Raw genomic sequence first — 143,809 nt, forward strand, 5'->3', positions numbered from 1 at the left:
CCTGGAGTGCTGTTTCCATGTGTTGATTATTTGATCTAAACCTTCAGTGCTGAGTGTACATGTGATTTCCAGTTGATATATACCTGCAATGCTGGGTTTGTGTGTTCTGTTGGTTTATACCTGCAATGCTATGTTTCCATACATTATTTATGTATACCTGCAAATACAAGTTTTTTTTTAATCTCATTGAGTTGCATGTGCTGTTTCCATGTTGTTTGATCTATACCTGAACTACAGGGTGTAAGTAAAAGAGCGCTATGGTTTAGTGAATGAGGGGACAAAGGGACTCTGGGGATGATTACAGGGGAGAGGACCTCTCAATGTCACGGTGCAGGACTGACTCTCACTGTCTTCCCCTGATCTGCAGTCAGTGTGGGAAATATATATATTTTTTTTAGTACGGTAGCAGAAGGAGTGATTGCATGCAAGGAAGCGTTGAGCGGGGCCCAAGGAAATGCTTGGGTAGGGTCCAGTTTTTTCACTATAAAATATATTGGCAGCAGGGTCTAATATTTATATATATATTTGCAGCAGGGGCAAATATTTATATATGTTTTGGCAGCAGGGGCTAATATTTATTTATATACTGGAAACAGGGTCTAATATTAATATATATTGGCTGCAGGGGCTAATATTAATATATATAGGAAGCAGGGACTAATACTATATATATCGGCAGCAGGGTCCAATATTAATATATATCAGCAGCAGGGGCTAATATTAATATATATCGACAGCAGGGGCTAATATATATTGGCAGCAGGAGCTAATATATATTGGCAGCAGGAGCTAATATTAACATATATTGGCAGCAGGGGCTAATATTAATATTTATTGGCAGCAGGGTCTAGTATTTATATTCATATTGGCAGCAGGGTCTAGTATATATATATATATATATATATATATATATATATATATCGGCAGCAGGGGCTAATATTAATATATATTGGCTGCAGGGGCTAATTTTATATATATTGGCTGCAGGGACTAATAATATATATTGTCAGTAGGGGCTAATATTAATATATACTGGTAGCAGGGTCAAATATTAAGATATATCGGCAGCAGGGTATAATTTTTATGTATATGGGCAGCAGGGTATAATATAAGTATATATCCGCAGCAGGGGCTAATATCAATATATATCCGCAGCAGGGGTTAATATTAATATATATCAGAAGCAGGGTGTAATATTTCTATATATCTGCAGCAGGTTCTAATATTTATATATATTGTCAGCAGGGGCTAATATTAAAGAATGAGAAATAACTGCCAGTTTAGCTGTTATTTTGAAATCATATTTCAATCACAGTCTTTACTTCAAAGAGATAAGTGCATATTATGTAGTTAAAAATGCACGTCTAACGTGTGTGTATATATATATACATACATAGTGTATATGTACCGTTTTTTTATTTGCCCCCCTACTTTGGTCCCTGGCCCCCCATGTGCCCCCCTAAATAAGAAAGCTGGAGACGCCACTGGGTGCTCATTTAGGAGTCAAAAACTGAGTAGGTGGAACAGCAGCTTTACAGGGCGCCGTGGCCCGGGGCATTAAAGCTGCACCGCTGCGGGGGACCCGATTTGGGGGTAAATGGGCTCTTTGTGCCGTTTCAGGTTCCGTTTGACAAGCTGTCCATGTCCTTCTGTCTGGAAGACTGGGCTCTGGTGGAGGAGGGAATGAAGGACATTTACCGGAGCGTCCTGAAGGAGATCCACCGCTCCCTGGGGCAGCTGGGTAATGCAGCCATGCGGCGTCTGTAAACCCCCTCCTCGCGGTCCCTGGAGGAGACCCCCACTGGTTACAGGAAGCCCCACCCTATATCCGTACTCCCATGGGGTTAAGCCCCCCCCCAAAAATAAACCCACCAGGGCAAAGCCAACGTTTAGAGGTAGACAGTCATTGTTAGCTTTAAGAGAGGAGCAGATCAGAGCTTCAGGATCTTCTGCCCCTCCCCCCGGCCCTCGTGGCCCCCGGGGTTCCAGAATCTCCATGAATACGTTCCGCAGGTTCTGGAAACAGAAATCCGCGGATGTGGAGAATGAGGTCACGAGAATCCACGCTCTCCTCCAACTCTCCTCCCGGCTCTCCCCTCATACACGGGGCCCGTCACGCGCGCCACCGATTCCCTCTCCTCCCCGCCCCCTCTCTTTCTGCCCTTCCCCTCTCTCTCTGCCCTTCCCCCGCTTTGTGTGTCAGGGGGGTCGCAGGCTGTCGGGGGGCTGACCACGCTCCGCTTTTCCTGTATTCCAGGCTTTTTAATTCAGTCGTCGATTGTTTCTTTGTACGTGAAGCGGGAGCACCTGAAGTCCACCCCCAGCGCGGCCCAGACCCCCGACGGTACGCGGGATTCAGGGGGGGATGTTGTGTGTGCGTGTGAGTGTGTGTATGTGTTGCGCTCGCATGTGGATATGTGTGCGCGTGTGCGGGGGTGAAGCTCTCCGTGTGATTGGCTGTCTCTCCGCCGCGTGGCTCGTAGGGAATTATCCGAATGTCTCTAATATCAGCTCTGGTTTTGCTTCTAGAAGCCGCTGCGATTCACCCGGATCTCTTCTTCTGGATCGGAGAAGAGACGAGTCCGCAGCCCAAAGGCCCCGCGCCGTCCGAGGGCAGCTCTATAGGTGACATCCCCCCCCCCAGGGGCCGCGGGGTTGGGGGGGCCTTCTCTATGGATCTGTGACAGCAGATCAGTTTTAAGTGGGGGGGCGGCATGGGCATCATGGCTTTACCGCGGCGGGGGCATCACGATGTTATGGGGGGGGCGTGGGGGCGTTACCCGGGGGGGGCGTGGACAGCAGGGCGTTACCGGGGGGGGGGTCCCGCGTGCAGCATTGGGGGGGGTTGTTAGTTTGTTTCCTTGTTTATATGTTTGGAGGTGAGACAAGGTGTCGCACACAGCAGGGATTTATTCACTAAGCGGTTTTATTGAATACGGTGACTTTTTTTAAAATTCTTTCCCTCTGCAGTGAAAGTTTCTGGACAGCAGCCCGTGGAGGTAAGAAGCCGGCCACAGACCAAGTAAACCAGGGGGGCCGGGGTCAGGTGACGGGGGTCTGCAGATAAGAAACTTAAAGGGGCCGCACACCTCCGATGTGAATTAAAGGCCATCTGATGGCTGAAGCGCCCCTTTGTTGAATACGTTGGGTAACGGCGCCCCCTGCTGGGCGTTTTTCTCTCTCTATCCTTCGCGGTGCAGAATTCAGGATCTGGGGGCAGATTATTTGGGGGCATTTCCTCTGTATGGATCTGTTGGATTGAATAAACTCCCCAGTTCTGCTGCTGCCCCGACCCGGAAAAAAAGTATTCCTTTGTCACGTGACAGAAACCGGCCCTGATAGGCTGCTGACAAAAAGAGGAGAGAATAAACCAACAAGCGAGATTAATGCCTCGCAGTCTTGATCTCTCGTATGCTTATAACCTCCCGCTCTGTACGGACCCCCGTATGCTTATAACCTCCCGCTCTGTACGGACCCCCGTATGCTTATAACCTGCCCCTCTGTACGGACCCCCGTATGCTTATAACCTCCCGCTCTGTACGGACCCCCGTATGCTTATAACCTCCCGCTCTGTACGGACCCCCGTATGCTTATAACCTCCCGCTCTGTACGGACCCCCGTATGCTTATAACCTCCCGCTCTGTACGGACCCCCGTATGCTTATAACCTGCCCCTCTGTACGGACCCCCGTGTGCTTATAACCTGCCCCTCTGTACGGACCCCCGTGTGCTTATAACCTGCCCCTCTGTACGGACCCCCATATGCTTATAACCTGCCCCTCTGTACGGACCTCCATATGCTTATAACCTGCCCCTCTGTACGGACCCCCGTATGCTTATAACCTCCCCCTCTGTACGGACCCCCGTATGCTTATAACCTCCCGCTCTGTACGGACCCCCGTATGCTTATAACCTCCCACTCTGTACGGACCCCCGTATGCTTATATCCTGCCCCTCTGTACGGACCCCCGTGTGCTTATAACCTGCCCCTCTGTACGGACCCCCGTGTGCTTATAACCTGCCCCTCTGTACGGACCTCCATATGCTTATAACCTGCCCCTCTGTACGGACCCCCGTATGCTTATAACCTGCCCCTCTGTACGGACCCCCATATGCTTTTAACCTCCCGCTCTGTACGGACCCCCATATGTTTAACCTGCCCCTCTTTACAGACCCCCGTAACGTTTCAGGAGGTGGCCGTCTGCATCTGTGAAAAGCGATGGAAATCTCTCGAGTTAAAGACCAAGAATCTTTACACGGACATCCTGCAGGACATTCACCAGACCCTGACGCAGCTCGGTAACCCCGCCCCTGACTCCACTCTGCCCCCAGCTCCACCCCGGCACCCGGCTCCACCCCACCCTGGCTCCACCCCCTGGCACCCGGCTCCACCCCCTGGCACCCGGCTCCACCCTGCCCCCGACACCATCCCGCCCCGGCTCCACCCCACCCCGACACCTGGATACACCCGAGCGGCGTTCCCGTCCGGTGGGTTGTCTGGAACTCGTTGTAACTTTTGTTTCAGGTCACATCATCCTCAACCCCAAGACCTTCATCAGGGTTCAGGGACCGAGACGGACACATCACCAAACTCAGCGAGACGCCGCTGCTTACAGGTGAGAGCGACAAGCAGACGCTCTCGGGTCCGACCGCTCGCGCTGGAACTTTCCTTCAGGGCCGGCCTCCATCACTAATCGGCTTCATTTCCTCCGTTTTACAGACTCTGAAAATCTCCAACTCGACATCGACGTGAAAGAGGAGGAAGCCGATGACATCATCGTTACCAAGGCCGGCACCGGACACAGCGAAACAGGTCAGTGACCTCCAATCGGGGCTGTGACATCATCAATACATAACTTTACACGGAGGGTAAACTGTGACATCATCAATAGGGAACGACAAGCACAGGACCCCCCCCCCCCCCCCCCCCGAGGAGGGTAGAAACTCATGAGCGAGGCGCGTGGATCTTTTGTCTCCGTGTTTTTCAGACTCAGAAAACTCTGAACTGAACATCGTGATAAAGAATGAGGACGGCGAGGAGATCCCCATCAGCGAGCAGACGCAGTCCCGGCAGAGCGACGGGAACACCGGTCAGTGAGTGGGGAACGCGCGGCCCCTGCGGGGCTCTAGAGCCAGTTTAGTGTCAATGATCCGCGGCAAATAAAGCGCGTCGTTGGGTGAGAGCGTCGCGTCTGCAGGAGACAGTCGCCATAGAATGAGAATCCGGGGGGCAGCAGGCAGATCGATCGAGACCCCCCCCCCCCCCCGACCAGCCCATTTACACCATAGCCTGCTTTGAGTGCAGCGGGTATGATGTCATATCCTGGCACTCTAGTGTCATAGAGGGGGGGTCAGGTCTAGCACAGCCTCTGCCTCCCGCTACCTGAGCTCAGTAGACTGCCCTGTCATAGAAAGAGAGGATAGGATAGACTGCTGCGACGGCACCGGAGGGTGCTCACCTGAGGGTGAGCGGACACTCCATCCGCTAGCCGATATTCACGCTGACCCCGTCACAGCACGTTCTGTATCGTCCGTATATCGCCGGCAGATTCCGTGGCGCTGTCCCCGTAGGCGAGCGTGAGAAGAGACAGCCGGCGTTGCATGCGCTTTAATGTCCGTGACAGTCGGGGATCAATAATCTCTCATGTCGCAGATTCGGGGCTCTTTCCGGTGAATCGGAAGCGCGGCCGGCCCCGGATTTATTCTCCGGAGGTAGCCCAGAGGAGGAAGATAGAAGCCGAGAGGAGGCGTCGGAACACGAGGGTCACCATCGGCCAAGCGTGGCCCCTCTGGATGTCTCTGAGGGCAGAGAAGGGCTTTACCAACGAGCGCCTCGCCTTCTACCTCATAGACACCTACAGGTAACCGGCCCCCACCCCGGCCCCGGGGACAGTATTCAGTAATGTGACTGAAAGGCTGGCGGAGGGACGGGGTAATAAACACCAGTGGGGTAATTATGGGATAAGATGCCCGGTTTCCGGGGGGGGGGTTCAGCAGCAGATCTTCTTTGTAAGAATTGGGGAGGAAGAAGGGGTGGGGGGGGTTGGGGGGTCGGTTGGATAAAAGCTGACTCTGCCACAGGCTGCCACTCAGGGAAATAATTCTAAAAAGTGTTTTAATTAGATCCGCCATAAACGCCGGGGGGGGTTATAAAACAGACGTGACCTCTCTGTCTCTCCCCCCTCCATGACGGTCTCTCCCCTCCGTGACGGCCTCTCTGTCTCTCTCTCTCCCCTCCGTGATGGCCTCTGTCTCTCTCTCTCTCCTCCGTGACGGCCTCTCTCTCCTCCGTGACGGCCTCTCTGTCTCTCTCCCCCCTCCATGACGGCTTCTCTGTCTCTCTCTCCCCCCCTCCATGACGGCCTCTCTGTCTCTCTCTCTCTCTCTCCTCCGTGACGGCCTCTCTTTCCTCCGTGATGGCCTCTCTGCCTCTCTCTCTCTCCCCCCTCCATGACGGTCTCTCTCTCCTCCGTGACATCCTCTCTGTCTCTCTCTCAGAACGATGCATGCTATTAGAAGTAGATAAGAGGTTATATAAACCATGTAATCCAAACGTGTAATCAGACAACGCTGCGATGTATGTGTGCTGCGTGCCTCGTCTCGATTCTGCGCATGATCCAAATAAATGAAAACTCTTTCTGAGGAGAATTCGACCATTAATTCAACCAACACTCTCTCTCCGTCTCTCTCTTTCCCCCCTCCATGACTGCCTCTCTGTCTCTCTCTCTCCTCCGTGACGGCCTCTCTGTCTCTCTCTCTCCTCCGTGACGGCCTCTCTGTCTCTCTCTCTCCTCCGTGACGGCCTCTCTGTCTCTCTCTCTCTCTCCTCCGTGACGGCCTCTGTCTCTCTCTCTCCTCCGTGACGGCCTCTCTGTCTCTCTCCTCCGTGACGGCCTCTCTGTCTCTCTCTCTCCTCCGTGACGGCCTCTCTGTCTCTCTCCTCCGTGACGGCCTCTCTGTCTGTCTCTCTCTCCTCCGTGACGGCCTCTCTGTCTCTTGCAGGAGAGTTTGTGAATCCGAAAACTCAGAGGCAATTTTGGGCCGGAAGGAGAGCGCTCCCCGCGTCGGAGATTATCATGGTAACGGCCGCCGCTCGTCTCAAGTTATACCTTTGGTCTGTCAAGGGTTAACAATAGAATGAAGGGTGTATTTAGAGATGTGGGGGGGGGGAACGGGGCAGGAGGGTATTTAGAGAAGACTGGGGGGGGGACTGGGCAGGGATTTTATTTTTTTACCCCATTATTTTTGGTGGGGTAAGCACCATGTGACCCGGTTTCGTCTCAGGCGAGGGCTCGGCGGGCTGTTTAACGCAGGATGTGCTCATCCAGCCCGCGGGTACCGGCGGTGCCGCTTACGATTTGGGGGCTACCTGGACCCCTCCATCTTTGGGGCAGTGGCTTGGCGGAGGGGGCAAAGTAATTAGCTTCTGAACCCCTGTCCGTGTCGTCGTTTCGCGGGACTTGGCCCGGGTTTGTAGAAGGATCAGGAATGGAGTCGGCCTGAAGTAACGTCTCTTTCCGCTCACAGGCATCGAGGTGACGGTGGGATTCTCGGGCGAGGAGAGTTCGAGTAGCGAGGAGGAAAAAGTGAACGGCGTCGGCAGCACATAAGACCAGCCGGGACTGTGATGTCATTAAGCGGGGTGACGCCGGCGTCCGGCTCTGGGCGGGTTAATCCGGCTCCTCACTGCGTTGCCAGCGCAGCTCGCGGGTCTCCTCCGTGCCGTCCGACGGCAGGTCTCGTAGACGCAGACGTTTGACCCGGCTGTCTCCGGCCCCCGCGGACGGGCGTGTGAAGCCCGGGCTCCTCGCGTTAGTGGTCGGTAGATGTGGTTTCTTCTGTTTGTTATCCGTCTGGTGAATTCCGCTTTAGTGTTTCTGCTTTCGTTTGGTAGAGGGGGGGGGGGGTGCCGGCGGCGGCCAAAAGGGGCCGACAGTCGCAGCCGGGGGGGGGGGGGGCCTTTTCTACTCATTGTTTGGGGGTTAAACCTTTTTCCACCTCGTTTAGGGCCCTGTTTGTAGATTCCTGAGGGGAGGAATCCTCGGTTTGTCAATAAATTATATTTTGTTATTTTGGGGTGAAGATGATTTTTCAGCCGACTTCCGATAATGAGAGTTTTACAAAAAAACATTTCACGTTCCGGTATCTTTATTTTTTTATAAATGTTCTCATGTTTACACAAAAGGGAGTACTTTTTACCCATTTATTTCATTTCTAACCTTACTTAGAGAAGTGGAACAGCCTCCCAGCAGAGGTGGTAGAGGGTAATACAGTCAGGGGGTTAAACATGCATGGGATAGACGTACGGCTCCTGAATCTAAAACGAGACTCAACGAAGGGGGGTCCTCACTCAGCCGCAGGGTTTGGGTGCTGGGGGGTAATAGAGGGTTGTTTTGTGGGGTAATACACGGCAGACGTGACCCGCTGGCTGCAGGAGATCCTGAAAGAATAACCCCAGTGGGGGGGGCGGGTAATATGTGGGTCACCCCATTGGAGCATCGTCCGCAACCCGAACTGGGGCATCCGGCCCATCGGGGCAAATAAAGGCGGTTTATATATTTTAGTTTTATCTCTAATTTTTTAAGAAATTACATCTGAGGAGCATTAATGTGATAGAGCCTGAAATACCCCCCCCCGCCCCAGGGTGATTCCCACCGACCGGCACAGAAACAACTCCAAAACCTCTGACGCTCTACAAAACATTTTATTACAGAAAAAATAGACATATTTACAGAAAGGGGGGGCTCAGCGCCTGGAGAAATCGCCACCTGCAAAGAAAAGGGACATATTCACTAAACCGAGCTCAACATTTAACCTCCTGTCCCCGAGCATTCGGAAGAGAGCCCTCTGGGAGTATAATGTATAGATAAATCAGTGACCGGCCCCCTGTATAATGTATAGATAAATCAGTGACCGGCCCCCTGTATAATGTATAGATAAATCAGCGACCGGCCCCCTGTATAATGTATAGATAAATCAGCGACCGGCCCCTGTATAATGTATAGATAAATCAGCGACCGGCCCCCTGTATAATGTATAGATAAATCAGCGACCGGCCCCTGTATAATGTATAGATAAATCAGTGAGAGTGCGGCGGGGTTATGGTGGTAACAGGACGGGCCGTGGCCGTGGGGTATCAGACCGGGCCCGGTACTCACCCTGGCAGCTGCTGCACTCACAGCTGTGAATGACCGGCAGCACAACGGGCTCCTCCTCGCCGTCGTCGCACTGAAGGTTCAGGATCCTCACGGGACTCACGGGGTCCAAGCGGTAGCTGCAGCAGTCGCACACGGTCTGGAGGTAGGGCTCCTGGGGGCCGGCGGGAGAAACGCGTCACGCACCCTTCACTGTTATATGAACACGACTGGCCCCACCATTCAGGCGAACACGGCAACCGCCCGGTGATGGGCAGCTGGGGGAGGGGGCAGCGATGTGGAGCTGACGTGTCACTAAAGCGTGTCGTAGAACACGCCGTGTTAATCCATGCGCGTTAATGGGGCCCCCAAATATCGCAAACCGATACCCCCCCTGTTTGTATTTATGACGCGTAATGCGGTACAATGCAATCTGCAGTATACCTGCCAAGCATCCCTGTTTAGTTTGGTCAGTCCCTCTAGCACCCCATCCCATCAAGCACATGAAAGGCATATTCTTGACATACAGACGGCCCCGTGGCCCCTCACCTCTGGCAGAACGTGTGTCCATGACACGCACTGGCCCCGGCAGAAGCTGACCTCCACCTGCTCCAGCCGGCAGCCTCCTTTGGTGATGTTGCGGAGCTCGGTGTGGAGCCGGCAGACGGGGGACGGAGCGTCTGTTGAGAGAGAGACTCGTTACTATTAGTCGAGACCCCGTAGAACGAGCTCACCAGGACGGGGCCCTGAATTACTGCCCAGTGGCCCCGGTGGGAGATATGAGGGGGGCTTCATACCGATGATCTCCTGCCGGCAGACGGGGCAGCAGTCTCCGGGCTCCTGGACTTTCACGGCTCCCTGCGCACAGAAAAGAGTTAATTAACCAATCGCACGCTGGCGTTATCCTCCAATCAGCATTAATAATCCCGCCCCCGTACTGTCAGAGTGTATTACGGGGTTAAAAAACAGAAATACTATATAAATGTGAAATAAATGTGAAATAAAGCGCTTATATAAAAAAAAAAAAAGAAGAAGAAGAAGAAGAAAGCTCCGCACCAAGTACTTGGTTAAACATCCAAAAAACGTGAGAGTGGCTGATCTTAAATCATGAAAATATTATAATAAACGGAGCGGATTCGACGAATCAGAGCATTTACATCACATCATTACATCACACGTTTCCAATCCGTATCTCATTACAGCTCACCGACCCTCATGGGGTTAAAGAGAGCGATCATTCACGAGATTTACGGTAATTCCTGACATCATCGTCACAGAGAAGAGTATTTGTGCCGATGTGAGATCGCTGTTATCCGATTGGATGTCATATAAGATTAGCTGCTCTCTGATTAGATGTGATCCATGAGATCGCTGTTACCTGATTGGATGTGAGATCGCTGTTACCTGATTGGATGTGAGATCGCTGTCATCTGATTGGTGCGGTTTCTTACCTCGGGGCAGTGCAACGGGGGGCATCCGGCTGCGCAGACTCGGAGTCCATTCACACATCGACAGATCTCACACCCATCCTGCCAATCGGTGCCAGGCTAGAAGACAAAGCGTGGTCTGGGGTCACTGATTGGTCAGGGGTCACGCAAACAGCGCTGGCCAATGGTCTCTTATCGTTCGTTTCCAAATCCTACCGCCACTATCCCGACAGCCACAGAGGCCAAAACTAACCGAGCCTACATGTCCTAGAGGTTCCAGCCACGTGCGCACCAAACGCAATAAATATAAACTGCTGGACGGGTCGTGGCCCCCGAGGGCCTAACAGAGACCGGTTATATCTGGAAATCTCCGAAGAGTCTGTGGGATCAGATGCTGCGCAGGGTCGGGGGATCCGAAGATCTGGGGACACGCGACACGAGCGCGACTCACCAGGTACACGTGTCCATCGTGTTTACACTCGCAGTGCGCGGCCGTTACACACATCCCACTGCGGCTCCGGTACCTGCCGGCCTCGCACACGCATCCCTCCCCCGCACCGCAGCTCCTGCGCGGCTCCTCGTACACTTCCTGACACGTCCGTTCACAAAAGTCGCCCTCCAGGGAATGTCTTCTCCATCTCTCCCCGGCAGGACAACCTACGGCAACAGCAAGAGAATCAGTGCACGCCACGGGGGTCCACAGCCCACAACGGGGGTCCACAGCCCCCAACAAGGGACCACAGCCTCCAACTCCGATCCCCCCGCTTTCCGGCCCCCGTGGCACTCACTGCAGTCTTGGAGAGAGCATTTCCTCTGGCGAGTGGATTCTCCGGCACATTCCTCTCCATCATAGAGCCGCTGCTGAGTGTGATGTCGCTGAGACGTCTGCACTCCACTCCCACACGTCACTGAGCAAGGAGACCACTCCGTCCACGGAGACCACTCACAGTCCACTACACGCAGGGAGAGAAGAAAAAACAGTGAAAGGACCGGTAATATGTAGTCGGGTGGAAATGCCCCCCAGGTGGAAATGCCCCCCGGAATGGTCTCCGCTCTGCTCACCGTTACAGGTCTCCTGGGTGCAGCCGAAAACCCCCGCGTTACACGTGCTGCAAAACATACAAGAAACATGCCACTGATAACCAACACATAACAGCGACACGGCCACACGAGACGCCACGTATCCGGCGATGACATCATCAGACCGAGACACCTGGCGACAGACATTGACACACGTAGTATTTTTGGAGAGTGAGCGCCTCGTGGCAGACAGACGGAGTTAGGACTCTGATCCTCGTCTGAGATACCGAGCAGAAAGATGAGCGTTTCTTCTGCTCGCATTCCGGCGCCCGGCGACCTGAACTCCCCCGGCAGCGCCCGGCGACCTAAACTCCACCGGCATCGCCCGGCGACCTGAACTCCCCCGGCAGCGCCCGGCGACCTGAACTCCCCCGGCAGCGCCCGGCGACCTGAACTCCCCCGGCAGCGCCCGGCGACCTGAACTCCCCCGGCAGCGCCCGGCGACCTGAACTCCCCCGTCACCATACAGTATGGTGCCTGCCCTGTGCCCTCTTACCAGTTGTTACACTGGTGATACAGTATGGTGCCCGCTGGGAACTCTCTTGCTCTTTCCTCCGCGGTGAGGTTTCCTGCCCAGGGGAGAGCGTCTGAGGAGCGCAGGGAACACGGACAGTCTTCAGGGGCCACACAATCCCCGTCCTGCAACACCTGGTAATAGCGGCAGAGACTCAGTACCGCTGCGTACAGAGACAGCCACGCCCCTCCCAAGCCGACGCCCCTCCGCTGCTCCTGAGCAGTCACTTACCTTCCCTGTGGGGCAGGAGCAGCCCGGCTCACAGGTCTCTTCCACGCACCGGGTCTGAGGCTGGAGATCGGCGCAGGAACGTGGGCAGGAATTGGCGCAGTCGCTATAAACCTGGCCTCCGGGACACTCTACAGGAGAAAGACACGGACGTGGTTGGACGGCGGATATCTCTGAGGACACGGCCTGACCACACACGTGGACAGGGAGTGCGGGCTCGGGTACCTGGGGTGCAGTTGTGCAGGTTGCAGGATCTGTGGAGAATCAGTGGCGTGGGACACTCGTGGCCCCCGGGCTCTGCCGGTACCAGGACTGTCCTGTTCCTCTCGGATATCCCTCCTCCGCAGCTTAGACTGCAGTCTGTCCACGGAGACCACTCGCTCAGCATGCAGTCAGCTGGAGGAACAGAGACGGGTCAGAGAGGACGTGGCCCTGACGCGCAGCTTAATCTCAGACCCTCCCTCTCTCCAGGGATCATTCCACGGACCCTCCCTCTCTCCACGGATCATTCAACGGACCCTCCCTCTCTCCACGGATCATTCCACGGACCCTCCCTCTCAGTTACTTGCAGGAGTGATGTGTGTGCGGTGTAGAGATGTGGACCACGCACCTGGACACGGAATCCCGTTACATTCTTCTGTCTCCCGAGTCTCGTCCCAGCACGGCGCTCCCTCTGGGCTCTTCTGCAAACACGTGCGGCCCCTCTGTCTGCGCCCCCCGCCACAGCTCACAGAGCAGGGGCCCCAGTCCGTCCAGGGGCCGTAGGCCGGGCACTGCAGGTCTGTGCATGCGAAGGTGCCGTTAACACACGTGCTGCGGGCAGAGAGGAGACCCAATTACTGGGAAGAAGACCCCCAGACCCAATACAGAGGACCCCCCAGACACAATACGGAAGACCCCCCCAGACACAATACGGAGGACCCCCCCAGACACAATACGGAGGACCCCCCCAGACACAATACGGAAGACCCCCCCAGACACAATACGGAGGACCCCCAGACACAATACGGAAGACCCCCCCAGACACAATACGGAGGACCCCCAGACACAATACGGCGGACCCCCAGACACAATACAGAGGACGTACCAGTTATTGCATTGGATGCGCACCACGTCTCCCGGGTCGTACTCTATGGTGGCGTTGGCCGTGGGCAGCCCGCAGCGGCAGTCTGTCACCGGCACACACTTCCTGTCCTGCAGCAGCCAGCCCTCCGGACACCGGCAACCTGCGCGGGTCGAGACAGCGACGGGGCCCGTTATCACGCCGTACCAAACTGTCACGTGATCCAACACGGCACCACGTACCTGTCCTACACCGGCCCTGGAGGCATTCCACGTACCTGTCCTACACCGGCCCTGGAGGCATTCCACGTACCTGTACTACACCAGCCCTGGAGGCATTCCACGTACCTGTACTACACCAGCCCTGGAGGCATTCCACGTACCTGTCCTACCCTGACCCTGGAGGCATTCCACGTACCTGTCCTACACCGGCCCTGGAGGCATTCCACGTACCTGTCCTACACTGGTCCTGGAGGCATTCCACGTACCTGTCCTACACCGGCCCTGGAGGCATTCCACGTACCTGTCCTACCCTGACCCTGGAGGCATTCCACGTACCTGTCCTACACCGGCCCTGGAGGCATTCCACATACCTGTCCTACACTGGTCCTGGAGGCATTCCACGTGCTCCCACAGGTCTGCGCAGGCTCGGGGACACTGGTTGGCGCAGGACATCTTAAACGCCCTTCCACGGTCCTCGCAGTCCTCGCCTTACATGGAGAAAATAAAAGCCACGGAAGAAGCGTCACCACAGAAGGTGGGGTAATCCTTAAATGCCCCCCTTTCATACACACTTCACCTCACCCCAGGGGCAGTAACACTAATTTACACCCCACGGGGGCAGTACTTCCTTTACCCCCACGTTGCACCGGCACAGGTACTGTCACTATTAGCCCCATATTGGGCTGGCGGGCCCCCGTGTCGGCCTGGCGGGGCAGTTGCGCTCAGTTACCCCCGTGTCGGGCTGGCGGGGCAGTTGCGCTCAGTTACCCCCGTGTCGGCCTGGCGGGGCAGTTGCGCTCAGTTACCCCCGTGTCGGGCTGGCGGGGCAGTTGCGCTCAGTTACCCCTGTGTCGGGCTGGCGGGGCAGTTGCGCTCAGTTACCCCCGTATCGGCCTGGCGGGGCAGTTGCGCTCAGTTACCCCCGTGTCGGCCTGGAGGGGCAGTTGCGCTCAGTTACCCCCGTGTCGGGCTGGGGGGGCAGTTGCGCTCAGTTACCCCCGTGTCGGGCTGGCGGGGCAGTTGCGCTCAGTTACCCCCGTGTCGGCCTGGCGGGGCAGTTGCGCTCAGTTACCCCCGTGTCGGGCTGGCGGGGCAGTTGCGCTCAGTTACCCCCGTATCGGCCTGGCGGGGCAGTTGCGCTCAGTTACCCCCGTGTCGGCCTGGCGGGGCAGTTGCGCTCAGTTACCCCCGTGTCGGGCTGGGGGGGGCAGTTGCGCTCAGTTACCCCCGTGTCGGGCTGGGGGGGGCAGTTGCGCTCAGTTACCCCCGTGTCGGGCTGGCGGGGCAGTTGCGCTCAGTTACCCCCGTGTCGGCCTGGCGGGCAGTTGCGCTCAGTTACCCCCGTGTCGGCCTGGCGGGGCAGTTGCGCTCAGTTACCCCTGTGTCGGGCTGGGGGGGGCAGTTGCGCTCAGTTACCCCCGTGTCGGGCTGGGGGGGCAGTTGCGCTCAGTTACCCCCGTGTCGGGCTGGCGGGGCAGTTGCGCTCAGTTACCCCCGTGTCGGCCTGGCGGGGCAGTTGCGCTCAGTTACCCCCGTGTCGGGCTGGCGGGGCAGTTGCGCTCAGTTACCCCCGTGTCGGCCTGGCGGGGCAGTTGCGCTCAGTTACCCCCGTGTCGGCCTGGCGGGGCAGTTGCGCTCAGTTACCCCCGTGTCGGCCTGGTGGGGCAGTTGCGCTCAGTTACCCCCCTGTCGGGCTGGCGGGGCAGTTGCGCTCAGTTACCCCCGTGTCGGCCTGGCGGGGCAGTTGCGCTCAGTTACCCCCGTGTCGGCCTGGCGGGGCAGTTGCGCTCAGTTACCCCCGTGTCGGCCTGGTGGGGCAGTTGCGCTCAGTTACCCCCCTGTCGGGCTGGCGGGGCAGTTGCGCTCAGTTACCCCCGTGTCGGCCTGGCGGGGCAGTTGCGCTCAGTTACCCCCGTGTCGGCCTGGCGGGGCAGTTGCGCTCAGTTACCCCCGTGTCGGCCTGGTGGGGCAGTTGCGCTCAGTTACCCCCCTGTCGGCCTGGCAGGTTGCGCTCAGTTACCCCCGTGTCGGGCTGGCGGGGCAGTTACCTGGGCAGGCTGCAGTATTGCAGCTCTCGGACTGGAACCTCGGACCCTCACACAGTCGGCTCCCCACAGGGTGGTGAACGTGGCGCCAGCGAACCCGGAACCCTCCGCTGCAGGGGGCTCTGCACGGACTCCACTCGCCCCACTCACTCCAGACGCACAGATCTGAGACAGAAAGAGACAGCCGGGGTTACAGTCTGAGCGCTCTGCGCCACGGGCACCCACAGAGCTTACACTCACTTTCACATATCTCGTCATCGGGGCAGAGTCTCTCCTGCATCATCTCCCCGGAACACGACACAGAGGGGCCGCTCCACGGGAACCCGGTGACACTGTTTAGGCAGAGCCGGTGCCGCTGCTGCACCGAGGAGAACGCCGGGAGCCGAGTGCCGCCCGGGGGCCGCAGATCCAACGAGGAAGAAGGCAGGCAGGGGCTACACGGAGACCACTCAGACCACTCGCTCAGAGACGCTTCCCCTGCAACAGATAAGAGATAATAGATAAGAGACAGATAATAAATACCGGTAATAGATAACAGACAGGTAACAGACAGGTAATAGATAATAGACAGATAATAGGCAGGTAATAGATAATAGACAGATAATAGGCAAGTAATAGATAACAGACAGGTAATAGACAGGTAATAGATAATAGACAGGTAATAGACAGGTAATAGATAATAGACAGGTAACAGACAGGTAATAGATAATAGACAGGTAATAGATAATAGACAGGTAACAGACAGGTAATAGATAATAGACAGGTAATAGATAATAGACAGGTAATAGACAGGTAATAGACAGGTAATAGACAGGTAACAGACAGGTAATAGATAATAGACAGGTAATAGATAATAGACAGGTAACAGACAGGTAATAGATAATAGACAGGTAATAGATAATAGACAGGTAATAGACAGGTAATAGATAATAGACAGGTAATAGATAATAGACAGGTAATAGACAGGTAATAGACAGGTAACAGACAGGTAATAGATAATAGACAGATAATAGATAATAGACAGGTAATAGATAATAGACAGGTAATAGATAATGTAATATTTATACACAGACCCCGGCCCCCGTGGACAGGCTCACCTTTGCAGTTGTTGCTGTTGCAGCGCAGCGCCCCCTGCTGGCAGAGGCTGGAAAGACAGCAGAAGCAGGCGTTATTCATACATTAACCCTTCACGCTCCTCTGCCACGCAGCCACTGAAAGGATCTCCATTCCACCCGCCCGAGGTGGCGCTTCTGTACAGGAAGACTTAAGGGCCCCTGAGAGGCCGAGGCCGAGGCATACGTCTTCTTACACTGCAAACACTTCGAGACGGGGCCCCTGAGCACACGCACATCACTCTCACAGATCATACCACGCACACCACTCTCACTCACGCAGATCACACTCAGCCACGCACATCACTCTCACAGATCATACCACGCACACCACTCTCACAGATCATACCACGCACACCACTCTCACTCACGCAGATCACACTCAGCCACGCACACCACTCTCACTCACGCAGATCACACTCAGCCACGCACACCACTCTCACAGATCATACCACGCACACCACTCTCACTCACGCAGATCACACTCAGCCACGCACACCACTCTCACTCACGCAGATCACACTCAGCCACGCACACCACTCTCACAGATCATACCACGCACACCACTCTCACTCACGCAGATCACACTCAGCCACGCATACCACTCTCACAGATCATACCACGCACACCACTCTCACTCACGCAGATCACACTCAGCCCCACACACCACTCTCACTCACGCAGATCACACTCAGCCACGCACACCACTCTCACAGATCATACCACGCACACCACTCTCACTCACGCAGATCACACTCAGCCACGCACACCACACTCAGCCACGCACATCACTCTCACAGATCATACCACGCACACCACTCTCACTCACGCAGATCACACTCAGCCACGCACACCACTCTCACTCACGCAGATCACACTCAGCCACGCACACCACTCTCACAGATCATACCACGCACACCACTCTCACTCACGTAGATCACACTCAGCCACGCACACCACTCTCACTCACGCAGATCACACTCAGCCACGCACACCACTCTCACAGATCATACCACGCACACCACTCTCACTCACGCAGATCACACTCAGCCACGCATACCACTCTCACAGATCATACCACGCACACCACTCTCACTCACGCAGATCACACTCAGCCACGCACACCACTCTCACAGATCATACCACGCACACCACTCTCACTCACGCAGATCACACTCAGCCACGCACACCACTCTCACTCACGCACACCACTCTCACAGATCATACCACGCACACCACTCTCACTCACGCAGATCACACTCAGCCCCGCACACCACTCTCACTCACGCAGATCACACTCAGCCACGCACACCACTCTCACAGATCATACCACGCACACCACTCTCACTCACGCAGATCACACTCAGCCACGCACACCACTCTCACAGATCACACTCAGCCACGCACATCACTCTCACAGATCATACCACGCACACCACTCTCACTCACGCAGATCACACTCAGCCACGCACACCACTCTCACAGATCACACTCAGCCACGCACATCACTCTCACTCACACAGATCACACTCAGCCACGCACACCACTCTCACAGATCACACTCAGCCACGCACACCACTCTCACTCAGCCACACAGATCAGGGTTCCGTGGCTTTTCTGTGGGACCCCTGGTTCCGAGATTTGTAGTTCATTCTGTGTTGCGTGATGATGCATGACACAGGAGGCCCAGAGACGTCACTCACCATTCCCTACATCCCACGTGGACGACGTGTCCGGGCGGAATGGCCTCCAGAGCCCCCTCACCGCTGGCCTGGGAGACGTACAGACAGCCGCACTCCGACAGACGGACACATTCTCCGTTCTGCTCCACCAACCCCTGAGAGGAGAGAAAGCGTCAGTGTCTGCGTGGCCACGTTCTCTGTACCAATAGAGGCCACGGCTTGCTTCGTGGGTATAGCGTGACACATATTATATTACGAGTGTGTTTCAGGGGCAGTTAATGAACATCCGGTTGCATTTGCCCCACAGACTTACCTCCGGGCAGTAACAGCCAGGCTGGCACGGGGCCACGTCGCGGCAGCTCTCCGGTCTCTGCACAGAAGAGCAGAAGCTGCCACAGGGGGAGCCACAGGACTGAAACTGAAACGGGGGCCGGCAGCTCGACTCTGGGGGACCAAGCAAAAACATATGAGTTCACGGAACCCGCCTTTGCACACAGGGTAGTAGACACCTGGAATAGCCTTCCGGTGGAGGTAGTGCAGAAGACCCAGTTAAGGGGTGAGAATAAATAAGTAAATAGTGTTTGTATAAGTGGCCCCGTGGCTCCTCACTGATCTCTCTCACCGGAGCAGTCGGACTGGTTACAGGATCGGACGTCAGACTCCAGCTCCTCACACGTGTCTCCTTCAAAGCTGGGTCCACGGAGCCGGTGTCGGTGCTGGAGAAGAGAGTGGCAGGAGCAGTTGGACCACTCGCTCCACGGGCCCCAGTTACAGCCCCCTGCGGGAGACACACGGAAAGGTCAAGCCTACGTGAGACGAGGCCACGGGAGGGGACGACGGTTCTTACACGAGTCAAATTCTATCAGGCTCTACGTGGGCACCGCGGAGCTGCGACGTGTACCTGGCCACGTGAACGTGGGTTGCTGTAAGGATACTGTCCAGCTGCTAGGATTTACCCCGTGTACAGGGGCAGACCCACAGCATGCAATGTATAGGAAACACTAAGTCTTCCACAGCCACTCATGAGCAGTGGTAGCCCACATGTGGTCTGACCCTCCTGCCGTGGCTGTTTGGGCTGTGGACACGTACCTTTGCAGGGCTCAAGATAACACGCCTCTGTCTGGACACGCTCGCTGGTGTTGCATGGCGTGTCTGGCTCCTCGGGGGCGGGGCAATCGCATCTCCACCTCCGGCTGGTTATTCCGGTACCACAGGTTCGTGAACACGGACTCCAGTCTGACCACTTACACCGATCACTTCCTGCAAGACACACTCAGTGGCCTCAAAACGTGAGCCGAGCATCCACGGGGAGATTAGCTTTCAGTTATAAACCATCAGCCAATGCCGGAGCTCGTTACAACCCGAGAACAACAAGTACCACGGAGGAAACACACAAGTGCAGCAATGCTGATACAGGGCTTGTCTGCAGAGCTTACAATCCAAAGAAACATCTGTGGAACCGCCGTGGTCGCAATCACAACATACTAAAGTCATGCAATGAAACAGTCGTCCCTACCTGTACACGGCCTGGTGGTACATTCCCGTGTCTCTGACTCTGGTCCCACGCAGTCCGTACCATTGTTGCGCGGGGGAGGGTCAATGCAAGCTCTTGTGCGGATTTGGACTCCTGAACCACAGGTGACTGGGCAGTCAGACCACGGAGACCACGGCGTCCAGTTTCCATCCACTAGAGTTTAGAAACACCTGTTTTACTAAATGTTTTTTCACAGTGATCCACAACATGCCCCGGGGCCACGGACACGCCGAGCCCTCATGTTCATCAATAAAAATCATGAAAACATTTAGATATGTTGGAATTCTGCACAAATGATACGGATCCCACGAATACCAAGAATACCACGGATCCAGGCCCGGGTTATGCCCCGAATGACCGCGTTCATTCCCCTTTCGTGGGCAGTCCTTACCTCTGCACTCCGTGTCCCGGCAGTAATTCCCCTCCGGGGTGCAGATACTAGCAAGAGAGACAAAAAATAACGCGTGACTGTGTGAGCTGCACGTGGACAGACCTCCCGTGGGATAATTCCCTAGCACGAGGCAGGGGTAACTCAGTCTTTCAGCCTCGCTGGGACTGGATCAGTGGTGGGGCAGTTGTTTGCGGGGCAGGGGAGATAAAATTTATTTGGGTGGACCCACCATTGCTGACATTCTCCCACCAGCCACGCATCCCCGACGTGCCCCTCAGAGCCATCCCGTGGGCAGAGCGTGGGACACGTTCCCTGGTGACACGGCTGAGACTGCGTTTCCGGTTCTTGGCATCCGGTGTTTGGTGACCCCGAGGTGGATGTCCTGGAAGAGGGGGGGGAGGGTGGCAGTTATTAACCAATCAGGAATAATTCCATATAATGGGTGGCAGCGACCACGGCTGGCTGACACGCTACAGTCACGGCGCCACTACAAACGTGGAAACGATGGGAGAGGACCGCCACGGGTCCACGTCTCACCAGGACATTCCCGAGCCCCTGATTAACCTCCTTAAGTAGTGACCATGTAGGGCCACGTTCTGCGTAGGTGGTGGCCCTGCGGAGAGAGACGGCTTCCCTGAGGCTGGGAGGAGCCACGGAAACATAAGCTCCATGTTTACCTGAACCGCGTCTGGAGGCCACTTCCACAAGACACGCTGCATTGTGACCACGTAGACCACTGACTCCACGCGCAGCCTGCGCTGGGGCAGGTGTGGTTGGTGCAGAGCAGGCGGCCGTTGAGGCAGGTGCAGTTGTTGCAGTTTTCTCGGAGGGCGCTCCCTGCTGTCCAGCTGTGGCCCCCAGCGTCCATGCACTCGCAGTGTGCCACGGGGACACACGCTCCGTCCTGCTCCAGGAGCCCTACGTGGCAAACAGGACACGGCAATCAGTGTCTGAACCCAACATACAGATTCCCTGCACACCGTTCAGCGCCACGCGGCACCTCCACAAAGTTATTGCCCGGGGGTGCGGAACCTTCTCACCCCGTGGGGGGCAGCTCTGATTATCCACGTGGATGCCACGGGTGGAAATAAGAGCAAAAAGGAAAAAAAAAAACAGGTGCAAGAATTAGAGGACCGGCTGGAAACCGCCGTGGGCTCTAACCGGCCGGTTCTCGAGTGATGAGGAATGACCTAGAACCGAGTATCCGCAGAACATGTTCCACGGTCACGGAAATCAGGTATACAAAGCGTGGCACGTGACATACCTGGAGGGCAGCGGCACCCAGGCTCACAGCGTTCCCCATCGTGGCACGTGATGCCCTGCTGGAGGTCAGAGCAATGCCGGGGGCATCGGGTGGCGCAGTCCACACGCTCCATGCCAGCGGGGCAACTGTCAGCTTCGTAGACAAAACATACAAAACATTAGTGAGAGAAATCACTGAGCTGTGTGTCCTAGACCCCCGGTGCCGTGTCACGCTGCGTGTCCTAGACCCCCGGTGCCGTGTCACGCTGCGTGTCCTAGACCCCCGGTGCCGTGTCACGCTGTGTGTGTTAGTCCCCCGGAGCCTCAATTCTCATCACGTGGTTACAGCAAATGAACCCAGTAGGTGGCTTTAGTGGCCACGTGGCCCCCGGCTCTTACCGCAGGGGTTCGGGTTGCAGATGCGGATTTGATGCTTCTCTCCCACGCAATCCTTTCCACCGTTTTTCGGGGGGGGGCTGGTGCATGAGCGGCTTCTCACCGACTTTCCCCCGCCACACGTGCGATCGCACCAGGACCACGGACTCCACTTGGACCATCCACCGTCCACTGAAACAACAGGAGGAGATGACACATCATACACCAGCGTGGGCCCTGGGAATTGGTGGCTGCATGGGCAGCCGTTCACAGCGCTCCGTGTACCTTTACACGCCTGCAGGTTACAGAACCTCCGCTCCACGTTCCCGGTCAGGATGTCCACGCACCACGAGCCGTCTGCCCCCGGCGGGTTGTAGGTACGAAGTCGTCTTTGTTGCCCGACTCCGCAGGATCGAGAACACGAGCTCCACTCTGACCACGGGTTCCACGTGCAGTTCCTGTGACGACACTCGTTCTCCGTGCAAGGCTCGGCGTCTAGGGAGTGCGTGGTAAAGAGGTTTAGGACCCAGCTCGTGGCTCGTGGTCCCGGATTAGACTGTTCCGTGAATCAGACAGACCTGAACACTGGGCCAGGTTGCACTCTCGCTCCTGGAACGACTCCCCGGAGCAATTCCATCCTCCGTGGCAGAAGCGTGAGCGTGTCTTCACGGCGGGGGCCGCGCTGTCCGTGCACGTTTTAGAACACGGAGTCCACGGTGACCACGGGCCAAATCCCCCCTCCGGTCCTATAGGGAAGGAAATCCCGCGGAGAATCAGCTGCCTGCTTCCAGTCCACGGATCTGCTTTCCACCCCGTATTACGTTACTAATTCTCAAACGTGAGCCTCGTTTACAGATCGCCTTCATGTCAAGTACAGAACGCGGCACGTGGCCAGGAGTGAGAGTGCGGCCCGTGGCCAGGAGTAAGAGTGCGGCCACCAGAGGGCAACGGTGATGTATTTCTGACACCTCTGTTTTTTCTTGCTCTAGATTAACCCAGCGAGGAGACTGAACATCCAGCTCCGTGGCTGCCAGTAACTGTGGCCCCTACAGAATCCTTACCTGCAATGTCCGACTTTGGCTCCTGTGTGGGTCCCACGAGATCTGGAAGAATAAAACAAATCTGTGTCCGTGGCCATAAAATCAGAACATGCAGAGTCACGTGAGTTTTCAGGACCTCAGCGGTCTCTTCTTCAGATGGAGCGAATCATCCAAAGTGGTCGGTGGAGGGCAGGTAATTTTCCATAACTGGACTTTAAAACTTCTACCCCAGATATCCCACGGCTGAAGATAAACTAAACAACAGCCACAGAGGACACGTGTGAAACACGAGGTGATGAGGGAGAGCGCTGGGACACGGGCAGAGATGACGTGGAACGTGTCGGGGTCCTCTCACCTTCGCACTCTGGGGTCTGACAGTATTTAATATCAACGACCGGCCCCTCGCACGCTCGCCCCCCATTGGCTGGCGCTGGATCCGAACACTTGCGTGATCTTGTCATGTTCCCAAGCCCACCGCAGGACACGGAGCAGGGAGTCCACGGACCCCACGGGGAGAGAACGCCATCCACCGGACAGGAAACAAACGAACAATTCAGCCGACCGTTATCACACGTGCTGCGGGAAAAGCGGGCAAACCGTGAGAGCCCCAAACGTCACGAGACCACCAAACACATATCAGAGGACGTTCCACGGACACCACGGAGCAGCAACCGAGCCAAATATTCCCACGTTTTACCCAAAAAGTGAGAACCGTACCACGAGCTGCACTCATGCAGGACCTTCTCTCCAGGCATCATCTCTTCTCCCACCGTGACTCGGACGCCGTGGCTCGTGAACAGTGGGGTCCCATCACGTGGATTTGCGGAACGGTTCCTCAGTCCCTGTACGGACTCCTCGGTCAGGACGCACGGACACTCCTGTGTGAGACAAGCAGACGGCGTGCGGCCAGATTACTTCCACCCCTGTATACGTGGAAGAGATTTTACCCTCCGTGGGGCTCGTTATAGGAATCTGCCCCACGTTTCCACGAATCAGGGGCGGCTCCTTGTAACGGAGATACAGGAGGAGAGAGAGCGTTACGTGTATATTTGCCGGTACCCCCCGTAGCGTGGGATTTTTGTGGCCCCACTGACCGTGACACAGGAGCCGTTGTGGAAGAAGGTTCCTTCAGGGCAGTGGCAGCCCTCCTCGCACCCGTCGGGGAAGCACTCCACCTGCCGGCTGAGGTGGGCACAGCTGTAGGGGCAGCCGCCCCCCTCCCCACACTCTCGGTACAGGCGGTCCGGGGGGCACCCGACGTCTGCAGAAAGACAGGAGGGGAGAAGGTTGGGAGAAGGTACAGCGTGCGTGGATACAGCGTGCGTGGTGACAGCGTGCGTGTGGTGACAGCGTGCGTGTGGTGACAGCGTGCGTGGTGACAGCGTGCGTGGTGACAGCGTGTGGATTGGTAACACGCATGTCGCTGCGTGCATACATGGGAGTTATGTTGAAGAGGCGGGGCCTCAGTTACTTTATTTAAAAAGTGAGAATTCAACTGAAATAACCTCCTCTGATTGGGTAGAACACTCTGTGAGCGGGGCGGATCGGGGCAGACGTCTCACTCTGATTGGGTAGAACACTCTGTGAGCGGGGCGGATCGGGGCAGACGTCTCACTCTGATTGGGTAGAACACTCTGTGAGCGGGGCGGATCGGGGCAGACGCCTCATTCTGATTGGGTAGAGCATGCTGGAGGCGTCATGATCTCCTGCAGCTGATCCATGCGCAGCGGTCGGCCCCCGGCACACTTACCGAGACAGACCTGGTTATTACAGGCTTTGGTCTGGATGGCTCTTCCGTGGCACTCCTCTCTGTGGCACTCCCGTACACGGATCTGCTCCCCACCGCCGCAGGACACACTGCAGGCGGACCACGGGGACCACTCGCTCCACGGCCCCGGCTCTGTAACGCAAACAGGACACGAGCCACCAATGACTTCTCCGCCGTAGGCAATAAACGAGAACCCGTGGCTCCAGACGGTCTCTGATACCTGGACATTCCACATCCTGACAGTCTCGCTGCTGCTGCCCCTCTGCCTGGCAGTCTCTGCCTCCATTCTGGGGTGTCGGTCTGTCACATTTTCTAGACCGGTTCTGGATTCCCTTCCCGCAGGTCTGAGAACAGGAGGTCCACGGGCTCCACGGGCCCCATCCGCCGTCCAGCAGACACAGAGGGTCCGGGGTACACAGCAGTCTCCCTGCGGAGCATGTGCTGCAAGCAAATCACACGGGGTCTGAGCGGGGGGAGACTGAGAGAGACCGGGAGAGACTGGGAGAGACTGGGGACTCCTAAACATCCTACTCATGGAGTCTCACTCATTATACCCAACCCCTGTGGTCTCGCACACCTGATCCCAGCAGTCTCACACGTATATCATACTGACAATTAATCCCTGCAGTCTCACACTTACATCACACACCTGACCCCTGCGATGTCACACTTACATCACACACCTGACCCTGCGATGTCACACTTACATCACACACCTGACCCTGCGATGTCACACTTACATCACACACCTGACCCTGCGATGTCACACTTACATCACACGCCTGACCCCCCGCGATGTCACACTTACATCACACACCTGACCCTGCGATGTCACACTTACATCACACACCTGACCCCTGCGATGTCACACTTACAACACACATCTGACCCGTGTCGTCACACTTACATCACACACCTGACCCTGCGATGTCACACTTACATCACACACCTGACCCCCGCGATGTCACACTTACATCACACACCTGACCCTGCGATGTCACACTTACATCACACACCTGACCCCTGCGATGTCACACTTACAACACACATCTGACCCGTGTCGTCACACTTACATCACACACCTGACCCCTGCGATGTCACCCTTACATCACACTTAGAAGTGACCCCTGCGTCATCACATTCACCCCCGTGGTCTCGGTGGATGCCGTTATCTCAGTCTGTCTATTCTAAGATCCTTGTTACATAAAACTCCCTGTATGATGTCAGAGAGAATCCCCCGTCACCTTCCGCATTGACGCATTTCATTGGCTCACCAGTTCTGACAAGGTCCAGACACCGTCTCCCCGGGTGGGACAGACAGCCACGGATCCACAGCGGACCACGAGGAGACGTTCCCTGAGTCAGAAACCTCTGCTGGGGGTAGAAACAGAACAAAAAACATTAAGGGCAGGATTTTGAGGGGGTCCCGGGGGTTCAACCAGATCCGAAATGCCCGTCCTGTTCGTCCATCTCAGATTGTAAGCATAAAAGAGACGTAGTGAATGACTGGGTTAAAATGACCCCGCGAGAGGAGGCTTTTTGCGGGTATCTGACGTATGACGTGTTTTACAAACCCTAATCCGCTCCCTGCGCCGGACGCCCCTTCTGCTACCATCGACCTAACGTCATATCAAATGGGATCATTAATCCAACAGAATGAGGGCCCTTACACCCCGTCCTCCGGGGCCGGCACAGGTGACATCTCATCAGCCCCCGGCTTTTGGGTGTCCGTGTCTCGATTACATGTTCACAGCCAGTGATCAGGTTCATTCAATACAAATTCTACTGGTCAGTTGATTTAAGGGTTAAATCTTGTGAAAACCCCGTGCCATGCATACATCATTAAGGGTTAATTGGACTAAGGTCACATGTCCTCATATGATAACGCTCAGATTTACTAAAATGTGACTTTTAATTTTGTGAGTTTCAGGCGAGGCTCAGCGAGTTCAATAAAACATCGCATGCCCTCACCTGAAACTCATAAAAATAAATAAAACGAAAGAAACGGGGGGTCCCAAGACCAAGGGGGGGCAATGATTGTCCCCCTCTTCCCCTACACCATGAACAGTGGGCTGGGGGGTAACAGAATATCTCCCCAGTCTCAAAAATACCCTATTGGAGGCATGGGCCCCCCTATCCTACCCCAAGCTGCCTTACAGCACAGGAAGGGGGATGGGTGGCGCATGGTCCCCCTTCTCTTGCTTAAGTCGTTAAGTTCTCGTTTTTTATTATTTGAAATGTTTGTGTCAGGTGCTGGGACTTGCAGGTTAATGGGGTCTCCTGCTCCTACTCACATACATTCGCCCCCCGAGTTCGTGTTCACGAGAAGTGCATGCTCATGTGGGTTGGCTTCAGTAAATTTGGAAGTTGGACTTTTGTCCAGAAGAAAAAAAATCTCCGGCTGAATTTTTTTTGCCAATTTACACGCATTTGGTGACTGAAGCTGCGATTCAGGAGCGGCCTCATGGGAGTAAAGTCTCCCCGCCTGCCCTCCCTCGTAGGAGTAAAGTCTCCCCGCCTGCCCTCCCTCGTGGGAGTAAAGTCTCCCCGCCTGCCCTCCCTCGTGGGAGTAAAGTTTCCCCGCCTGCCCTCCCTCGTGGGAGTAAAGTCTCCCTGCCTGCCCTCCCTCGTGGGAGAAAAGTCTCCCCGCCTGCCCTCCCGAGGACACTCAACCCGACTCCTCACATTTACTACGCGAGAACAGCCACCACCAGCCCCAGAGGGGTCTGTACTCTGAACCCCAAGGACCCCCAAAACTCAATCTTCCTTCCTAGATGAAACGTTCACGCCGAGGAGACCCCCGACCGCCATCACGGGCCAAACTCACCAAGGGACCGGTTCTGGAATCTGCATCTACATTCCTGGGGATCCACGCATGTGCCACCTTGCATGAGCCGCCCGTCAGGACACCCACATGACGGCTGGCACCGCGGGGGGTCTACGCACAGGGTCTCTCCCTGGAGGTCTTCGCAGGACCGCGGGCAGGGTTTGCCGCACTGGAAATCCACCTGCCCCCCTCCACAATCTGCTGGAGAAAGGAGAGCCGGTTGAGGGATAAATTCTGGCATTTGGCAGAAAAATAACGTAAAAGTCCATGAAATATGGCGAAGATCATCAACGACAACGAAACAACAACACAACAACGACAAGACAACGAAACAACACAACAACGACAAGACAACGAAACAACACAACAACGACAAAAACAACTGATGCCCACTGGGGGCCAGCATGGGCTATAGTGGGCCCTGACTGTTGTGCGGAGAAGGGGTAGGCTTTTTGGCGGGAATTTCGGGGGTGGAGTTGGGGGTAGATTATATAAGTGGCTGCTTTCCCGGGCTCAGGAACCATTTTTTGTGGTTAGCTTACCTGGTTGCGTGTCCCACCCTCCCTTTTTCTTTTGTTTGTAGGTTTGTGTCGTTTGTCACAGTCTGGGGGGCGGCAGCTTGCCAGGTATCCAGGGGGTTAATGTGGTGGTAAGTGAATGGCTGGTAACATCTGGTGGGAGGTTCTTGGCTGTCAGTGCTGGAACATCAGGTCAGGGTGGGGGCATCCGGGTCCCTTCCTTAAGTGGTATTTGGTTCTGGTACCTGGATTGCTTGGCAAGCTTGGGTGTTTATTGTAAATATTTACATGTTGGTGTTTTGAGTCGTTGTCCTTGGTAACGCACCATTATTGTTTCAGGTTTGGGGTGAGAATGACTCTAATAAATACATTGTCTGTGGCCTTTTCTTATCCATATTCTATGGTGTGCGGGGTAGTTATTGGGGTTTAATGGGGAGTTTAGCCTATCCCGGAAATCGTGGCTACAACAGCCAGACAAACAACAACGACGACAACAACACGATGATCCCCATTAATAGATCTCTGTCATCTCAGTGCAGTGATGTGAGGCTGGGGGGGGGGCGCCCCCTGAAGGTGGATCCCTTAAAGGATCCAGGAATCGGTTTCCTGTGTGATCCCTTGGAGTTGCGTGTTCTTTGCGTGTCTCGTACATGGAAGACATGCTACGGGACACACTTCCTTTAAATGCCACAAAGACCACGTTTCTGATCAGTAAGAGCCACATGCATGGCCGGTACCGGCAGAGGTCACGGCACTGAGATCCCCCCAGCCCCCCCCCAGACAAAGCGCCTGCCGCCGGGTGCAATCACCTAAGCACTGTGTAGCGTTCTCCTGGCACGCGTGGCTCTGCCTGGCTTCTCCTTGGCATGGTGTGCCACCAAATCGCGCCGGGGGGTTATTACACTGCCTGGTCCGCACGGATTCTCCGGCACACACGTCGCACGGGGACCACGGCCCCCAGGGGCCCCAAACACCATCCACTGAGGAAACACAAAAGTAGAATTAGGTTGCTAAATAGCTTTGGATTAAATACCTAAAATACATTGCAACAGCGAGAGCCGGGGTATTACGGCCGAGGGGCTCGAGGGGCTCCACGGATATTTGGGGGGATTTTTAGACATTTTTACATTCTGGGTATAATTAAACAAACCCGAGAGGAGGCTTCGGGAAAAGTACTGCGCAGGAGAGCAGCCGTGAACATTCTATACTGAGGATCAGGAACAGGCACCGGGGGCACTTTAACATCACGGAGATCATTACCGGGACCCCCTGGCACTCCCCATACTGGGCACCCGATCACTACCTGGGCAGAATGAGGGTGACGGGCACTCCTTCCGCTCCAGCTGCACCCCGGTATCACCAAGATGCTGCTGCACCCCTTGGCACTGGGCACCTCCTTCCTGTGGCTTGGGGCATGCGCAGCTCCGGTACCGCGTGACCATCTCTTTGCCACATGTTCTAGAACACGGGGTCCAGGGTGACCAGGCACACCAGCCTCCGGGCACTGGAAGAGAAGCGACACAAACGCTAAAACAGAATCAAAACATGATGAGAACCAGACCGGGGCGGAAAAATAACTAGAAGGTGCGCAGACCCATTAACCCCTCAGATCCCCTAAAATATATAGACGTCGCCGGTAGTGTGTTAGGCAGGATAGGGCCTCTTTCACTAAATGGCTGGTCTTAGTAAACACTTGTGAAGCCTTCTATAGCTGATTGGGGTATTTATTTGTCTTTGTTCTGCCCTGGCTTGGAGCTCTTTGCCCCGAGGCTGTGAAATTCCACCTGCTTCTCTCCTGATGCCCTCAGGGGCATCTCGTGGCGCACAGAGCACTCACCCGCACACACGTGGTTGGTACATGTCATTGAGCCGTTCACGCAGGTGCTGGAGGGGAGAGGGAGGAAGCGTGTGAGACAAGGCAGTCAGGTGAAGCAGCAGAGGTGGTGCGGAGATGGATCGGGGGTCCTACCAGGTGTTGCAGCCGTCCCCTCGGGGCGCGCTCTCTCCTGGGAGATATCGCTGGCCGGTGAGGAGGTCCAGACAGGTGCAGTCCTGGAGATCCACGCAGACCGTGCCATTGGCAGCCAGGATCTGCCCCGCGGGGCAGTAGCAGCCAGGCTCGCAGCTCCAAGTGCAGCGCTGGCACAGAGAAGCACATGAGTTATTACGGCCGTGATAACGAAGCATTAGGGTCTCTATGTAGGCCCTCCGGCTTCCTCTACCTGTGCTCCTGCGCGGCCACGACTCGGGGCTCTCAGGATTCCACCCACGATCCCACGGGTTATGTCTCATACTGGGGTTATAGCGCTAAACTCGTTGGTGACGCCCAGTGGCTGGCAGCAAGTTCACCGGTTATGGAGCACATTGCCGGTGCCGGTTACCCCTTGGGTTATACCCCAAAGAACAATCATTAAGGCGACTCTGTCATGGAGAGCCTCAGGTCCATCGCATCGGGGAAACTACTGTCAGCAGTTCAGTGTACGGCGCGGCTGAGCATGCGCTGCACTGGAGCCCCGTCACCTGACTTACCATGACATCATCACATGTTCTGGGGCAGGAAGGGCCGCAGCTGCTGTACGCCGAGCCTGCGATGGCCGAACAATTCGCTGCTGGAAACAATCAAAGAGAAACTAACGAGACCGAAAACAGGAGACGCCCCCGGACTCCGGATACTACCGGGGTCCCTCGGGGGCCACACCATGTAACATGACATACATAACACGCTGGATATAAAGGCGGGACCACCGGGGAGTCACAGGAAGTTTGCCTTTACTGGGATAGGGGCAGTTTAAGGTTTCTCCCGGTTCCTTACCCTCCACTCCAGGGCACTGGCCAAGGCTGCAGGCCTCAATGTCGGAGCTGGGACCCTCGCAGTAATCTCCTTCTCCGAGGGGCGGAGGGCTGTCACATTTTCGGAGTCGGGTCCTCACCCCCTCTCCGCAGCTCTTGGTGCAGTCCGTCCAGCTGCTCCATTCACTCCAGTCACCGGATTCTGTGATAAGCGCAAGGACCAAACCAAATTAACCAGAAACAAGGGGGGCATTCGCCGGCATCTGCTACACGACACACAGAGGTCTTCTGAGGCACAACCCCCCCCCCCCCCAGTGGGTACATGTGGTGACATGGGGCTCACCTGAGCAGGGCTCCACGTTGCAGGGATATTCCTCCCGATCTGGACCTTCACATGGAAATCCAGTGCCGGACGGCGCAGGTTCTGTGCAGAAACGGTACCGGCTCTGGAAGCCTCCCCCGCAAGCGGCAGAACATTCACTCAATGGAGTCCATTCTGACCAGTTACCATCAACAGCTGCAAGAGTACGGTATAACATGTGACCTGGGACCCACGTCATACATACCCTACACCTATACACTGCCATGCACCCATACAGCGACAGATCCAGGACCCACGTCACATGACCTACACCTATACACTGCCATGCACCCATACAGCGACAGATCCAGGACCCAAGTCACATGACCTACACCTATACACTGCCATGCACCCATACAGCGACAGATCCAGGACCCAAGTCACATGACCTACACTGCCATGCACCCATACAGCGACAGGTCCAGGACCCACGTCACATGACCTACACCTATACACTGCCATGCACCCATACAGCGACAGATCCAGGACCCAAGTCACATGACCTACACCTATACACTGCCATGCACCCATACAGCGACAGATCCAGGACCCACGTCACATGACCTACACCTATACACTGCCATGCACCCATACAGCGACAGGTCCAGGACCCACGTCACATGACCTACACCTATACACTGCCATGCACCCATACAGCGACAGGTCCAGGACCCACGCCACATGACCTACACCTATACACTGCCATGCACCCATACAGCGACAGGTCCAGGACCTACATCACATACCCTACACCTATACACTGCCATGCACCCATACAGCGACAGATCCAGGACCCGCGTCACATGACCTACACTTATACACTGCCATGCACCCATACAGCGACAGGTCCAGGACCTACATCACATACCCTACACCTATACACTGCCATGCACCCATACAGCGACAGATCCAGGACCTACATCACATACCCTACACCTATACACTGCCATGCACCCATACAGCGACAGATCCAGGACCTACATCACATACCCTACACCTATACACTGCCATGCACCCATACAGTGACAAGTCCAGGACCCGCGTCATACAATATGATTTTGCGTTTAAGGAACAGAATGAACATTGGGAGAGAAGCTTGTGTCCAGGAGCTTGCAATCTAAGTATTCGTACCTTCACAGAGCAGCTGGGAGCAGTTGGTGGCTCGTCCAGAGAAGCAGGTGCTGAACCGACATAAAACAGACACGGGGTTATTACGCAGCAGACACGCGTTACACACGTCACACGCGTGTTATTATCAGCCAAAGCGATTTCATTAACCATTTATTTAATGCCCTTTAACGCGTTCTTCAGGATCTGCAGACCATTTCTTCGCGCTGCTGGTGAGGACTGGGGAATTATGAGTTATTGGTTTATATAGCGCCATCATATTCTGCGGCGCTGTACGGTGGGACTGTCCCTCCTGCTGAAGATTAGTTATGTAGCATTTGTGAAAAACGTGAGAAATCTTACACTGATTATTATTAATTATTTGCGCACAAAGCGGTAAGAGACCCTAATACCCTGCCCTGTGCCCTAATAACCTGCCCAGTGCCCTAATAACCTGCCCAGTGCCCTAATACCCTGCCCTGTGCCCTAATAACCTGCCCAGTGCCCTAATACCCTGCCCAGTGCCCTAATACCCTGCCCGGTGCCCTAATAACCTGCCCGGTGCCCTAATAACCTGCCCAGTGCCCTAATACCCTGCCCTGTGCCCTAATACCCTGCCCTGTGCCCTAATACCCTGCCCTGTGGTGCCCCCTAATTCTCTGCCCTGCGGTGAGCCCTGTCTGTGACACTATAGGGCTTTTTTTTTTTTACATTAAATAACCCCCCCCATTAGCAGGAGATGGGAGGGAGTATAACGGGGCAAATACTCCCCCCCCAGGGTTATTTACGCTACCCAACCCACCGCAATTCTCATCCCCCCTCGGTTGGTGAGAAGGGACATTGATTTCGCATTAACCTTACATACCCTCACCAATAAATCACAAACCGCACTCGCACTCGCATGCCCTCACATACTACTTACAAAGCGCTCATTCTAGTGAGTGATGTTATCAGGGCAAGCGACTGGAGTCGAGTCTGGTCAGTGGAGTTAACTCTTAGCTCGACCCATGAGAGACCCCCATAGGGGGGGAAATTGCGTACAAAGGGGTATGAGACTAACTTGACGGTGAATGGGCCGCATCGGAGTAGCCGGCCCCACGTCGTCCTCGCTGAGGAGAGCTGCATACTTGAGCTCACATGTGAAGTCTCATGAGATACGCACCAGTTATTGCAGTCTCGGGGTACGGTGTCGCCCGCCCGGTAAAAAGCCCCATCCTCGGTACAGGGGCACTCGGAGACTGGGACGCACTGGTTGTTCTGGGAAAGAGAAGGTGTTGGTTGAATTAATGGTCGAATTCTCCTCAGAAAGAGTTTCAATTTATTTGGATCATGCGCAGAATCGAGACAAGGCACACAACACACAAAAGTCGAAGCATTGTCTGATTACACGTTTGGATTACATGGTTTATATAACCTCTTATCTACTTCTAATAGCATGCATCGTTCTGATTGGTTACTTTTCAAGCAGGTTACGCCTCTAAAGCTGCATAATTAAGAATGGCCTGGACTTGACCCTTTGCGTGTATATATATATAACATAGAGTAGGCGTGTTGGCGGGAACTCGTGCATATAATATTTACGATAACGCAAGCATTTTTCTAACAGAAGGTTACTTTACAATGGAGAATAATTCTCTGGCCACCACCACATGTTAACTGCATTCTGGAGGGCCCAAGGGCCACACTGATCACTTAAGGAGTTAGAGAGCCCAAGGTGATACCCAGTACTGCCTACAGAGGGCGATACTCAGTACTGCATACAGAGGGCGATACCCAGTACTGCATACAGAGGGCGATACTCAGTACTGCATACAGAGGGCGATACCCAGTACTCCATACAGAGGGCGATACTCAGTACTCCATACAGAGGGCGATACTCAGTACTCCATACAGAGGGCGATACTCAGTACTGCCTACAGAGGGCGATACTCAGTACTGCATACAGAGGGCGATACCCAGTACTGCCTACAGAGGGCGATACCCAGTACTGCCTACAGAGGGCGATACTCAGTACTGCATACAGAGGGCGATACTCAGTACTGCCTACAGAGGGCGATACCCAGTACTGCCTACAGAGGGCGATACTCAGTACTGCATACAGAGGGCGATACCCAGTACTCCATACAGAGGGCGATACTCAGTACTGCCTACAGAGGGCGATACCCAGTACTGCCTACAGAGGGCGATACCCAGTACTGCCTACAGAGGGCGATACTCGGTCCTGGGAGCACCTAACGTCTCTGCTCGTTTCCTACCAGCAGAAGCTCTCCTCCCCGGCAGTAACAGCCCGGCCAGCAGGTGGAGTTGGGCCTCTCCAGGTCTGCGCAGGATGAAGGTCCTTCATGGCACTCCTTCCATACCTTGTCTTCTGGGCAAAGCCCGGGCGCCTCTCCTGAAACCGACAGAAATTATTGGGCAAACAGCCGTCTTCTACTGACAGCGAGGACCTCGGGGGCCGTCACGTGGATCCTCACCAGAACACGGGCTGAGATTACAGGTGGAGAACTCGATCCTGCGCAGAACCACGCTGACCCGACTGCGGTTCCTATATCCTCCCCCGCAGGGAACGGAGCACTCCGACCAGGGACCCCACTCACCAGCGGCACCTAAAAGAGACAGACAGAAGACAGTAAGAGACGGGGAGCAGAGCCCTCCGACCAGGGACCCCACTCGCCAGCAGGACCTAAAAGAGACAGACAGACGAAAGTAAGAGACGGGGAGCAGAGCCCTCCGACCAGGGACCCCACTCACCAGCGGCACCTAAAAGAGACAGACAGAAGACAGTAAGAGACGGGGAGCAGAGCACTCCGACCAGGGACCCCACTCACCAGCAGGACCTAAAAGAGATATTAGATATTTTCTGTAAGAAAGGTAAATATTGGTCCACTCACCCTTACACGGCTGCAAGCTGCAGAACTCGATGCCGACGTTATTGCCCTCGCACGGACGGCCTCCCAGTGCCACCGGGGGGTTGGTTCCGGAGCGGTATCGCCGTCTGGTGCCCACGTTGCAGGTTCTGCTGCAGGAGCTCCACGGAGTCCAGCCGCTCCAGCCGCAGTCCACTGAAACACGGAGAGGCGGTGAGGACTCGCGAGTCCCTTCCTCTTCATTCCACACATACTCTACTAGGGTTCCCCAAATATTGTGACGGCATCTGCGCTACAGCGCCTGCGTCAGCCACGATTGGTAATATTTACCTGGACAGGGTTGGGTGCCGCAGACCATCTCGCCAGACCGGCAGGTGCTGGGAAAGAAGAGAGAATTTACCAATCCGAACAGAAATACCAGAAAACCTCGACGTCTTATTGAGGACCTGGATGCCACTAATTGCCCCTTTCGCCAGTTTCTGGGGGTCCTTTTTGGGGCGACACTAAAGTCATGTCCCAAGTGACACATTCCATGAGACCCCGGCCCCCCAGCCCATAAATGCCACACAGCCCATGGTCTCAGGGTTACAGAAAACGGATGCTGTCCTCTCTGGGGTCCGCCATAAACGCTTCGCTGAGTCTGACGGCCGGCGCTGGATATAATGGCTGACGTCTGACGGCCGGCGCTGGATATCATGGCTGACGTCTGACGGCCGGCGCTGGATATCATGGCTGACGTCTGACGGCCGTCGCTGGATATCATGGCTGACGTCTGACGGCCGGCGCTGGATATAATGGCTGACGTCTGACGGCCGGCGCTGGTTATAATGGCTGACGTCTGAAGGCCGGCGCTGGATATAATGGCTGACGTCTGACGGCCGGCGCTGGATATAATGGCTGACGTCTGACGGCCGTCGCTGGATATAATGGCTGACGTCTGACGGCCGTCGCTGGATATAATGGCTGACGTCTGACGGCCGTCGCTGGATATAATGGCTGACGTCTGACGGCCGTCGCTGGATATAATGGCTGACGTCTGACGGCCGTCGCTGGATATAATGGCTGACGTCTGATGGCCGGCGCTGCATATAATGGCTGATGGATGAAGATCACCGCCATACAGACCGGGGCAAACGGATCTCATCACTCCCAGATTTAAGTCTTGTTACCCCTCAAGCGCACGCAGTAAGGGAGCAGAGGATGCTGGGAACGCACTTTGCTTTCGTGTTCCCAATGTGAGGGCCACTAAAAGGCATCACAACCTGCAAAACGATCTGCCCCTTTACATTAACCTTGCTGGATCCGAAGGCACAGAGGAAGCGTCAGCTCCTGCGCGGCCGCTCACTCACCAGTTGTTACAGGCATCCGCAGCCACGCTCTGCCCTGGGTGGTAGAGCGCCCCCTTGTGGTAGCAGGAGCACTGGGTTTGGGGCACACAGCTGTTGTTCTGCAGGAAGAGCCCCTCGGGGCAGTAGCAGCCCTCGTAGCAGGCGGAGGCGCACTCCACGTGGGCAGCCTGGTCTAGGCATAGCCGGGGACAGGCACCCCCGCCGCTCCGGCACTCCTCCGCCGTCTGGTATATCATATCCACGGGACAGAGGTCTGCGGGAGGCAGGAGACGTGAGAAGGACTCGCAATTACTAGAACCCCAGACCACCAGCCACGCCAGCCCAGGTACCCCTAAGCTGAGCAGAGCGCCCCCTGCAGTACAGGGGCAGTTTCTCACCTCTGCAGGGCTGTGCGTTACACTCGCGGGTTTGGATCTGTGGCCCGTGGCAATCAGCACCTCCGTGCGAGGGAAAGGGCCGGGAACACGTGCGATTCCGAGTCTGAACTCCGGAGTCACAAGACGCGGTGCATTCTGTCCACGGACTCCAGGGTGACCAGCCCCCAACAACTGAAAATACAGGATGGCGGGGGTTAAACACATGGACACACGTAACACACGGAGTGGCGCCCTCCACGGATGGGGTGGTCAGGTTTACAAAAACTCCCACCACAAACGTTGCCTTCGGATTCTCTATCTTATAATAGGTTTTCTGCACGGACACTCAGTGACACGTATAAAACACGCGTGGAGGGGTTCCTGATTCACGCGTGGGAGTCTATAGTGGGACCGATCGTGAACTTGATTGTTCCACGAGGTTTATATAAAATTAGTTGGAGCCCCTCACCTGGGCAGAGCGGGGTGTCGCACGGCTCCTCCTGGACAGACTCCCCCGCGCAGGGTGCTTCGGAGACGGAGCCACCACAGTGACGGAACCTCCTCCTGACCCCAATGTGTTCCACGTCATAGAAGCAGGTCACGGAACAGGGAGACCACGCCGTCCACTCACCCCAGTGTCCGTCTGTCTCTGTGGGTTAGAGAGAGGGGAGGACAGAGGTCTCAGCGGGTACAGGACCCCTAGGAACACACACGGCAAGTGGCACGCCAGATACGTCACAGTATGTGGTATGACACGGATGTAAGCGTAATAACGGTTGGATCCCACGCCCGTCCGGCCTACCGTTAACGCAGGGAGAGTAACATTCCTTGACTTCGTGAGAATCGCCCTCGCAGGGGGAGCCGCCGTTGGCGCCGGGTGGATTTGATGGAGATCTAGGAATGAAAACCGAGATGGAAAGTCACACGGGGGAAGTCCGGCGACAGCCTAAGAACGTGGGCTCATCTACAAGCGTGGACAGGACACGACTACCTGATCGCCGGCCATTGCCCAACGAAGTTCGTACGGGAGAGCAAACCCAAAGGCAGTCCCTACAGCAATAGGCGCCTCACCTGAACCGCTCTTGAATCCCCGTCCCACATGTTTGGTCACAAGGAGTCCACTGTGACCAGGCAGACCAGCCGCAGTCCACCACGCAGGCGGAATCATCACACGTCATCTTCCCATCGTGGCACCGGCTAGAGAACGATAGAGAGAAGAGGTACTAGGTCCAGCCATTCATGACGACCAGGTACAGGTGACACCAAACACGGTGGATGTAAGAGACGCTCGGCGCGGGGGTCCACCGTCACCTCTACTATTATCGTGGATCTCTCTCGTGAGACTGCTATGTTACGGCGTAACACATCCGGTAGTGGAGACAGAGGGGCTTTTACCAGGGCTGGTGGCAGGAGAATCGATGCAGTATCTGGGGGCTCAGTGTTTATTATAAAGAAACCCAAACTCTCATCATCCTATGGGGAACCTCCTCATGGGTCCACGACGTGTCCATAAACACCACACAATCTGCTGGGCTATTTCTTTTTACCCCCTTCGCCCCCCAGCTCTCCCTCCTGGTCCTCACCACACGCTGCAGTTATCCTCTCGGAAGTCCTTTCCTTGAAGGAGAGACACCGAGTCGGCGTGGCAGCGACACTCGCTGATATTCACGCAGCCACCGTCCTGCAGATACAGACCAGGAGGACAGCGGCAACCTGCAGGGGGCACAAAGGGAGAGAGTTCACTGGGGGCAACCGGGGCAGAAACAGGGGGTGCATTACATGAGACTGAGGTTAACTGCAGGTAAAGACCCCGGACGTTCACACCCAACACAATAAAATGCTTAAAAAAGTGGCATCAAGACCGACGTGGCTCTTCGGGAGGAGGACCCAGAGCTCCATGAAACGCAAAATGGCTCCAAACCCAATGACCAACAGACCGGACAGGAGGCCTGCAACGTCCAAAGCCTCAGGATGACTCTTTGGAGAGCTGTGACTTTCCGTTAGGTCAGTGAAGGTATCTCTGTAACCCGCAGACACGCCTGTTACAGAACGGACCTGCGCGTGGTACCGCCTGCTTATAACACGTGCCGGGACCGGATGCCTGTTGGCTGCAGTCAGGGGGTCCTGGGTGGGTGTTAGCCGACCTCCGGTATCTCAGCGCTCACCCTCCATACAGCTGCTGTTACACATGATCTCCGCGCTCAGCCCGCCACACGTGAGAGGACACGGATCCAGCCGCCTCAGCCCACAGTCTGCCGACTCCACGTAAAGCGTGCCAGGCCCGCAGTCTGTAAAGACACGACAGCGTTTCATTGAAGAGGGAGATTATTGGGAACTGTCACTCCTATCTGCTCAGCCGGCTCTTACTTCAGTCTCCAGGAGGAGGCGACGAGCGACGTGGATCGTTAGTTACTCGAGTCCTAAAACTTTGCTGGGATCGTGGCTCTTGGGCAGGAGAGGGCTCCTGTGTGCCCCGTTCCCCGGGTAACCAACATACGCCCTATGGGCACTCTTTGAAGAACTTTGGACCTGCTCAGTCGGCAATGAACCCCCCGGCCCCTCGGCCAACAAGCCTCTGCCCCTGGGGAATGAGCTGGACACCCCTAATTAACTCTCAGTGAGGGTTAATAAGTCCTGCCCCTCGGGTAAAAGTGACCCAGCATGACACCCCAGCAATAACTGCCCCGTACCTTCTCCGCAGGGATGCAGATTACACGATTCCGCCTGCAGCGCTTCTCCTTGGCATGGCAGTCCGCCATTTTTGGGTGGTGGGTTTTCACAGCTCCGTCTTCTAAACCTCGCTCCCCCCTGACACTCGGCATCGCAAGGCGACCACTCGCCCCAGTGAGACCACGCTCCGTTTACTGCGGGAACCATCGCCACGTTACTACTGTGCGCCCCAGAACACCCAATAACGTGTCACAAAGGAGAGGGACTGGGCGCTTGGGCTCCGGGGTTTCACGCTAGCGATATTCAGTATTATAAAGAGTTCTTTAATAGATTGTAAGCTCATGAGACGAGCCTCTCCACCTTAATGTATCGGTTTGTCTCAGTCTGCCAATTCTCATCTCGTCAGACCCCTTGAATTTATGTATTGTGATTGAAAATAACAAAGAGACCGCTGAGCCCCCAAAATAACCCGCGTTAGAATGTGGAATGGGGCGTCTTTGTAACAAAGAGCAGAAGTTTCCGCGTCGCCCGATTACCTGGACAGGCCGTCACAAAGCAGCTCTTGCTGTCGAACTGAGCCCCGGCACAGTGTCCCCCGGGGAGCCGATCCCGCAGCACATCGCGCCTCCGGAATATAACGCCCAGGCCGCAGGAACGGCTGCACTCGCTCCACGAGGTCCACGGAGACACGATGCAGTCCACTGGAGAAAAACAGATGAGCGTCTGAGTGTCGCTCGGCGCGGGGGGCGCCGTCACCTCTTCTATTTTCATGGAGCTCTCTCGTGAGACTGCTCTTCACATCCGGTGGTGACGGTATATACGGTATACATATATATTTATTGCCCACTTTGTGCCCCACCCACTTATACTCCACCTCTTTTACACGCGTATAAAAGCTGCCGCCCGGCACACTGGCTGCGTCGCTCGTTCCGGGCAGCTGGAGCTTTTTGAGGCGCTCGCTCATTCAGAGCGTCTCTCTCTCGGGACAGCCGCCATCTCTCTCTCTCTCCTCCGTTTCGGGACAGCCGCCATCTCTCTCTCTCTCCCCTCCGTTTCGGGACAGCCGCCATCTCTCTCTCTCTCTCCTCCGTTTCGGGACAGCCGCCATCTCTCTCTCTCTCCCCTCCGTTTCGGGACAGCCGCCATCTCTCTCTCTCTCTCTCTCCTCCGTTTCTGGACAGCGGCCACCTCTCTCTCTCTCCGGGGTGCAGCACTCTCCCCACCCCAGTATATCTGCGCTCTAGACCGGCGCCTACATGGGCTCTATCCAGAGGGGAGAGGAGGAAGAACCCCCGTATTCCTGCCGGGAAACCCGTCGAGAGACATCTCACTCACCACAACCAGTCTCGTCGGAGCCGTCGTCGCAGTCCCTCTGTAGGTCGCATTTCTTGTCCACGGACAGACACTCTCCACTCAGACACGCAAACTGTTTGGCCGAACAGACTGCGGGGGGCGTTGAGATAAAAGAACGCGACGTCGTCAGCGCAGGAACCGTAAATACGGACGCCGTCCCTACGAGAGCAGAAGACACAGCGAGACGCGCTCAGTGAGTATCCCGACATATCGCGATAGAAGAGGAAGCGAGAGCGCGCCCTTCGCAGCACTCACCGCAGTGATGCTCGTCGGAGCCGTCGATGCAGTCCTCCTGCCCGTCGCACACGAAGGCGCTGTCCACGCAGCCAAAGACGGAGCAAGCAAACTGCCCCACGCTGCAGGGGCTTCTGGGTAATGCGGTGCCTGGAATACAGGGCAGATGGGGGGGGGGTATTAATCTCATCCTGATGATCCTCTCTTCCAAGGTTATCAGGAACGTGGATCTGAAATCCCACGGGGATGAAACCCACGGGGCGACTCTGCATGCAGGGTGATCGATCGCAAGAAACCCCAGAAATCAAAGAAAATGGAATTTAATCAAAAATCAGAACGGGGCAAAAAGCACAGAAAGTCCTAAAAGAAAACGAAACCCCCCCAAAAACCCATACATTAAATAAAAAGGGCGTTCGTGTAAATTGGTGGAAACGTGGAAGATTTTCATCTGAATATTTAATTTATTGCCCCTGACTCGCTGTGATATAACGGGTTCATCCGACCAATCGCTGAACCTCGTTTATTAAAAATCATCAACCAGCTATGAAAAATACTTTTTTTTTTGGGGGGGGGGTGAAGCAGACCCTGCTCAAGGGTTTTACCCCAACTGGGGCAGTTGTAAAGCACGTGGTTGGGTAGGGATAAGAGGTCAATCAAGGCTCTAACATAATCACTTCCTACCAAGAGATCTCTACTGAGAAATCTTCCAGTGACCGGAGTGCCCAATGTGCCCAAAGACCAGACCAATCCAGAGGCCGTTAACATTAACCCTTCACAAGTCACGCTCATGGCCGAGCCATAAAACACACCTTCGCTTACAGTTGTGTTGAGATAGTCTTCGCGACCCGCGGGTTTAATGTATCCCTCTTCGTCTTGGCCGTTCTCTGGAGGAACCTCAATGGGCTCCTTGGACGTAATGACAGAGCCATCACCAGGCTTCAAGCTGGCATGATGTCCTTGAGGTACGGCAATATACTCAGGCTTGATACGGTTCATACCTGGCCCCTCACTGCCCCAATGAGCCGTTTTCAGCGTGGGGTACAGTGAGGTTGGGGTTCCCTTCTCGTTATACAACTCACTGGTGGCTGCTGGACCTGTCTGGTAATGGGAAGATGGCCAGGCTTCCTTTGACGTTGGCCACCTTCCTCCAGGAGCCTGACTAGCGGCTAAACCGGGGTATCCTGTTGGAGCTTCACTGGTGACCCGGGGGCTCTCAGACCTACCCTGCGGCAGTATTTCTCCAGGAAGCAAAGTGCTCCAGCCCTCCACGTGTGGAGCTGGTCTCATTGTTCTACCGCCGTGGCCTGTCGTCTCCCCAGAGGCTATGCTCTGCCCGGCATGTACCGGTGAGGTAGTTTGGCGTGAATTAGAGTCACTCATCCCAGTTGCTCCTGTGGGAGCCATTACTAGCCCTGGTACCGAATCGCCTGCTCCTATACTTGGGACCGGTGCACCCTGTGGCGGACTTCCGCCTACATCACTGGGTCGTGTACTCAGCATCCACTCATCCTTACCGGCAGAATGTGTGACTAGTCCGGGCATGCCTGTGGGGTAGATTCTTCCCCCAGGGGTTTCCCAGATGCCAGATGTGATGGCAGCCATGTGAGGTGTACTGCCCCCTGGGCTCTCTGTCACTCCTGGGGTTGGTTCCATCCAGGGCCACCCCGGATACCCCGAGGAATATACTCCAGGTCCTGGACTGCCTGGCGGCCCTCGCTCGCCGGGTGTCTGTGAGATGCGGATGCCGGGCGCTCCACTGACTCGGTGCTTGTCCTGGATGCCCGGCTCTCCAGTAAGGGCCGTTCCAGATACCGTTTGCTGTCCGGGTTTCAGGCTGAGGAGCCCCGGGCTCCCCGTAGGTTGGGACAGAAGATGAAGTCCGGGTTCTCCAGGCTCTCCAGGCCTGACTGTGTGGGGCAGCCGAGAGCCTCCAGGAGCTGGCGTATCCAGCAAGCCCACCACCCCTAGATGAAGAGAAGACACTTCAGTGGTAAGATATCAATAATTACTGTATGGGGGGGGGTCGTATGATAAATATTAGAGGATTATGAGGTGGGCTCGTTACCCGCTGATTGTTTAGATGTGTTGGTTAAAGCCCAGTTAGTCACCAAAGGCCCCTTAGAGACAGCTTTACCCCCACCCGTTACCCTCCGCGGCCCCCACAGGTAGATGTGAGATACGGTGCTGTCTCATAGACAGCTGGGTCTGACCATTTACACGTCTCTATGACCTGCAGGACACGAGACGGAGAGAAGCGATTCCCCCCGCGTGATCCGTGCCTCACCTGCGGGACCCCCCGCTGATAATGGGGTGACCTTTGTTCCCTGAAGCCACCCCGGTGGGTAAACACCCCCATCAGTCACAGTCGAGGGGTATTCAGTCAAGCGGTGGGCACCTTGTAGGAGAGAAGAGGAGCGCGTCAGACACGGGATAAGCGCTACCGGCAGGTCCACCGGAAACACTCTGTGTGGACCCTCTGAGTGGGTTTGTTTGCAGTGTGGACAGTATGGGGGTAAATGTTCCGCTTACCGCATCCTTCCTCGTCGGAGAAATCTCTGCAGTCGGCGTTGCCGTCACACAGGGCGCTGGAGGCGTTCAGACACTCGCCGCTGCCGCACTCAAACTCGCCGGGCCGGCAGTGAGAGGGCTTGGAGGACCCGGCGCGGGTGACCACGGCACGTGATGGGGTCACGGGCTCTGGAGACGCGCTGGGTCCAACTGGAGACAGAAACACAGGCGCGTTAGCCCGAGGGCCCATTATCCTGAGGGGGGGGCATTAGCCCGGGGGGGCCCGTTATCCCGGGGGGGGGCCCGTTAGGTAGACAGACAGAGACAGCCCGATCCATCAGAGTCCTTTGGGTTTAAATATTCTTGATCATTGTAAATAAAATCGAATTTCGGGGTGTTTTTCTAATAAACGCGCCGAGCCCTCCGCTCCCCGGAGTAAACGCTCACCGTAATGGCAGCCGAGGACCTCGCTGCGCAGGTAGATGGCCTTGTGGTGATCCACGGGAAGGATGCGTAGGAAGCGGGTCAGCAGGGGTCGGCTCAGCTCCCGTGTCACTGGCGTGTTACTGTCTGCATTGGCCTCGAACACCTAAACGGAGATGGGGAATGATATGGCAGATCATTTAATATCACCCCAAAGGAGGCAGTTAATACCCCCCCAAAGGAGGCCGTTAATACCCCCCAAAGGAGCTCCTGGGAACGGCTGATAATGGGATGAGAACAGGTGGGGAGATGATGGTCTCTCGTTGACACTCGAGGCCGTTGGGAATGATTCCCACAATGGGGGGGCCTGTAATGTCTGAGGGTCCCCAATCTCACTGCTAGAAATGTATGAGAGCAAAGAACTGACCTCCATGGTCTTTACCTGGGCAGCCGTGTCTGTGCCGCGCATGTCCTCGGTGTAATTGTGATAAACCAGCCCATCGCTGCTGTACATGAGGCGGTATTTAGTGATGAAGCCCCCGGACTGTCGGCCCCCCTGAGTGATGACGCCAGAGATGAAGGTCGGCTGCAGAAAATCCACCTGGAAGAAGGGCTGTGGGTCTGTGTCCAGCGGGCTCCATCCGGGAACGATGTTCAGGCTGCGCGGGACACGGCAACGTTCAGAGAACCATCAAGTGACCCTCCCTGGAGCCCGGCCATTTACTTACACGGCCCATGGGTGATAAACCCTCCCCGGAGCCCGGCCATTTACTAACACGGCCCATGGGTGAGAAACCCTCCCCGGAGCCCAGACATTTACTAACACGGCACATGGGTGATAAACCCTCCCCGGAGCCCAGCCATTTACTAACACGGTCCATGGGTGATAAACCCTCCCCGGAGCCCGGCCATTTACTAACACGGCCCATGGGTGATAAACCCTCCCCGGAGCCCGGCCATTTACTAACACGGCCCATGGGTGAGAAACCCTCCCCGGAGCCCGGCCATTTACTAACACGGCCCATGGGTGATAAACCCTCCCCGGAGCCCGGCCATTTACTAACACGGCCCATGGGTGAGAAACCCTCCCCGGAGCCCGGCCATTTACTAACACGGCCCATGGGTGATAAACCCTCCCCGGAGCCCAGACATTTACTAACACGGCCCATGGGTGATATGAGAGGGCACTGACATGTTTGGGATTATGTTCAGCCGCCCGGCATCCGGTGGGTTATTCTCCTTGTAGGACGAGGCCATCAGCTGCTGGTAAAGGACCCGGCCGTCCTCCAGCCCCAGGAGCCCATCGCACGGACCTGCGCGCAACAAGAATTAGGCACAAACATGAGCGACAGACAAAGACAGAAGAGTCATCGTCTGCGAGACATTTGCCCCATCTCCAGCCACTACCCCTGGGGGGGAACAAAGCATGGGCGGACCGGGGGGAATAATGACTTTACCTGTCGGAGAAACGTCTCCTGGAAATTTGTAGCCGTCCGTCCCCGAGGGTCCCTGTGATAAAGAAAGTCACACGTTACTGGGGTCTTATTCCCCCCCCTCGGGCAAACGTGGTAACGTGATAATAATATAGAAGTAATGATTACAAAACGCTTAGAAGGTTAAAAGTGTCCTGAAGTTAAATATGAAAGGGGGGTGTTGATAGCGGCCCTCTCCGGGGCAGATTGGGGGCTACAGCCAGAGACTGGGGGTCCCCATCGTTCATCAAGCAGAGGTATTTTGAGTCGTGTTGTAACATTTACCCCAGATGGTTTCTATGGTTACTCACCGGTTGGGTATGCCGTGCCGGCTGCGGGGTCGGGGTATTTGGCCAGATCTGAGGGATACTGAAATATAATGGATTGTATACAGGGAATATATATTATATACAGGTAATATGTGCTATATACAGTGAATATATATTATATGCAATATATACAGGTAATATGTGTTATATACAGTGAATATATATTATATGCAATATATACAGGTAATATGTGTTATATCCAGTGAATATATATATATATATATATATATATATATATATATATATATCTATACAGGTAATATGTGCTATATACAGTGAATATATATTATATGCAATATATACAGGTAATGTGTTATATACAGTGAATATATATTATATGCAATATATACAGGTAATATGTGTTATATACAGTGAATATATATTATATGCAATATATACAGGTAATGTGTTATATACAGTGAATATATATTATATGCTATACAGGTAATATGTGTTATATACAGTGAATATATATTATATGCTATACAGGTAATATGTGTTATATACAGTGAATATATATTATATGCAATATATACAGGTAATATGTGTTATATACAGTGAATATATATTATATGCAATATATACAGGTAATATGTGTTATATACAGTGAATTTATATATATATATATATATATATATATATATATATAGGTAATATGTGCTATATACAGTGAATATATATATATATATATTATATACAGGTAATATGTGCTATATACAGTGAATATATATATATCTATATAGGTAATATGTGTTATATACAGTGAATTTATATATATCTATATAGGTAATATGTGTTATATACAGTGAATTTATATATATATATATATATATATATATATATATATATATAGGTAATATGTGCTATATACAGTGAATATATATTATATGCAATATATACAGGTAATGTGTTATATCCAGTGAATATATATATATATATATATATATATATATATATATATATATATATATATATATCTATATAGGTAATATGTGCTATATACAGTGAATATATATTATATGCAATATATACAGGTAATATGTGTTATATACAGTGAATTTATATATATATATATATATATATATATATATATAGGTAATGTGTTATATACAGTGAATATATATTATATACAATATATACAGGTAATGTGTGTTATATACAGCGAGTATATATATATTATATACAGGTAATATGTGTTATATACAGTGAGTATATATATATCTATACAATATATGCAGGTAATATGTGTTATATACATTGAATATATATTTATTATATATAGATATGTGTTCTATACAGTAAATATTTATGAATACAGTAAATAGTTTATAAGTTAATATTTTATTATATACAGGTAATGTGTTTTATAAAGTAATTATATATTTATTATATATAGATATGTATTATATACAGTGAATATATATTATATATAGATGTGTTATATACAGTAAATATTTATGAATACAGTAAATAGTTTATAAGTTAATATATTATATAAAGGTAATATGTGTTATATACAGTAAAAGTATGTGTCAGGGTTAACCCTTCCCTGCGCTCTCACCCCGTGGATTCGCCGCTTTGCGTGGCGTTCCCTCCCCGTGAGACGCAGCCGATCTCGTCGGCCCCGTCAGCGCAGTCCTGGCGCCCGTCACATCGCTGAGACGCTTCGATGCAATTCCCAGACGCCTTACAGTAAAACTGCGAGCGGTGACAGCCCCAGCGAGCCGGAGACAGCGGAGAGGGAGCCGTGCCTGGGAGACGGAGAAAGAGACAGCCCAAGAGTCCTAAAACAGCCACCCGCGTAACACAGAACTCTCACGCACCCCCGCACAGCCCACCTCAGTGCCGTTGCCCCCCACACAGTGAAATGATGGACACTATTATATTTGTATACATTATTTCAAACTGTATTAATGTGACGCTTGGAGCCATCCGGGTTTACGCCAGAAGTGAAGAAGAAACGTGATTTTGGGCTGACCGCGGTCACATGACCTCCCCCATAGCGCCCAATTAGACCACGAGGCTTCACCATAGCATTTACGGGGTCTTCTTTCTTCGTTTAAGCTGCACTCCCATCAGTACAGCCATCAATGGTGTATACTTGCTGCCGTAACTGCAGACTGTTTGGCTTCTCCACACCGCGGGGCTGAGAGTGATGAGGATGAGCGTTTCTGTAACCAGCATGCAGGCAGCAGCCGCCGCCATCGCACTGGAACCCAACGGAATAAACGCCTAGGGGCCAAACAGGCGTCTTTAACACTCACCGCAGTATATCTCGTCAGAGCGGTCGCCGCAGTCATTCACCCCATCGCACACCACACCGTGGGGTCCGGCAGGGACGCAGCGTCCGTTGTGGCACTGGAACTGCCCCGCGTGGCACCGGTCCTCCGTGTCTGAGGGCGCAGTGGGCCGGGACCCTTTGGGCACTGTGCGCAACAATAAAATATCACAGGTACAGGACAGCAACATTAACACAACCTACTGAAACATGTAAAATATACAATATTAGTAACACGACCCGAGAATTTGATTTAACCGAAAGCAGGGAACCCTGGCCGGCATACCGACCCGGCAGGCGATGTATAACTAGCAGACGGGACGTCGGCGTATAACGCGCATGTTATAGGGATCGGATCGTTGCTGTTACATTATTGTTACGTTGTTGCTGCGTTACTTTGGACAGGCGCCAGAACCAGCGGGGTTCTTGTCTCGGTGTCAGTAAGCGGTACCAGCCCGTACCTTCTCCGCAGCCCAGCAGCTCCATGCGCAGGAAAACGTCCCCGTGATGATCCCGGGGGAGAACGCGGACGTACTGGGCCTGGATCATCCTCGCAAAGCTTCTGGCGACTGGCGTGGACCCATCAGAGTTACCCCCAAAAAGCTACGGGGAGAAACGTAGAAATATAGAATCTGCCGGCAGATCGGCCCCATCCGGCCCCTGAATAGTCGCCCGTTTCTCCTGCTTGTGACAGGGCGAGGCTAGCTGGCTCATGTGTCATATGAAGTTTAGCCGGGTCACGGAGCACGGTAATATTTTAAATTGTGTATTATTGTGTAACCGGCCCAGAGACTGATGTGGCTTCAGCTCCAGCCTTCAAAGAGACAATCAGGTAACCCGGCTGGGGCTCTTAATCAGCCAACACAGCCCCGTCGGCCCCACTGGCCCCCGCACTACAGGGGGGATAACACAGGTGGGGGAACCCGTTGTATCCCTTAATCCCCTCACCTGATACATCCCCTGTATACTGATGGGATGTGAGTGATTGGATTTGTGAGGGGATGTGGCTGATGGGATTTGTGATGGGATGTGGCTGATGGGATTTGTGATGGGATGTGGCTGATGGGATTTGTGAGGGGATGTGGCTGATGGGATTTGTGAGGGGATGTGAGTGATGGGATTTGTGAGGGCATGTGGCTGATGGGATTTGTGAGGGGATGTGGCTGATGGGATTTGTGAGGGGATGTGGCTGATGGGATTTGTGAGGGCATGTGGCTGATGGGATTTGTGAGGGGATGTGGCTGATGGGATTTGTGAGGGGATGTGGCTGATGGGATTTGTGAGGGGATGTGGCTGATGGGATTGGGGGTTGGGTTCTGTGAAGAACCTATGTCTGATCTTCACTGTTATTATTATTATTATATTTATTTGTACCCGGTTTGAATGTGGCTGCAGCTCCAGCCTTCAAAGAGACGATCAGGTAACCCGGCTGGGGCTCTTAATCAGCCAGCACAGCCCTGTCTGCCCAGACGGCACCCGCACTACAGGGGGGATAACACAGGTGGGGGAACCCATTGTATTCTGCAATCCCCTCACCTGATACATCCCCTGTATACTGATGGGATTTGTGAGGGGATGTGGCTGATGGGATTTGTCATGGGATGTGGCTGATGTGATTGGGGGTTGGGTTCGGTGCATAGTGAATGGAGATTGTATATAAGTTCTGTGTGTTTGTAATAAAGAGAGTTCTGTTTTAACCTCAAAGCATGAAGTTCTGTCTCATGATTGAGGGAAGTGCTGGTCTGTGACTGCTTTCTTCGGACAGCCGCAGCGCGTCCGCTTACTGGGAGAGGGAAGGAGCTGACGGGCGGATGTGTCCAGTCTGGGGCACGGGACGATCCGTCACATTGGTGGCAGCGGTGGGAACTACTCCTTCCAGACCAGAGCGGACCAAAGCAACTAGCCGCAGAACAAAGATATACCCTGGCGAGGAAGAGCCAAACGGATCCACAGATGGAGTGGATTGAACAGTCACCGGGATGCGAGGTGACTTGGAGGGGAGTCGAGACCCCCGAATCGGAGACTCCAGTATGGGAGTTTGAGAGACGGACCCGAGCCCGGCTCGTGAGATGGAGAGCAGCCCTAGAAAAGTGGAGCGCCCACCAAGGTACACATCTGCCCACCCTAGAACAACGAATCAGGGACCAGGTGAATGGGAGGCTCTACTTGTTCGGGGGACCTGCGTCTCCAGGTGAGGTTGCAGAGCTAGAGAGGCTGGTCCGACAGGAGATTGGGCTTGAAGAGGAGTACCGAGCCATATACTGGGAAGCCGAGGCCCGCAGCGAAAATCCAGAAAGCCCCATTCTTCGGAAGGGATGGATGTTGGTGGGCCTGGCCTGTTGTGGGAGGCATTCGAGGAAAGGGGTGTCTTTGGTAATGGCAACATGGACCGATGGTGGGACATTAGTGACAAGCGCCGGAGAGCCCTGCCGCCCACTCAGTGAACTCAGCCAAGACCTTGAGAGACTAGTAGACAGAGAATGGTGTCTCGAGGCAGAATACTTGGCACTGTTCGAGGGGAGCTACGCCCTGCAGTGTGAGCCGACAGATGTCACAGAGCGAGCTCCGGAGGCCGCTCACTGTAATTGGCAAGCCTCCGGACTTGAAGGTTCAGCCACTCTGCCCCTGGTATTGCAGCCAGAGCCCGAGGAGGTGAAAGTGGGCAATCACTTTTGGGAGGAAGTCTTCAGGGCGATTATGGACCGCATGCAGTCGCCGGAATTTGAGGCAGCGGTCTATGGGTTTCCACTACAGGCGGCAGAAGCGCCGACAACAGGGCAGAGAGACGCTGTTCTCTGCCCAGCACCATGCGCCCCTCCTACTCCGGCTGAAGCGCCGGCAGCGGGGCAGAATGCCGCTGGCCTCTGCCTGCCCCACAGTGAAATGTCCCTGCCTGCTAGCAGGGACCCACCAGGGCAGTGCGACGCGATCCTCTGCCCAGCACCGCAAAATGCCAGACCGGCAGAAGAGCCGGCCACGGGGCAGAGTGCTGCTGGCCTCTGCTCATCCCCCAGAACAGTGTTCCCGCCGGCTAACGAGGACCAACCAGAAGTGCTGGCACCCGGAGAGAGAGTCGCTGATCTCTGTCCTGCACCATTCCCTGCACCAGCAGAAGCACTGGCAACCGGGCAGAGCGTCGCCGACCTCTGTCCTGCACCAGCAATCCTCGCTCTGGCTGAAACGCCGGCAACAGGGCAGAGTGCTGCTGGCCTCTGCCCGCCCCACAGCGAAGGGTCCCCCACCTGCTAGCAGGGAACCACCAGCGGAAGAGCTGGCCACAGGGCAGAGTGACGCTGTTCTCTGCCCAGCAACGTTCCCTGCACCAGCAGAGGCACTGGCAACCGGGCAGAGAGTCGCTGACCTCTGCCCTCCACAGCTTACACCCCCATTATCTGGCTCTCCCCAGCACGAGCATCTGGGAGGGGGCGCAGGCGGCGACCCTCCCCAGCGGCTGTCACCAAGTATGGGAGGAAGGGCAACCGGCACTCCTCCCCAGCGGCATGGTCCAGTGGGCAAAACGAGCCCCACCTCGGAGAGCCAGGTAGGGGTAAGTGAAACTGCTGCTGCTTTGGAGTGGGCTCTTGTTGTTTGGGTGGGGGAATGTGGAGCTGACTCGGGACAAGCCCGTAGTCAGGGTAACCATGGGAGGGTTCCATCAGGTTGGGAGGGAGCCGAGTCTGGGCTGAGGGCCCAGAGGGGAAAGGAAGCCCTGGAGAAAGGTCTCCCATGCCTGCAGAGGAGACTAAAGAGGGCTGCCCACTGGAGAGGCTTCTGGGCTGGCCTCTTACCCTTTGACTACGGGCCAGGCCTAGGAGCCTGGGTGACTGGCATGGGGCTGCCAGGGTGCCCCAGAAGCCGCACGCCCGCTCTCCCTACCCCGCAGGACTAGAGACAGTAGAGGCCCGGTCATCCCCAAGCCGATCCGTTAGGGATCTGGCTGTGTCTGCCGGACGTTTGCACAAGAGGGGAGTAATGTGAAGAAACTATGTCTGATCTTCACTATTATTATTATTATTATATTTATTTGTACCCTGTTTGAATGTGGCTGCAGCTCCAGCCTTCAAAGAGACGATCCTATAATCTGGCTGGGGCTCTTAATCAGCCAACACAGCCCTGTCTGCCCAGACGGCACCCGCACTACAGGGGGATAACACAGGTGGGGGAACCCATTGTATCCCTTAATCCCCTCACCTGATACATCCCCTGTATACTGATGGGATTTGTGAGGGGATGTGGCTGATGGGATTTGTCATGGGATGTGGCTGATAGGATTGGGGGTTGGGTTCGGTGCACAGTGAATGGAGATTGTATATAAGTTCTGTGTGTTTGTAATAAAGAGAGTTCTGTTTTTAACCTCAAAGCATGAAGTCCTGTCTCATGATTGAGGGGAGTGCTGGTCTGTGACTGCTTTCTTCGGACAGCCGCAGCGCGTCCGCTTACTGGGAGAGGGAAGGAGCTGACGGGCGGATGTGTCCAGTCTGGGGCACAGGACGATCCGTCATACTTAGTTTCGTGGTCCACGTGTAAAGCCGGCCACCTACCTTTGGCTTTGGCTCCTGGTCCTCTGCCAGCTCTTTGTAGTCGTGCCAGCTCTGTCCATCCTGACTAAACTGCACGGCAAAGCTGGTGACGTAGGCGTCGGGGGCATCAGATCCCTGAACCACAATGCCTACGAAGGGTAACAAAAAGTGTCACCCAACACATTCCACTGGCCCACAAGACACAAATCCAGCCGGACCTGCAAAGTACTTTAATATACATGACTTGTTGGTACGGCCACACAGAGCACCGGAGAGTCCCTCTAACTCACTTGAGTAGATTGCCAAATTAAGGGTTAACGCATCTGACCAGACTCGACTGAGGTCGGATGCCCTGTTAACAACCCCATGACAACGCCTAGATTCACTAAAACGCCGTGGCATCTGACTTTACATTTTGTGAGCTGCAGGCGAGGGGATGCAAGTTGAAGAAATACTTTCATGCCCTCTCCTGAAACTCACAACATTTGTTAGAAGTGGAGGGAGAAGCACGTGACGAGGTCTGGGCAAATAATTTAACCGTAGTCTCTGCACTGAGAAGGGGGTGGGAAGATTAACCAATTCATGGCTTGGTTTCCAGGCTCCCACTTACCCGTCAGGTTCCATGGCTGCTGTAAGTCAATCTGGAGGTACGGGGTGCTGGAAGAGGAGGCCTGGCGGTCACTGGCTTGTGGGCTCCAGCCCTGAAGGTCTGACCCCGGGGTAACTTGGTTCAGGCGCCCCGCGTACGCAGGGTGCCCTGGGCGTTGTGAGGAGGCTGAGAAGCTGCCGTCAGGTAAAGACGATACTCTCAGGGGTCTGTAACATCCGTCTGCAGGGAGAGAAGGAGAGGGTCTCCGTCACCTGTCAATACCCTGATGGGGGTTCGGCTCCCCGTGGCACACAGACCACCCTTACCTTCAGCTGCCGGCAGCGGGTAGGTGACGAGCTCTGGGACGGGGGTACCGGGGGGCGCACTCGTCGGACGTTGGCCGGAGCCCTCGGTTTTATTTGGAGCTATTAATGAAAAAAAACTCAATGGAAACGTTCAGCCATCTTTGTGATCGCTACCCCCAAATACCCGGCTAATACCCAGCGGGCCCCCATACTGCCCGTCACAGAGGACTGAATCAAGCCAGTCCCTGCACTAAATTCTAAATTCCGGGATATTCAGTGAATTAAGAAAATTAAACCCAATTTCTCTATAGGGGGTTCCTGGACTTTCAAAATCTGACGTCGAAACCAAACCCCAAAGCGGAGCGAGGCTCCTAAATTCTGAATGTTTCCAGTTTTTCTTATTGGAATATTTTTACTCAATTCCTACATTTTCTAAGCTTCTGGGTAATAATCGGGGTTTGTTGTACTGTCTCTGAGAAAGATGAATCCCTGACGCATTTCTCAAATAAATACTTTTCTAAATATTGCTTTTTTTAATCAGACTCCTTTGAATTTGCAAAATTAACCTTAAAATAACAACTCAGCACCTTAATATTTTTTTCCCCCGGGGTTACTGAGACCTGTTTTACGGACCGACTTCAGCCAGAATCACTACATATTTACAGATATTCAAGCTTATGCCACTTCTGCCCCAATTCTCCCTGGCTGCCCCCCCCCACCCGGGGGCATTAGGCAAAGTTACCCCCCCATGGTCATCACAAACTCTGACCTGTTTCTGAGCAGTAACAGCAGGAATCCCCAGAAGCCTCCACCAGGAACTGCCCCTAGAAATCAAGGAGAGGGGTGACCCGATGAACCCCGATACTTATTTCATATAATTATATATCCCACGCTGCAGGAATCGGTAAAAGTTGTAGTTTTTTCTGTTTTGTGTGAAATTGATTAAATTGACACAAAGTACAGATTTCTGGATCGATCTAAAATACACCATCTGACATCGTAGGCGACTTTATTACTGTAATGTTACATTATCCTGGGGCTTGGGGCATTTTCCGGACCCCGGCGGACCCCTCACCTGAGGGCAGCCCACGCTGGCGTACTGGCAGAAGTGAGAGCACTGCACGGTGAGATTGGGCAGACACTGGCACACGTGGCACTCCCCGGACCGCCAGCGCTCCCCGATGCTGTACGGCTTCCCCTGGTGCGAACACGCCTCGCACGGATCCGTCTGACACCTGCGGCGGGACACGGCCATTTATACATCGGTCCGGAAAACGATCGGTAGGAAAAATATTTATAATAATGAGAACGTAGGAATTTAGATTTACAGCTTAAACTCATTCCGTTTATTAATATGGCGCCTGCAGGCGCCGTAGCGCTGTCACAATGAAGACGGATAGTGAAGATTAACCATAATATTAAAATTGACAATAAAATTAACATGTTACGACAGACTGGTACGGACCCTGATCCCAGGAGCTTACAATCTACCATTACTGCACATAGCACAGGATTTGGGCCCTCAGTCCGAGGGGTCGGGAATTTAACCTCTAGGTCAGATATAATAAGTCTAATTCCAAACTATTGGGTAATTAGCTTTATATGAAAGTCTCCCAAATCCTGCCAGGAGGGGGTTAATTAAACCGGCCTGGGATCCCCTACATACCTGCGAGCCTTGCGGTAGATACCCCGACACTGCTTCCCGTTGCCATGCTTGCTGGGGTTGTTGGGACTCCGAAAAGACCACTGTATACTCTGCACTCCGCACGGACCCAGACACTCGCCCCACGGGGACCAGGCAGACCACCCACAGTGCACTACAGACACAAAGCGGCCTTTACTTCCAGTTTAACTTGTTTCTGACCCAAACCCCGGCCCTTGGGCATTTCAATAAGGGGTTGAGTGGTCATTAAAATAAAGGTTCACTAATCCGTGAGTTGTCTGCGATTTTATGTTTTGGGAGTTACAGGCGAGTGCATGCAAGGTCCATGTGAACTTGCATAACAACCCCCCCCCCCAGCTACATTACAATGAAAAAAAATGTTAATACGTGTGGGTTTTGGACTTGGGGGATTTAGCATTGGGTTTTAGTTTGAGATACATAATCAAGTTTTACCCCAAAATTATCCCACAAACACACATCGGGCTTTAGCAGATAAACCCACATAAGATGAACAAAGGGTTATAACTGGTCTGGAGAAGATGTTCAGCAGGAAGGCAAGAGATACCAATCCTCCCAAAAGAAAGCAGAAGACACGAGACCCCATTTCTCCCAAGAGAAAGCAGAAGACATGAGACCCCATTTCTCCCAAGAGAAGGCAGGAGACCCCAATCCTCCAAAAAGAAAGCAGAAGACATGAGACCCCAATCCTCCCAAGAGAAAGCAGAAGACATGAGACCCCAATCCTCCCAAGAGAAAGCAGAAGACCCCATTCCTCCTGAGAGAAAGCAGAAGACCCCATTCCTCCCGAGAGAAAGCAGAAGGCAGGAGACCCCATTGCTCCCGAGAGAAAGCAGAAGACATGAGACCCCAATCCTCCCAAGAGAAAGCAGAAGACAGAAGACCCCATTCCTCCCGAGAGAAAGCAGAAGACATGAGACCCCAATCCTCCCAAGAGAAAGCAGAAGACCCCATTCCTCCCGAGAGAAAGCAGAAGGCAGGAGACCCCAATCCTCCCAAGAGAAAGCAGAAGGCATGAGACCCCAATCCTCCCAAGAGAAAGCAGAAGGCAGGAGACCCCATTGCTCCCGAGAGAAGGCAGAAGACAGAAGACCTTTTTCCTCCCGACAGAAAGCAGAATGCAGGAGACCCCATTGCTCCCGAGAGAAGGCAGAAGACATGAGACCCCAATCCTCCCGAGAGAAAGCAGAAGGCAGGAGACCCCATTGCTCCCGAGAGAAGGCAGAAGACAGAAGACCTTTTTCCTCCCGACAGAAAGCAGAATGCAGGAGACCCCATTGCTCCCGAGAGAAGGCAGAAGACATGAGACCCCAATCCTCCCGAGAGAAAGCAGAAGGCAGGAGACCCCATTGCTCCCGAGAGAAGGCAGAAGTAACGAGCGCCCGTATTCTGTATCACGTAAGAGCTGCGGCTGACCTGCACACTCTGGATTCTGGCGACATTGCTTCGCTTGGCCTTCCTGACAGGTGCAAATCTGGCAATTCACTTTCACCGGCTGACCCGGCCAGTAGGTCACCCCGTCCACCTCGCAGGGGCATTCCTCGGGGCGCACGCAGCGATTGGTACTGTCTAAGACCAACCCGTCCGGACACCAACAGCCTGAGGACGTAAGGAGACGATCGCTATTATCAGCCTAGAAGTAAAACGATGAAACCCAACAAAGCCCGGGAGAGTCCCAGATTACCTCTAAAAATTATTAATATAACACTCTGACCTGAGACGCAGGGAGCCTCGCGCTCGCAGCTCTTCCCATGGGACAGGTCGGAGCAGGTGAGAGGGCAGGGGGCGCACGCTTTGGGCTCCAGGTCATTGGGACACGTCTTGGCTTCCGGGCAGCCATCTTGCCGGCACACGTCTGGCGGAAAAAGGAATTTCATGTTTCGGTTTAATGACTGGGGCTAGAAATGTTATTAAATATTATATAATATAAACGTTATTAAATATTATATAATATAAACGTTATTAAATATTATATAATATAAACGTTATTAATTATATAATATAAACGTTATTAAATATTATATAATATAAACGTTATTAAATATTATATAATATAAACGTTATTAAATATTATATAATATAAACGTTATTAATTATATTATATAAAATGTTATTAAATATTATATAATATAAAATATTAAATATTATATAATATAAATATTAAATATTAATAACACTGAATGGAGGAGATCTACAAAAAGGTGAGGGCACGTTTGTCTCTCGTCGTGATGTTGGTGGGCAGCCAAGTTGTCTCATCGGAGTTCCCACGAAAGTTTCCACCAAAGAAAGGTCACAATTTATTAGAAAACATCCAAATCATAGACTTGGACCTCTGTATGAACCAAACCTCCCCCCCTGCTCCCCATCACGTGGAGGCCACGCTAACATTAAGTGCTTTCAATGAGTGAAGGCTCACCGATCTCCATGGCGGCAGAAGAGGAAGCGGGGAGGTCGGAGCAGTGAAGGCCGCCATTCTGCGGGGGGGTGCACTCCCGACGTCGGATCACTATCCCTGCGCAGTCCTGCGTGCAGTTAGACCACGTTGTCCACGGAGTCCAGAAACCATCAACTGAAAACAGAAGACAATGTCTCAAATATGGCCCCGAAGCCTGGGATCGGAGGACGCCGTGGGCTGCTGAACATAAGGGGCAAAGCAATGCATGTCATGGAAGGGGTACGATTAATTCCGTGGTTCTTGTTGCCCTTTTACCCTGCCACGCGGGTTAGATGGGTAAGCTGGCAGAGCTGCTCTTGGAAGTTGCTTTGAAGACCCCTCACCTGGGCAGGACACCACGAAACATTGCTGTGTCTCGCTCTCTCCCCCCCGACATTGCCGCAGGACGTCGGTGGAGGGGTTGGTGCACACGCGCCTCCTGCTCTGGGTCCCGGAACCACACGTGTGGCTACATTCTGACCACGCAGCCCACGGGCTCCAGAATCCGCACTCCCTCTCGTCAGAAGAAACCCAACCGGATTCCTCTTCTCCGTCGCCGCATTCAGAGATCCCGTTACAAACCTGCGAAAGGGGCAGCAGAGAGAGGATGGCGGATATTGATAAAGATGGGGGTAACAGACAGGGGGGAGCAGAGGGTCTCTGTTAGACCTGTTTGTATCGTAGGCAGCGCCCGTCCGCGCAGGAATATTCAGGGCATGCGGGGGGCTCCTCGGCTCGGTCTTTGGGAGGAGCTGCAGTCGCCGAGCTTCTGTCTGCAGGGGATAGAAAATATAGTTTGGGGTCAAAAATTTAACACCTTAAACAGGGCTAGGTTAGGGTTACAAGTTTTGTGTTTGGGGGTTAGAGGTCGGGTTAGGTTAGGGGGTTAGAGGTCGGGTTAGGTTTGGGGGTTAGAGTTTGGGTTTGGGGGTTAGAGGTCGGGTTTAGGGGTTAGAGGTCGGGTTGAGGGGTTAGAGGTCGAGTGTTTCAGTTTGGGTCTTACCACAGGTCACCTCGTCCTCTCCTTGGGGGCAGTCAGGATCTCCATCACACACTCGGGAAATGTTAATGCACATCCTGTTGAGGCAGATAAAGTGCCCGGGACAGGGGGGGATCTGTGAAGACCCTAAAAAACCAAACAAATGATTGTCAATGAAGTGGATTTGAAACCGGCGGCCACGGCTCACATAAAATACAGCTTACAGGAACAACTCCGTCCAGCGGGCCAATCAGGGCCGGACTGGGAATGGTGTTGGAGGGGCTTTGAGTGTATGTATGTATGTGTAAGTTTATGTGTATGTTTTGTACATGTAAAGTGTCATTATCCCCCCAACCCCACCCATTATCCCCCCAACCCCACCCATTATCCCCCCAACCCCAACCATTATCCCCCCAACCCCAACCATTATCCCCTCCAACCCCAACCATTATCCCCCCAACCATTATCCCCCAACCCCAACCATTATCCCCCCAACCCCAACCATTATCCCCCCAACCCCAACCATTATCCCCCAACCCCAACCATTATCCCCTCCAACCCAACCATTATCCCCTCCAACCCCAACCATTATCCCCTCCAACCCCAACCATTATCCCCCCAACCATTATCCCCCAACCACAACCATTATCCCCCCAACCATTATCCCCCAACCATTATCCCCAGGCCCGGACTGGCCATCGGGCACACCGGGCATTTGCCCGGTGGGCCGGGCAGCGGCAGGGCCGGATTCACTTAGGGGCTGATGGAGCTGCAGCTCCAGGCTCCTACCTTAAAATAGGTATTAACGCAGGGCATAAGGGGCACCTGCCCCTTAAGCCCGCCGCAACTGAGACCGGGTCCGCCACTCTAAGGGGCCGGGAAGCCCCCACCAGGGCCGGCCTTACGGGTGTGCAGCCGCACAGGGTTTAAGTTAAACATCGGGTTGTTTTTTTTTACTTTATTTAACATCCTCCATGTTAAATAAAGTTTTTGTTAACTTTATTTAACATGGAGGATGTTAAATAAAGTTAAAAAATAAAACCCCTATGTTTTAATTTAAGCCGTGTGCGGCCGCAGACCCCTAAGGCCGGCCCTGCAGCTCCATCAGCCCCTAAGTCAGCCCCTAGGACCGCGGGCCCGGTCGCAGTTGCTGCTTGCTCCGGCAACAAGGTAAGTAGGTTGAGGGAGGGGGGTGCAGTGAGAAGGGGCAGAGGGGGGTTAGACAGTGAGAAATGGGGAGAGGGGGTACATAGTGAAAAGGGGGAACATAGAAGAGGCAGATAAGATGGGGAGAAGGGGTAGTGTGAATGCGTATGAGAATGAATGAATAAATGTGTGGATGATTTGTGAGACTGCATTAATGAATGTGTTAGTGATTTGTGTGAATTAGTAAGTGCAAAGATGGTACATGAAGGGTGGGCTTTAACAATAAATAAATAAATAAATAAAATGGGCTGCTCTGGTTTAAATGCCCGGGCCTATTTTTTGTTCCAGTCCGGGCCTGATTATCCCCCAATCACAATCATACAATCGTCTCCCTTACCGCAGTTGTCAGTGCTCTCGTCTGATTGGTCCCGGCAGTGAGGGATCCCGTCACATAGCTGACCGTACGCCACACACTCGCCACTGAGAGTGCACTTGAACTGGTCGATATCACAGGTGCGATTGCAGTGCTGCTCGTCGCTGCCGTCCACACAATCCACTTCGTTATCGCACAACCAGCCCCGCGGCCGACACTCTCCGCTCCCGCACTCAAACTCATAGGGACCGCACACGCCGCCTGAAACCGAGAGGTTACCTGGAGCTCACACGGAGAGAGCGAGAGCGAAAGAGACAACCCGGAGAGAGAGAGCGAGAGAGAGAGAGAGAGAGAGAGCGAGAGAGCGAGAGAGCGAGAAAAGAGACTGGGATGGAGATTATAATTACCCGTGGTTTTACCGGTCTCTGTGGGGATCCCTTTGGTGCCATTTTTAGTGGCTGTAATTTGCGTTTGGGGCAGGCCGGTCGCGCACTGCGGCTGCCCCTCGTCAGATCCATCTCTGCAATCAGCCGTCCCGTCACAGAGCCGCTCTGCGGGGACACAGAGCCCATCCGCGCAGGCCCATTGCCCAGGACCACAGCTCCCCGATCCTGAAATTTGGGGAGAACGATGGATTTTTAGGTCACCTTCATTTGTTTGTTTTTTTGGGTACAGATCCCCATAATCTCCGATTCCCTCCATTTATTTTCAGCAGTTTAAAGAAATGCAAACATTAGACAAGTAAATGAAAACGGGCACTTTGGGCACAAATCAACGGCCAATCAGGAAGGGGAAAGCAGATGAATGGTGGGAGGCATCAATTCTAAGAAGAAGAGACGTATTTACCATTATTTATACCGTAATTATTAGTTTCCTCTCCCAGGGGGCAGGTCGGCTTTCACAGTGAGCCACAAACACACGTGTACACGCACACACTCAAACACACATACATGTACACATACACACACACTCATAAACACACACGCAGACATACACACATAAACACACACTCAGACACGTACACACACGCGCACACATAAACACACACACTCATAAACACACACGCAGACATACACACACTCAAACACGCACACACAGAGTTCAGAAGGCTGCGCATGTGCTGGATTAATGTGTTGTTATAGAGGATAAAAGTTTCCGGGCCAGCCGGGGCCACACATTACCTGTGCAGACGATCTCGTCGGCCCCCGAGGCACAGTCCGACGCTCCGTCACACACCTTGTTTCTGCGCAGGCACCGGCCGTCAGGGCATTGGAACTCGCCCGCAGCGCACACGCAGCCCCTCTCGTCACTGAAATCCCCGCAGTCATCGTGGCCGTCGCAGCGGCGAGCGTACGGCAAGCACTTCCCCAGCGAGCAGCGGAAATGGGCAGAAGTGCACCCCGTCGAGCAGCCTGTGGGGCGGAATAGTGAGCTCGGTGGGTGAGAGCATCCGAAATATCTGCCGGGCGTGCGACCACATCGACCCCGGTCAAGGCCAAGCATGTCTCGGTGTGCAAGGCCGGGCGGGTCTCGGTGTGCAAGGCCAAGCGTGTCTCGGTGTGCAAGGCCAAGCGTGTCTCGGTGTGCAAGGCCGAGCGTGTCTCGGTGTGCAAGGCCGAGCGTGTCTCGGTGTGCAAGGCCGAGCGGGTCTCGGTGTGTAAGGCCGAGTGTGTCTCGGTGTGTAAGGCCGAGCGGGTCTCGGTGTGTAAGGCTGAGTGTGTCTCTGTGTGTAAGGCTGAGTGGGTCTCGGTGAGTAAGGTTGAGTGTGCCCTGGTGTGCAAGGCCAAGCGTGTCTCGGTGTGCAAGGCCAAGCGTGTCTCGGTGTGCAAGGCCAAGCGTGTCTCGGTGTGCAAGGCCGAGCGGGTCTCGGTGTGTAAGGCCGAGTGTGTCTCGGTGTGTAAGGCCGAGCGGGTCTCGGTGTGTAAGGCTGAGTGTGTCTCTGTGTGTAAGGCTGAGTGGGTCTCGGTGAGTAAGGTTGAGTGTGCCCTGGTGTGCAAGGCCAAGCGTGTCTCGGTGTGCAAGGCCAAGCGTGTCTCGGTGTGCAAGGCCAAGCGTGTCTCGGTGTGCAAGGCCAAGCGTGTCTCGGTGTGCAAGGCCGAGCGTGTCTCGGTGTGCAAGGCCGAGCGGGTCTCGGTGTGCAAGGCCGAGCGGGTCTCGGTGTGCAAGGCCGAGCGTGTCTCGGTGTGTAAGGCCGAGCGTGTCTCGGTGTGTAAGGCCGAGTTTGCCTCGGTGTGTAAGGCCGAGCGTGTCTCTGTGTGTAAGGCCGAGCGGGTCTCGGTGTGTAAGGCCGAGCGGGTCTCGGTGTGTAAGGCTGAGTGTGTCTCTGTGAGTAAGGTTGAGTGTGCCTTGGTGTGTAAGGCCGAGCGTGTCTCGGTGTGTAAGGCTGAGTGTCTCAGTGTGTAAGGCCGAGCGGGTCTCGGTGTGTAAGGCTGAGTGTGTCTCTGTGTGTAAGGCTGAGTGTGTCTCTGTGTGTAAGGCCGAGTGGGTCTCGGTGTGTAAGGCTGAGTGTCTCAGTGTGTAAGGCTGAGTGTGCCTCGGTGTGTAAGGCCGAGCGGGTCTCGGTGTGTAAGGCTGAGTGTCTCGGTGTGTAAGGCCGGGCGTGTCTCGGTGTGTAAGGCCGGGCGTGTCTCGGTGTGTAAGGCCGAGCGGGTCTCGGTGTGTAAGGCCGAGCGGGTCTCGGTGTGTAAGGCTGAGTGTGTCTCTGTGAGTAAGGTTGAGTGTGCCTTGGTGTGTAAGGCCGAGCGTGTCTCGGTGTGTAAGGATGAGTGTCTCAGTGTGTAAGGCCGAGCGGGTCTCGGTGTGTAAGGCTGAGTGTGTCTCTGTGTGTAAGGCTGAGTGTGTCTCTGTGTGTAAGGCCGAGTGGGTCTCGGTGTGTAAGGCTGAGTGTCTCAGTGTGTAAGGCTGAGTGTGCCTCGGTGTGTAAGGCCGAGCGGGTCTCGGTGTGTAAGGCCGAGTTTGCCTCGGTGTGTAAGGCCGAGCGGGTCTCGGTGTGTAAGGCTGAGTGTGTCTCGGTGTGTAAGGCCGGGCGTGTCTCGGTGTGTAAGGCCGAGTGTGCCTCGGTGTGTAAGGCCGAGTGTGTCTCTGTGTGTAAGGCCGAGCGTGTCTCTGTGTGTAAGGCTGAGTGTCTCAGTGTGTAAGGCCGAGCGGGTCTCGGTGTGTAAGGCTGAGTGTGTCTCTGTGTGTGGTCTCGGTGTGTAAGGCCAAGCGTGTCTCGGTGTGCAAGGCCGAGCGTGTCTCGGTGTGCAAGGCCGAGCGTGTCTCGGTGTGCAAGGCCGAGCGTGTCTCGGTGTGTAAGGCCGAGCGTGTCTCGGTGTGTAAGGCCGAGTTTGCCTCGGTGTGTAAGGCCGAGCGTGTCTCTGTGTGTAAGGCCGAGCGGGTCTCGGTGTGTAAGGCCGAGCGGGTCTCGGTGTGTAAGGCTGAGTGTGTCTCTGTGTGTAAGGCTGAGTGTGTCTCTGTGTGTAAGGCCGAGTGGGTCTCGGTGTGTAAGGCTGAGTGTCTCAGTGTGTAAGGCTGAGTGTGCCTCGGTGTGTAAGGCCGAGCGGGTCTCGGTGTGTAAGGCTGAGTGTGTCTCGGTGTGTAAGGCCGAGCGGGTCTCGGTGTGTAAGGCTGAGTGTCTCGGTGTGTAAGGCCGGGCGTGTCTCGGTGTGTAAGGCCGGGCGTGTCTCGGTGTGTAAGGCCGGGCGTGTCTCGGTGTGTAAGGCCGAGTGTGCCTCGGTGTGTAAGGCCGAGTGTGTCTCTGTGTGTAAGGCCGAGCGTGTCTCTGTGTGTAAGGCTGAGTGTCTCAGTGTGTAAGGCTGAGTGTGTCTCTGTGTGTAAGGCCGAGCGTGTCTCGGTGTGTAAGGCCGAGTGTGCCTCGGTGTGTAAGGCCGAGCGGGTCTCGGTGTGTAAGGCCGAGCGGGTCTCGGTGTGTAAGGCCGAGCGGGTCTCGGTGTGTAAGGCCGGGCGTGTCTCGGTGTGTAAGGCTGAGTGTGTCTCTGTGTGTAAGGCTGAGTGGGTCTCGGTGAGTAAGGCTGAGTGAGTGGAATCCGCTTCTATCTCACCTGATTCGTCAGAGTCGTCAGCGAAGCCGCAGTCCAGGTCCCCGTCACACACGTGTGCCAGGGGGATGCATCGGCCGTTGGCGCAGCGGAACTCGGTGCTGGTGCAGGCGGGCGCCGGGCAGCCCCACTCATCCGAGTGATCCACGCAGTCAGCTCTGCCATCACAGCGGTGGGCGAGGGGGACGCACTGGCCGTTGGCGCAACGATGCTCGTGTGGGGCGCAGGTCAGCGAGCAGATCTCGTCCGATCCGTCCCCACAATCGTCTTCGTTGTCGCAGACCCAGGCCTGGGGGACGCAGCGCGCACTCAGACGGCAAGCGAACTCTCCGTCCTCACAGCGGGAGGGGGCCGGGCACTCCTCCGACGGACACTGCCACCGGCCAGCCTCGCAGGTGCTGCAAGACGGGAAGGGTTAATCTAACAGACCCATACCCCCCAAAACACAAAACATCCTCAACCCCCCAAGATACCCCTACCCCAAAACATCCCTACCCTCCCCCAAAACATCCTTAACCACCCCCAAAACATCCCTACCCACCCCCAAACATCCTTACCCATACCCCCCAAAACATCCTTACCCATACCCCCCAAAACATCCCTACCCACCCCCAAAACATCCCTACCCATACCCCCCAAAACATCCCTACCCACCCCCAAAACATCCCTACCCATACCCCCCAAAACATCCCTACCCACCCCCAAAACATCCCTACCCATACCCCCAAAACATCCTTACCCACCCCAAAACATCCCTACCCACCCCCTAAATATCCTTACCCACCCCCAAAATATCCTTACCCACCCCCAAAACATCCCTACCCACCCCCTAAATATCCTTACCCACCCCCAAAATATCCTTACCCACCCCCAAAACATCCTTACCCACTCCCTAAATATCCTTACCACCCCTAAAACATCCCTACCCACCCCCTAAATATCCTTACCCACCCCCTAAATATCCTTACCCACCCCAAAACATCCCTACCCACCCCCAAAATATCCTTACCCATACCCCCCAAAATATCCCTACCCACCCCCCTAAATATCCTTAACCACCCCCAAAACATCCTTACCCACCCCCAAAACATCCCTACCCATACCCCCCAAAACATCCCTACCCATACCCCCCAAAACATCCTTAACCACCCCCAAAACATCCTTACCCACCCCCAAAATATCCCTACCCACCCCCTAAATATTCTTACCCACCCCCAAAATATCCTTACCCACCCCCAAAACATCTCTACCCACCCCCTAAATATCCTTACCCACCCCCAAAATATCCTTACCCACCCCCAAAACATCCTTACCCACTCCCTAAATATCCTTACCACCCCTAAAACATCCCTACCCACCCCCAAAACATCCCTACCCACCCCCTAAATATCCTTACCCACCCCCAAAACATCCTTACCCACCCCCAAAATATCCCTACCCACCCCCAAAACATCCCTACCCACCCCCAAAACATCCCTACCCACCCCCAAAATATCCTTACCCACCCCCAAAACATCCTTACCCACCCCCAAAATATCCCTACCCACCCCCAAAACATCCCTACCCACCCCCAAAACATCCCTACCCACCCCCAAAATATCCTTACCCATACCCCCCAAAACATCCTTACCCACCCCCAAAACATCCCTACCCACCCCCTAAATATCCTTACCCACCCCCAAAACATCCCTACCCACCCCCAAAACATCCTTACCCACCCCCAAAACATCCCTACCCACCCCCAAAATATCCCTACCCACCCCCCTAAATATCCTTACCCACCCCCAAAACATCCCTACCCACCCCAAAACATCCCTACCCACCCACAAAATATCCTTACCCATACCCCCCAAAACATCCCTACCCTCCCCCAAAACATCCTTAACCACCCCCAAAACATCCTTACCCACCCCAAAACATCCCTACCCACCCCCAAAACATCCCTACCCACCCCAAAACATCCCTACCCACCCCCAAAACGTCCCTACCCATACCCCCCAAAACATCCCTACCCACACCCTAAATATCCTTACCCACCCCCAAAATATCCTTACCCACCCCCAAAACATCTCTACCCACCCCCTAAATATCCTTACCCACCCCCAAAACATCCTTACCCACTCCCTAAATATCCTTACCACCCCTAAAACATCCCTACCCACCCCCAAAATATCCTTACCCATACCCCCCAAAACATCCCTACCCACCCCCAAAATATCCTTACCCACCCCCTAAATATCCTTACCCATACCCCCAAAACATCCTTACCCACCCCTCAAACATCCCTACCCACCCCCAAAATATCCTTACCCACCCCCAAAACATCCCTACCCACCCCCTAAATAACCTTACCCATACCCCCCAAACATCCCTACCCACCCCCTAAATATCCTTACCCATACCCCCCAAAACATCCTTACCCACCCCCAAAACATCCTTACCCATACCCCCCAAAACATCCTTACCCACCCCCAAAACATCCTTACCCATACCCCCCAAAACATTATTATTGTAAGAACATAGCAGCAGAGTGTACGTGTGTGCTGGTGTATGGTGTTAGCGTGAGTGTGTGGGTTGGTATCTGGTGTCAGCGTGAGTTTGTGGCAGTGGGTGAGGATGCGTGGCAGTGGGTGAGGATGCGTGGCAGTGGGTGAGGATGCGTGGCAGTGGGTGAGGATGCGTGGCAGTGGGTGGGGATGCGCGGCAGTGGGTGGGGATGCGCGGCAGTGGGTGGGGATGCGCGGCAGTGGGTGAGGATGCGCGGCAGTGGGTGGGGATGCGTGGCAGTGGGTGGGGATGCGTGGCAGTGGGTGGGGATGCGTGGCAGTGGATGAGGATGCGTGGCAGTGGGTGGGGATGCGTGGCAGTGGGTGGGGATGCGTGGCAGTGGATGAGGATGCGTGGCAGTGGGTGGGGATGCGTGGCAGTGGTAAGCTAGGGTTGGTGGTGAGAGGAAGAGAAGGCACTGCCCCCCCACACCTGATTCCTCTGCCCCTGGGGCACCCAGATTACAGCCTCAGGAGACCACGGAGTAAACCCTTCCTCACACGCTAACGATGCCGCCGGGGTGACAGGGACCGCCAACACAGTACTTCACCCGCTGGCTGCCTGCTCCAGCAGCTACACGCCAAGAAAAATGGCTGGAAGTAATAGGGGTTGTGCTACCGGTGACCATACTTACCAGTTCCTGCAGCCCTGCTTCACGACGGCACCAGCTGGGAATGCTACGCTCTCCCAGTAACACGGACAGTCCGGAGGATCAATACAGCTTCCACCTGCAGGACGGGAGAGAGCCAATCACAGAGAGACTGAGCATTACTACAGGTTTACTCGCTAGTTACTCTCTAGTTACTCACTTTACTGAGAGGTACTCACTTTACTGAGAGGTACTCTCTAGTTACTCGCTTTACCGAGAGTCACTCGCTAGTTACTCACTTTACCGAGGGTTACTCTAGTTACTCGCTTTACTGAGAGTTACTCGCTAGTTACTCACTCTACTGAGAGTTACTCGCTAGTTACTCACTTTACTGAGAGTTACTCTCTAGTTATTTGCTTTGCTGAGAGTCACTCGCTAGTTACTCGCTTTACTGAGGGTTACTCTCTAATGCTCACTTTACTGAGCGTTACTCTCTAGTTACTCGTTTTCCTGAGGGTTACTCGCTAGTTACTCACTTTACTGAGCGTTACTCGCTAGTTACTCGCTATACTGAGCTCCACACGTCTCACTCCGAGTCTCTGTATGTTCCGGTTCCTGTAAAAGGATCTCATTCTTACCATGAAGGACCTTCCCCTCCGGGCAGAAACATCCTTCCACACACGACCGGAAGCCGCATCCTTCCTCGGGGTCCTGCCCCAGGTTCCTGCAGGTCCGGGGACAAGCGGGGCCACAGGCTTCATAGACAAGCCCATTATCACACTGCATGGCTGGGCAGGAGAGAAAGGGGCATTAACCTCCCAAGAATGCCCCAATACCCCCAGAACCCACTACATTATTTACTGGATCATTTTAATTTGATGCCAGGTGTGGAGTGAGTGCGGCCTCTACTCGGCCTCTACTCGGCAATCACATAGAGAATCCCGTAAGCTTCACTTTATCCAGAAAAACCACTTTCTTCAACTTACTAACTGGCAAAGAAATCTTCCAGCCCACACAATTACCCCTGGAGTAACGGAATACTTCCCACAGACAATGAAACCCCCCCCGGAACCGAATCAAATCATCTCATAACCCCCGGAATTAATATTACTAGGGGGTCCGCGCGGCTACGTACGGCACAGGTCCTGGGTCCTCCAGCGGATGTAGACGCCGTGCCGGTTGCACTCCTCCACGTAGGTAGCAATCGCTGTACACAGACACTCGCAGTCGCCGCCGGAGTCACACCTGGGGGTAAGATAGAACAACACTCACAGGGCTGGACTAATACCCCACTATACCCTAATGCCCCACTATACCCTAATACCCCAGCCACCCCCACCGTCTTTGGTGAAGACTGATTGATATTTGGTCAGTTTCATTAGTAGTATTGAGGAGTATTAATGATATTTGTGAAATATTAATTTTGAACACATTAGTTGTTTTGGGGTAGATTTGCACTCCTTTGCGGTTGTATTAAGTACATTGTGAATATCCGATGGTTAGGGGCCCATGCACCGCTGTCACCGTGGGGAGCGTCAGTGAAGGTCTGAGGGGTATTTGGGGTCTCCCCACCAGCTGCTCGATGTCTCTTACCCGCAGGCGTCATACACACACCAGTCATAATACTGCTGGCACGGGACCTCGTGGTGGCACGGAGCAAACAAGGACTGCATGAGGACTCCGCAGCTCCTGCGCGCCCAGGTCACCCGGTGACTGTTCTCCTGAAAAACCCGAACACAGCTCGTGATGGTCAGACTGAGAGGACCCCCCGGATGCTTCCGGATTCTCAGAGAGCTTGCGGGTGGTCTTAGACATGATCCCCCCTATTTCCTCATCACAATCCCAAACAGGTGATAACTGCCCAAGGCCACTTTACTGGGCACGGGGGCAAACGCGGACCTCTGACCGTCACCCAACCCCACCAGCCTACCGTGCATGGGTGCTGGAAGTCATCGGCGTGGACCTCCGGACACATGAGGCTCATCCGCCAGCTGTTTCCGAACAGGTCCGACGTGGGTTCGATGATTCCTTGGCGGCTCGTGAAGTCGTTCTCGGTGTCTCCGTCGAAATTCCCGCACAGTCCGCTGACGCGACCACGGAACGCAGGGTCGAGTTTCACGTAAACCCGGGTACCTGGAACGACGAGGACCTCCGTAACTCCAGAAGTGACAGCGTTCAAGGGGTACAGCCTGGTTATAAAGGATTCCTCACGAGGGCCGCCCCGTCGACTCGATTCTATAGTCATTAAACGGGGAATTCCCAGGCCAAATCCCTGCGTATTTCCCCCAAAACGAATCGTTTTTATACTCTTTATATTAAAAAGGTTTAAAATATTCACAATGAATCGATATCTGGATCTGTTTTAGCATTAAGTGGGGGGGTCCCGGCGTTAAAGGGCCAGACCCCCTCCCGATACACGTCATACGAGAGTATTTTTACCTCCGTCCCACAGGACGCTCAGCCCCAGGTGGGAGATTAGGATGGTAAACAGCCCGGCCTGTTCCAGGATAATCCCGTTTCCGCCGTACATCTTGGGGAGCCTCACGGTCACCCCGTTCACCGTCACGTCTTTGCCTGGAGAAATGTAGAGAAATACGTCTTAAATCTGGCCCGGGACCCCTAATCCCGAGGATTAACCCCCCTTGGATCTCAGGGAGCCGCTTTAATGCAGATTTACAACCTTTCTTCAGGTACCCAATACCGCCCCCCAGGGCCCCTCGCTCCGTCCCTTGTAGGTAACATGTGACCGTTTCCCCTCTCCTAATGCCCCCCCCCCCATTAATGGGTCTTCAGCATCCATCCTAATTCCACAATTTTAATGTTCATTCGGGTATTAAAACTGCCGACAGCTACTTAGGGTCTATGAAAACTAAGATGGGTGGCAAAATGTCCCTTCCCCTCCCCCACCCTTACTAAGACTGCCTGAACCAATCAGCGACAGTCAGCAAGTTAAAAATAGGGAGAGATAACTAAACGGGGAGAAATAATCCTGCAGACCCCGAGAACCGGACGTTAAGACAGCCGCTCCCATGTTTTCTGCAGCTGTTGAACCCTGGTTAGTGTTTGCTCCCCCAGGGGTAGTTTGGGACATTTTATCAATAAAGGTGCCGGGAGAGGAGGGCCCTGCTCCGAGGAGCTTACAATCTAATAGTGTCGTACGAACCCCCACCCAGCACCCTGAACACGCACCTCGCATTAGGTGTACAAAGGTGTTTCCGATCATCACCACCACGGATTTGGTGCAGGTGACGCCGTTGGTGCCGCACGGCACGTTCTCGGCTGTCACGGTGAAGAGACCCCCGTCCTCTCGCGTCAGGACGTATTGGCAGTCACCCAGGAAGGTGAACGAACGTCCGTCGAAACTGATGTAATGGGGGTCCCCTGTGGCCACGCAGAGCCCGGCACACTGGTGGTCGGTGCACTCCCAGTGACGGTTCCTGCACACACTGGAAGGCGGGGGAGGGTTAGACCGGGGCACGGAGGGGTATCTTTACATGTTAAAGCCCCGGGGGCTGTTCTCACCAGGTGTTGCAGTCCTTCACGATGGTGTCGTTGGGGTGGTAGAGTCTCCCGTGGTGGTGGCAGGGACAGTCCTCCGCCGGGACACATCTGTCCTTCTGAGACAACACAGAGGTTATTGAGACGTTAGGGGAGCAGTCACTTTCACACTTGGTCCTAATTCTGCCCCGACGTGTAACCAAGCCGGCCTCCTTCTACTCAAAAACTACTATGACAATTCCATCTTTCTGCCCCGTCATGGGGTAAAAATCCCGTCGCCCTGAGATATCTGTGATAATAGCGTTATGGAGGGACCTGCGCGGCTGGAAACAATCTCTAGCGCTAGAGGCTCATGCGCCGTCCGCTAAAACAGAGAACAGGAAGCGGCTTACAACTTCCTGCTCGGGCTGACCGTGGGAGAGAACAGGAAGTGGCTTCCAACTTCCTGCTCGGGCTGATGGAGGGAGAGAACAGGAAGCGGCTTCCAACTTCCTGCTCGGGCTGACGAAGGGAGAGAACAGGAAGCGGCTTCCAACTTCCTGCTCGGGCTGAGGAGAGAATTTTGATGCAGTCTGCACTGAGGGATCATGGGAAATGGAGGGAATTAGCATTAAAAGCCATTGCTGTCCCAGACGGGGCCCCTATAACTAAATGACGCTGCGGCGAGCGGCTTCCACATTGTGATTATTTAGTGGCGTTGTGTCTTTTTAGTGAAATAACCCCGAATCTGAATCCATAAGAATACAGACCAGGAGCGCTGTCCCCTCCGGGCACACGCAGCCGTCCAGGCTTCCTGCGCAGGGCTCGCTCCGTGTCAGGGACTCGCACGTCTGCAGACAGGCCCCGAAACGGTACACCATGTTGCCGGGGCAATAGGCTGCGTCGGGGCAGGTGGCGTCCGTGCAGTTCCATGCACCATTTACACAGACGCTGAAAGCCAATCAAAGGAAATGCTGAGTTATACAGGGGCTGGGGCCGTACAGCGGGAAGCCAGATCATCATGGTGAATGCAGTATTTTTAGTATATTTATAGGGTGCAAACTCTCCTGACATCCCCTGATGCCCCCCCGTTACCCTCCCCCTCCTCGGGCACAGGGGCGACACGTAACACTCCTTTCATCGCGTGTTTGTATGTATGGGTTTGGGGTATTTTCGTTTAGAGAGAAGAGAGAGAGAGTAAATGTGTGAGTGTATGGTGTTAGAGTGAGTGTGGATGTTGGTGTTACAGTAAACACGTGGGCATTATTGTATGGTATTAGAGTGAGTGAGTGAGTGAGTGAGTGTGTGTTAGTGTGTATGGTATTAGAGTGAGTGTGTGTTAGTGTATGGTATTAGTGAGTGAGTGTGTGTTAGTGTGTATGGTATTAGAGTGAGTGAGTGAGTGTGTGTGTTAGTGTATGGTATTAGAGTGAGTGTGTGTCAGTGTATGGTATTAGAGTGAGTGTGTGTCAGTGCATGGTATTAGAGTGAGTGTATGTTAGTGCATGGTATTAGAGTGAGTGTGTGTCAGTGCATGGTATTAGAGTGAGTGTGTGTCAGTGCATGGTATTAGAGTGAGTGCGTGTCAGTGCATGGTATAAGAGTGAGTGCGTGTCAGTGCATGGTATAAGAGTGAGTGCGTGTCAGTGCATGGTATTAGAGTGAGTGTGTGTCAGTGCATGGTATTAGAGTGAGTATGTGTCAGTGCATGGTATTAGAGTGAGTGTGTGTTAGTGCATGGTATTAGAGTGAGTGTGTGTCAGTGCATGGTATTAGAGTGAGTGTGTGTTAGTGCATGGTATTAGAGTGAGTGCGTGTCAGTGCATGGTATTAGAGTAAGTGCGTGTCAGTGCATGGTATTAGAGTGAGTGTGTGTCAGTGCATGGTATTAGAGTGAGTGTGTGTCAGTGCATGGTATTAGAGTGAGTGCGTGTCAGTGCATGGTATTAGAGTGAGTGCGTGTCAGTGCATGGTATTAGAGTGAGTGTGTGTCAGTGCATGGTATTAGAGTGAGTGTGTGTCAGTGCATGGTATTAGAGTGAGTGTGTGTCAGTGCATGGTATTAGAGTGAGTGTGTGTCAGTGCATGGTATTAGAGTGGGTGTGTGTCAGTGCATGGTATTAGAGTGAGTGTGTGTTAATGCATGGTATTAGAGTGAGTGTGTGTCAGTGCATGGTATTAGAGTGAGTGTGTGTCAGTGCATGGTATTAGAGTGAGTGTGTGTTAATGCATGGTATTAGAGTGAGTGTGTGTCAGTGCATGGTATTAGAGTGGGTGTGTGTCAGTGCATGGTATTAGAGTGAGTGTGTGTTAATGCATGGTATTAGAGTGAGTGTGTGTCAGTGCATGGTATTAGAGTGAGTGTGTGTCAGTGCATGGTATTAGAGTGAGTGTGTGTTAATGCATGGTATTAGAGTGAGTGTGTGTTAGTGTATGATGTTACCCCAATCCAGGCCCTTTATATTAATGGGGAAAGAGCCCCAGTTCTGGCAGATCCTTCTCTATGTACCCCAGGGCCCGCATCCCGCCATGAGCTGCCCCACGTCAGGCTACAATATGAACAGGGAGAATGATGGGACACGCATGGGGACCACGCGGCCCCCGTAGCCTGACTGCTCCTCCAGGCTGCTGCTTGGATTTGTGACCCGGACCAGGAGTCCCAGATGCCTGTAACAGCCTTTGGCCCCTGACCACGCGTTTGCCTTTGGCCCCTGACCGCGCGTTTGCCTTTTGCCCCTGACCATGCGCTTGCCTTTGGCCGTAGCTCTCCCACTTCTCAGAATGCCCCTAGGACTCCAGCGGCCGCCCTTATAAGACCCGACTGAGATATAAATGGCCCCTCCTGGTGAGCACGCGTGGTCCTGCAGCACTGACACGGAAGTCATGTGGTCGAGATATTCAATGAAATCAACCTATCCCGTGGGGCAGAACAAACAGGTCATAGGGTAATTTCATCAGACATCTCCAACCACCACATCTGACCCCTGGCGGACAGGAGGGGCAAATCCCACATCACACAGCCAGCACGCCCGGCCACGGTGTGCCCCCCGCTTCGTATATCCCCTCATATCAGGAAGCGTCTCCAACGGGCAGATTCTCAGGGTTTCTGCCCCAGTCTTATGGCCCAGGGGTGAATGGGCAAATTCTCCTTTATATTGGCGGTGACAGCTGGGGGCATCTCTGTCAGACTTGGGGGTCCCAACCAAACCAGCACAGGTGAAATTAACCCCTCTCAGACTACGTACCAGCTGTTGCAGGCCTTGCGTATGGTGCTGCCCGGCTGGTGGACCTCCCCGCCGTGGTGGCATCGGCACATAGAGGTCTGCACGCACTGCCCACTGTCATCCAACACCAGCCCCTCGGGGCAGTTACACCCCGCCACGCATCCATCCAACTCCCGGCAGGTCCCGGCGCCTGCCATGCGGAGGTCAGCGCAGGTTTTCTTGCAGGGAGGGGCGCATTCCCAGTAAACTTGCCCCCCGGTGCACTGAACGGCTGTGGAGACAACAGAGAAGACGGCTGATGGGGTCACTCTGGGTATGGGGGCAGGGTGGGGGGGCTGGCATGCGGTGGTACTCACGGCAGAGGGTCCTGCTCCTCCAGGACACCGGCGCCCCCTCCTGGGCGCACTGCCGGGCGTAGGCGGCCACCGAGCTGCACACGCAGTGCTTGTTGGGGTCGCAGCGGCAGGCGTCGTGCAGACAGAGCTGGTAAAACGGCTGCCACTCCACCGCGTCATGGCACGGCTGCACGGGGCAGAAACATGGGTTAGGGGCGCGGGGTCATGAACCCTATAGACGGAACCTATAGGAACCGCCAACAGTACATCCAATATCTATACGGGACGGCTAACCCTATAGAGAGATCATACAGAGAACCACTGACCTATGTAAAGCACATACAGGATCCCTAAACCCATGTGCAACACCTGCAGAACACGCTAAGCATATACACGGCAGATACCGCCTATATACAGACCATATACATATACAGCATATATACCGCATATATATGGACCCTATAACACAGAGCACATATACAGCATATATACAGCCCCTATAGCGCTAATCATATATTATATATATATATATATATATATATAGCAGATATACTGGAATCCTGCAGAATGTATAGGCTTCTTGGGGGGGTTATACCCGCTGCCGGTACCTGGAACACAGAGCCGCCAATCACGGCGCAGGAGGCCTCGGCGAACTCCCTCTGCTGGGCGTACGTCCCACACGGGTCAAACGCGCCGGGCTCCGCGTCAGGACACTCGCCGGACGCCTTGTACTTATTGGCAAAGGCGGAGCTGGTGGTCTCGATGTCCCCCTCCGGGGTGGTGAAGTCATCGTTCTGGTTCCAGTTAAAGGTCCCGCAGAGCCCCCGGACCTGCCAGACAGACCCCCAAGAGGGGTAATTAATATTCCATATATACACAACCCGTGCGTTAAATATCCCCCCGCCATGCCCCCCTTCAGCGCAACATTCTGGTCTCCTTTAGTGCCAGACGGGGGCCACATGCGGTGGACCCCCGATTCACATGTCAATACAAAGCCACCTCTCTGAGCTCACAATACGGAGGGCGTCTGGACCCCAATCAGCCAATGGGGGGGATGTGGGATAAGATGGCTGCTGCTCTTACTTTATTGGGCTGTATGGGGTTAATTTAATGCAGAAACATAGGTGCGTAATGCGCGACCGCTGCAGGATGGCTTTTATTTATTGATATGGCGCCTGCAGGTTCCGTGGCGCTGTACAATAATCACCTTTTGGGCGAACGCTGGCTGGAGAGCGATGTAAGCGCCGGGAAACTCCACGTTCCACAGAACATGCGCGCCAAACGTCTGCAGGAGCAGGAAGGTGGAGGAGAGCCGCCGGACGGACAGGTCAGGGTTCACGAAGGGCAGCAGAACGTCTCGCCCGTTCACTTCGGCTTCCCCTGGAAGAGAGGGACAACCCCCCATTACAATTACCCTCAGGAGGGGCAGAAAATGGGGGTCTTAACGCAAGTTTGGGAGAAATGGATTCATTTTGGAATAAGGGCCCCCCTATAAGCCGCTGCTCAGGGCCCCCGCAGGGACACAGGGGAGACCCCGGAGGGAGTTATAACGATGGCCGAGTGACAGGGGGCAGCAGGTTGGGGTTAATGGGGTATATTCAGACAACGTTACCGGCGGGGCCTCGGGGAGGGTTTTAATACTCTGCAGGGGGCCTCGGGGAGGGTTTTAATACTCTGCAGGGGGTCTCGGGGAGGGTTGTAATACTCTGCAGGGAGTCTCGGGGGCATGTAATACTCTGCAGGGAGTCTCGGGGGCATGTAATACTCTGCAGGGAGTCTTGGGGAGGGTTGTAATGCTCTGCAGGGAGTCTCGGGGGGTTGTAATACTCTGCAGGGAGTCTCGGGGGGTTGTAATACTCTGCAGGGAGTCCCGGGGAGGGTTGTAATACTCTGCAGGGAGTCCCGGGGAGGGTTGTAATACTCTGCAGGGAGCCCCGGGGAGGGTTGTTATACTCTGCAGGGAGTCCCGGGGAGGGTTGTTATACTCTGCAGGGGGTCCCGGGGCTTTGTAATACTCTGCAGGGAGTCCCGGGGAGGGTTGTAATACTCTGCAGGGAGTCCCGGGGAGGGTTGTAATACTCTGCAGGGAGTCCCGGGGAGGGTTGTAATACTCTGCAGGGAGTCCCGGGGAGGGTTGTTATACTCTGCAGGGAGTCCCGGGGAGGGTTGTAATACTCTGCAGGGAGTCCCGGGGAGGGTTGTAATACTCTGCAGGGAGTCCCGGGGAAGGTTGTAATACTCTGCAGGGAGTCCCGGGGAGGGTTGTAATACTCTGCAGGGAGTCCCGGGGAGGGTTGTTATACTCTGCAGGGAGTCCCGGGAGGGTTGTAATACTCTGCAGGGAGTCCCGGGGAGGGTTGTAATACTCTGCAGGGAGTCCCGGGGAGGGTTGTAATACTCTGCAGGGAGTCCCGGGGAGGGTTGTAATACTCTGCAGGGAGTCCCGGGGAGGGTTGTTATACTCTGCAGGGAGTCCCGGGGAGGGTTGTAATACTCTGCAGGGAGTCCCGGGGAGGGTTGTAATACTCTGCAGGGAGTCCCGGGGAGGGTTGTTATGCTCTGCAGGGAGTCCCGGGGAGGGTTGTAATACTCTGCAGGGAGTCCCGGGGAGGGTTGTAATACTCTGCAGGGAGTCCCGGGGAGGGTTGTAATACTCTGCAGGGAGTCCCGGGGAGGGTTGTAATACTCTGCAGGGAGTCCCGGGGAGGGTTGTTATACTCTGCAGGGAGTCCCGGGGAGGGTTGTAATACTCTGCAGGGAGTCCCGGGGAGGGTTGTAATACTCTGCAGGGAGTCCCGGGGAGGGTTGTTATGCTCTGCAGGGAGTCCCGGGGAGGGTTGTAATACTCTGCAGGGAGTCCCGGGGAGGGTTGTAATACTCTGCAGGGAGTCCCGGGGAGGGTTGTAATACTCTGCAGGGAGTCCCGGGGAGGGTTGTAATACTCTGCAGGGAGTCCCGGGGAGGGTTGTTATACTCTGCAGGGAGTCCCGGGGAGGGTTGTAATACTCTGCAGGGAGTCCCGGGGAGGGTTGTAATACTCTGCAGGGAGTCCCGGGGAGGGTTGTTATGCTCTGCAGGGAGTCCCGGGGAGGGTTGTAATACTCTGCAGGGAGTCCCGGGGAGGGTTGTAATACTCTGCAGGGAGTCCCGGGGAGGGTTGTAATACTCTGCAGGGAGTCCCGGGGAGGGTTGTAATACTCTGCAGGGAGTCCCGGGGAGGGTTGTTATACTCTGCAGGGAGTCCCGGGGAGGGTTGTAATACTCTGCAGGGAGTCCCGGGGAGGGTTGTAATACTCTGCAGGGAGTCCCGGGGAGGGTTGTTATGCTCTGCAGGGAGTCCCGGGGAGGGTTGTAATACTCTGCAGGGAGTCCCGGGGAGGGTTGTAATACTCTGCAGGGAGTCCCGGGGAGGGTTGTAATACTCTGCAGGGTAACACTTGCAGTACCTGTGGCCCGCAGCCTGACCGTGGTTTTGTATGCAGTCGCCCTGATCCCCCGCAAACAGCTGACTGGCCCCTCGGGGCCGCACGTCTCGCTCTCCGCAGTGATGAGCAGCTTCCCGTCCACATAATCCTACGAGACGCGGAAGATATCGGTGGGGGGGTAAGGGACGTATAGAATATATATATCATTATATGAGGATAAATGGCAGAAATCCCGTAAAATACACATTTCCACCCATTTCTCCTGCACCTGCTTTTGTGGACTACAACTCCAAAGACTCTAAAAAAAAACCAAAAAAAAAAACAGAATGTGCCAGCAGATCGGCCCCATCCGGCCCCCTTAACCTGTCGTTGGTCTCGTCTTAGATCCAGGAGATCTAATGCATCGTTCTGGCTGGGAGTTATGAGAGTTGCAATCCAGAAAAGCTCATCTGCCAAATCTTCTACTAATAAATAAATGTATTTATGTAAATCTTCATATATGGGGGAGAAAAGCCACCTTACAGCGCTGCGGGATTAACAATAAATAATAATAATATAATAATAATAGTTTATTATAGGAGTGAAATGCCGAGGGCCACACGTGGACAGGACACGATTTACTGATTATACCCACTGTATCTGCCGATGTGGGCCCCGTGTGGCCCCTAGAGTTTTTGTATAGAAAGCCCGCTTTGGGGCATCTCTTTGGGAATTGCCCACCTGCACCAGGACGCGGTCGCAGCTCCCCTGCAGCGAGAATCTCCTGCCATCGAAGGTCGTATAATGAGCAGCCCCCAAAACGGCGCATTCTGCAGCGCATTTCTCCTTCGAGCATTGCCACCGGCCGCCACGGCACAGACTGCGTGAGAAAGAGGTGTCAGGGCAGCGCTCCGCACCAAACCAGTTTACTTTACTCCGCGCCAAACCAGTTTACTTTACTCCATATTAAACTGGTTTACTGTATGAAACTGGATTGTGACACGTGATTTATTTCCCGCCCTCTCTCCGGGGTCACGCAGGATCCATCGGATCCCCCCCCCCTCACCAGTGATTGCAGCGCTGCTTGATGGTGTCGCCAGGCAGATATTTCTGCCTCCGGTGGTAGCACGGACAGTCCTCCGCCTTCACGCAGATGCCGTCCTCCAGGTAGAGTCCGGCGGGACACTCGCAGCCGTCGACGCACTCGTCCCGGCACTGGCCGTCCTCGTAGCTCCCGACGGCCGCGCAGCTGGCGGGGCAGGCGGACACGCAGTCTGAATACCGCTTACCCGATAGACACGCCTTCTCTGGAAAGCAAGAAATCACCCCAAAAATATATGTCAAAAATGTCAAATAACTGGAAAAATGTCCTCACGTGACGCTCCCCGCCACACCTCGCCGGGCGAGCCCAGAAAATCAGAAATGTGTGTGCGGTGGGAAATATACTTATCAGCCCGTTATTTACTGAACAGCCCCGTAGGGAAAGAATTGGACGGAGGGGCCCCATGAATGAAGCGCCGGACGAGGTACCCCCGTTGAAAGCCTAGTGTTAAGGGTTAAGGCATGACTAGGCAAAATTTTAGCACCTAAGGTGTTAAGACTTTGAGGCACGTGCAAGACCAGAAGGGAGGGGGTAATTGCCCTCCCTGAGGGGATATATAAAGGGGGGGTTTATGCTATAGGGTCAGCATTTTAAAAAATATTTTCCCGCCCGTCCCTCCCTGATTTTTGCATTAGCCGGGGGCTCAGGTTTTAAGCTGGTACGGTGCAGGAGTTAACCCTCTAGGTGCGGTTACTTGTGGTGCACAGAGGTGTAAGTGCAGGACACTCCGGGGGCAGCTGCCCCTGTGAATCGTAGGGTCATGTGACTGCCGCGCTGGGGATACAGGTGGACACGCCCATACCAGCAGGGATACAGGTGGACACGCCCATACCAGCCGGTGACTTCATGGTTATGATTGGTTATCATTGTTGTTGTTATTTTGACGGTAAATGTTTATATACTGGGCCAAAATATGTTTGGCTAATAAACGGTTACAAACTTATAAATGATGTAAACATTTAGCAAAGATTGAGTGCCGCGGTGCCGTGTTATATGCGGGCCGCACCGCGGACAAATAAAATCCATAGTTGACAATTAATAAAGTTTTTGAAATAAAGAATTGTCTCTTGTTTTATTTAGAAGGGGGGGGGCCGACTCAAACCTTAATCAGTCGTTGGTCTCGTCTTAGATTCAGGAGCCGTATGCCTATCCCATGCATGTTTAATACCCTCACTGTATTACCCTCTACCACCTCTGCTGGGAGGCCTTTCCACTTATCCGCCACCCTCCCTTCTAACTGCACACGGGTGTAACACATAAAACGTGGGCAATAAGGTCGAGCGGAGAGACACTCACGGCAGAATCCCGCCCGGCGCCAGGTTAGGATGATCTTCTGCTGGGCGCAGTCCCTGGCGTAGCTGGCAAACGTCTGGCACACGGAGACCGTCCCGTTGGGGTCCCGGCAGTACGAGTACATACAGGAGTCGTAAAAGCCGCTCGGATCCACCTGGCAGCAGAGAGGATGGTGCCACAGGTTACATCACAAGTGCCCCAGGATCTACCCCTGGGGGGCAGCAACACGCTGTCATATCTCTATCATATACATGTAGGGGAGGGGAAGACAATCACAGAAACTGTTCCAACCAGTTCGCATTCCCAATAAATGGCAGGTTCTGATTGGTCTGTACAGGGTGCCCCCTGCTACACCACGCAGGGGTCTGTCCGCTACCAACATGCCTTTGCATTGTAATGCCCTCTATTCCGGGGCCCGTGTGGCAGCTGCCCCTTTACCTTGTGGTGACACTGGCTGAAGGGGGCGCCGAGCAGCTTCTTGCAGACTGTAATGGCCTCCATCTTGATGGCCTCTCGGCCGGGAGCCTCGCAGCTGTGACCGGTCTCTGCAGCCTCCTCGCACATCTACGGGACGGAGACGAATGAATGAATGGATGAATGAATGAATGAATGAAATGGGTTAAAGGGGTTGCGTGGCCCCCGCGGGTCCCTTTCCTCCAGCCTCACCTCCGTGTCGCTCTCTCGGACTCTCCACGAGTTCCCGAAGCCGGCAGCGTGGGGGTAAATGCTGCCCCCAGCTTGGGTAAAATCATCTGGAAGCAAACAAACAATGTTTTGTAGAATACAAGCAACCAGCCGCGCAGGAATGTGGGCCCTCCAGACACATACGCGCCAACGTGGACCCTCGCGTGAGATAACGAGACTCCCCCAACATGTGTCAAGGTTACCCCACACAATAAATACCCCCCTTTACCCTCAGGATCCTCGTTGTAGAGCCCGCAGAGTCCTTGCGTCTTGCCCCGGAGGTCAGAGGTCACCGTCACGTACACATTGTTCCCGCGGTCAGACTTGATCCTGACGCCTAATCCGCTCTCAATGAAGACGAAGTCCCCGATCCACAGCACGCTGATCCCTGTGACAGACAGGCCGTAAGACCGAGGGGCCCCGGGGGCAGGAACCCCCCCCATGTAACTATTTACCCCCCGGCCACGGGGAGTGTATCTGCCCGGCTCTCACCGTTCTGCAGGTGTGGATTTGGATCCGGTACCGGTGCGCCGTTCACCGAAACTGCCCCTTCCTTTATCACGACTTCATCCAAACCGAACGTCATCCGGAGACCCTGGGGTTACAGAGTGAATAAGACTACCCCGGTCTGCTCCTACCCCGGGCCCTCCACGGGCAGTCCCCACCAGTCTACGGACCCACTGGGGGACCATTAACTACGCTCCTGCTTCACAACAGGTGACTCGGTGGATTTAAGCGACTCACCTGAGTTTAAGGAGGCATGGATTGTTAATCAAACCCCAAAAAGCTCCTAATCACTAATAACATTTTTCCTCTATTCTGGGTTATTTCGGTCGGTTCCCGTGGGGTGCTTCGTGTCTTACCCTGGGGCAGGGGCCGGGCCCCGAGCACCGCTCCTCAGAAATACGAATGGCCCACGTGCCGTCTGTGGACGAGGCCAGGTTGTATGCGCAGGCTCCGTGGAAGTGGAAGTATTTCCCGTCAAACGAACGATAATGAAATCCCCCCCACGTCACGCAGGTGGAAAAAAGCCTCGCCGGCCGCGGAGAGACGCCGACCAGTGCAGTGGAGAGGTACGGCTTCATCAGGAACGGGGAGGGCAGGATTTCTAAAGAGAGAGAGAGAAACGCGGTCAGCCGCTGCAACTCGCTACCTAAACGCAGACTCAGATGTGATTGGCTACCTTCCTGAGATCGCAAGTCCAGGGTCTGCATAGGTGCATGAAACCGTTCTCCGGGAGAGAAAGACGAAAGAAAAGAATGTGAGAAAGAAAGAAAACGAGAGAGAAAGAAAGAATAAGAAAGAGAAGGAGTTAGAAAAAGAAAGAAAGCAAAAGAAAGAGAAAGAAAACGAGAGAGAAAAAGAATAAGAGAATAAGGAAGAGAAGGAGTTAGAAAAAAGAAAGAAAGCAATAGAAAATAATGTGAGAAAGAAAACGAGAGAAAAGAAGAAAAGAATGTGAGAAAGAGAGAATGAGAGAAAGAAAGAATAAGAGAATAAGGAAGAGAAAGAGTTAGAAAAATAAAGAAATGATGAAAAGGTTTTGTACCGCGTTAGCCGTTGAGAAAAGTATAGTTAAAATGATAGCATTTATTGGCTAACTGAGAGTTTAATTGCGAGCTTTTGAGACCAAGTTGTCCGGTCCCTTCCTCCGGCATTAGTGAAGCTAAAGCAGACTTTTCTAAATACAAAATAGAAAAAGGCTCCAGGCACTCAAGGGTTCCATCAGGCAGATTTATTTATCAACCTGATAAAGACCTCATCGTGAGGTCGAAACGTTGTTGTCCTTCTCCTTCAATAAATCTGCCTGATGGAACCCTTGAGTGCCTGGAGCCTTTTTCTATTTTGATTTACTGGGGAGTTGGCCCTTCCTGGCACAGCTGAGCACCTGAGTTCCTGCGGGGAGTGAGTGCTGATTCCGGATTTTGGTGATTTTCTAAATACAAAAGCACAATTCACACAGTAACAAAAACTTCAGATAAACACAGAGGTGTCGGGGGATAAGAAAGAGAGAGAGAGAGAGAGAGAGAGAGAGAGAGAAAGAGAGAGAGAGAGAGAGAGAGAGAGAAAGAAAGAAAAAGAGAGAGAGAGAGAGAGAGAAAGAAAGAGAAAAAGAGAGAGAGAAAGACAGAAAGAAAAAAGAAAAGTATGTATGTGAGAAGAGAGAGAGATAGAGAGAGAGAGAGAGAGAGAGAGAGAGAGAGAGAGAGGAAGGAAGAGAAAGGGAGGTTAGGAAAAGAAAGTAAAAAGAAAATAATATGAGACAGACAGGAACGAGAGAAAGCAAGAAAGAAGGAGAGAAATGTCCCAGAATCAGCTTCTAGCAGGTGGCAGACGCGTTTCCTCTCCATCATGCTGTGGGGGAGACTCACCTGTTGGTGCCACGTAGGAGCAGCTGAAACAAAAGTCAGACGTGGCGTTCTTCCAGCTGTGGCCCCAGGACTGGACGCAGCATTCTTCCATGCTCATGAGGGACACGTTATGTGGACTCAACGCGTCCTGGCAGTTCCAGCTGGAGAAACAGCGACCCAGGAAGCCTCCTCCTGCACGAGTGAGAGAATTACCGCGGCACGAGTGAGAGAATTACCGCGGCGCGAGTGAGAGAATTACCGCGGCACGAGTGAGAGAATTACCGCGGCGCGAGTGAGAGAATTACCGCGGCGCAAGTGAGAGAATTACCGCGGCGCGAGTGAGAGAATTACCGCGGCGCGAGTGAGAGAATTACCGCGGCGCGAGTGAGAGAATTACCGCAACACGAGGGAACCGCAGAAAACCTTTACTGTCCACGCGGAGGAACCCGAGGCTGTCCACGGAGGGAGGGGCAGACAACGCATGGCCCCCATTCATCGCATGTTGACACATACAGTGATCTGGTTACTCCGCGGACAGGGGCTCCGGCCACTAAATCCCTTTAAATTCCTGACCCTTTTACCCAAACCTCCTCTGGCTACCTGAGTGGCCTCCATGCTGCCTCCATCTACTCACCCTCCGTACAGTGGTCTCCGCTCCAGCCCTCGCAGCACGCTCTCACTGTCCGGTTCCACACAGTAGGTCTGGTGTTCTGGGGCCTGAGACAAGGGACACGGAAAGCACATCATGAACACTGTACGCTGTATGTTGAATGTAAGCTGTATGTTTTATGACTGAACGCTGTATGTTGAATGAATGCAGAATGTTTTATAAATGGACGCTGTATGTTTTATGACTGAACGCTGTATGTTGTATGAATGCAGAATATTTTATGAATGAACGCAGAATGTTTTATAAATGGACGCTGTAAGTTTTACGAATGAACACTGTATGTTGAATGAACGCTGTATGTTGAATGAATGGACGCAGAATGTTGAATGTAAGCTGTATGTTTTATGAATGAACACTGTATGTTGAATGTAAGCTGTATGTTTTATGAATGAACGCTGTATGTTGAATGGACGCTGAATGAAGATATGAGCAGTCAGCGTTCCTGATGAATGACGGGGAGACGTCGCACTCACTTGTAGATGTAGCACATGGAAGCTGCCCCGTTCTCGGAGTAATATCTCGCTATCCCGGCGTCTCCGCCGTATTCCCGCCTCATCTGCTCCTGGTCCAGCTGCCACCCGTCCAGATTAAACTGATAGACCTGGGAGCAGAGGACCTGCTGCTGCCTCCTGGGGCTGATCACCTCCTCCTCCATCACCTGGATTGTGCGTTCACACCAGTGCCTGCAGGGCGGCGACAGAGAGGCAAACTGAGTGACAGTGACCTGAGACTGTCAGGGACAGGGAGACAGAGACAGACAGAGACTGGGAGAGTGAGAGAGGCAGACATAGACTGCGAGACCCAGAGAGGCTGGCAGACAGAGATAGACAGGGACTGGGAGACTGAGAGACAGACAGAGAGAGGCAGACAGACTGGCAGACGGAGAGAGGCAGATATAGACTGCGAGACCCAGAGAGACTGGCAGACAGAGACCGGGAGACAGAGATGGACAGGCAGAGACTGATAGACAGTGCGAGACAGACAGAGAGAGAGAGAGAGAGACGGACAGACAGACCAAGACTGGCAGAGAGCACAGACTGCTGCAGTACGGAGAGTTCATTCAGTGAGGACGTGACCGCCAGGGAAAGGAGGATTTCTGGGGCTGGAATAAGTCATGCAGGGAATCGGGATAAAGGCCACCTGTACATATAACTGTGTAGAACACGCGTGTGACGTGTGCTGAGAGTGATGGGTGTCACCCGCTAACAGCCACGTCTGGATCATCACTGAACGCGACCCCGGCTGTCCCGGACAGTCGCAGCACAGAGCGGCGCGAGTGGCACCTACCCACTGGAGACGGCGAGCTTCACCCACAGCGGCAGCAGCAGCAGGGCGGCCCTCATCATTCTGGCGCCTCCTGGTGGCATCTCCTGGAAGCTCTTCTGCTGACGGGGAGCAGCCACGGAACGTGAACTCGCTAAACGACCGATTCAATCTCCGAGCTGCTTAACGTAAAAATCCCTCCATTACTTTATCATTCTATTGTATGGAAAATGTGCTAGATAAATGGAACAGCCTCCCAGCAGAAGTGGTAGAGGGTAATACAGTGAGGGTATTAAACATGCATGGGATAGACATACGGCTCCTGAATCTAAGACGAGACCAACCATTGATTATGGTTTGAGTCTTTACAGAGTAGTCGGGGCCGCCGGGGGCCGATCTGCCGGGGGGGGGTCTGGGTTTCTCTCCTTTTACCTGTAGAGCGCAGCATGTGACACTCGGCTGTCTCTCTCTCGGGCGACGCTCTCTGCCTGTCTCTTCTCGCCCTGCGTCTGGACCGGTTTATATACTGAGGGGGAAGTTACCGAGACCCTGTAACATCTGCCTGCCAGCGGATTGGAGACCCCCCCACACAGCCGGTCGGGACCCCCACGGTGGATGAAGTCACCATCACTCATTACACGGGGGGGGGGGGGACAAAGCCTGCAAATCCAGGCATTACGGAGTTAATCGCCCTGGCGACCGAGCCTAGAAAAAAGCCCAAAATTCATAAAAGTAAATAAACTGCCCCCGGGGGGTGAATGGGGGGTCCGGGGATGTTTACAGCGACACCCCCCCTCTATTTACCAGCAGGGAAGCTGCGTAAACAATCATTAGCATGAGAATGGGGAGGGGGGGGCATTTATAATTACACCTGCAACTGATAGACGGATCTACCAGCAACTACTACTACTACTACTACTGCGTCCACAAATTATTACTAGATGGATAGACAGACGGGTAGATAATGATAGACAGACGGGTAGATAATGATAGATAGATAGACAGATAATAGATCGATCGGACGCTCGGTGCTAATGACAGGAATACCCCGAGTGCTGCCCCCTTACAGCCGTCGACCCGGGGCAGATTCCGCCACAAAATTACCGCTAAAATAACCGTATAGAAAACCGATGACCGACCGACCCCCGGACTGGAGGAGCAGGTCACGGGAGCTTACAATCTATTAGGGGAGGAAGGAGAAACACAGGGACTAGAGGCCTTAAACAGGGACACTCGGCAGCTACTCATTCCACAACAGGCCAGAGACTTTTGTGGATTTCTTTCTATTGACGGATCGGGGGCCGGGGCTGGACCGAGAGAAGACGTTTGAAGCCATTTTAATAGATATAATGACGACGTGGCGTTTAGTGTTTACTGCCCTACGGAATTAACCCTTCAATGACCGCTCCGGGGGATTAATAAAGAATGTTCCGGTGGATCCGTGCCGGATAATCCGATGATCCCGCGCTGACGTCACGCGCCTTCACATCTCGGGCCGCGGTCCCGGGGGGGGGCGTTTACATGCTGGGGGGGGGCAGGTTTGTGCTGCGAGGACACAATGCGTTTGTGTGGACATTTCCCAGGCATTGCTTGGCCGGTGTTGCCGTGGAGTTTGGGATTGATGGGATTCGGATGGACAGGTGTCTGTTACCCCCCGTGCGGGGCAAATGTTTGCTCGTCACCGGAGCTGTCACTGGAGACGAGATGAGCCCCGACAGGTCACTTCGGCCTCCTCCTGGGATGCGTTGGCCGTTACTAGGATCTGGAGATTTTCCACCGTGCCCCCCCCGGGGTGTGAGACGGAAGTTTCTGGCCCCCGCGTCCTGCTTGGGGGCCACTAATGCAGAAAACACAGAAGATGAAAGCCCATTTCTCTGCACTATACCCGGGGGTCCGTTAGCATGGGGGGCCGGAACATATTAAGGAGACAATGCATGGTCCGGCCCAACATAAACTCACCATAGAACCGGAGTCCTGTAACCGGAACATAGAAAGGATCCAGACACGGTGTAAGTGCCCCAGACAGATCAAATTAGAGCGATTCCTGCCCCTCTTGCTGTCAGGACTTGGGTAATCGGGTCGGAGCCCACGAGCAGGGGGTACTTGGGGCCCGGTCTGTAACCCGCAGTGCGTTTATTATACAAACAGAGACACCACAAGCAGAGATCCAGGTAACGCGATGTACTGAATGAATATCACAGGGCAAGCAAACACGGGTAACGCGGGTAATACGGGTAACGTGGGTAATACGGGTAATGCGGGTAACGCGGGTAATGCGGGTAACGCGGGTAATGCGGGTAACGCGGTCTGTGAGCAAGAAACCGGACGTACAGCACGGCAAATACCGGTAATACGTCTTTTGGCAGGGAGGCCGCTTGATAAGTGCACAGGTAACCAGGTGCGGCAGGGGGGGGGGGGTAACAGGTGCGGCAGGGGGGGGTAACAGGTGCGGCAGGGGGGGGGTAACAGGTGCGGCAGGGGGGGGTAACAGGTGCGGCAGGGGGGGGTAACAGGTGCGGCAGGGGGGGGTAACAGGTGCGGCGGGGGGGGGTAACAGGTGCGGCAGGGGGGGGTAACAGGTGCGGCAGGGGGGGGGTAACAGGTGCGGCAGGGGGGGGGTAACAGGTGCGGCGGCGGGGGGGGGTAACAGGTGCGGCGGCGGGGGGGGGTTGTTAACAGCAGAACACAGTCTACAGACTTCCATACATAGACCCCGACTGAAGGGCAGGTTTATAAAGGCAGGTAATGCAGGTAACAAGCCCCAGCTGGATGGAATGATTAGGGCTCAGCTCAGGTAATAAGCGCACCTGATCCTGCTCATTGCGTTCTGAGAGCTCGGGGGCTCGGGGGCTCGGGGGGCGGCCACTAGTGGCAGCAGACTGATATACCACAGGTATGAAAAAGCCATGGTTCAGGCAGCGAAAAAGTGGACCCTGACACTTGCTGGCTTTGTTTGCCAAATATACTATGGAACGTTATATCACTGAGTCATTGGTGTGGGGTTTGCCCCTGGGCTGACAGCTGTTATTCCTCCCCATGCAGGACTGTGCATTATGTGTGAATAGGGATCATGTTTGGGGCATCACAGGGTTAGCGGCGCGGGGGGGGGGCGATTTGCCCGAGTCAGCACTCACGTGGACGATGTTTCACCCTGAAAAGCTAGTGGCCCCCGGCTACCAGATTCGCCCAGGTTAGGGTTAAACACGGGCACAGGCCTGAACCCCGGGGAATTTAAAGGGTGGATCGGGCCAGACTGGGGATTTAAATCGGCCGGGGCAGTTTAAGGCTCTGATAGGTTCCAGTCATAAAGGAATAGACACGTAGGAACAAAGAAAGGATCCAGACATGGCGTAAATAATTAATTCATGTGTAGAACTACAAGCAAAAAAAGACCAGGACAAAACCAGAACTGTAACTTCTGATAGGTTAACCCATTCAGCGCCACGGACGGCTTTTTTTTTGTGTGTTCCATAAAATAAATTGGTTGGATTTTTATAATTTATTACGAGAAACACGATTAATGGCAATTAAACCCAAAACAAATACTTCTGTGATATAATTTACATTTAAAGCGATTTAAAGCAGAATCTAGGACGGCACTTCACTCATCCGCCACCGGGTGGCGGTAACGGGCAGCTTCCGCACCCCATTAAAGGGGCAGCAAATATCTCATTATTATTATCACAAGTTATTTATTGGAGCAAAATGAGATAAAATCGAGTTTCTGTCCACGCCGAGTTACAGTAATGAGGGAAATATTCTGCTATAAATACAGCGGGAGATCCCCTTTCACGGCTCAGTGACCGGCGCTCCGGCTCCTCGCACGGATCCGGCTCCTCGCACGGATCCTCGCACAAATGTCAACGTGAAAGAGATCAGTGACTTGAAGCGCGGTGGAGATTGGTCAGGAGCCCGACGTCTACGCTCCTGGACACCAAGAAAACACCTCGGTGGGAACGGGTACAGCCCTGGGGGGTAATTGCCCCCCCGATGTCTTACACCAATAATGCATTTATAATAAATAATCGAATAATACTGAAAAGTACGCAAAGACTCCAAAACTCCCCAGAATCAGACAAAGGCCGGATACCCCCACGGAGTGAGGGGGCAGAGAGTGTTTTGGGGGCATCTGGCGGGATCCCGGCCCGGTTTGCTGTAAGGTGTGAGCAGCTGGTTCCTCGTGCCCCCAGAGAGTGGCTGCCCGGGCCCCCGACGGGCGCATTTAACCCTTTGTCAGCCAGCTGGCAGCTCTCTAGCACTGCAGCAGGACCGCCACTCCGCCAGCCTCCTCCCAATGAGTTAACAACGCATTCATGCTGAGGCAGCGCTAATGCCTCCCCTCCCCCACCCTGCCCTCTCCTTCCCCAGTCTCTTCTCGGCTTTCACCCCCCCACCGCAGACACTGAATCCTCACACCGCGGCCGAGACACGGAGCAAGGGGACTGCCCGCTGGCCCCGGACGGGGTAACTATGTACTGACCCCTAGCCCGCTGCCCCTCCAATGCCCCCTCCGTTGGCAGGGGCATGTGCCTACGTGTGTGTGTGCCTGCACGTGTGTGTGTGTGTGTGTGTGCGTGTGTGCGCGTGTGCGCGTGTGTGTGTGTGTGTGTGTGTGTGTGTGTGTGTGTGTGTGCATGCGTGCAGGAAATGCACCGCTCTCTCCATACTTCATTGTCAGGCTTTGCAGGAAATGCGCTGCATGGACAGGGGGGAGCGGCGGGAGGCGTGCAGCATGCGCTCTCCTTATAGTTACATGTTATTATTCTCTGTCCTCACGTGACCCCCGCCGAGGTCTGGCTTCCTATTCCCCAGACAGCAGTTTACTGTAATGGGATAAAGGGACAGAACCGGTATGGGGGGCATCAGATCTGCTGGGAAGGGGGTTGGAGGGTCCCGTGCCCACCCGGGGCTTCACATCCACATTTATATCACAGGTACGGCCTGAACTCCGAGAACGGCCAAAACAACGTCTTTGGGAAAGTTAGCCAACCCCCCCAAAAAAATCAGAATATTAACCATTAAAATGCTGATGAAAACGTAGATTGGCGGTGAATCCCAAAAGCCCGGCCCGGTTTAACCAAATGCTTATTCATTCACAATTATACGGGAAATCTGGCTTAATCGACCCACGAAAAGTCACCTGTGCTCAAGCAGGGATTTAACAGACTAGTAAGGGAATCACTGAAGGCCCACCAAACAAAGCCTTATCCAAATCCTATGCAAAACTAGGTCTGCCCCACCTCGGCTGGAAGGTCATGCTGTGTATCTACTACACTTCTGTAAAGTCTTGCTTCTTCTTACACCTGTTATCTCCTGTTCACTCTCAAGTCTTTGGCTTTTCCCTTTAATCAGACTGTCGGGTGTCGCACGAAACACAAAGCAGCCCCCCTCAGACATGTCAAGTGTGGGAAGAGCCCCCCGGAAAAGCACCAGCGTCAAGATGGCGATCCAGGTAAGGGCCCCCCGCGAGTTTGCGTCACTCGGGTGGAAGCCACCGGAATGGACCGGAGCAAACCAGGACAAATGATACAAAGCAGGGGATTGGAGGAAAGGAAAATGTTCAACGTATGTCAAGATTCCGCATATTTACTTTATTTGTTGTTTTTAACCCTAAAACGGTTGATTCCGCCTCTGGGGCAGAATCTGAACTTTCATCTCAGGGGCAAGGAGTGGCTGAATAGTTAAATGCCCCAGGGTTACTTTCTGGCATGACCTCTGCTCACCACTGGCCACATTATATTGGGATGCCGAGAAGGAGCTCGGAGAGGATCCAGGAACGGCACAACTGCTTCAGAAGACACACTTTGGCTTCTATTCCCAAATAATTTGTTAATCCCTATTATTCTAATTAAAAACTGATCTGCCCCCCAATCTTCTGGTCACCCTCCTCCACAAGTTCTTGCCCCTCCACCGCAGTGCTCCGTGTGCTAATCAGCCAGCATGATATGAAGAGACCGCCTAGCTCTCTGTCTGTATCCGCGAGACCCCAACACTTCTGTACGGGGGGCAAATATCATTCACTTTTAACTCTTTTTCTTTCAGAATACTGAAGAATCGTCACCTCCGCCGATAGCCCGAGTCACAATACCCAAAGTGCCTCTGACCAAGAAAAGGTGGGTCTCCATGTCGCCCTCTGTGCCAATTAATTGCCCCTTTCTTCCTAAATCTCATCTTATATAAAATGCCATAAATTCCATCAACAGCCCAATGAATCTAGAACTGGGGGTAAGTAGTTTGCTATTAAAGGGGAAGTTTGCATTTCATGTGATATTTTGGGTGACCTTCCCTTCTCAACTACCACACTGACCTGATGCTTTATGGCGATGCTAGTGAAGTCCGTTCCTCCATAGACTTTCATTAGTCAGAGAGTGCTTAGGACTGAGCCATTCTATCGTCCCCCACAGGCAGTATGATAAGGAGTCGGGGGGGTTTAGTAGATCGGTGGTCAGATAACAGCGACAATAACTGTAACTGACAATAATCTGTTTATTGGACGCTTTTCTCTTTTTTTTGCAGTAAACAGAAGGAACCTCTGGCTCTTATTAGAAGGAAGATGATTGCTAAACACCAGGTAAATGGGAAGTGAGCTCTGATTGGCTGCGGAAGGTCTATGCGATGCACTGCGTGTTGTTTAGGCGGAGGGTTTATTAACCATGCGGTGTCACCATCCGGGCTCTTCTATTATTTTATGGTTGACTTAGTTCTTGCGCTCGATGGCCGGAAGGTCCGGTTAGAACGCGGTTATCAGAGGTTCCTCGCAGGCTGCCGTCTCCAGAAGCCGCGTCGCTGTTATTGTTCTATTTGTGTCAATAAATCTCTTGCTGTGTGTCAGGAAATCCAGGAGATTACCATTCTTGGCTGCGGAGAGGACACATTCCACGCTGAGGAAAGCCCACCAGTCGTCCATCCGCCCGCTGAGGAAAACCCACCAGTCGTCCATCCGCCCGAAGACCCCCTACAGGAGGACGAGCTGTGCGTGAGGTTCCAGGACAACGAGGTCGCGACCCAGACGGCTCCTGTTTATTGCTTCAGCACCTTGGATGAGGTCGTTGAGTTCCTGAACGGGTGCAGTAAGCCAGACGACAGAAGCCCCCAAGGCATGTCCCCACCCGATGACCCTCCTGAGCCGGGTGGGGGAGAGGAGGTTCTCTCAAATGCCAATCACATGCACACTTTAAAGTCAGAGAGAGGAGAGAACAATGACGATGATGATGATGACGGCCAACCATTAGGCTCCCATCTTTTCTCCAACCCTACTGTGCCCTATGCCTCTCCCTCCAGCCCGTCCTGCTTCCTCGTGGTCAAACGGCGGCGGAAACAACGTTTTCACTGTGACTGGCAGGGCCCGGTGACCGTCATAAGCTCTCCCAATGTACCGGTCCATGCCTTGGAGCTGCGGGTCGACGAGGATCTGGCCATGTCTATCCGACGACAGGTGGATGTCAACAACCCCGGACCGTTTGGCTGGCAGCTGGCCAAACTACTGTTCACCGAGGAGGAACTTTATGGCCACAACTTCAACGGCACTGATCAGAAGTTTCCCCTCAGTCCAAGGCGAGTCCATGCCATTCAGCACGCCTTCCACGACTACTTTCCCAAAGACATTGCAGACGAGGCCTTGGCCAAAGGCAGAACGGCCATCAACCAGGGTATCAGGAACATGTTTTACGTCCGTAACCGTAGAGACGGGGACTGCGCTTGAGTCGGACTCCTACATAATCCTATAAGCAAGGGGAGTATTTCTCTCCGTTACGGGATGCGTCACTTTATGTGCCAAACGAGAAAAAACGCTTCCATTTCAGGGAGAGCCAATGAAATCGTCCGAAACACGACGACCTGCTCAGCTGTTAGCGGCGGCCATTGGGGGGGGGTTAGCAATGCTTCCGGCTCTGCGTTCCCCCCTCCGCGGTATGACCGTGTCCGTTTTTTTGCCTCCGCGTCCGTTTTTTTGCCTCCGCGTCCGGCTTTTTGCCTCCACGTCCGGCTTTTTGCCTCCGTGTCCGGCTGCGGCTGGAAATCATCGCAATATTAGACGCCGGATTTTTCCTTCCCTTCGATGTTTTGGTTTAAAATTAGCATTTTTGTGAAAATATTTATGTTTTAATGAAAAACATGTAAAATCTACTCGTTGCGTTTTGGATCGTACAAACAGGTAGTGAGGATTTTCCTTACTTTCAGGGGAAGCTGTAGCTCTAGAGATGCAGTGCCAGAGTGTCGGCCACTACGAGACATTACGCCTCTCTACGAGACCGCTCTGCAGTGTCTGATATTCACTTCGACCACCAGGACATCAAGACCTCTGAGTGATAACGGAAAAGGCAGCACAAGAGGGCTTTATCTGCTAAATCCAGAGTCTCCAACTTTTGTAAGATGGGGTTGCGCATCATTAGAAATGGGGGGGGCAGGCGTGATGTCATAGAATTACTCATGTAATGTGTCAGAAAGTACAGGCCTCGCGCAGGTTGGAGGCCATAAAAAACTAAGAACACAGGGTAGGAGGAGGGGCATTTACCTGGTGTTTAGGAGGGGTACATGGCATTCTGCCCCACTGAATACAGGTAAAGCTATAAACGGGAGTACATGGCCGGTGCCCCGGGGTATATCCCTGGGGCCCACACACCAGCCTGCCCATAACACCCCAGAGCAGGGTAGATTTGGCCTGAGGGGCACTATCTGCAACCATTTCCTTATCTCTTCACCTTCGAGTATGCAATGCGGCAGTGAAGGGGTTAATGCCTGAGCCCGCTGCACACCGCATCCAGTGCTGATCACTGATTGGCTAAGAAGAAGCATGTGATCTGCAAACAAGCACGGAGCAAAGCCTGCTGGGATTTGTAGTCCGGGTGGGTGGTCTCTGACAGAAGGCAACAGGCAGGCACTACAATACCCAGAATCCTCACTGCTGAAATGCGAGTGGGTAGAACACGAGTGGTAAACGCCTCACAGTCTTGTGTTTGGAGCGGGGGCAATAAATATAGGTTGCGACTGGTTCCTATCCGGTAGAAGGACCATCTCCTTTACAGGGATAGGAAATAGCTTGCTCAGTGTGTGTGAGCTATTTTCTATCCAGCAAAATTACCTTTTGCCCCCTAGTGGTCAGGTCCTGTACAGCGATAGGAACTATCCAACTCATGGAAAGAGAGCTAGTTTCTATCCCTGTAAAGGACCTTTTGCTCAATCGTGGCCAGCTCCTGTTAACGGATAGGAACTAGATGGTTCATGGTGAGAAATCTAGTTTCCATCCAGCTTAAGGACCCTTATCACTCCAGCTCACACAGATCCCTTACAGGGATAGGAACTAGACGGCTCATAGTAAGAAATCTAGTTTCCATCCAGCTAAAGGACTTTTATACCTTCAGCTCACACAGGTCCTCATACAACCAAGAGACAATTATACCTCCAGCTCACACAGGTCCCTTACAGGGATAGGAACTAGACGGTTCATAGTGAGCAATCTAGTTTCCATCCAGCTAAAGGACTTTCATACCAAGGATAATGGGTACCGATGTGTCCTTTTTATGACTCCAATTGTCTTCCATCTGTCCTGGATTCACACCTTAACCCTGTGTGGTCCCTAATCACCTGAGCAGGAGAAAGGCTCCATTGGCTGTGTCTTTCTTGGATATTCTCCCTTGTGTATGGCGGTCCGACGCACACAGCTGAGCGGTTCCCACTACCTTTGCACTTGTCCGGTGCACAATACTCTGTGGGCAACAGCTTATGCCTGGCTCCTATTCCAAAAAGCCGCCACCATGAGGACGTAATCTATTAATCTACCCATGTCACTAAAAAGTTAATGTTTTGTGACTGGTTGAGATAGACTGTAGAAGAAGAAAACAGTATAAACATCTAGTTAAAGAAAAAAAAAAAAAAAAAAAAAAACCAAACAAACTGATTTTTAATTGCAATTCCAGATATATTACATGCGTTCTGTTCATTTATTAATATTATTATTATTACTATTATTTTGAAACATATACAGCTGTTGCTTTATTTTATCACATTCTCATATACATTGTGAAGGTCTCAATTACAGACGTGGCATTTAGTCTATAACAAATGAGTCTATTCACTAAAAAATGATGTGCAGGAGAGTTGAGCGGAGGCGCAAGAGACGCACTTACTGGAACAGAGAGAGACAAAGCGAGACACACTCACTGGCACAGAGAGAGAGAGAGAGAAAGAGACTCACTGGCACAGAGAGACACAGCGAGACACACTCACTGGCACAGAGAGAGAGAGAGAGACTCACTGGCACACAGAGAGAGAGAGAGACACATACACTCACTGGCACAGAGAGAGAGACACACTCACTGGCACAGAGAGAGAGACACACTCACTGGCACAGAGAGAGTCTGAGACACTCACTGGCACAGAGAGAGAGTGAGACACTCACTGGCACAGACAGAGTCTGAGACACTCACTGGCACAGTAAGAGTCTGAGACACTCACTGGCACAGAGAGAGAGAGACACTCTCTGACACAGAGAGAGACACACACGCTGACACAGAGAGAGACACGCTGACACAGAGAGACACACACTCACTGACACAGAGAGAGAGACACACACAACCATTGGCACAGAGAGAGACACAACCACTGGCACAGAGAGACACAATCACTGGCACAGAGACAGACAGAGAGAGAGAGAGAGAGACTCACTGTGAATTATTTCACAGATTCACGTTTCCTTCTGCCTCCATAATATTCTGTATTTTCAGGAGTTCTGTTAAAGCTTCATCCTCACATCCCACGTTATTGAAAAAGAAACAGCAGCCCAGCACAGCCCACTTGCAGTCATTTGCACTTCCCGCGCTGCTGCTTCTTCTTCCTGTAGTTCTTTGTACCATGTGACCAAACAGTCACATGGTCTGCTGATATCACCAGAGTCCTTCTACTGGGTAGGAACTAGCCGTGACCAATACATATAACGTCCTGATAATGTGCAGTCACATCCCTTACATTACATTACAAGAAAACAACAAGAAGTATTTATACGGCGCTTTACAAGAGAAAAAGAGGGAATTACCTGAAGGATTGGGAGAAAAGAGGGGCTTTTAGTCTTTTTTTTAAAGTCTCTAAAGATGGGGCCTCTCTGATTGACAGCGGTAGAGAGTTCTAGAATGCGGGAGCCGCGTGACAGAACGCGCTGGAGCTGGATTTTGTGCCCTCTTTGGGTATTGAGAGAAGAGACATATGTGCCGATCGGAGGGGGTGAGCAGGGATGTCGGGAGTTAGTAGCTCTTTGGGGTAACAGGGTCCCGGGGCCTTTAGGGCTTTAAATCTTAAAGTGAATTCTCCATCGGATGGGAAGCCAATGGAGAGACCGTGGAATAATATGCAATAATCGGTGTAATAATCTGTGTAATAACCCTTACAAAAAAATTACTGCACTTTTTCTGAAGTAATACTGCAGTTTTTTGGACATGAAAAACCTTCAATGTACTGCAGTGTACAGTGTACAGTGAAGTACAAATGCAGTAAATGTGCAGTATTGCAGGTTTTTCATGTCCAAAAAAACTGCAGTATTACTTCAGAAAAACTGCAGTAATTCTTTCGTAAGGAATCAGTGTAATAATCGGTGTAATATGGCACGAGCGGGGACATTTATTATAGTCTGGCTGCTGCGTTCTGAGATCTTTTTCCGGGAGACCTGCATGCATCGCAATAATCCAGACGAGATTCACCAACGCATGGATTTGGGCGCCGTATCCTTCGGCGGGATTCGCTGCTTTATCCCCGCGATATTCCTCAGGTGGAAGAAGGCAGATTTTGTTGCAGCAGAGATTTGACGTTTAAGTGAAAACCCCCATCACGGAGTACAACGAGACTCCGCACTCCGAGACTCCGCACTCCGGGATTCCGCACTCCGGGATTCCGCACTCCCAGACTCTGCACTCCCAGTCTCTGCACTCCCAGACTCTGCACTCCCAGACTCCGCACTCCGAGGTTTCGCATTCACTTGACCAGAGTAGCTCTGATCCCCCGAATTCTACGCCGGTTTGGTTGGTATTTCCTAGGACCGGCGCAGTCATCCTTTGTCCTCTGATTTATCAGGATTTACTTTAACCAGCCGGCCGGCATCCATTCTAAGAGATCCGCTGAGCATCGGGTGAAACGAGATGTTGGATCCTTAGTTCCTGGTGGAACGGAGAGGTCGAGCTGCGTGTCATCCGCAGAGCAGGGGTGTTACAGGGTCACCGTACCCAAGGCTGGGTCCCCCTGTTTGAGGGCTGAGGAATCACCAGTCAGTCCCTCATACGGATAGCACTCAGCTATCCACGGATCATCCAGACCACCATTCGTAGTAAACCAAGAAGAACTCTCTTTATTACAAACACACAGAATTTATATACAATCTCAATGCAATGTGTACCGAACCCAACCCCCAATCCCATCAGCCACATCCCATCACAAATCCCATCAGTATACAGGGGATGTATCAGGTGAGGGGATTACAGAATACAATGGGTTCCCCCATCTGTGTTATCCCCCCTGTAGTGCGGGTGCCGTCTGGGCAGACAGGGCTGTGCTGGCTGATTAAGAGCCCCAGCCAGATTATAGGATCGTCTCTTTGAAGGCTGGAGCTGAAGCCACATCAGTCTCTGGGCCGGTTACACAATAATACACAATATAAAATAACTAAACTTCATATGACACATGAGCCAGCAAGCCTGGCCCTGTCACAAGGGGTATCTTAATCCATGGTGCCTGATGATGCCCCCCAGTGGCACCAGGTATACGGCCAATAGAGTGGGAGATAGAATGGATCCTTGTGGTGTGGGAACGGAGGAACACGTTCCTGATGACACCCTCAGTGACCTGTTTGTGAGGAAGGATTTACATACATACATACACCCCCCAGCCACGCATGTCACATTTAGTAACACGTATGTACATCCCTTGCATTACATACACCCCCCAGCCACCATGTCACATTTAGTAACACGTATGTACAGGGGAGGACCCCCCCAGCGTGTCATGCAAACAATTCTTGATTTTTTAAAATGCATTTAATTTTTCTGTAACAAAAAAAGACAGAAATTAGAACATATATTACAAAACCCCCCCTCACTGTGATGTCACGCGTCGCCATCCTGCCCTAACGCCAGACGTGTCTTTGGCGGACAGCGATGGCGTAAATGCAGAAAGAGCGCCCCCCGTCCCTCCTCTGCATGATTTTTAAACAGTCCCGCTAAAGAGTTAACAGCGGCTGGCCCGTCCCCCGTGGCGTGGCCAGGAGAAGCCGATCGCGACCCCCCGCCGGAGGCTAGGAAGATGAGGTGGTGGGTGGTGATGGAGGGGGTGGCGAGGCCGTCACTGGCCTAGGGGAGGCCGGAGAGGAGCAGGCGGGGGAGGCCATGGGGCTGACCCCGGGGATCCGGTGCAGGCTGTGCAGGGCCTGGACCACGGCTCCGTAGAACTGCTTGGTGTCGCTGAGATAGTTCTGGAACATGAGGTTGAACTGCGTCTGGTTTATGTGCATCTGCCGGACGTGGGCGTTGAGTTCCCGCACTTCCCGTGACAGGCCGTGCAGCTGCTGCGCCATCAGCGCGTTCCCCTGGAAGACGTTCTCGCGCAGCTTGTGCAGCTCCATGTTCCGGGCCTGGCTGAGCTGCCGCAATCGTTTGTACTCCTCGCGGCCGTCCTGCGGTTTCTGCGAATTCTTGACATGTTGGGGGGCTGGTGGTGGGGAGGACACCGCGGCGGGGGCAGCCTCCAGCTCCTCCGGCGGTATCGGGGGGGACAGACACGCTCCGTCATCTTCGGACCATTCTCCCAGCACCTGTTGGTCCAACGGAGACGGCGTCTCTTCGGAGTCCAGTACAGATATAAATTCAGGCGCTGAAACCAATCAGACAGCAGAGAATCAACAGGGATCCTAAAATTCCACCATCAGAAAGAATTTCCCAAAATCTCCCGCTGGTTTTCTTTTTTCCCCCAGTTGTATTTTTTGCCCCATAATATAAAGTTTTCAGGCAGCTGCATATCAGCCATTTGTATGATTCTCGCTCATCTATCTGATCCCCGATCTACTAAACACGCCGACTCCTTATCATACTGCCTGTATAGAACTGGGGGTAAAGAACGGCTCAGTCTTAATCACCCACCCGGACTTTCTGACTAATAAAAACTATTGAAGAACGGACTTCATTAACATTGCTATAAAGCATCAGCATTGGAGGAAAATCTTGGAGTTATTTCTGTATACAGTTCTGGGGGGTTATATTACTGTATACAGTGCTGGGGGTTATATTACTGTATATAGCGCTGGGGTTATATTACTGTATACAGCCCTGGGGGTTATATTACTGTATATAGCGTTGGGGTTATATTACTGTATATAGCGCTGGGGGTTATATTACTGTATGTAGCGCTGGGGTTATATTACTGTATACAGCGCTGGGGTTATATTACTGTATACAGCACTGGGGGGTTATATTACTGTGACGGAAGCCTCTATCACTGGGACCACTGGAGAGGCCTGACTGCCAGCCTCCTCCCTATTGACGATGGGCCCTGGATTTGTAACGGCTTCTGTCGCTACCCCCAGCAGTATCCTCTCATCACTGGTTGAGGGGATTATCTCCAGCAGACAGCCAGGATCTGCCACCAGGGAGAGGCCGCCATTGTTTCAGTTTAATGTTGTATAAATCAGTCTCCCCCCTATTGTATTGTTAATCCCGTTACTGCCCCTGTTGTCTCTGGGAGGCAGATTAAGGGGGCGGTTTGTGTCCCAATATCTTGTTTTTATGTTAATGTGTGTTTTGCTGGATATATCCAGCCCTGTGTCTAAAATAAATCAGTCTTGGTTTGGTTTTACCCTACACTGAGTCTCGGCGAGTGACTGGGGAACCGGGGAAAGTGTGTTGTCCCAGGCTAAGGGAGCACAAGACAGCGGAGGCAGTCGGTCGGACTAGCCAGCTCCTTGACAATTACTGTATACAGCGCTGGGGGGTTATATTACTGTATACAGCGCTGGGGGTTATATTACTGTATACAGCGCTGGGGGGGTTATATTACTGTATACAGCGCTGGGGGTTATATTACTGTATACAGCGCTGGGGTTATATTACTGTATACAGCGCTGGGGGGTTATATTACTGTGTAGAGGGCTGGGGGGGTTATATTACTGTATACAGTGCTGGGGGTTATATTACTGTATACAGTGCTGGGACGGTTATATTACTGTGTAGAGGGCTGGGGGGTTATATTACTGTATACAGTGCTGGGGGTTATATTACTGTATACAGTGCTGGAGTTATATTACTGTATACAGCACTGGGGGGTTATATTACTGTATACAGCGCTGGGGTTATATTACTGTATACAGCGCTGGGGGGGTTATATTACTGTATACAGCGGTGGGGGGTTATATTACTGTATACAGCACTGGGGGTTATATTACTGTATACAGCGCTGGGGGTTATATTACTGTATACAGCGCTGGGGGTTATATAACTGTATACAGCACTGGGGGGTTATATTACTGTATACAGCGCTGGGGGTTATATTACTGTATACAGCGCTGGGGTTATATTACTGTATACAGCGCTGAGGGGTTATATTACTGTATACAGCACTGGGGGGTTATATTACTGTATACAGCGCTGGGGGTTATATTACTGTATACAGCACTGGGGGGTTATATTACTGTATACAGCGCTGGGGGGGTATATTACTGTATACAGCGCTGGGGGGGTATATTACTGTATACAGCGCTGGGGGGGTATATTACTGTATACAGCACTGGGGGTTATATTACTGTATACAGCGCTGGGGTTATATTACTGTATACAGCGCTGGGGGTTATATTACTGTATACAGCACTGGGGGTTATATTACTGTATACAGCGCTGGGGGTTATATTACTGTATACAGTGCTGGGGGTTATATTACTGTATACAGTGCTGGGGGGTATATTACTGTATACAGCGCTGGGAGGTTATATTACTGTGTAGAGGGCTGGGGGGTATATTACTGTATACAGCACTGGGGCTTATATTACTGTATACAGTGCTGGGGGTTATATTACTGTATACAGCGCTGGAGTTATATTACTGTATACAGCACTGGGGGGTTATATTAATGTATACAGTGCTGGGGGTTATATTACTGTATACAACGCTGGGGTTATATTACTGTATACAGCGCTGGGGGTGTATATTACTGTATACAGCGCTGGGGTTATATTACTGTATACAGCGCTGGGGGGTTATATTACTGTATACAATGCTGGGGGGGTTATATTACTGTATACAGTGCTGGGGGTTATATTACTGTATACAGCGCTGGGGGGTTATATTACTGTATACAGCACTGGGGGTTATATTACTGTATACAGCGCTGGGGTTATATTACTGTATACAGCGCTGGGGGTTATATTACTGTATACAGCGCTGGGGGGTTATATTACTGTATACAGCGCTGGGGGGTTATATTACTGTGGAGAGGGCTGGGGGGTTATATTACTGTATACAGTGCGGGGGGTTATATTACTGTATACAGCACTGGGGGTTATATTACTGTATACAGCGCTGGGGGGGTTATATTACTGTATACAGCGCTGGGGGGGTTATATTACTGTATACAGCGCTGGGGGGTTATATTACTGTGGAGAGGGCTGGGGGGTTATATTACTGTATACAGCGCTGGGGGTTATATTACTGTATACAGCGCTGGAGGGTTATATTACTGTATACAGTGCGGGGGGGTTATATTACTGTATACAGCACTGGGGGGGTTATATTACTGTATACAGCGCTGGGGGGTTATATTACTGTGTAGAGGGCTGGGGGGTTAGCCGTGATTGGTTAGAAGTTAGAGTGGCTGTAAAGGTGAGCCGTGATTGGTCACACAGTGAATTATACCTGTGGTGTCGATGATGGCCGGCCACGCTGATGATTGGGTCTCTGAGGCCGCAGAGCGTTGGGTTCCGCCGGGTCCTGAAATAAACACGGTTGGCACAGTAAATACCCCTCCATATTTAAAGGGTAGGACTAAATACACACTGCATGTACCCCCATATATCGTACCCCCATATATTACACCCCCAGCATTCAACTCCAGCTGGCTGGAGGTGTGGCCACTCGCCAGGGGTCTCCTGCATGGCGTGTGGCTGGAGGTGGGAAAAGGGGCAAATGCAGGATCCCCCCCCATACATTTGGGGCTATTATATGCATTAAAGTGCTTATGGTGGCTGCAGTGTCCCTCTGATGATTGGACTGGGAAATTTATATGAAGAAAGGTTAATTCATTTAAATCTGTTTAGTTTAGAGAAAGGCTCCTCGGAGGGGATATGATATACATTATATAAATATATGCGGGGGGCCGATATACATTATATAAATATATTCGGGGGGCCAATATACATTATATAAATATATGCGGGGAGGATATACATTATATAAATATATGCAGGGAGGATATACATTATATAAATATATGCAGGGAGGATATACATTATATAAATATATGCAGGGAGGATATACATTATATAAATATATGCGGGGCCGATATACATTATATAAATATATGCGGGGAGGATATACATTATATAAATATATGCAGGGAGGATATACATTATATAAATATATGCAGGGAGGATATACATTATATAAATATATGCGGGGAGGATATAAATTATATAAATATATTCGGGGGGCCGATATACATTATATAAATATATGCGGGGAGGATGTACATTATATAAATATATGCGGGGAGGATATACATTATATAAATATATTCGTGGCCGATATACATTATATAAATATATGCGGGGAGGATGTACATTATATAAATATATTCGGGGCCGATATACATTATATAAATATATTCAGGGCCGATATACATTATAAAAATATATTCGGGGCCGATATACATTATATAAATATATTCGGGGCCGATATACATTATATAAATATATGCGGGGAGGATATACATTATATAAATATATGCGGGGAGGATGTACATTATATAAATATATTCGGGGCCGATATACATTATATAAATATATTCAGGGCCGATATACATTATAAAAATATATTCGGGGCCGATATACATTATATAAATATATGCGGGGAGGATATACATTATATAAATATATGCGGGGAGGATATACATTATATAAAAACTGGATTCTTTTTTCCTTCTTTTGGACGAACAGCAATTAACAGACGTGGAAAGGCTGAACCTGATGTCTGCTTTCAGCCGCTGTAACCATGTAACGAGATCGCTCGCTCCGCACCGGACGGGGCCAAAACTCTTATGGGGGACGAGGGACACCCGCCCCACGCCCCGCAAGAAGCAGCGGCATTAGCAACGGGGAGACCTTCCATCCCCACCCAGGAGCCCTAGTTATGGCTCCAGCACGAGGTCTCAGCTGATTGGCTCCATCAGCGGATGTCTGCAGGCCATTGGCTGCCGTTCACACAGCTGAAGATAATGAGGCCTATCGCAGTATATATGTATATATGTATATATGTTCATTTACACGTCACACGGGTGTCTTCTGATAAATGTCATTGTTTTGGGTTTGGTTTCAGACAGTTTGCTTTTCTTTGTCTTTGTCTTTTCTTACCGTGATCCGCCGCCCCGTCGACTCCTTGCGCAGATAGCTGTAAGATCTTCTGCCGCAGCCTATCCTCCCAGCTGTTAAACTGTACCTCCTCGTCGGGATCTCCCTCACCCATGGATTTCTTCTCCAGACTGGCCATCTTTGCCTTAACCACCCTCCTGCAGTCGGCAAAGCGCTTCTTGCACGCCTCGACGGTGCGGAACATGGATCCTTTACTGTTCACCTCGTTGACGATCTCCTGCCAGATGCACTGCTTCTGCAACGAGCTGGCAGACGATGGAGCGCAGAGCTCTTTGTAGTGTCTCAGCACTCCGTCGACTAAGGTCTTCTTCTCCTCGGGGGTGAAATGGGGGCCCCGCTGCCGGTCCTCGTCCATGCACATGTTGGAACGCTCTCCCCGACCAGGGCAGTCCCATCGGTAGCGATCCCGATGACCAAACTGGTGCCTGAGCCCTCCCTGGCCTTTGCACCTCGTCCGACTCGCCCTCCTCCATTTACTGTTATTTTCTGCCCCCCTGGGTATCCTCTCCTGGTCTGACGTTAGCGTGTCTGCCATCGCTCCGTGCTCCACACGCGTGTTCTGTTCCTCTTGTCCTTAAGGAGAGCCATGAAAGAGACGACACACGTTGGCCAAAGAGAGAAAAGAATACATCGCAAAAGCCCAAATAATACGACATCAACGCGTTACAATAACGCAGCGGGGAGCGGAACCCCTCAGCTACAGACTGGGGGGGGTATTTTTAAGGAGACTTCAAAAAACACCACATTCCGCTTGTATCGGAACACACAAGGGCCTGTTTGGACAGAGCTCTGTGGGTCCATTATCTCTACATCTCCTGTTCGTATAATATACGAGAGGGCAGCCACGGGGGCAATAAGGACTCTCCGGCGTGAATGACCACGGTTAGAGGTGGGGAAGAACTCTTGGCCATAATCTAAAAACCTCTTGAGGAGGCGTCCTAAAGTCCCACGTTATTCACAGACGCTCACTCAGAATGAAAGACGCGTCTCTCGGCTCTAATGGTGGTCACTGGAAGGGACGGTGTGATTTCCACAAACCCCGGCACCGGGCGCTCTCCCCAGCAGTTACCCAAGTTATCCCAGCTTGGTAACTTTCCGCGAACACCAAGCACCACGGAGAGGAAGGGATGGCGAGAGAGACTGCGGAATACTCACCCTCCTCTGCGTACGCAGCCGTTTCACCTTCCGCTGCGCTGGCCGGGTTTTCGCAGTCTGGCTCTTCTTTCAGGGTATTAATGTCTGATCTGTCTGAATCGGCATCTGGATAGCCTGCGAGGAACGGAAAACGGGAGTGAGCGGGGAACAAAGACACAAGACGGGCCTGTGAGCCAGGTATGGGGGCCTGTGAGCCAGGTATGGGGGCCCGTGAGCTGGGAAGGGGCCCGTGAGCCGCAAATGGGCCTGTGAGCCGGGAACGGGAACACAAACTGAGTACTTGTGCGTGAGCTGGGAGCGGGAAGACGAGCTTGAAATGTCTCACCATCAATGGGAAAGGAGTGGATTTCACTCTTTGCTGCGGTCGCTCGACACTCGTTCTCTGGCTCGTCTTCCTCCATTTTGACCTGCAGTCTCTCTAGCACAACCTCCGGTAACCCTGCGGGACAGAGCGGTAGGAGACAGCGAGAGACATCAGCGCCCTCCGCCATTTCATTCCCTTTTATTGGACCGATCATCTGGATCCGGTAAGGGAATGAAAGATCCACCAGATCACCCCCCCACCACACTCAACGCCGCATCGGATGGACTCACGTAACAGGTTCGGGTCCATCCTGGAAGTGGCCGGCGGAGACCGGCGGATTCTAAAACGACATTCACCGTTTGGCTGGCGTGCCCCTGATCGGCCTGAGTGTAAAAGAAGAGACGCCTAAGTATGGCGAGAGACACCAGGGTGTGCCACGTGAGGCCGTTTGTGGAATGTTGCCCCAGTGGTTGCGCATAAAGCCCCGATTACCCGGGCGTTATGGAGGCCATCGCTCTCCACGGAGTGAAGTGTGAATTTTCTGGCTGGTTACGCAAAGTGAGCAAAACATGGAATCTGCCTCATTAACCCTCGGAGCTGCTCATCTGCGCCGGAGGCCGGACCGGGGCTCGCTCCCTGCGCTCTGTCCCAGGCACTCCGCCAGCCCTCTGTACCCAGGAGCTCTCCCTGCACTCTCTCTCTGTACCCAGGAGCTCTCCCTGTACTCTCTCTCTGTACCCAGGAGCTCTCCCTGCACTCTCTCTCTCTCTGTACCCAGGAGCTCTCCCTGCACTCTCTCTCTCTGTACCCAGGAGCTCTCCCTGCACTCTCTCTTTCTCTGTACCCAGGAGCTCTCACTGCACTCTCTCTCTCTCTCTGTACCCAGGAGCTCTCCCTGCACTCTCTCTCTCTCTCTGTACCCAAGAGCTCTCCCTGCACTCGCCTCTCTGTACCCAGGAGCTCTCCCTTCACTCTCTCTCTCTCTCTGTACCCAGGAGCTCTCCCTGCACTCTCTCTCTCTCTCTCTGTACCCAGGAGCTCTCCCTGCACTCTCTCTCTGTACTCAGGAGCTCTCCCTGCACTCTCTCTCTCTCTGTACCCATGAGCTCTCCCTGCACTCGCCTCTCTGTACCCAGGAGCTCTCACTGCACTCTCTCTCTCTGTACCCAGGAGCTCTCCCTGCACTCTCTCTCTCTGTACCCAGGAGCTCTCCCTGCACTCTCTCTCTCTCTCTCTGTACCCAGGAGCCCTCCCTGCACTCTCTCTCTGTACTCAGGAGCTCTCCCTGCACTCTCTCTCCCTGCACTTCCTTTCCCTAGGCGCTCTCCCTACTCTCTCTGTCTCTTGGTGCTCTCTCTGTCCCCAGAAACTCTCCCAGTGCTACCTCTGTACCCAAAGGGTCTCCCTGCTCTCTCTCTGTACCCAGATATTCTCCCGATTCTCGGTCTCTCGCTGTCTACCTACACTCTCTCTGTACCAAGGAGGTCTCCTTGCTCTGCATCAACAGGGGTCTCCCCACTCTGTCTGTACCCAGATGCTCTCTCTCTGCCCCAGGGGGTCTCCCTGCTCTCTTTCTCTGTACCCTGGCACTCCCCCTGCTTTCTTTCTTTACCAGGATGTTCTCCCTGCTGTCTCGGTACTCAAACGCTGTTCCTGTGCGCTCTCTTTGTACCAGGTCACTCTTTCAGCTCCCTCTACCCGGGCGTTCTCTCCCCAGGGGTTCTCCCTGCCCTCTCCCCTCTACATCAGCAGATTAACCCCTCTACAGCCGTTCTAGTGGGGATAAATCATTTGCCCCCGGTTGTTTGCAGTCACAGGAGGGGGGCACTTACCGGTAACCCTGGCAGAGAATGCAGACGGCGCCCCCTCTGTGGCTGGCAATACGTGACTTGGGGGTGTCATGGAGGGGCTCGGGGTCCATGGCTGTGAGTGCAGCAGCTCATAGTCCGGCCGCTCCTCCCCCTTCTGCTGCTGACAGAGGGGAGGCCCAATAGGGAGGTGCACATGAGGGGGAGGCGCCGCTGCCACCGGTCCGGTGGTCACACAGTGGAACCGGCAGACAGGGGCGCAGCCGCTCTCATGCCCCCGCCCGTATTTTAAAGGGGGCAAAAGGCAGGGGACTCTAGATGGAGTCCGGGAGATATTCGAGAGACTCTCTGCTGACGGCTGCAGAACATCGCATTAAACTTGTTAGTGACACAGATGTGGTCTCGGCAGATGTGGCGCATTTATTGGGGGGAGAAGGCAGCGTTTAGGAGCCATAAACCGACCCAAAATGAGGGAGATGCCGGAAAATCTATCGCTAAGCCGAAGGGGCAGAACACATTATTAGATGCCCCAAAACACACGGAGGGGAAAACTGCAGGGGTGACAAAAAAGGGTACAACCTTTCTTGGATTTGGTTCTTATCTGCATTGAAATTCTGTGTTTCACTGACTGGGAATCTGTGCCACTTGGCAGCTATTACTGAGAACACGTGGCTTCCCACCAATAACGTGGGGTTTTCCTCTTCGCTGGTGACAGCAGTCACAGATTTATCTATACATTATACAGGGGCCGGTCACTGATTTATCTACACATTATACGGGGGGCGGTCTCTGATTTATCTATACTTTATACAGGGGCCGGTCACTGATTTATCTATACATTATACAGGGGCCGGTCACAGATTTATCTATACATTATACAGGGGGCCGGTCACTGATTTATCTATACATTATACAGGGGGCCGGTCACTGATTTACCTATACATTATACAGGGGGCCGGTCACTGATTTATCTATACATTATACAGGGGGCCGGTCACTGATTTATCTATACATTATACAGGGGGCCGGTCACTGATTTATCTATACATTATACAGGGGCTGGTCACTGATTTATCTATACATTATACAGGGGGCCGGTCACTGATTTATCTATACATTATACAGGGGCCGGTCACTGATTTATCTACACATTATACGGGGGGCGGTCTCTGATTTATCTATACTTTATACAGGGACCGGTCACTGATTTATCTATACATTATACAGGGGCCGGTCACTGATTTATCTACACATTATACGGGGGGGGGGCGGTCTCTGATTTATCTATACTTTATACAGGGGCCGGTCACTGATTTATCTATACATTATACAGGGGCCGGTCACAGATTTATCTATACATTATACAGGGGGCCGGTCACAGATTTATCTATACATTATACAGGGGCCGGTCACTGATTTATCTACACGTTATACGGGGGGGGCGGTCTCTGATTTATCTATACTTTATACAGGGGCCGGTCACAGATTTATCTATACATTATACAGGGGCCGGTCACAGATTTATCTATACATTATACAGGGGGCCGGTCACTGATTTATCTATACATTATACAGGGGCCGGTCACTGATGTATCTATACATTATACAGGGGCCGGTCACTGATTTATCTATACATTATACAGGGGCCGGTCACTGATTTATCTACACATTATACAGGGGGCCGGTCACTGATTTATCTATACATTATACAGGGGGCCGGTCACTGATTTACCTATACATTATACAGGGGTCCGGTCACTGATTTATCTATACATTATACAGGGGCCGGTCACTGATTTATCTACACATTATACAGGGGGCCGGTCACTGATTTATCTATACATTATACAGGGGGCCGGTCACTGATTTACCTATACATTATACAGGGGTCCGGTCACTGATTTATCTATACATTATATAGGGGGGCCGGTCACTGATTTATCTATACATTATACAGGGGGCCGGTCACAGATTTATCTATAAATTATACGGGGGGCCGGTCACAGATTTATCTATACATTATACAGGGGTCCGGTCACTGATTTATCTATACATTATACAGGGGCCGGTCACTGATTTATCTATACATTATACAGGGGCCGGTCACTGATTTATCTATACATTATACAGGTGGCCGGTCACTGATTTATCTATACATTATACAGGGGGCCAGTCACTGATTTATCTATACATTATACAGGGGGGCCGGTCACTGATTTATCTATACATTATACAGGGGGCCGGCTCACTGATTTAACTATACATTATACAGTGGGCAGCTCGCTGATTTCACTATACGTTATACAGGGGGCAGCTCGCTGATTTATCTATACATTATACAGGGGGCCGGTCACTGATTTATCTATACATTATACAGGGGGCCGGCTCGCTGATTTAACTATACATTATACAGGGAGCCGGCTCGCCGATTTATCTATACATTATACAGGGGGCCGGCCACTGATTTATCTATACATTATACAGGGGGCCGGCCACTGATTTATCTATACATTATACAGGGGCCAGTCACTGATTTATCTATACATTATACAGGGGGGGCCGGCTCGCTGATTTATCTATACATTATACAGGGGGCCGGCTCGCTGATTTAACTATACATTATATAGGCTCTGGTCACTGGTTTAACTATACATTATACAGGGGTCGGTCCTGGGCCAGGTCACTCTAACAATGTGTTTGGGGCTCGGTGACTGTCAGGCATCCAATTAGTTGATGTTGCTATGGAAACCTCTAATGTTGGGCTGCACTGGTTGGCTGATGTTGCTATGGAAATGTCGAGATGATTAGCAGAATGGCTGGATGGGTGGGAGGGGGTCACTGTGTAGGTGAAGGAGGGCCTGGCAGGGAGCCACCGGATTACATGCCCTTGCCGTGTATTGCTTTGGGGAAGCCTTGCGCACCCCCTGGCAGTGAAGGGGTGAAGTGATACATTTATTGCAGACACTTAAAAGCCATCATTTCCAAGTGAATGATGTCGCCGTGGCAACTGCAGTTATTGGCTTTAAGAGGCATGTCCATGAGATCTCTAGCGGTGATCTGGATAGAGGTCTCTAGCGGTGATCTGGATAGAGGTCTCTAGCGGTGATCTGGATAGAGGTCTCTAGCGGTGATCTGGATAGAGGTCTCTAGCGGTGATCTGGATAGCGGGGCGTGGGGCAGGTGTCCCGGGCGGGGGTCCCTCCTGCCCCATAAAAGTTTTGGCCCCGTCCAGTGCGGAGCGAGCGATCTCGTTACATAGTGACAGCGGGGCGTGGGGCAGGTGTCCCGGACGGGGGTCCCTCCTGCCCCATAAGAGTTTTGGCCCCGTCCGGTGCGGAGCGAGCGATCTCGTTACATAGTGACAGCGGGGCGTGGGGCAGGTGTCCTGGGCGGGGGTCCCTCCTGCCCCATAAGAGTTTTGGCCCCGTCCGGTGCAGAGCGAGCAATCTCGTTACATAGTGACAGCGGGGCGTGGGGCAGGTGTCCCGGACGGGGGTCCCTCCTGCCCCATAAGAGTTTTGGCCCCGTCCGGTGCGGAGCGAGCGATCTCGTTACATAGTGACAGCGGGGCGTGGGGCAGGTGTCCTGGGCGGGGGTCCCTCCTGCCCCATAAGAGTTTTGGCCCCGTCCGGTGCAGAGCGAGCAATCTCGTTACATAGTGACAGCGGGGCGTGGGGCAGGTGTCCCGGGCGGGGGTCCCTCCTGCCCCATAAGAGTTTTGGCCCCGTCCGGTGCGGAGCGAGCGATCTCGTTACATAGTGACAGCGGGGGCGTGGGGCAGGTGTCCGGGGCGGGGGTCCCTCCTGCCCCATAAGAGTTTTGGCCCTGTCCGGTGCGGAGCGAGCGATCTCGTTACATGGTTACAGCGGCTGAAAGGAGACATCAGGTTCAGCCTTTCCACGTCTTTTAATTTCTGTTCGTCCAAAAGAAGGAAAAAGAATCCAGTTTGTGGCTTTTTCCAATTTTGCACAAATTAGGGGAAAAAATGCCTTCTTGGCCCCGGAACGGCCGTCAGATCTCCCCTTGGATCAAGAATCCGTTCCCCATAATTTATGATATCCCTGAATATTGTGTTTTTGCCGGAATTCAAGGCCCCTGGGAATCAGCGTAGCTAAATGGACAGGGAGCATGTATGTGTGTGTGTGGGTGTGTGCATGCTTAGGGCGTGTGTGTGGGTGATTGGGGTATGTAAATGTAGGGGCGAGAGTCCCTAGGGGATAAAGAGTGCCCTCTGGGTGACCCCGGTCACTGTCACTTTTTTCGGCTGACAGACTTACCTGCTTCCCTCCCTCCCTCCCTAATTTTATGTACTTTCTTTTCTTTCGTCACAGCTGGCGGTTTGCGTGTCCTTGCCGGTCTGGTTTGGTAAGTGATGGAGTTGGATGCTGGTGGAATGGAAGGCTCAGTCCTCCCCTGACCTCTGGTGTTTATTGGACGTGCCCACCGAGCTTATGGTCGGCTGGTGGTTAGCATTGGGGGTGGGACAGCGAAAGGTAGCTGTCATTTTTGTTTGGACAAGGGGGGGGTTTAGTACCTGTGGTCTGGATTGTACGGTGGTGAGCGGCCCGCAGGGACGGGGTTAGTTCGGTTCCTGTGTTGGTGATGTTTGAATGGATTATGTGTTATGTATATTTGTATTTAGTATTTATTGTGTATTTATGTTTATTGGTTTATGGTGTTTAGGCCAACACAGTGTTTGTGGTTATTGTTAATAAAAATATGCTGTGGCCTGTTTTATCCAATTTCAGTCTCCGTGTCATTAATTGGTGGGGTTTAGGTGGTAGTTGATTGTGATGCACGGTACACACTACCCACATGCATGCAGTTTCTGTTTAAACGTCTGTACGGTGGGCCACTTCATCAGAATTGTATCCGTGCGCGGGCCGCACTCATTTTTCACTGTGAGAAAATATGGCCTTTAATAAAATATGCAGATTAAAATAAAGTAAATGACGCAAAACCTTAACTTTTCCTCTCACTGATTTCTGGGATTTCTGGGCCTACAAATTCAGGATTCTGGATAAGTAAAAGTAAAATAGTTCTATTTATTTTAGGGATGCACTAAAATGAAAATTCTGGACCAAAACCGGAAATTCAGGGTTCACTTAAACGAAACTGAAAGTGACCCCACACACACTTTTAATAAAAGTAAGTTACACACCAAAATTGTACAAAAAATGTATATATTATGATTGTTAACAGCAATCTCAGGCATACCCAGATTCCAGCATGTACTGGTTGGCTGGGCATTGTATTTTTTTGTCCAATTTTAGTGTGTAACCACACTTTTATTAAAAGTAACACACCACAATTGGACAAAAAAAATCAACAATATGACTTGGCATGATAGGTTCTTGGCCAAGATTCTGTGTATTTGGACTCAAAAATGAATAATCAGGATGTTTTAAATATTTCCGATAGTTTTGTATTTTAAACTCATTTATTTTCTTCTGTAGAAAAACTGAAAAAATCATTTCTTGATCATATTCCACGACGTGGCAAATAAATAAATAACGGCAATTAATAATCTGCAGGATTATTCCTCCCCGCTAAGTGATCTCTCCCCCTGTTGTTCCTGATTGTTGCTCCTCTCTATACCCCCCGCTCCGTACCTCGGCGCTCAGTACTCATCGCTCCAAACCCTCCACTCTCCGTACCCCCTGCTGTATATCCCCGTGCTCCGTACCCCCTGTGCTCCGTACCCCCGCGCTCCGTACACCCCCTGTTCCGTACCCCTCCGCTCTGTACCCCCTGCTCCGTACCCCTCCGCTCTGTTATCCCCGCACTTCGTACCCCGCTGACTTTTCTCTATCTTCATTCGCTGTAATGACGTCAGGATTGATTACCGATGGCGGATTATTGTGTTGGGATTAGCGGCAGATAAGGAGCGGGGCCTCAAACCAGATGCAGGAACAGAACATTAATACTATTACAGTTACCCCCCCCCCTATCAATGTGCAGTTACCCCCCACCCCCCCTATCAATGTGCAGTTACCCCCAACCCCCTATCAATGTACAGTTACCCCCCACCCCCCCTATCAATGTGCAGTTACCCCCAACCCCCTATCAATGTACAGTTACCCCCACCCCCTATCAATGTACAGTTACCCCCCCTATCAATGTGCAGTTACCCCCACCCCCTATCAATGTACAGTTACCCCCCACCCCCCCATCAATGTGCAGTTACCCCCAACCCCCTATCAATGTACAGTTACCCCCCCCTATCAATGTACAGTTACCCCCCCCTATCAATGTACAGTTTCACCTTCTTGCCCCACTGCACGGTTGATGCCAGTAATGAGTTCTCTTCAGTCTGGGAGAGCGGGTTTAACCCTTTCAATTCACCATAGTGTCGTTTGTTACAAGACACAGGACGGGAAAGAGTTGGGATCGGTGCGGATCTATGTTCTGGGGAGCAGGGTAATAACCCCCTCACGCAGGGTAATAAGGCTTGTAGCGCACCCTGGGTACCTGAGAGGCATTAGTGGAGTTTTTTGCGGTCCCACCGTGGACCCCGTGTCCTGCTGGAGGGTTACAAACGGTTAACAGACCAAAAGCCGGCGAGTCCGTCCATTAATCCTCTTAACGCAGCGAACAAAGTGCAAATAATCGATATTTACGATAAATAGTTAACCAATTAACTGCCGTGTCATACTGACATTGATTTTCCGCCGTAATAACAACGCCTTTCCGAATATATCGGGGCAAAAACTGCCCCAGAAGATGAACTTCACAAGTTCACACTGCGATTATAAATAAAGGAATCATAAAAACCCAGACTCTGCCGGCAGATCGGCCCCCGGCGGCCCCCATCTAGTCGGCAGTTACTCCTGCTGTAACGACTCAAACCTTAATCAGTCGTTGCCTACTACCCTCTTTTCTTTTATTATTATTATTTTTATTTTATTTTTTATTATTTTTATTATTATTATTTTTATAGAACCTCCACTCCCATTATTATTACCCTCATTTCTATTATTATTATTATTTTTATAGAACCTCCACTCCCATTATTATTACCCTCATTTCTATTATTATTATTATTATTTTTATTATTATTTATTTTTATTATTATTTTTATAGAACCTCCACTCCCATTATTATTACCCTCATTTCTATTATTATTATTATTTTTATTATTATTTATTTTTATTATTATTTTTATAGAACCTCCACTCCCATTATTATTATTATTTCCCTCATTTCTATTATTATTATTATTATTATTTTTAATAATAACGATCATAAAAGGAAAAATACAAATAGGTTTGCATTTTGGGTAAAGTAACAATGTTTTTTTCTGACGTTTTTTCTGATCATTCAGTTTAACCCTTTCAGTGTCCTTCGTAAAGAGGGGCCGCTTTCAGCTTCATGACATGACTTTTATTAAACGTGCTCGGACTTCTCAGTGGGACCGTCTCGTGGGACCGTCTCGGAGACGCTGTCTGCCAGAGGCGCGATCCGGGGCCCTTTCTCGCCCTTTTCTCGCCCTTTCGGGTGTCAGCGTGTGCGGGGGGTCTCATCGCAGCGATCGCCAGCGACCCCCAGGCCGTTCCCAGTTTCCGTTCTGGTTCTGACTTCTGTATCGACCGTCAGGGCCGAGAGTCCAAATCTACATATAAATTAAAAAAAAAACTCATCTTTTCACCAATTTTATGCATTCCGCTCAATGAGTTCATTAAGGAATTAAAAGCAACAAATATTTATCCTACGATAATTCCGCTTAGTAACACCAGACATCCCCATCTTTAGGAGACAGTCCCTACATTGAGGCATCTGCCACCGGTTCCTGTAATGATTCGCTTCGCGCCGTCGGCAGATGACATCGCGGGAATCTTTTACTTTATTCAATCAGCGTCTTCTTTATTACAACCTGATATAGGCCCGATTAAGATAACGGTCTCCATGGCAACTATCACGCAACAAGTCAATTCATGGCTTAACTGCTAAGCAGGACTCTCTGATCTCGCCGATGAGCCGCAGGAGCGAGAAAATGGATTTACTGCGCGGGTCGGAGGGTAACTAGAAACGGCCGAGGGGGCAGAGCGGAACTCCCTGCTGTGTCGGACCCCCAAACCCTGACATCTGTCACAGGGCAGGGGTCAGAATATCGGGGTAATAAACCTGGTGGAGGAGGAACCTGCTAGTCCCGGCATGCCCCTCACAGTATGATGCGGGGTAATTATATTCACACCCTGGAGGTGCTTTTAGAACTAAATGCAACCTCAGAAGCCTTCTCAGGAATAATCATCTCCATCAAGTCAAGTTTCGGCTGATTCAGAATTTTTCAGGGAATGCTTAATTGTCATGTGACAGAAAGCCAAACACTGATAGGCTGTTCCTATCAAACCTCCAGGGGGGGGGGGACAATGGCAGATTTACTAAGAAGGGTTTCTTTTTTTGAACCTTTCCCAGAAAAACATAAAAGTCTGATCAATAAACGAAGAAGCCGAATATTTCGCAATACTTGGCGGTTGCAGATAATGCGTCGGACTTTAAGTGAAAAGTGATTTAATGTAAACAGACCGCTGAGTCCTCTGACAATCTCGTACCCGGCGGACCTCGCGTGACTCCCGGTTATCAGCTCATTTACCAGTAAAGCCCGAAGGCGTTCCGTCTCCGTACCGGATCCCCGTTCATTAAATGATTAATCTGGAGATCTGGATGGATCCCAACGACGTCACATGCGGCGTCCGACACTTAAAGCTCTCTCTCCGCACCTCTCCGCATTCGTCTCGGTAACATGGCACAGCAAGTCTTCTGCCGGGCCACGGTCTCTGCCGGCTGGCTGTCGGGGGCTTTGAAGACCAGACCGCCTGGACCTGCTCTGAGGGTCCTCGACTCCTCGTGGTACGGCACGGGGGGGAAAGACGCCCGCAAGGAGTTTGCGGAGAGACACATCGAGGGGGCCTCGTTCTTCGACCTGGACCGGTGCTCTGACCGCAGCTCGCCCTACGAGATGATGCTGCCCGGCGAGGCTCAGTTCACCAAATACGTGAGCGGCCTGGGAATCAACAACGAGAGCCACGTGGTGGTCTACGACTGCGACGGCTCGGGCATGCTGTACGCCCCGCGGGTCTGGTGGATGTTCCGACTCTTTGGCCACAACAAGGTGTCCGTCTTGGACGGAGGACTCAAGAACTGGCTGAGGCAGGGGCTGCCGGTCACGTCCCAAGCAACCGACGTGAAGCCCGAGGAGTTCCGGAGCCGCTTCAACCCGTCGCTGCTGAAGACCTTCGAAGACGTTCAGGAGAACCTCGCGAGCCGGGGGTTCCAGCTGGTGGATGCGCGGTCAGAGGGCAGGTTCCGGGGCCCCGAACCCAAACCCGGAGAAGGTGAGTGAAGGAAACGAGTCTGGCGGCCCCAGACGTCTCGCTCCTAACATACGGAGGTCACATCGGGGCTGGAGACACGAGAGACGCCGATTACAGCAACAAAGGTATGAAGAAGCCAAGAAGGGAGGGAAGCAGGCTACGCAAATATTTAGAATTAGAGGGTGAGCCGGGGACACAGAGTGCCCTATTACCCCGCAGAGAGGAGAGAGACGGACGAGGCAGAGAGGAGACAGAGGGAGGCAGAGACAGGCAGAGAGGAGACAGACGGACGGAGGCAGAGAGGAGGGAGACGGACGGAGGCCAAGCAATCATGGAGGATAACGGAATCTTCAAAGGGAAAGGGTAGAGAAAGCAGAGAGGAAGATGAGGGTCGGTTTATAGTCACGGTACAGAGAACATATAGAGACGTAATGAGCAGAGATGTCTCCAGACACAGAGGGGGATTATTCACTAAGCTGCGAGTCGAGCATTTCCTCTCCAGACTTTGCTCTACGTTATGAAAGACGCGTCTCCTGTAACGACTCAAACCTTAATCAGCCGTTGGTCCCGTCTTAGATTCAGGAGCTGTATGTCTATCCCATGCATGTTTAATACCCTTGCTGTATTACCCTCTGCCGGGAGGCTGCTCCACTTATCTACCCCCCCTCTCGATAAAGTAAAACTTAAAAGCCTCTGACTCTCTAGTGTTAGATTCTGTCCTCTTCTTGTAACGTTTCTCCTCCTTTCAAATAAACTTCCCTCCTATACGTTGTTGAAAATACTTATTTTCCAAATCTTGAGAAAACAAAAGAAAACATAAAAAATGTTATTTTATTTCTTCCAAAATATGACAAATCAGATAATGGGGTAAAAATAAGCAGTAATGCGTCACGCGCCCATTATAGAGAATTATATAACCTCTGCATCAGAAATCTGTGCGTTTTACACCAAATCAGTAACAACGATCAAAAAGGGGAAAATACACAGAAAACGGACCGGCGCAGGGCGCGACCTCCCCCAGAGGTATAAAAAGTGTCAGGGAAGGGCATTGGCGAAAGCCTTGGGTGCGCCTGATCTCCGCGTATTTCTCAGATACCCCTTACTTTATCTCGGGTTTTGGTATCGGGAGGGGATCCGGGTCCATCCTGCCCCTGAGAGGCGAGATCGCTTTTGCCCTCTGTTTCCAGCAGGGGGCACAATCCTGGAGCATTGCCAGCAGTCCATGTAGATCCATACATACCATACACTGATGTAGTATGGGCAGGTCTAAGGCACACAGGCGGTGGTATTCACTTAGGGTGTGTGAGTGTGAGTGATTGAGTAATCTGCGAGCTGAATTCAAATGCTCCCCCCAAAGGTTCAAAGGCTGCAGGTCCCCCCCGGCCTCAGCTGTACAAGAAATATATATATATATATATACACACTTTATACATAGTAACAAAACCAGGCACACACCGACCTCACATACCCTCGCCTTTAACCCGCAAACTCAGCGATTCTGTGAGTGTTAGTGTGTGGGGGCATTCAACTGGACTCGAGTCAGTTCAGTCATATTAACCCTTAACTAGACTGACCATTCAACTTCTTAGTGAATAGATCCAAAAGACCCAAGGTCTGTCACTCTTTATTCCTTCCCTGAGGTTCCATTCGCATACAGCATTTGTTAAGACACCAGAGAGCTGGCGATGAACTCGACCGAGCGCCCTACTCACACTTTCTATCTCATCACTAACGGCGGAGAACGGCTGCCGGCGAATCAAAAGAGAGAAAAGCCCCACTTCACAGCAAAATGAAGCACACCGCGCATGTTACTCCGCTTGCTGTGCCCTGTCTAGTGGGTGTTTTTCTCACTTTCGACCCACAGTCAGCACACAGGATATCTGGCTGGGTCCATAGAGTCAGAACATGGCGGTGATGTCACACGTTGTGTCGTGATGTCACACACATGGTGCATTGTGGGGAAGGTAAACGTATGAGATATTCCGTAGGGTGTGTGGAGGGTGGCGATGGCGGTAACCGTGGGGAGATTTCTTTTCACGTCATTGTGTCCCTTGTGGCAGGGATCGAGCCCGGACACATCCCCGGCTCCGTCAACCTTCCCTTCTCCAGCTTCCTGACGGCGGACGGATACGAGAAATCTCCGGCCGAGATACGGCAGCTGTTCCAGGCGAAGGGGATCGACCTGACCAAGCCCCTGACCGCCACGTGCCGCCGCGGCGTGACCGCCTGCCACCTGGCGCTGGCCTCCTTCCTGCTCGGTAAAGAGGACACCGCGGTCTACGACGGCTCGTGGTCTGAGTGGTTCCATCGCGCGAAACCCGAGCACAAGGCGTTTGAGACGAGCAGAAGCAAAGCGTAAGAAAGCGAACCCCACTGGGGAGACAGAACAACACGGCTGCCACGGACGGGCCGAACACGGACGCCCGCGGGACCCCACATGCCAAACACGGAGCAGCGCTCTGAACGCTCTTACATCATTGTAAATATTACATCATGCGCGGCCCCGGGGCGGAAACACTTCGTAAAGCGAAGGTGGAGATTATTATTATGTGATAAAAGAGTACATTTGGTAAAGATAAAGTAAGGTGCCTTTATTATCTTAAGTATAATAGATTGCAAGCTTTTGAGGCTATTTAGATCTCCTGTTCATCAATAAACCTCTGGGGCACCATCTACTAAACCCTTTCGTTTCCGGAGCACACGGATGGAACACGCTCTGTACCGCTCATTTATTCAATAAAGCGTAAATAAAACCTGTCATTCTTCCACCAAACGCCCCACTCCGTCCCATAAACGCGTTACAGGCTCTGCCTTGGGCTGACAGGAGGATTCCGGAGCACTGAGGGATTGTGGGAAATTAAAGGCGTTTGCATGTAACGCCCATGAGGGGGGTCTGAAAAAAAAAAATCTGACTTAAAAACGGAGCATTAAATATAAATAATAACTGTTTAGTGCCGCGTCCGGCTGTGTATCACAGTTCTGGCGGTCATCCTCCATTTAAATTCGTGAGTTACAGAGGTCATTGGATGAAGATGATGGAGAATTATTTTTTTTGCTACAGCCGGCACCAACATAACCCTTTCACTGCCATGAAAGCCGTTCAAGCAGCAAAGAGGATAATGTCTCGGGCTGCCGGACTTCTCGAATGTAAGAGGGTAACAGGCTGCAGCGATGCCCGTGGCTCGTGGGCCCCGTGGCTGGAGCCTTTGCTTGGTGGAGAGAAAGAGAAGGGTGATGAGGGAGCAGGATGGTGGAGAAAGAGGGGCAGAGGATGGAGACAAAGCCAGGCAAGAGAGAGCCAGACGGTGCAGAGGGAGAAGGGCAGAGCTTGATGGGTGTGCGGGGCAAGGAAAGGCAAGATGGCGGGTGAGAGAAAGACAAGGAGAGGGACCTGGGGGGTGCGAATAGCGAAGCACCGAGGGGCAGAAACATAGAAAGTGACGGCAGATAAGAAGCATTCGGCGTCCAGTCTGCCCGACCTCTGAATACTTTCCTTAGTCTTCACTGCATTAACATCTACCACCTCTGCTGGAAGGCTATTCCCCTTACTACGTCACTGGTCTTCCAATAATCCGTCCACTCCGTCTGCGACAGGCTGAACCCGGGAGCCGGCAAACCATTCGGTAACCGCGATCAGAGCCACAGATTACCGTCTATTCTCTTAATAATAGAATCCGCACCACCACCACCTGGGCTTCCCTTCCTTCCGGATCCCTGTACACCGGATGAGTGCCCCTAAAAACGCTCACTTAATGGGCACATTTGTTGGGATGGAGAAACTCTGGACTGGCTTCCCTCCCCGACAGCCACCACGTCTGTCACTCAGCTACGCGCTCCCTACGACAGATCTCTCCGTCTAAACTCTGCTCAGTGAGCGAGGGACTCCTCTCAATCTCTCTCCGCGTCTCACTGCGCCTCTTCAGAGCTCCAGCAACCACTCGCACTCACCACAGCCATACGGAATGTGAGATCTCCAGGCTCACTCATACTTTGTGGAGGGACGCGAGTACTCACAGGGTTGAGAGAATATCTATCTTACCTGAGTTTCTCCTTTGTGGCACCGACTGGCCGCGTACAGAAAGCACGAGAAAAGCTAATAAAAGCGTATTTAATGTTTTCTAGAAATCCACAATTTCCAGTATAAACCATAACAACGAGTCTCTCGGCCACACTCAACAGGCGTAACCCACACCGGGCTTTTCCCACTCACCCGGCAGCCCGTGGGGCGACGTCACCACGTTAACCGGCTGGGTTTCAGTGCCGAGCTCGGCGGCCGCGGGGTGAGAGCGCCAGCCCTGACTACGCCGGCTGGAACACATCTTTAAAGCGTCGATCATCATGGGGGACACGTGCTCGCTCAGGGTCTTCATTAGGGTGTTGCCGGACCCCGCGAGCTCCCACCTCCGCGGCCTCGCACCCGTCTTTCTCCGCGAGTGTTTGATGTGCGTGCGCCGCTTGTGCACGTTCGCGTTGTAGGCCAGGGCCGCCAGCTTTGCCCGGACGTCCGTGGCATCCGCCGTGAAAGGTTTCTTTTTGCAGAGATACTTTTGCATAAAACTGTGATAAATCTCGATTTCCCTGGTGTGGCAAAACTGTGACAACCGGGACAAATCTCTGGTGACCCGCGGATCCAACACCACCTCCCTCAGCGCATGGAAACTGGGAGATCCCGGCCTCAGCCACGGGCGGACGCTGCGCTGCTCGGCCTTGAGCGGCTTATGGGCACAGGAAGGATACAGACTCGCTCCTTCCCACTCATGTTGGTCTGTGACGTGGAAAAGCGTGGACTGCCAGCGCTCCCGCAGCATGTCCTCTTTCCCCTGACTGGTGCTGGCGCACCACCATAGGTGGTCACTAACGGCAGGGACCCACTGGCCAAGCTCACGGCAGGACTTCCTCCTACTGGCGGCCCTCAGTCTTCTCCTCACCCCTCGGGCATACTGCCAGATGTCGAACTCGTGGTTGATGTGGCGGTAGCTGCGAGACATCACTTTGCTGATCCCTGGGTGACTGTCTGTGGCGACGGTCTTTATCTCAAAGTCTTGTAGCAATCTATCGAGACCGTTCTTGAAAGTCCGTTTCTCCAGGTCGGCGGACAAAGTGCTTTGGGAGGCCCACTCCATCTGAAAATCCACGATCCTGCTGGTGGCCACGTCGATGAACGTGTACACGCAGCACTTCAAGCTGTCTCCGGGAATATCGCGCCGCCTGTCCCCGGCCAGCGTCAGCTGCGTGTTTCTAAAGGCGTCTCGAAGCCTCAGCCGCTCCTGCCGCCAGTGCAAATCCACGGTGGGGAAAAGGAACTCCTGCTGGTATTTTTGGTAGGCGGACAGACTGATCTGCTGAAGACCCAACAGGTGGCTCATCTCCTGCAGCTGCCGGAAGCTGGAGCCACTAAACAGCACGGCCGCGGCCGTCAGGACGTTCCCGGCGGCGATATCCCCCGCGGTGGGCTGACTGTGCCACAAGTGGGGGCGATGACCGCTGAGACAGTGGCCGGTGACAGACAGGGAAGTCCCGTTGACGTGTTTCTCCAGTTTCCGAATGCGTGCCGTGCACCCGTCGCCATGGCGACAAGTGGCTTTATAAAGCAGGTCATCCAGACAGGACTCGAACACGATAAACTTTCTTTCGCTGGCGAGATCGCTTTCGGAAATCTCTCTTTCCGCCGAGGCGTCGGAGAACGTGGCCATCGAGCCGTACGGCTGGCTCTTGGCGTTAAACCTCGTGGTCTTGTTGGGTGGAAGAGTCTTGCGCGTCTGAGACGACTGCCACGGCCGAGGTGCTTCGTGCCGCTCCAAAAGCGCAGAACTGTCAGACCCTGGAGGCGGCTCTGGGTTTGGGGCAGGCGCTTTACACTTCTTTGTGGTTTTTACGTGCGTGGCGCCAGAGCTGGGGTAAAAGTGGTCCAGCTGCACCTTCCAAGGTTCACCGTTGAAGTTAAACTCGAACTCCGGCCACTGAACCCCTTTGTCCACTTTGTTACACTGAGGATCCGTGGACGTGGAGGCATCAACCATCTTGTTGTGCGTGGACGTGTAGGCATCTTTGGTGGCGCGTCCCGAATGGCAGGATAGCCGGGAATGTCCTCTCCCGGTGCTCGCGTTGGTACCGGTCTGAGCGTGAGCGACCGGCTGCAGTTTGGCGTGACGTCCGCCGGTCTTATTGCCTGACGTGGTGGCCGCGGCTTCTGATTTTTTTTTCCCCGGGAAAATAGTCGGGACGGCGTCTGCCCTCAAAATCGATTTCTTGCCGTCCCAAACGTAGTTCTGGGGCGAGAAATGTGCGGAGCAGATCCGGAAAATCCATCTTTTCCTCGAATCCAAAATGCGCTGCGCGAGGGCATCGACGTCTCCCACGCTGTCCCCGATCTGCTCGAGCCACAGCTTTATCAGCGCCAGCGAGTTGGGGAAGCCGTGGAGTTTGACCCCGCTGTTCTTGCCGGTGGTGTTGGAACATCCCTTCACGATGCACTTGGTCATGGCGAGTCCCTGCACGAGAAGAAGGCCAGCCGTGAATATACAGGCCGGGGCACGGAGGGGCAAGTACCGGTGCTGGGAGGGCAACGGGGCTTGTGATATATATCGTGAGGACACGTTCTGTGGACATGTGTGGAAAGGGGTGGCACGGGAGGGCAGAAGGGGGTTTCATGGGCAAAATGTGAAAGAAGAGGGGTAACAAAGTGCGACCTATTTTATAAAATAACCACCGATGACGACTCGGTAACCGGGTCAGTGAGATGAACGATGGGAGCTAACCGGGTATTTAGGTGTCCAGCCAACCAACCAATGGGAGCTAACCGGGTATTTAGGTGCCAGCCAACCAACCAATGGGAGCTAACCGGGTATTTAGGTGTCCAGCCAACCAACCAATGGGAGCTAACCGGGTATTTAGGTGCCAGCCAACCAACCAATGGGAGCTAACCGGGTATTTAGGTGTCCAGCCAACCAACCAACTGGAGGTAACTGGATGTTTAACAATACACCCAACTGACCAATAAGAGCTAAACTGGCATTTAAGTTTCCAGCCAACCAACCAACCAACCAACGGGAGCTAACCAGGTTTTCACGGTTCAAGCCATACACACTGAATTTGGCCGATTCCGAGGATCGGAACTATAATTTTAATCGCGAGTTGGTTTGGTGCAGATCGGCTCTGCGGGTAATAACCGGGTGCATATATACCGGGGGGTATCACCATCTACCCCCCAGGAGCGATAAAAAAACAAATACTTCCCAATGGCGCATCAAAACGGGGAACCGCCGGCTCTCTCCCGGGAATATCAATATTTCTCATCGAATTACCTTTTTCAGGGAAAACAAAGTCTTTCCACTTAAAAACCAGGGGGGGGCAGAGGTGACCAACCAGATGTCACTAATACCCTCATACCCCAGAGAGAGTCAGTAGTGCCCTCGTACCCCCCCCAGACAGGGTCAGAAGTGCCTTTATACACCCCAGACAGGGTCAGTAGTGCCCTCATACCCCCCCAGACAGGGTCAGTAGTGCCCTCATACCCCCCCAGACAGGGTCAGTAGTGCCCTCATACCCCCCCAGACAGGATCAGTAGTGCCCTCATACCCCCCAGACAGGGTCAGTAGTGCCCTCATACCCCCCCCGACAGGCTCAGTAGTGCCCTCATACCCCCCCGACAGGGTCAGTAGTGCCCTCATAACCCCCCCCCCCCGACAGGGTCAGTAGTGCCCTCATATACACCCCCCCCCCGACAGGGTCAGTAGTGCCCTCGTACCCCGGGTTACTGGTTCCCAGGTCTCCCCCTCTGCCTGTTGCCCTTCTCCTTCGTAATCTGCCCCTCTATGCTGCCCCTAGCAGGATCTTCCATCTAAATACATAAAGTGGAAGCTCTGCGGCCCAGACCCCCCTCACTCACCTACCGCTCGGCACACGAGGACTACAACTTCCATCATGCCCCGCAGTACAACAGTAACCCTACCCCTGTACGTGACGTCACTTCCGACTTCTGCTGCTCTGAGTTACAGGGCAAAAAGGCGGACTGTAACCAGAGAAAGGGGTAATAAAGAGCTGCCCTCACTGTTACCCCTCATATTATACACTGCACCCCAAATATACCCCTCATAGTAATCACTGTACCCCTAACGTCAATAGTCGTTAACTCTATGTTTTTTCCGTGACGTACCCTGACCGCCAATTGTCGTTAAGGGATTAAGACTGAGCCATTCTATTACCCCCCCACAGGCAGCATGATGATGAGGAGGCGAGGGGGGGTAAGTAGATCGGGGATCAGATAACAGAGCGAGAATCATACAAACGGCTGATATGCAGCTGCCTGAAAACTTTATATTATGGGGCAAAAACTACAACTGGGGTAAAAAATGAAAACAGAATTTTTAAGAAAACGTTTCTTAACCCCTTCGTGACAAAGGCTGATTTTACTTTTTGTACCCTTCGTGACAATGGCTGTTTTAACATTTCTGCGCTGCTCGTGTTTAGTTGTAATTTTCTTCTTTCCCGTTTACTGAACCCACACACATTCGATATTGTTTTTTTCAGGACAAGAAGGGCTTTCTTTAGATGACATTGTTTTGATTGTATCATATTATTTACTACTAAAAAAAGTATAAAATATGGTGAAAAATTTAGAAAAAAATGACTGTTTCTAACTTTTAGTTGAAAAATCTTTTACTCCTCTATAAAAGGTAATGAAAAAACCTGCTAAATGGATTCTACTATTTGTCCTGAGTTTAGAAATACCCAATGTTTTTATGTTTTTTTGCTTTTTTCTACCCATTATGGGGCAATAAGTACAGGTCGCGTTTTGCTGTTTCAAAGCCATTTTTTCCAAATCTGGTAATTCTTCCCCCCATGTGCCATTTCGGGTATCTTTGAACCCGGCCAATGCAATTTACCCCATCAAATCATATATTTTTGAAAACTAGACAGCCCAGGGTATTCCAAATGCTAGTATTTTAACTATTTCCATGCACCATATCTACCACCAGTCTTTGTCAAACTTTGTGGTAGTCATTTTTTTGCATTTGTTTTGTCACACACATTTTACTTCAGGTATGAATTAAAAGGTTCTCGTTTATGTCACTATCACAAAACACCCCAATATGTGTTCAGCAACATCTCCTGAGTACAGCGATACCTCACATGAATGATTTTGCCTGGCCGTTTGGGGGCAAAAGGGCCACATTTGGGGCATGCGCATTTTTCAATGTTGAACTTTGGCATTTGGGGATCCACTGCCCATGCCCTATTTGGTACATCTTTGAGCCGGGCCATTTCAGTGTGCCCAACAAAATCATATATTTTTCAAAACTAGACACCACAGGGTATTTTAAATGCTGGTATTTTAACTCTTTGCATGCACACATTTTACCACCAGCATGTTTTCAAAGTTTGCAGTAGTATTTTTGTGTGTGTATTTTTCCCACACACACCTACTTTATGTATGAATTTACAGCTCCTGGTATATGCCGCTGTCACACGACACCCCAATATGTGTTCAGCAACATCTCCTGAGTACAGTGATACCCCACATGCATGGGTTTGTCATTTTTGTGGGAACTAAAAGGCCACATTTGGTATGTGTGCATTTTTCTAATTGGAAATTAGGTGTGTGGCCATCCTTCCCCCGGTGTTAATTGGGACGTTGTTGAACCCGGCCAATTCAATTTACCCCATCAAATCATACCTTTTTTAAAAGTAGACACCCACGGGCATTTAATATGCCAGTATTTTAACTCTTTCCATGCGAGAATTGTTTTAAGCTAATATGCTAATTTTAGGACTTGCTCACAAAAATATATTTTTTATATATATATTTTTTTTTCAATTTGGAGGTTCCCCTGATAGTGACATCAGTGGGAAATGATTTTTACATTTTACTAGTTTTTTACTATTTTTTTTCTAATTATTATAAATGTTATTTTATTTTTTAATTTATTTTTACTAATCACACTGTGATTAGAAAGCTGGGCTCCATTGACTTGCATGGTGAATGCAGTACCTGTATTCAACCTGCAAGTGGAGCCAAAGTTCTCTAGATGGTCTGGACCGTCTAGCGAACTTTTAAAATTTGTTTGTTCCTGTTACAGGGCAGCGGCCATCTTGCTTGATGGCGAAGATCATCGGCAGCTGCGGCTGTGACCGCTCTCCGGAGCGGTCACAGCCCATCGAAAGGTAAGTGTTTGGTGTCGCTGGATGCCTCCTGATCGCCTCCTAAACGCTTTTAATACGGGCGTCCGCCGCCATACAAAGTATGGCGGATGTTGACGCCCCGTGGAGGGGCCAGAGATGGCCCCTTCGTTCCGATAGCGGCGTTGCTGAATGCCTCGAGGTCGAGGCATTCAGCAACGTTTTTTGGGTGCAGAAAGCGAAAACAGATCGCTTTCTGCACCCGTTTAAAGACGTGCCGGTCCTGGCACGTCAATTGTCGTAAAGCACATGCTTTTCCGTGTCGTGCCAGGACCGGCAATTGTTGTTAAGGGGATAAAGTGCTGCTTCGTGAAGCTCGTGGGATTAGCGCACGGGTCGCGAAAGGAGATTTTTTTGTCTTCCCCTCTTGTCCGGTTTCCGCTGGCGAAGCCCCTGCTGATCCCTCAGATCTGGGACTCAGTATTTTTTTGGCCGCTCCTTTTTCCTGAGATATTAGAATAACATTTCCGTCCCGCCCAAAACTCACAGAAAACGGAAACGTCTGGATTTGGTGTTTGAAGAGAAACGCGGCCATCCACGGCCTCTCCCACGTTCTGCCCCGGCCAGCGATGCCCTCATTTGGATGCATTAAACATTTTTGGGGCTGTGGTTTAACCCTGAGGGTGCCTGGCCAGCACACTCACACGCCCCAAAGAGTTAAAGCAAATATCTTTTTGCGGTGACAGCGAATGTTTTAGTAAATAAACCAATCGGGAGGAACGCGGCGGTGTCCGGCACACAGCGTGAAACGCGGTCATATGGAATCCTGCACACAGCATGAATTCTACTGGTTGCCATGGTGACTGTAAAAGAATCACAGAAACGGAATTATTTTGGGTTTTTGCTGTTCAATGCACACAGGATTGTGTATACTCACAGGGTTAACCCCTTGGGGCAGGAGGGAGCTCAGCTGTATGCATTAAAGTGAATATGATGAGCGGAGCATCCCTTTAACTGCCTTACCGATAAGAAACAGCATTAACCCCTTCCCTGACAGACTGGCCTGGCTCAGCATTAACTCTCTCTTGGCCATCCATGTAATACATCGCGTTCCTATTCCCTGCCAGAGGGAGGACCCCTGGGAGTACCTGGCTTGCCGCGAATCCTCACTGGTTTTACAGTAAAATTACCTCTTCTGCTGGTAGGATCTCCACAACGGCCCCTGATACTGGAAACCACCCCATTTAAAATACATGTACATGCCTTTAACCCCTTAAGGACCAGGCTGGGTTTTTTTTACTTTTTGTAAAAAAACCTGCCTGGTCCTTAAGGGGTTAAAGGCATGTATTTTAAATTGGGGCCGAGGCTTTTAACACTCTTGCGGAGCTCGTGTTTAGATGTAATTTTTCTCCTCACTCATTTAGTGACGCGAGTTATATGAGGAGGGCTTTCTTCAGATACCGTTATTTTTTGATGATATCTAATTTCCTATAAAAAAAATAATAAAATATGAATTGAAAAAAAACACGTTTTCTCACTTTCATTTGAAAAATCTTTTACTCATCCAAAAAAGGTAATGAAAGAAACTGCTAAATAGATTCCACTAATTAGGTCACTCGGCAGCTATTATTCTGCATTTTCCCCGTGATTTCCGGTATATTACTGTATATATTACACGTCGTTCCCGTTTCCTGGCGTTACTCGGGGTCCCTCAGTAAAGGCCTTAACGCACAGCAGCAACCAAACGTTATGTGAAGCCGGTTTGGGGCAGAGGGGTCACATGTCTCTCTCCTGCCCCAGCCCGGTGATTAACCCTTTCAGCGAGTAACGCTTCACAGTCATGGTAACCCACAAGCGGGCAAACGCGATGTGTTTACGTCACTTCCGGAACCCGCTGTGGGCCGTACCTCAAAACCTGTAATTTTGTTTTTTTTTAGCGAGAAGCAGGTTCATTTACTGATTGGATAGTGCCGGGTGACGTGCCCCGAGAGTATCTAAGCTCCGCCCACTCATTTAGCGCATTGTTAGGATGTCACTTCCGGTATTCCCTGTCTGTTGTACCGGAAGTGTCCTAGAAGCGCGTTGGTGAGCAGTGAAATACCCCTGTAAGTTCAATACACAGTGTACGACGTCATTATTCCGTTCGTTTTGCGGGCTGCGTGGGGTTAATGGCTCCCGTTTTATTCCGTGTACGGTTTACAGACCCCTTACTAACATTTTCCCGCTTTACCCATCGGCCTCCTCCTCCTGGGGCTGCGACCACGTTATTCCCATTACTTCTCTGCCATTTCAGTACTGAATAATTATATGTAACGTGTGCACAGCAAAGAGCCTTCCCCGGTCCTTCCCCATCAGTAAAATGTAGGGCCCCAACATCAGTGGAGCAGCCTCCCAGCAGAACTGGTAGAGGGTAATACAGTGAGGTTATTAAACATGCATGGGATGGACATACGGCTCCTGAATCTAAGACGAGACTAAGTACTGATTAAGGTCTGAGTCTTTACAGCAGGAGAAACGGGGGCCGGATGGGGACGATCTCCGGGGGGTTCAGGTGTTACCCGTATCAGCCGGGTTTATGTTGGGAGGCGCGCGGAGCTCGCAGGGTAACGGATTATATAATGTATGTAATGTATATGATGCATCGAGTTTATTAACTGCTTTCCTCTCCTCGTGACGCAGGAGCCCATGTCTGCGGAGGACGCGGCTCCCGCCGGCGCCTCCTCGCTAGACAGCGATGGCCGCTCCTCCTCTGGCCCTTCTACCAAGTTTGAGCTGGACCGTGAGACGGAGCTGCGGCTGGAGGTGGAGGGCCCGGCTCCCGTGCGCATCGAGCTGTTGACAGGCATGGCCGAGGTGTTTGGGACGGAGCTGACCCGAAATAAAAAGTACACGTTTCCCCCGGGGAGCCGGGCGGCGGTGTTCACGTGGCATGGATGCACCGTGCAGCTGTGGGGCAGCCCGGACGTGGCGTACGTGTCCAAGGACACCCCCATGTTACTCTACCTCAACGCCCATGTGGCCCTGGAGCAGATGAGAATGCAGGCTGAGCGCGAAGGGGAACGGGGGCCGCGGGTGCTGGTGGCAGGACCTTCGGATGTCGGCAAGTCCACCCTTTGCCGGATGCTTCTAAACTACGCGGTGAGGACGGGCAGGAGGCCCACCCTGATAGAGCTGGATGTGGGCCAGGGGTCCGTGTCCGTGCCCGGCACCGTGGGAGCGCTGTGCGTGGAGCGGCCGGCGGACGTGGAAGAGGGATTCTCGGCCCAGGCTCCGCTCGTCTATCACTTCGGATCCACCACCCCGGGGACCAACATAAAGTTTTACAACAAGGTGAGAGCGGTTAACCCCCGATACTCCGCAGCGGGAGCTTTACACATGCGCTAACGGCGGCGTCTCTCATCTGCTTCCTATTCCCGTTCCTGCCCTCCCTGACGCGTATCTCAGCCTAGAACCCACGCACAGTCTTTACGGCTCGCTTCTGTGTCCGTCGCCTCGCGCTTCTTTTCTGGGTTACTTATTCTCTTTGTCTCTCCGCCTGTAGCTGACGCGGCGTATCTAATAATATTTTCTCTCTCTCGTGCCTCCAGCTCACTTCCCGTCTGGCGAACGTCTTTAACCTGCGATGTGATTCCAACCGCCGCGCGTCGGTCAGCGGCTGTCTCATCAACACCTGCGGCTGGGTGAAGGGCTCCGGATATCAGGCTCTCATCCATGCCGCCTCAGCCTTCGAAGTAGACGTCGTCCTGGTGCTGGATCAGGAACGTCTGTATAACGATCTCCTGCGCGACCTCCCTCACTTTGTGCGCACCGTCCTTCTCCCCAAATCCGGCGGCGCTTCCGAGCGCTCTAAAGACTGCCGCAGGGAATCCCGAGACCTGCGCGTGCGCGAGTACTTCTACGGCCCCCGCGCCTCCCTCTATCCCCATGCCTTCGAGGTGAAGTTTTCGGAGGTCCGAGTCTACAAAGTGGGGGCCCCGTCTATCCCGGACTCCTGCCTTCCTCTGGGAATGTCTCAGGAGGACAATCAGCTGAAGCTGGTGCCGGTGACGCCGGGACGGGACATGGCCCACCACTTGCTCAGCGTGGTGCCTGTGGACGGCGGCACCGCAGAGGAGGGCATAGAGGAGAGGAATTTGGTGGGATTTATCGTCATCACCGGAGTGGACATAGAGAGGCAGACGCTAACGGTGCTGTCTCCGGCCCCCCGGCCGCTGCCCAAGTCCGTCCTGCTCATTATGGACATCCGGTTTATGGATCTCAAGTGATGGGATAACTGAGCTGGGGGGGCAAGAGTGTTGGACAGAGGGGCGGCCGAGGCCAACGCGGCGGATCCAAAAACGCGCTGTTTCCGTAAAAAGCCTCTTTTATTTCATTTTAAAACATTTTATTGATTTTTGAAATCGTTCCGACGTTGGGTTTTCTGCGCTCCGTTTACGTTGGAACCGTTTAATAAATGAAATGTGCGAGAAATTCTCTGTGAATCCTTATCGTCCTTTTGGCTTTTCTGTGTGCGGGAAGCTGCAGCGTGGGTGTTTGATAACAAAAAAATGTAAATATGCAGCAGTTCCAAAATCTGAGTGATTTTCCAGAAATCTCCGGGAATTGAGTTTTCTGGCAGTCCGGGTGATTTTTCAGCATTGGACGCTCCGAGTGGGACCCGGCGGGTATTCGGGGGAACGCATCCTTCGTGTGAAAGTTGCTTGCGGAGGATTCCCTGTGAAGATTTTTTGGGGTCCCTCACGTTGGAGACGGGCTGAATGGGTCTGATCTGCCGGCAGGTTCCGGGGTTCTGTTAGTTCTGTTGTGTTTGTTGGGGGGGTTTGTACCCGGGCGGTTTATATATGAGGTTTCAGTGTTAGATTGACGGGTGGCTGTGGGACGAGGGCCAGGTAACCGGATCTGTCGTGTGGTCCGGGTTAAAATACATTGAAATAAGTAATATGTGTATTGGAAACCCATCCGATGTGAATACCCTGACAGCGGCCGTCTTAACTTCCTTTTCTCAGGATCTGCAGGTTTATTCCTCCCTGTTATCTTGCTTTCAGCGGTAAGAGCTGTAAACATGTGGAATCCACTCATCCTCCCCAACATTATGGGACATTATGGTCCACCCCCAATAAGCTCAGTGCCTGATTGGACGCTGTACATGTTTGCAGCCACGGCAGATGCCGAGCTTGCCACACGCAGCTCGTCCTGGTATACTGGGAAGGGCTCGTTAATCAAGGGTCTTGATTTGGCAAAAGAGCTGACGTTTCTTAATTCTGTTATATGTTGGTCATCTACAAAAACGAAGCTTGGCTTTGTTGTCTGTGTTGCCTGCGCAGCGCAGGACTTTCATTGTCACAAAGGGGTTAATGTCAATGCATCTGAAATGGTGCTTTCCTCCCTGCTCTATCACAGGGGAATCCCTGCCTGAATACAGGTGACTTCATTCAGAATATGAAGTCCCGACAAGTCACGGTTTCCAAAATGACCGTTAATAGAACCGTTTGGTGCGGCGGTTTATTATAGGGTTAATATTTGGGGGGGTAGCTCCCATGTATGCCGTATATCTGGGGAGCGGAGGCTGCCGGCGCGCGTGAGATTTGTTGGCAGGAAAGTAAAAAATGTTCATATAAAACATTAAAAGCCCTTTTTTTTTTTTTTTTTTTTTTTTTTTTTTTTTTTGAGGAATGCGACGCTTCGGAACAGTGCCCAACATTTACACAAACAGAACGCGGGCGGCCCTCCGGGGCCGGGGTGGGCAGGCTGTTATATACAGAGCAGTCTGTGTGCGGAGGTAGGAGCCTCAGATCCTGAGTGAGGTTTGACTCGCAGCCCAGTCCTCGTCTGACGCGCTCAGAGCTCCGATTTCACATCTGGGGGAGAATTCCAGCGAAGCGGAGAACCGGCGCCTGTTCTGGACTCGGCCCTTTGGAGAGGTCTGTGCCCGCAGAGAGCTGCGATGCTCTGATACATGGTCAGCTTCCTGGCTGGGGAACGGCCCTCTGGTTTGTAGGGGCCACAGTCCTGGGTTACAAAGTCCCGGTTACAAAGAGTCCAGGACGCAGGGCAGGGTCTGGTGATGCACACTGGGGGGTATATTACTGTATACTGCGCTGGGGGGTTATATTACTGTATACAGCGCTGGGGGGGTAATATTACTGTATACGGTGCTGGTGGTTATATTACTGTATACTGCGCTGGGGGGGTTATATTACTGTATACAGTGCTGGGGGTTATATATTACTGTATACGGTGCTGGGGGTTATATTACTGTATACAGCGCTGGGGGTTATATATTACTGTATACAGCGCTGGGGGTTATATTACTGTATACAGCGCTGGGGGGTATATTACTGTATACAGCGCTGGGGGGTTATATTACTGTATACAGCGCTGGGGGTTATATTACTGTATATAGCGCTGGGGGTTATATTACTGTATACAGCGCTGGGGGTTATATTACTGTATACAGCGTGGGGGGTTATTACTGTATACAGCGCTGGGGGGGTTATATTACTGTATACAGCGCTGGGGGTTATATTACTGTATACAGCGCTGGGGGGGTTATATTACTGTATACAGCGCTGGGGGGGTTATATTACTGTATACAGCGTGGGGGGTTATATTACTGTATACAGCGCTGGGGGTTATATTACTGTACACAGCGCTGGTGGGTTATATTACTGTACACAGCGCTGGGGGTTATATATTACTGTATACAGCGCTGGGGGTTATATATTACTGTATATTGCGCTGGGTGGGGTTATATTATCGTATAAAGTGCGCTGGGGACGTTATATTATCGTAAATACTGCGCTGGATGGGTTATATTACCATAAATACAGGCCTGGGGGGGGGTTATATTACCATAAATACAGCCCTGGGGGGTTATATTACCGTATATACTGCATTGGGGGGTTATATTACCGTGTATACAGCCTTGGGGGGTTATATTACCGTATATACTGCACTGGGGGGTTATTTTACTGTAAATACAGCGCTGGCTGGGGTTATATTACCGTATATACTGCAGTGGGGTGGTTATATTACTGTATATACTGCACTGGGGGGTTATTTTACTGTAAATACAGCGCTGGGGGGTATATTACTGTACACAGTGCTGGGGGTTATTACTGTATAAAGTTTGGGGTCTCGGGGTTAGCTCCCGCATATGTCGGCCTCTGTATGAAAGCAGCGCCATATATCTAGGTAGTGGAGGCTGCTGGAGGTCGTGAGATTTGTGTAATAAAGGTATGTTGGGGAAAGGGTTAATAGTGTAATAAAGGCATGCCGGGGAAAGGGTTAATAGTGTAAAAGAGGCACATGGCGGAAAGGGTTAATAATGTATTAAAGGGTTAATAGTGTAATAAAGGCATGTGGGGGAAAGGGTTAATAGTGTAATAAAGGCATGCTGGGGAAAGGGTTAATAGTGTAATAGAGGCACATGGCGGAAAGGGTTAATGTATTAAAGGGTTAATAGTGTAATAAAGGCGTGGGGGAAAGGGTTAATAGTGTAATAGAGGCATGTGGGGGAAAGGGTTAATAGTGTAATAGAGGCACATGGCGGAAAGGCTTAATAATGTATTAAAGGGTTAATAGTGTAATAAAGGCGTGGGGAAAGGGTTAATAGTGTAATAGAGGCATGTGGGGGAAAGGGTTAATAGTGTAATAGAGGTATGTGGGGGAAAGGGTTAATAGTGTAAAAGAGGCACATGGCGGAAAGGGTTAATGTATTAAAGGGTTAATAGTGTACTGAAGGCATGTGGGGGAAAGGGTTAATAGTGTAATAGAGGCATGTGGGGGAAAGGGTTAATAGTGTAATAGAGGCATGTGGGGGAAAGGGTTAATAGTGTAATAGAGGCACGTGGCGGAAAGGGTTAATAGTGTAATAGAGGCATGTGGGGGAAAGGGTTAATAGTGTAATAGAGGCATGTGGGGGAAAGGGTTAATATTGTAATAGAGGCACATGGTGGAAAGGGTTAATAGTGTAATAAAGGGTTAATAGTGTAATAGAGGCATGTGGGGGAAAGGGTTAATAGTGTAATAGAGGCATGTGGGGGAAAGGGTTAATAGTGTAATAGAGGCATGTGGGGGAAAGGGTTAATAGTGTAATAGAGGCATGTGGCGGAAAGGGTTAATAGTGTAATAGAGGCATGTGGGGGAAAGGGTTAATATTGTAATAGAGGCACATGGCGGAAAGGGTTAATAGTGTAATAAAGGGTTAATAGTGTAATAGAGGCATGTGGGGGAAAGGGTTAATAGTGTAATAAAGGGTTAATAGTGTAATAGAGGCATGTGGGGGAAAGGGTTAATAGTGTAATAGAGGCATGTGGGGGAAAGGGTTAATAGTGTAATAAAGGGTTAATAGTGTAATAGAGGCATGTGGGGGAAAGGGTTAATAGTGTAATAAAGGGTTAATCGAAAGGGATGTTGTTTTTCTGCTAGTTTTGTGCAAAACAGATACTTTGTCTCAGAATGCTATGTGGAAATAACTTACCCCTCCCCCCATTCCTGCCCCCTGAGGGAGGGCAAGTGTCCAGATAACGGGCACGATCTGGTAAACGGCTTCTCAGACCCCGCTCACAGCTCCGAGGGTCTCCTGGGGCAGAAAAGTAAAAGCCCGCGGGTGGGAGGGGTAATTGTCAGAGAAAGGGGTAATAGTTTTACTTTACTGAGAGGGTGGAAGGTAAGTGGAGCAGCCTCCCAGCAGAGGTGGTAGAGGGTAATACAGTGAGGGTATTAAACATGCATGGGACATACGGCTCCTTAATCTAAGACGAGACCAACGGTGTTATGCGGGGTGCGTGATTTATAATGTGTGACGCGTGACGTATGATGTGTGACGCGTGACGTATGATGTGTAATGCGCGTTACGGAGTTTATATGTTTGCTGGGTGGGGTAGTCACTGTTGATCCGCGTCTCTGCCGCAGAGTGTCTCGTGTATCCCGTAGAGGCTCCCGCCGTCCTGTCAGATATTTTACGAGGGAAAACATGCATTCTATATATTCTGTATTTCACATGAGCACAAAATGGAGTCAGAGCCACTTTATTTTATTTAATCATATAGTGATTATTTCTCTGTCTTTGTTCCTCTATAATTGAGAACAGAGAAGTATTCAGTATACAGATGCTTCAGTATATATGATCCAATTAACGTTATCTCCCATGAGAAAGGTAAGGAGTAGACGCTGCATATCCTTAGGAATGTAACTTGGAATGGGGGATACGTCGTAAGACCCCCAAAACCTAATTTACTACCTAGGAGGCAACGTCTGGAGATATGGGTGACTACAGAGACCTCATTTACTATCTAGGAGGTAACATCTAACGATAAGGGGACCATGGATGAATTCCAAACACATATGTAACGGTCTTAAGTTAATTCTTAGACCAGAGCGTCACTCGCAGGTAAATTAAGAAATTACAGCGGTGTAAATATGAGTAGAAGTCCTAATTATAATGGGTAAAACCCACCGTTATTATTGGAGAATTCCAGTCAAGAGGTGGAGGCTATGATAATGAGCCCGGTCTTTAAAAGCTTAGGTCTTTAATAATTTAAGGGACTCACCCTAAGACTCACCCTGAAACAGACAAACCCCGACGGACTCATTCACCAAATGTACCCCAGAGAATTGGAATCTTAAGATTCTGGCACCATAATTTTCATTCTTTACTTTGAGTTCTAACCTATATAACTTTTAGAAAGTTATATTGCTTTCCACTTAATTTCTTGCCACTGAACCTGGATTAATTTCTACGAGGACCGGTCGGACCACAGCAACAAGTGGTGGTAATTATAATGGTTTTATTATTCTGAATAGAGGTGAATTTTGTCTTCTTCATATAGAATTCCCTGTTTCTGGGAAGTACTATATTGCATTATTGTATATGACGTTATTGTATATGACGTTACTGTATATGACATTATAGTATATGACGTTATTGTATATGACATAGTATATGACGTTATTGTATAGGACGTTATAGTATATGACATTATTGTATATGACGTTATTGTATATGACGTTATTGTATAGGACGTTATAGTATATGACGTTATTGTATATGACTTTATTGTATATGACGGCTTGTGAGACTGCAGCTTATAACCCGTGATAATGACAATGATGTAAAAGGTATTTTACCTGTAGATGAAGTTTGGCATTATTTGCATCTATTAGGAACGTCACTAATACTCTTAGACATTATTAAATTACTTTTAATGCCATATTTAGTAGAACTAATATATAATAGAGTTAGTGATCTTTTTATTACCGCCCTGATTATTATCATTGTTGGTTGCTGAGTGGAATGGAAATTAATTGTGCGTTAGACTCATAAAGTAGTAATTCATATTGATAACTATCGATAATATACTGTATTTGGAACTGATGTAATTTGACATGTTTTAAGAATTTTGTGTTTTATATCATGCACTGTGTGACTCCTATAGATATTTTATAAATTGTATTCACAATAAATAATATTTTTGATTGACTATCTTGGTGATATCTATCTAATTTGAATTATAATTTTCGGCGATCTGAAAGAATTTAGGATCGGAGATAAAATATAGGGTATCTCCTTAAATTAATATTGTGGATGTGGTTCTACAATGTTTGATAGCGTCGTTATTTTGCGTATGTGATAAAATATTGGTTTTGCCTATTTTGTCTCATTAATATCCCTAACAGTCCCCGACATGCAGCTCCTGGCCCCGGGATCGGCCCTCAGCCTCGTGTTACTGGCAGCCGTCGCCGGGATTGTGACGGCCGAGACTCTGACCGACAAGAAGGTGAGTAACAGGCAGGAGCGACCAGTAGAGGTGGTCCACGACTAGCCAACATTGTGCATGGAACGGCGGGGTGGGGTATTAGTGCACGCTGCGAGGTAGTACTGTCGTGATACTGACTACCCCCAGCCTCGGGGCTGGTAGTACCACTAATACCCGCTGTTATTGCCCTCATTGCCCCCGTATGTTTCAGGTGAAGAGCCCGGCGCAGCCAGAAGCCGCTAAGCGCAGGGGCCCCGCGGCCCCACGAGGGAGGAGGAGGAATATCTGGTCCTACAACCTCGGCCACCGCTCCCTGGCTTTCCTGGTGAGCGACTCCTTTACCCCAAACCCCTGAACATGTATAAGAATGAAAAGTGTAACCGGTAACGTTCCCGCGTGGCGCAGGTGGCGGGGGATGTGGAAGTCGGGACGCCCCCTGCTGGGACCGTGGATCCTGCGCCGGAATATCGCTGCCTCGGCTGCTGCGGAGCTGGATGGAGCCCGAGTGTGAGTGACCCTTTGCAGGAATGGACTCCCACTCTCATCACTCCCCTGCTTTCTCCCCTCCTTCCTCTGGGTTTCGGGGGCCGTCCCGTTTTAGTGGGGGGCTCATCATGTCTGTCCCCGCAGGGCCGAGGGGTTGTTGATCAGGACGTAGCAAACGCTATCGGGCAATCGGTGCTCAGGAGAGAGGAGCTCACCAGACTGGGGGCCGAGCCAAACTCAGTCACCGACCGATGTCTTGGCTGCTGCCAGCAGGACGTGACTCCCACCCCGGGCCACAGAGGGGGAGTGAGGGTAAGATGGTGGCGGGAATGGGGGGTACTAAGGGGTAGTCGAGAGCTTCTGCTTCCCACGTCAGTCTCCGAGGGGCTCCGCGTCTCCCATTGGTTTATCTGCTCAGTAACTCCCACCACGCCGAGTGGCAGGGGTTCTGTGAGATACCCCCCGGGGGCGGACTTTGGGATAAAATCACAGCCGACACTTTAGGGCCAGCAGCCGATAAATGGCGTCTGGCTGCCTCCTGGGTAGGGGAGACCCCGCGCTGCGCTCCCAAACTCACGCCCTTCGCGGCCTCGTGTCTCCGGGGGTCTGCCTCTTAAGGGGCAGGAAACGGTGGCAGTACAGGTCTGTGCCCGGTGGGGGGGTCTGTGCCGGTGGGGAGGTCTGTGCCCGGTGGGGGGGTCTGTGACCGGTGGCAGTACAGGTCTGTGCCCGGGGGGGGGGGGCAGCAGCGCTGGGCCAGGCCGGACTTTGACCTTCCAGCGGGGTGCACGGCTTCTTGACATTATTCCAGGCAGCAGCCGTGTGATGTCACAGCATGACATCATTCAACAAGTAAGGGGGAAAAAGGCGTGAGTCCAACTGTAACTCCCATCATCCATTTCCCATCGTTATGCATTTTGGGAATAATAGCCCCCCCGGGCTGCTGTCAGGGAAGGGCCGTGTCGGTTGATGGGATTTGGGTCAGATTGAGGTTTGTGGCTTTTGCCAGGTGGGCCCTTCCTGAGAGAGGGGGCCGGGGGCCGGGGCCCGGGGGCCCTTCCTGCGGCCGCAGAGGATGTTTTTAATTCAGGGGAGGAAATATCCCAGCCGTGTGACCCCCATGGCCCCGGTGCCTGATTCTATACACCTTACAAGTGAGCGTCAGCTCCTGTGCCAGCACACAAATATTAACCCTTGGTATTCTTCAGAACCCCCTACTGTGAGTTTTGCCCCTCCCCGACTCCCCCAGCCATGTCACGGGATATAATCACCCCCGGGCAGCTCCAGCGCTGAACACCCCCCCCCCCATTTTTATTATTTATTATATATATAGCACTGTCATATTCCGTAGAGCAGTACAATCCTTCTGGCTGCCGCGTATCTGCTTATCTATAACAGTACCGAGTATGTTCTGAATCAGGCAGGAGCCGCGGCTGGAGCAGAGAGAGTGCCGAGAGGGCCAACCTCGTATGGACAGCGGACGTGGCAGGCTAAGCCGGAGCAAAGTCGTAACGACCCATGTGGCCGTCGGGGCTGCCCCCTGGGGTCCGAGGCGTCCAGCTCAAGCGAAGAGGTCAGTCTGAGGACGTCTACGGGGGGGGGGGGGGGACATTGCGGGGCCAACATCATGTGACTGCTTGGTGTCTTCTGGCAGTGACTCCCCGGCAGCCAGGGGCAGAAACTACTTGCCAAAATTACCAAACTACTCACACTTACACTAACACACTGTAACACCACACACAAACACACACTCATTCTAACACCATACACTAACACACTGTAACACCACACACAAACACACACTCATTCTAACACCATACACTAACACACTGTAACACCACACACAAACACACACTCATTCTAACACCATACACTAACACACTGTAACACCACACACAAACACACACTCATTCTAACACCATACACTAACACACTGTAACACCACACACAAACACACACTCATTCTAACACCATACACTAACACACTGTAACACCACACACACACACACACTCATTCTAACACCATACACTAACACACTGTAACACCACACACACACACACACTCATTCTAACACCATACACTAACACACTGTAACACCACACACAAACACACACTCATTCTAACACCATACACTAACACACTAACACCACACACAAACACACACTCATTCTAACACCATACACTAACACACTGTAACACCACACACAAACACACACTCATTCTAATACCATACACTGACTCCCCACACTACCACACACTCTAACACCCTGCCTTCACACACATTAGCACCATACACTTACACATATACACGCTCACTCTCCTTCTTTCCCCGCTCCCCCCGTCACAGTTCTCTGTCCCGTAGCCCTCCCTCTCTACCGCTCTCCATCTCCAGGCCCTCCTGTCCACTTTTCACAGCTCTTACTCTCTCACAGCTCTCCCCCTTCTCGTTGTTCTCCCTCTCCCAGCTCTCCCTCTCCCTCTCCCGATCATGCTCAGCCGTCCCGGTGCCCCGGTAACCAGGGCTTCCCCAGCAGCAGTGAAGCGGCTCGGGTGGAGAGTGTGAGGTGCAGCGCAGGCAGGGCTCCGCACCGTCTGAGCTCCCGTAGCGTTCCGGTAGCGTTCCGGCCCTTTGTGTTTCCCGCGTGAATAACGTTATTTCTCCCGTTTGGTGTTTCCAGGACGTTGTGGGGGTCAGAGGGCGCAGGACGGACATAAAGCCCGGGGACCCGTGCCGCTACCTGGGCTGCAGGTCCCCGCTGGGATCGTTCGAGGACAGTTCCAGCGAAGAAGACTGATTGGTGTCAGGGCAGTCACCGAGCCGACAGCAAGCGCTGCCGGGTAACCACGGGGCAAGAGTGAAGACGCAGGGTAATCGGTGATACCGTATAGGTTCCAACCCCCCGCAGCGCATGTTTATAGCAAATGACAACCAATGAAAACACTATTTACTGCTACGGATCAATGGGAAGGGGGAGGGGCAGACGGAAGCGTTAACTCATATCGGAAGACAACTTTCATCATCCTCAGCCAGGCAGATTCTATCCCAAGAACTGCTGAAAAGGTGGAGCTAGGAGTGGCGGCTGCTTTAAGGCTGAGTGCCGGATCTCGATCAGCCAATTACAGAGTGTTACGGAAAGGGTTACAAAACAATGTCTGCCCCGTGGCGGGTTAATAATAGAGGGATTCAAGCAAACACTTTTCATTAAATAATAATATAAAACACATTTTATTTAAATGATAATGATAATAACTATGATGATAATAATAATGATGCGACTCCGTCAGTAACGCGGATGATTATATTATTTCAGTGATTAAAGCCTTTCTCCCCTCCCCCGAGCGTACTCATTCATTCATTCATTCGCTGCGTTTATTCCATCACAGAGTCTGTATTCCCGTCGCCCCCGGTTATTATTCCCGGTATCCCCCGTGCCTGGTGTGGCAGACCCGTGTTGCGTTTCTCTGCCGTCGTTTGCCAGACAGGCCCCGAATAACCGAATAGAGGGAATCACGAAATAAAACCGGCCGGACGAGGATTGGGGAATCCGTTCTTCATGTTTTCTTCACTTTTTCGTCTTTTACAAGCTTTTCGGATAATCCGACCTGTACCACCGGTATTTACCCATGGGCCCTTAACGCTCAGTGTCATTTACCGAGGGGCCCTTATTACTCACCGATACCGCGATTTAAACACTTGCTGATATGTAAATGTATCTCATCGTCATAGCAACAGCTTTAATACCGTTTATACACATCAAACATGGGCGAAAGACGTCGGATTTCCCACCAATCACTGGCGTTGCGTGGATTGTGATATTTTGTGTCTTTTTATACATTATTTTCCTATTTTTCTTTATACTTTCCCCTTTTTGGTGCATCAGGAGCTGAACCTGGGTCGTTGGTCCGGTTTCTGCACAAAAAAATTTCTTTTGGGTGGAAAAAAGCGTTTATAGATTAATTTGCAGTTTTAGTGCTGGCTTCCCCGCGGCGCCTTCCCGCGCGTGGAGAGGAGCGGGGCCCCCCGTGTATAGGGTGTGTATATTAGTGTATGGTAAGAGTGTTAGTGTGTGTGTATATTAGTGTATGGTATGAGTGTACGTGTGTGTTAGTAGATGGTGTTGGTGTGTGTGTATCAGTGTATGGTATGAGTGTACGTGTATCAGTGTATGGTATGAGTGTACGTGTGTGTTAGTAGATGGTGTTGGTGTGTGTGTTTCAGTGTATGGTATGAGTGTACGTGTGTGTTAGTAGATGGTGTTGGTGTGTGTGTGTGTGTGTTTCAGTGTATGGTATGAGTGTACGTGTGTGTTAGTAGATGGTGTTGGTGTGTGTGTTTCAGTGTATGGTATGAGTGTACGTGTGTGTTAGTAGATGGTGTTGGTGTGTGTGTATCAGTGTATGGTATGAGTGTGCGTGTGTGTTAGTAGATGGTGTTGGTGTCATGGAATTCATTCACAACTAAGCGCTGCGTGGGTTAAATCCTCTCCCTTTCTGTATTCATTATGAATTGAATTGTGTGTGCGAGCTGAGAGTGTCCGTGGGGAGGAATTACTGCATTGTTTCCCCCAGAAGCCGTGGGAAGGGGCCGTTTCCTGATCATGTGGCCGGACCCGAGGATTCTGAGTTCTGGGAAAGTGAAAGTTTTCTTGAGTTCGCTGGGAGGGTGAAGACTGGTCGGCGGATCAGAGGTAAAAGAGACAGACAAACGGACACCCAGGGAGCAAACAAGCAGACAGGCAAACGGACACTCAAGGTAAACAATCAGACAGCAAACAGACACTCGGGGGGCAAACAAGCAGGTGGGCAAGCACACTTTGCGGGGAGGGGGGCATGCAGACAGGGAAACGGGCACTCGGGGGGGGGTGGAGATTATCAGAGAGATTGACAGTTTTCCTTCCCCCAGTCTGTTGGGGCAGGCGGATGATAATATATATATACCGTATAGCGGTGACGCTCCTGCCGGTCCGCTCTGCTAAATAAAAGGATGATGGATGGAGAGCCCCCCACCGGTCCGAGTCACGAAACCATTACACAAAGCACTGGGACGGAATAACAAAACCAGTAAACAGGTTGGGGGAGGGGAAGTATTTCACTAAACCGGGTTTATTTCTTCCATAAAGTGGGTCCTTAAAGGACAAAGTCATCTATCTTTTAATAACCAGGGAAGTTCTACGTTACTCAGAGGGTAGTAGATAAATGGAACAGTCTCCCAGCAGAAGTGGTAGAGGGTAATACAGTGAGGGGATTTAAACATGCATGCGATAGACATAAAGCTCAACGGGACCCGACCAAGGACTGATGTGGGTCCCTCTAGATTGTAAGCTCCTGTGCACAGGGCCCTCCTCACCTGTTGTCTCTGTAAGTAAATCTGTTATGTTACATACTACTTGTTATGTCCACCCATTGTACAGGACTACGGAATATGATGGCGCTACATAATACAATAAATAATAATAATAAAACCCTTACATCAAAAAAAGGGGTGACTGGACGGGCCAGAGGGTTCTTATCCGCCGTCTATTTATCTGCAGGGGAGATCCGGGTCCCACGGGCGCTTAATACACTAAGAAGGGGCCGCGTTCCCGTTCTTCCCAGTGGGGTCGCTGTTGGTTGAATTAATGGTCGAATTCTCCTCAGAAAGAGTTTCAATTTATTTGGATCATGCGCAGAATCGAGACGAGGCACACAACACACATACATCGCAGCGTTGTCTGATTACACGTTTGGATTACATGGTTTATATAACCTCTTATCTACTTCTAATAGCATGCATCGTTCTGATTGGTTACTTTTCAAGCAGGTTACGCCTCTAAAGCTGCATAATTAAGAATGGCCTGGATTTGACCCTTTGCGTGTATATATATATAATAACATAGAGTAGGCGTGTTGGCGGGAACTCGTGCATATAATATTTACGATAACGCAAGCATTTTTCTAACAGTCGCCCGTGGGGTCAGAGCC

At 52.3% G+C, this 143,809-nt stretch overlaps 3 protein-coding genes across 3 annotated transcripts; 2 read left to right on the top strand and 1 right to left on the bottom strand.

Moving 5' to 3' along the window:
* Positions 1–8,744: 8,744 nt before the first annotated feature.
* LOC149271919 (SCO-spondin-like) lies at positions 8,745–88,208 on the bottom strand. The gene is made up of 116 exons (XM_089507000.1): positions 88,108–88,208; positions 87,513–87,607; positions 86,983–87,137; positions 86,405–86,480; positions 85,733–85,826; positions 85,325–85,454; positions 84,511–84,767; positions 84,002–84,084; positions 83,389–83,559; positions 81,880–82,124; positions 81,509–81,611; positions 81,246–81,404; positions 80,999–81,084; positions 80,771–80,896; positions 80,336–80,486; positions 79,004–79,244; positions 78,679–78,817; positions 77,980–78,106; positions 75,741–75,913; positions 75,142–75,363; positions 74,555–74,720; positions 74,220–74,469; positions 71,745–71,925; positions 71,020–71,114; positions 70,687–70,943; positions 69,937–70,071; positions 69,428–69,630; positions 69,091–69,218; positions 68,633–68,742; positions 68,136–68,285; positions 67,543–67,636; positions 64,365–64,759; positions 61,506–61,736; positions 60,744–60,935; positions 60,349–60,603; positions 58,830–58,952; positions 58,496–58,599; positions 58,171–58,408; positions 57,809–57,961; positions 57,107–57,247; positions 56,809–56,991; positions 55,378–55,528; positions 54,787–54,946; positions 54,481–54,535; positions 53,733–53,831; positions 53,428–53,646; positions 52,839–52,966; positions 48,759–48,900; positions 48,284–48,445; positions 47,581–47,770; positions 46,002–46,059; positions 45,676–45,727; positions 45,411–45,531; positions 44,646–44,877; positions 44,243–44,384; positions 43,817–44,005; positions 43,572–43,682; positions 41,890–43,251; positions 41,309–41,437; positions 41,036–41,212; positions 40,237–40,401; positions 39,721–39,894; positions 39,196–39,318; positions 38,614–38,743; positions 38,102–38,227; positions 37,818–37,924; positions 37,500–37,673; positions 37,052–37,222; positions 36,675–36,927; positions 35,971–36,420; positions 35,656–35,702; positions 35,350–35,520; positions 34,933–35,064; positions 34,714–34,850; positions 33,519–33,715; positions 32,483–32,532; positions 31,334–31,507; positions 31,013–31,192; positions 30,730–30,809; positions 30,170–30,339; positions 30,038–30,084; positions 29,486–29,704; positions 27,683–27,880; positions 26,140–26,229; positions 24,838–25,296; positions 24,182–24,348; positions 23,805–23,965; positions 23,443–23,663; positions 23,109–23,150; positions 22,626–22,793; positions 22,333–22,542; positions 22,072–22,239; positions 21,695–21,826; positions 21,108–21,348; positions 20,660–20,812; positions 20,431–20,477; positions 20,022–20,132; positions 19,128–19,283; positions 18,819–18,949; positions 18,527–18,660; positions 16,809–16,855; positions 15,952–16,188; positions 15,715–15,876; positions 14,038–14,154; positions 13,470–13,608; positions 12,993–13,195; positions 12,608–12,778; positions 12,386–12,513; positions 12,137–12,227; positions 11,349–11,513; positions 11,012–11,217; positions 10,585–10,680; positions 9,931–9,991; positions 9,683–9,813; positions 9,158–9,308; positions 8,745–8,767 (listed from the first exon to the last, which is right to left on the bottom strand). Exons 1-116 carry the CDS (start codon positions 88,206–88,208, stop codon positions 8,745–8,747), a joined length of 19,191 nt encoding a protein of 6,396 aa, XP_089363126.1.
* A 27,703-nt stretch (positions 88,209–115,911) lies between these two features.
* LOC149271920 (thiosulfate sulfurtransferase-like) lies at positions 115,912–118,841 on the top strand. Its single transcript, XM_089507005.1, has 2 exons — positions 115,912–116,503; positions 118,543–118,841. The coding sequence occupies exons 1-2, from the start codon at positions 115,912–115,914 to the stop codon at positions 118,839–118,841; spliced, it is 891 nt and encodes a 296-aa protein (XP_089363131.1).
* Positions 118,842–129,286: 10,445 nt separating this feature from the next.
* On the top strand, positions 129,287–130,866 carry LOC149271921 (polyribonucleotide 5'-hydroxyl-kinase Clp1). The gene is made up of 2 exons (XM_089507006.1): positions 129,287–129,931; positions 130,189–130,866. Exons 1-2 carry the CDS (start codon positions 129,287–129,289, stop codon positions 130,864–130,866), a joined length of 1,323 nt encoding a protein of 440 aa, XP_089363132.1.
* The last annotated feature ends 12,943 nt before the right edge of the window (positions 130,867–143,809 follow it).

This window comes from Sceloporus occidentalis, unplaced genomic scaffold (assembly GCF_023333645.1).
Source record: "Sceloporus occidentalis isolate IW3139 unplaced genomic scaffold, rSceOcc1.0.p SCAF_449, whole genome shotgun sequence".
Taxonomy (NCBI): Eukaryota; Metazoa; Chordata; class Lepidosauria; order Squamata; family Phrynosomatidae; genus Sceloporus; species Sceloporus occidentalis.

Excerpts from the sequence above, each read along its gene's own strand:
- LOC149271920 (XM_089507005.1), top strand. The coding sequence starts at position 115,912 with ATGGCACAGCAAGTCTTCTGCCGGGCCACGGTCTCTGCCGGCTGGCTG. Across the intron at positions 116,504-118,542 it reads CGAACCCAAACCCGGAGAAG|GGATCGAGCCCGGACACATC; the intron begins GTGAGTGAAGGA and ends CCCTTGTGGCAG.
- LOC149271921 (XM_089507006.1), top strand. The coding sequence starts at position 129,287 with ATGTCTGCGGAGGACGCGGCTCCCGCCGGCGCCTCCTCGCTAGACAGC. Across the intron at positions 129,932-130,188 it reads ACATAAAGTTTTACAACAAG|CTCACTTCCCGTCTGGCGAA; the intron begins GTGAGAGCGGTT and ends TCGTGCCTCCAG.
- LOC149271919 (XM_089507000.1), bottom strand. The coding sequence starts at position 88,208 with ATGGCTTTTTCATACCTGTGGTATATCAGTCTGCTGCCACTAGTGGCC. Across the intron at positions 81,405-81,508 it reads AAATCCACACCTGCAGAACG|GGATCAGCGTGCTGTGGATC; the intron begins GTGAGAGCCGGG and ends TGTCTGTCACAG. Across the intron at positions 8,768-9,157 it reads TGAGTGCAGCAGCTGCCAGG|GTGGCGATTTCTCCAGGCGC; the intron begins GTGAGTACCGGG and ends TTTTCTTTGCAG.